We start from the raw sequence: 137,807 nt of genomic DNA on the forward strand, positions 1-137,807 counted from the left end.
TGCTCAGTAACTGCATTCAGTGTCTGTGTGATGCCTTGTATCACACATAATCAGTGGTAAATCTTCATGCAAATACACACAAAAGCATCATGTGTCATCATGACAATTACTCGAATTAGTGCGAGTCTTATTAGCTATTACCTTGCCTCGACAAGCCCGGGTAATTATGTTATTGTCTCATCGCTATTCTTAGCGTTTAAGGTAAGAAAATCCAAAAATTTGTGCAGTCGTAATTAATTACTAAGACGGACAGAACAGTCAGCACAATATTGTGACACCACAATTTTTTGTCGATCTCTAACAAGGTTCAACAGTTCTGATATGACTAGCCTGGCATCCATTAGATGGTCCGTAACCCGGTAACTCAGTGGCTAAAACTAAGATCCATGTACTGACACTGTAGTAGAAAGCATGACAACTGTACCCTCGAAATTTTTTGAAGATTGTGCTTGCTGCACCTCACTGTTTCACAATTACCTGCGGAAAATGGAGCCTTTGGGCTCTTCGTTTTGCCTATCAGACTGCAAAATGCACCTAGTGCACCCCGATTTTGGCTGTCCTGCACCCTCGAGAACTTGTCATGAAGTGAAATGTTGTCCAGTCTGGCACTGATGCAGGGTAGGCTAATTAGCATAGCACACAGTATTTGCTTAAATCAGTTGAAAGTTTTAACCCAATGGATGCGACTTTTAACTGCTTTTTTGTTTTACTGTGAAGAATCTGTGTACTACAACTTCTACAAGTAATGAGTCTGAGCAAGCCGCATTGATACTTTGCCTAAGGATGGCTTGAGTTATGATTTTGTGCAGTGTAAGCAATTTTCTGTATGATATGAACTTCTCCATTGGAAATATTATTTTATATTAACTATGTAGAGACTACTGCATGAAAAGCATGTCAAAGTGTCAGCTTATATACATAAAGTATAGCCCACAAAATGATAATTTTGTTCTAATGGTTGTAATAGTCAGACAATATTGAATCCCCTAAGCTACAAAACTATTTTTGTGAAAGCTTGGCATGAGAAGAAATATCCTTGGCTTGAAATCTTTTAATTTAAATTTATAGGAGTTTTTTTGGATATACTGTATATATATTTATAAGAGGGCCCCCGGCAAATGACCTTGGTAAAAGATTGTCCTTTGAAAATTGCATTAATGCATTAAAAAACTCACTTGATGTTATTAACTTTCACGATCTGGTCTTTAAGAACTATTCCACATATAGCACGTTGTATCTTCACCTTTTGTACAGCATTGAAGCGTCTTTGTATCGTACCATTGGTTAAAATAATATTGCTATTATGATTTCTCCACTAATCGTATTTGAAAATTGTGCTAACAGAGTTTGAAGTAGAAATGTTTTATGTGTCAAAATTGACCAGAGCTACTTGGAGTAATCGTAAAAAGTTGAAGGTATTTCTGCTGGCTACTTTTTATGGTCGTACTTCAATTTGTCCCTCGAGTGGGTCATTATATTCAGATATTCTTTTAAACTTATGTTATTTAACTTGTTTAGCTACCAATTTCAACAGCGCTACATTTGTTGTAATTCCATGTTTTTGTCATTTTTAAGTTACTTACGCTACATCCCATTAATTAAAGTAAGATCCGTGATAAGTTGCATACAAGAACTTATATGCCGTACTGAATTACTGACTGACACAATCCTGTGCTAGATTCCTATGTCGCCACAAAGGAAATATGGAATTTGAACGTTCTTATGTCGCAACAAAGCTTGGCTGCTCGTTTTGGTTGCACGAGTAGCGCCAATAAAGTTTGATTTTCTCGTTTGCTGCTGCATTTAACAAAAAAATGATTTTCCAGTTAGAATGGGGAATGTCTTTCCATGTTACAAATGTTTTAATTGTCGAAATTGAACTAAGAGTCTAGTAATAGCAAAGAGTTCAACAAGTTTCAATCAAGTTTTCACGCTAGATCTGCAAGCATACACATGATTTTTCCTTGTTTTCTGTCCAAAGCGACTGAGAGAAGGTTCATGGGGCCGTTTTTTCATCCCCGGTGTGGCGCCCAGGGGGTTAAATCAATAGCGTTATAATTTATCTGTTTGTTAGTTCTACTTTCTGTGAAAAATTGGCGTCTCTAGACCCTGGTTTTTGGTTTTTGATTACAGATAGACAGTCCGAGTAAATCCAACATATATAAATGTAGAATATTTATAAATATTATGTGGCTTATCCATTTCTGAATCCATGCGTTTCATTTACTCAAATTTATATTTTAGTGAAAATAATACTTTCTTGTGTGATCTGTTTGCTCTAAAGTGTACTGCACAAAACAATCATTGAAAATGTCGTCCACTGAAACACTAACTTTTGGACCAGAATGGTAAGTAGCGATTTATGCCATATCATGACCATTTGGTTTTTAGCAGGGCTGTGGAGCTTGAGCTTAGGAGACAAATTATTTTCTGAGGCACGTTACTTTTATTATAAGCTCCAGCTCTGGAAGCATGAGGTGGGCCTGTTCCATCTTAAAGGCATTGATTTATCAGTGACTATTTTATTATACAAAAGTTTAACATTCTTTTAGAAATTCCTGCAGGAACCAGCTTGTGGTAAATGCTATGGTTCTTAACATGATTGTTGATTAAAAAATTTATGTAGTAAGTAAAGTTTTTGAGCCTGATCATATGCAGTAGACTTCACATATAGTTAATGAGTTAGGACCAGCGATTTTAATCAGTCATGGGCAAAAACCATTAAGGACTTTATTGGTTTTGATGAAATACCTTGTATAAACACTTTTGACATGTTGTGCAGCCAGTGCAAGTTCATAAAACGATTAATGAAATATACAGTTAAATTTATTTAATGTTGTTAATTTGTTATCATTATTAAACAGGCTCCGTGCTCTCTCTGGAGGTTCCTCTGCTCCTTCCCAATCAACTCCAACTAGCACAACAACAGTAAAGTTTAAGCTTGCTCAGTATAGGTATAATGTGACGTACATATAAAATGTATTAATTTTATCATGTTATTGTTATAATATATCTACTGAGACTAATGTGACACAATTTTGTTTAAATCAAGATATGGTCGGGAAGAAATGTTAGCTCTTTTTGAAAAGCAAGATGAAATACACCCTGAGCTACTACAAGCCCCGAATCTAATCAGTGAAGAAACTCTCGAACCGCTTTCTCTCATACCTTTAACAGATGAAGAGCAGGTTAGTGATTTGGTAATTGGCTCATTTTATAGGAATAACTGAGAATATGTACTTACAACAAGCCGTTACGTTCATTAGACATTACATCGCCGACATGCTAATTAACTGTTTCTGTTAGCAGGTGATTGCTCTATGTAAACTGTTTAAATAAAAATGTTGTGTTTCATCATAGCAAGACAATGTTATGTTTACTATTTTAAAAATTGTTTGCATTTTATTGGACTGTTTTTGCATGGCACAAACCTATATTGGCATAATAGTTTTTCTCACTGTGTTTGTTGATCAATTAGCAATCAATTTTTCCAAAAATACTTTCAGAGAGCATTATCTGATGGCGTGAACAGTGATTCATACCATCGGCCCAGGGGTGCTGGTCCAGGGTTATCTTCGAGGGGTCGGTCTGCTCCACCGAGAGGGAGGGGACGAGGTAGAGGAGAGATTTATTCTCGGAGCATGAGTCAAACTGAGGATGGATCTGGTCCTCCATATTCTCGTGGTCCTCGTGAATACAGTCGAAGGGAAAGTTGGGATGAACGTGGTTTTGGGCGAAGTGGAGGTAGCTCAGTGTAGATATTTACTGCGCTTCTCTAAAATACATTTAAATACTCTGACGATAGGAAGCTACTATTGTTTTTGAGAATTTACATAACGTTGTGTATAAAGTATATTTACGTAAAATTGTATTCATTATGATAATGCTTAAACAGTGTGGATAAAAACATTTGCATATGTCTGAAATTGTCTGATTGCGTAGGTCGAAACTTCGACGAAATCCCGAGTCGAAAGCCAGTCCGAAGATCAGATGCGAGTGAAGACTGGAGAAGTGATGCCAATCGTGGAGGTGGAGATGGAGCAAATGGTGATGAGGCAAATTCAGATTGGCGGCCTCCAGCCCCATCAAGAAGAGAGAGCTGGAAAGGTATATTATGAGTTCAACCTTCCCACTTTGTTGTTGTGCAGGCTGGATGCATTTATCTCTATGTTCCATCCGTGGTTTAGTATTTGTAATTGCCTTACTGCTTATGACAACATAACATAAGAAAGTTGCAGTGGAGTTAACACAGAAAACAATTATTGTCTGAATTACTCTTTAAAACAGATTTTTTGTTTCTGCATTCACAGAACCGGGAAGGTCATCAGGTGGAAGCTGGAGAGAAAGTGGCCGGGAATGGTCAGAACCTCGTGATCGAAGAGTAGTTGGTAGAACTCGTTCTCTCAGCCAGTTTGACGTATGTATACTACCTATGATTTATACTGTCTGAATAAATGTTTATGCTCAATCAATGTTTTAACTGAAGCAGGGTGATTCTGGATTGATGCCGGAATGGGCTGATGATGATGGGGATGAAGTGGGTGTGTTTGATTCTTCCGGAGCATTTCTCACGGTGAGTTGAGATTTTTTGGGTGAAGATCAGTTGAACTGATTTGTTGCTTAAATTTTTAATATTTTAAATTGGCCTGTTAAGAAGCGAAACAACTCTACAAAAAAGACAACAAACAATCAAAAAGAAGAAGACCCAAGTAAATCACTTCGGCGCAATGCAGCAAGTCAACCATCGCTGCGAAGGATCGATGAAAAAGAAAAGATTGCCAGTGACATTCTAACTGATACGACTGATACCAAAGATGACCCAAACATGGATATATCAGGTTTAGATGTGTATATGTGGTAAAATATTTGTCATGGCCCTTGGAAGTAGCACTGTTTTAGTTAGTACATAATGCATTTTAATGTGTACTGGACGTGGTACGGCAGCTAATTTCCTTCCAAACAAACAGAATGCTTTGTAAAAGTAACTGAATGTTATTTTTATCTTACTTTCACCACATACGTGTTCATTGACTTAGTCTTAGTTATCCGCTAAATCGTATTCATGCTTTTTACACAGAAAAGCTTAATTCAACTGAACCAGGACCGCCTTCTAGTGATACTGGAAAGATGGAGGTGAACAAGGAGTTTACGGGGTCGGCAGTATTGTTCACTGTAGCTGATGATTGTCAGATTCAAGACGAGGATAACTCAGCTGCCAGCAAACAGAGAGAGCCGCCTCCCAATAACCCAGTAACATCCAATACACCATCCAGTGAATCTTCAGTTGTTGCACAATCTGCTCAATCGCATGAACAACCCAAGAATGAACAAGGGATGGACAAAATTACCAGTGCTGCAGCTAATGGTATGAATTTTTTTTATTTGCGGAACATTATACCACGAAGTTCAGTTGTGATTTGTGACAAAAAATCTGTTATGTAACTTCCATCTAACACGATGTATTTTGCGTATGCTTTATATTCATATCCTTACATTAAATCATCAGATAATTCTGACAATGTTGAAGATAATGCACAAGAAGACGCAGACAACCTACATCATCACATTGAACAAGTACTTTTTTATTTATGTTAGCTTCAGCACTATTTACTTTGTATTTGTTGTTAGTTAGCTTTTCAAAATATGACACACCCAGTGGTTTGTGTATGCCTGACATTTTGGGGTATTTCTGATTAAAAGTTTACAAACGAACCTTCCATCTCATAGCCAACTGTTGTATTGTATTTATATGCAACAATTGACACCATTGTTTTTCCTTGTATGAAGCATAAATTTTGTGTGGCAATGCTAAGTCATAAGTAAAAGGTCATGACTATTTTGTGGCTAAGCAGGTTGTGACTTCTTCATTAGCAGTTTGTGCAGTCTTAAATATATCTAGTTATTACGTATTATATTAAAACTTGAAAATGATGTTAAAGAGACAGTAAATGTCGGTAGTGTAGAATTGTAGTTTGTCCAGCAGAAAGAAAAACATAGGTACAAAACGCCTTGGTATTAATGGCATGCTATTTCTAGCTGAAAATGAATTTTACTGTTATTTATTTCAAATGATTTCTTGCACAAATGCAAAAAGTTACATAACTTTAAGCCGAACTTTTTAATCAGAAATTTTAAAAGAACAAGTTTGTTTACTGTCTGCCAAAGCTTAACAATAGTGTAATGTAGCCCATACTCTTGAAAACGTTGGGCACACAATTATCAGATGCATTTTTAACTCTCCTTATCAGATTAAAAAGTTATTAAAAGAATCTTTGCTCTTGGAATTACCCTCTAACAATAGGAACTGTTACATGAATCGAAAAATTTTTTGCAGGCCGCCTTGAAGCTTGTTGACTCATTTTCTGAAGCAGATGACCACACTGAATGGAGCACCACGCAGCGTTTAAAATCTGTTTCTGGTGAGACTTCAGCTACTGTTATACCTCCAAGTATAACATCAAACATTCCTGACCTTGCATCAAAATGGTTTTATAAGGATCCACAAGGGGAAACACAAGGTATTAGCAGAATCTGTTACTCTTTTTTAGTCATTAGCTGTGCCTGATCAATAGGGCGATTATTTTTTGACTTGTCAAAAAAGTCAAAAATTTGTCAAATTTACAGCGTTAGGTCAAAAATTGTCAAAATTTTTTAAAAAGTCAAACTTTTTTACAAACTGCATTGCCGTGGTGTCATAGAGGTTGCACTGTAGGTGAACTTGTCATTTTACATCGTACACCTTGTAGCCTACTTTATACTGTTGTAAATAGCCCATTGTCTACTTATTGTGAATCGGCTCTTGCTTCGGTTTTGCTTTAGATACTTCATGTATCTTTAGTTAAGACAAATGTATTAAACAATTTTTGTTGTGTCTTAGTTGCAGTTTTTTGGCAGTGATTTGTAATTAGCTCATTTCCCTTTTCAGAATAGGCTAGGTCTGTGTTCAGACTTTTGCTTTTCTTTACTACAATAAATTTTAACTTTTTGTACAATAATGTGTAATTTAACTACTTGAGTTCTTTATAAGTCAAAATTTGTCAAAAAAAAAGTTTTTTTAATGTCAAAATTTGTCAAAATTTTCAATTGTTAGGTCAAAAACTTTCGTTTTTTAGGTCAAAAAATAATCGCCCTACTGATCAATAATAATCACTGTTGTGATTATTATTGCTAATGGTAGTAGCACATACTATGTCCTCATTCGTACATCCAGGTGGATATAGTGTTTGTATTTTTGTTTCACAGGTCCTTTCAGTTCCCAAGAAATGAGGGAGTGGTTTGTTGCCGGATACTTCACTGTCAACTTGCTCGTTAAAAGAGCATGTGACCCTCAATTTTTACCTCTCGGGCACCTGATTGCTAGTTGGGGTACTATGCCATTTGACCCAAAACATGGAAATTCCCCTCAGGTAAACAACTATATCTCCTAAAAAGTTCAGACCTTCTGCAACTGTTTTTTTTAACATGCGGTTTGGTTACTTATACAGAAATGACTTGTTGAGAGTTACACTTTCTCTTTTCAGCCTACTGGTGAACTGCAGATGGCGTTGCAACAGAAACAACTGCAGATGCAGCAGCAGCAGCAACAACAACAACAACAACAACAACAACAGCAGCAGCAGCAACAGTTATTGCAGCAACAACTTTTACAACAACAACAGTTGCAACAGTTAAGGTAAGTCAGAATAATTAATATTAATAATAATCTACAATTTATTCTTCCAATCGCTTTTAGAAACTACCAACAACAACAACAACAACAGCAAAAACAAGCAGCACTTACACAACAGCAGCAACAGGCAGCTTTCAGTACAATACTGGCTCAGTTGAGAACGTCAAAAGAGTTTTTAACAATGAACCAACAAGAACAGCAAGCCACCCTTGCACAATATATGGCTCTTGTACAACAACAACAGTCTTCTTCTGTTGCTACTACTAATGTGTAAGTTATCTATACATATTAATGGACGTATTTATTGGATGGCATTTGTTTATCACAATTTTTTCTGTTACGTAGCAATCAGTCTGCTTCGTCTATTCCGAATCTATGGGATACTGATCCTTCCGTTGTAAGGAGACCATCTCCCATTCCCATGGCAACTCAACAGCAACAACAACAGATGGTGGAGATGCTAAAACAGAAAGCTCTGGAGCAGGTGATTCATCAATGATGTATATTCGTTGATGATGCTACCAATGCATCAGCAACATTAATAGAAAGCAACTTGCAAAACAAGATTTCTCTGTTATTCCGCTAGGAGCAAGCTGTCAAGAAGAAGCAAGAGGAAGAATTGAGGAGACGAGAGGAAGAGGAGAAGCGTCGGAAAGATGAACAAATAAGAAGGGAACAGGAAGAGCAGTTAAGAAGGGAACAAGAAGAAAATTTGAGAAGGGAACAGGAAGAACTACAGCGAAGAAAAGTCTGTATTCACTTCGCAACTTGTTCATGTTAAATTAAGTATTTACCATCAGCAAGTACAACTGTACAAGGTTATAAATTTTTTCTGTTTAACACAAAACACAGTCCTTTTGCAGAGTGAAATAAATGCTCTTCCTGTTTTTTCAAGGAGGAAATGTTGAGGCTCCAAGCTGCAGAAATGCGAAAGAAGGAAATGGAAGAGGCAAAAAGAAAGCAGGTTGAATTACTGACTTTCTGTATTCAGCCGTGATGGTATCTTAGAACTACTTGTTGTTCGTTTATAGTGTCTTAAAATTTTTTCAATTTTAGGCCGAATTGTTACGAGAAAAATTGATCCAAGAAGAGCAAGAACGAATCAGGAAAGAGCAAGAGGAAAAAAGAAAACGGGAAGAGCAAAGACAAAAAGTATGCAGCACATTTTCAATCGGCAATAAAAAACGATTTTATTTTTGTAACTTGCTACTAATCAAAGTATTAGTTTATGTTTAGTGTTTCTTGTGGATTTGTGTTTTATGCCCTTATTTGTTTGACAGGAAGAAGAAGAGAAAGCACGAGCAGCCATTGCCAAAATAGAAGAAGAGGCTCGCAGAAGGAGAGAGCAGGAGGAAGAAATGAGAAAACGGTTTGGACTTGAAGCCAGATTTATTGTTGTTAGGGACAGGATCAGCCTTATCAAACGCAGGGCCCTTTGCCGATTTTAAATGCTTAATGTAGTAACAATAATGATACTAAAGTAAATCAAATACCATCGCTTTGCAAATCAGCTCCTATCAAAACTTTGCTTCGTGATATACTTCACCAAAACATTCTCTTTCAGGAAAAATATGAAAAAGAACACTGATTTGTGCAACATAAAAGCTAAACTGTTATTTTTGTTTTGGTATTAAGCAGCATGGAGCTCCTAAAAGCGCAGTCCCAATGCAGCCGGATTGGCCTTCGGGCGATCTTGATTGGGGAATTAAAAATTTAAAAAAATATCGGTTTATTGTCTTTGTGCGAATCTTTACTTTATCACTTCAGGGAGGAGAAGAAAAGGCAAATGGAAGTGGAGGCAAGAAGAAAACAAGAAGAGGAAAATGAAAAAAAACTGAAGCAAGAAGAACAAGAGAGAATCCGACAAATGAAACAGCTTGAGGAGGAAAACAGACAAGAGAAAAAGGTAAGCTTAAGTTGATCTTTTAATAATTTTATAAGCTAGCAAATTACCACACCTCTGTAATTTTACAATTGCACTTGCAGGCACAGGAAGAAGCTTTAAAGAAACAGCGAGAAATGGAGATCCAAAGACAAAAAGAAGAGGTTCTTCGAAAGGTAATATAACCAGCACGTCCGAAAAAGCAAACAAACCTAGTGGTTAACTATCATTGTGTAATTAATCTGCAACAGAGTTCGGTGAAGGGTGAAGTGTTTTGATTTGTAGCGTTTTTTGTTTTTCATTGCAGAGACAACAGGAACAGCTTAGAAACATAAAACTTCCATCAACGGCTAGTTGGGGTCAACAGCAGTCTACTTCATTGCATCAGCAGCAAGTGTTATCGTCTGTTGCAGAAATACAAAAGATTGAAGAAGAAAAAGAACGCAAAAGAAAGGAGGAAGAGGTACTAGAGATATAGACTTGGGTATTGGTATTGCATGAAAAAACAGCAATTGCACAGTACTACAGTTTATTTTGCTTATTACATTTTAGCTTTTTTCCCTTTGGCAATGCGCCACTTCGAAAGATAACTTCTGTTTGTTGGCACACTGCAAAATTAAAAACATCAAGTAACTAATTATGAGTTTAGCTAACACCTTCGTTGTTTGTACACTAAGCTTCGTTTGTTGAGACATCAGCAAATGCAACAGCAACAGCTTCAAAAGCAGCAACAGCAGCGAGGAGTCTGGGGAGGAACTCCTGCATCTGGAAGCTCATCATTTTCCTCATCACAATCTCATACCTTGTCGTTGATGGAGATTCAAAGGGAAGAAAGTTGCAAACAACTTCAGCAAAAATCACTGTCTCCACAGCAACCGGTGATGCTATTGTCATTTAATTGAGCGCTTTGCCGAAAATATTTTCATTTCGTTTGTTTATTAGCATTATGCTGTTCAGGTTTCTTTTCATTTTATTGCACTTTTCGAAAACCCAGCGCTTATAATTTTCTGCATTCCTTTAGAAGCCGGAACTTAGTTTACAAGCATCGGCTGCTTGGGGCAGTAGACAGCCGAGTTCGTCTTACTCCAACACTGCATCTGTGTGGGGACAGCCCGCCACAACACAGCAACAGCAATACTCTTTTTGGGATCAGGAGCAGACAACTAACAGTAGCAAACAAACATCCACCAAAACCACTTCAAAGCAACAAACTAAGGTACCGCATGAACAAGGTCTTAAATATTACGACTAAATGGATTTGTAAAACATCAACAAGCAGCTATAGTTGTCAACGTTGTCTGTTGTTGAAATAAGCCGATGTAATAATCTTAGGCACGCAACAAGCAGAGTGCCGCAGCTTCGGCTGCCGAAAACAACAGCTTGGTGGCGCTCTTCCAGCAACAACAGCAGATGCAGCAGAAGGATCCATTTGTGCAGTGGTGCGAAGAACAGATTGCTGATCTACCCGCTACTGGAAACCTTGATAGTAAGTTAGATCCAAGCAGTTTGAATACATATCATGCACCTTTAGCTTTTATAACTGGTCGACTTGGTCTTGGATTATCATGCAGATTAATCGTTTGGGTGCAGCACCCTATGATTTAAAGCTGCAAGAACAGTGTTTATTGGCCTGTCGTGTCACATAAGAATTTATCACGGTGACCTATGTTCAGTTTCGACGTTCATCGCCTTTCTTCGCGACGTCGAGTCCCCTTATGAGGTCAGAGATTACGTCACCTCTTATCTCGGAGAGACGAAAGCGTCACGCGAATTCGCCGAGGAATTCATAGAAAAACGATCAGCGCTCTCCGCTCAGCAGCAAACACACAAACAATCGCAGCAACAGCCAAAGAACCAGGTAAGACGTAAGATAAATAACTCCAACATCGGCTTGGAACGTCAACAACCTACGGTTAAACCAGTTCCAGCTATTAACACTCCTAACTGTCGGCTTTATGACAAAGGCGTCACAAGGCGTTTGGGAAACCGTAGGGGCGTCTAGTGACGCACCAGAAGTGGTGACGGGGAAAACGCGTCGCGGAAAAAGGAAGCAAAAAAAACTGCAGAAAGTGGATCCCAGCATATTAGGTACACTGGTACATTGTAGTCAGCATGTGTCTTTAACGCTTTATTTAACCTAAACTACTGACCAAATTAAACTTATCTACTGTATTCATCAATGATACTTCTAACTTTATGAAGTTTTACTACATTTTGGAAATCATAGCAAAACGCGTTGGCCCGTTTGACCATATGTATATGATTTTTTAATGGTTCGTTTTATAGGATTCTCTGTAAATGCCGCCTCGGACAGATTGAACATGGGTGAGATTGAAACACCAAACGACCGCTGACACCTTCAGACTCACGAACTCTTTCGCTGTATGGACATGTATGGAGTTTGATCAATTTGCTAAAACTGATTGTAAGAGGATGCAGCAGGCCCGCATCGCAAGGTGCACCCACTGGGGCTCGCTAACAAAAACACAGCTCGTGAAACACTTGCAGACTGTAATTAGCATTCCCGTTGCTAGACGTGCAGCCAATTCCGTTATGTTTCAAGTTAAGTTGCGTTTAATGTGTCGATGCGATGCTTCGCGCGTAAGTAATTTATTTATCTTTTCTATCTTTTTATCTTTCTTTATTGCTTGGAGTTTATTTCCGTTTGTTTTCGGTCAGTTCTTGATGCCACTTTGGCCATAAAGTCAGCCAAGCCGAGCATGAGCTGCTATTTAATAAATCTACTCGACGTACGGCCCACTTCACCTTGCAATCATATTTAACTAAGACCAAGTTCGCCGAAATTGGTCTTACAAGGTCTTTCCTATGGTATTTCCGGATGTTTTATTCATTCTCGAAAAAAAACATTTCAAGTAGCTGCTTTTTCCAATCATGATGACGTGATACTATCACTGTGACGTTTTAATCCCGCGAGCCAGTGGACTTAAACTGATAGCATTTTCTGCTTGAAAGTTCCTCGCGTAGGACTTAGCGCTGTAGTCTGGTAGTGCTGTGTTGTGGAGTTGAAAGTAGTTCTGTGTCGTTTATCCGATTCAATTCACGGTGAGCATAGTTGAAGAAATATTTTTATTATTTTTATCATTGTACAATTTTCTACTTTCTTTTTTGCTGGATTTCTCAGGCTGGTGTACGCTAATTCGCGGCGGCCTTACGTACGCTCATCGACTTTTTTGTTACCTGTCTTGGCCGCTATGGATTGATTAATTATTTTACTTGAAGGTGTCTCAGTGGTAAAATTGTTTTGATGGGACGCAGTTTTTAAAGGGAGCGTGAAATAAATGACTAGCTCTATGCTATATACGTGTTTGATTTCATGTGAATGCTTATCTGAATTGGTATTTTCCGAAAGCAACCAAAACATGAATATTGCAATCTATGTCTATTTGTCATGTCGCAACTTGAGCATGGACAATTAAAATAAACACAAAATTTAAACGGATTCAGGATGATTAGAATCTGGAGTTTTTGTTTCAAAATCCAACGATGCGTTATCAGGACTCAGCTGCGAGCAAATATTCAAATAATGAAACCAATGTCTAAACGCAACTGAAGATTTCTATGGAAAAGACATTCTACCGTTATAGACTTCCTTCCTCCCCATGATACGTGTTTGCTTCTTTCCAAGATGGAGTCGCTGTTTGTGATTGTGTCGTCATCACTAGGGTTGGTGATCACAGATACCTTCATGCAATTCAAGCGTTGCACAATATTTCTTACAAACTCAGGAAGCTAGAATTGATAGAGTTTGCTTTAATGTCAAATTAATTTATGCCAAAAAAGTCTTTGGTTACCGTACTATAATTAGGAAAAACGTGGGCTGACGAGTAAATCTAACAATAAATCAGCATTGGGTAAAGAATTTCCAAGCGACTGCTATTTCTTGGACATACCCAGCAACACACCTCCAACTCATACCTTTGTTTGTTTCTTGGCTAAAGTAGCCCCCATACCATCTCTCTCCATATTTAACCGAGTCTGCTCTAGTCTTGCCAAGCACATTCCCACACCGATGCTAAAGAAGCAGATTGCAAAACTTATCGACGCCACTATAACAACGGACAAATACCTGTGACGAAAATTAGGGGATAAAAATTCTTTATACACAACAGCATTGTGTAACATCATGTAAAGATATTGTGATAAATCAGAAAAGAAACAAATTTTGCACAAACAGCAATTTCCAAGAGCTCTTTTCCTACGTCGATATAATTAATTAGGCCTACGCTCACACAACAGGAATGAACAAAATTTTGGTTGAAAAGGACATACTTATATGGACAAAGTATTAGATCAATAGTTAACGGAATGCAATTGTTGTACCAAATGTCAAAAAATTGTTTAACTCATACTTACATAATGGTTCAAAGGTGAGTGCACCCAAGGAATTGCACCCACACGCAATCGTACACGTTCACACTTTGGGGCTGCAAGAAACAAGTAGGCCTACTGTAATACATAAGGAAATACGTTACGTACCATGGATAACAGTTGAATGATTTAGGAAAGCGTATTTAGCCTAGCAAGTGGGTTACACGCATAGATATAATATAAACACTACATCGTTTATAAATCGTTATCATACTATATCTATGCTTAAATGGCAACAAAATCGTTCTATACAGTGTTTCAAAATTGTACACTATAAATGACCAGCTATACTATTGTACGAATAATATTAGAATTTATTTGGTAATTTGCGCTTCGCACTTTTTGAACGGGTGACGGGGTGGTCAAACGTGGAAATTAAGCTAAATTCATTATAGTTCGCCCCTTCGGTGTTCGTTTTCCTCATTTATTCTAAAAAGTGGGAAAGCAAATTTTTCCTCTGCTCCCTTACTCTGAAACCCTAAGTACGCCTCTGATTCCGTGTGGGTGCAATCTTATGTGAGTGTAATTTCGTATTGGTTTAATCCCTTGTGGGTGCAATTTCATGTGGCTGTAAATTCTGCAATTGCGTGTGGCGCAATTCCGTTTATAAACGATATAGTGTGTATATTACACCTATGCGTGTAACCCGCCAGCTAGGCTAAAAATGTTTTCTTAAATCATTTTACTGCTCTACGGTACGTAACCTACGTAACGTACTTCCTTATGTATTACACTAATTACAGTACTTGTTTTTTGCAGTCACCTAGACCGGACGTGTGCAATTGCGTGTGGCAGCAATCCTGTGTGGTTGCAATTACGTTGGGTGCAATGTCGTTGCCACCTTACGTAACATACCAACTTTAACTGTTTAGTGTAGGCCTATATATAGCCGAAATAAAGCAAAATTCTTTACCATGCTCTCTGGAAATGTAACAAGCACTTACAAATTGTAATGTAGTCGCATTTTGTCCTCGACCTTATTCCGCGTAATGGAAGTTAATTTTATCCGATCATATTCAATACAAAGGATACAAGCAACCAGAGCAATAGTGCTCGCCAACATGTGAAGTAATACCTGGAAAACATAATAGCACAGTCCAATCATATACTTGAGCTCAGACTCAAGTGGTATTAAGTACCAAGTACCATTACTTGATCGCACTTAAATTAAGATAATTGTGAACAAGAGGATGTAGTCGTGGAGTACAGGCTAACAGATACTTAAAAAATAAAGGCATAGATTGATAGAGAAGAGCGTATGCAGTAGGCTATACTTACCGCATTGCCTCGTCTTTTGAAGATACAAAAAAAGTCCATGGCTGCTGATAATCCCAGCTGTCGATAAAAATCTGTTTAATTTCTAATTTATGGTTGTCATAACCGAAGTGGCTTATTAGTCTTTATTACAGGCATCACAACAATAAGCAAATTTTCAGCAACAAAAGGTAAATATGTTTCTTGTGTATGATCAAATTACCAACCATAAACGAGGAGCAGATAGGAGCTATACTGTCGGCGCGAATCACGTTGGCGTTATGAGTCTGAAAGTTCATGTCGATGGTGGTAGCTCTTAAAATGACAAATAACCTTACTTTAATTAAGTCTCTGCTTAATTAAAATTTTTTGGTATTACTCAGTTTCGTGGTTATTAAAAATCTAGTTAGACGCAAGCTATGTATTATGATGGCCAGGAGGGCCGAGGGTCTATTAACTTATATCTCAACATCAGCTTGAAGCTGTATACCGGATCCTGAGCTGTTAATAAGTAATTAATAATACGTTAAATGGGATATCTGTTTAAGCATTTGTTACCCTGTTGTAAAATTCACCATTTAAAATAAATTCTTACAAATTAGTATAAATTTGAATAAATCTATAAAAGTTAAAACGAATTTATATAAATTTGAAAATAGTAAGCAGCTGAGAATAGATAGCAGCTAGAACTCTGTATGTAGCATTTTAACCGCCAATTGGGTGCAATGTATTGTTTGTTTAATTATCATCCCATCACATCTCACTATCATCTCCTTTAAATTCACATCTTTATAAATTAAATCAATAAAATTTAATCAATTAATCGAATCAATAAGTTCTGATTTACTTTTATTGTTTGAATTAAAGCCGATGGCTCAATTAAACCTTAAATAAGTCAGTTTATTAGGAGCATTTTAAAGATATGTAGGTTATACAAATTGAAGCAATGGCCGAATAATTAATTATATATTAAAACCACTTAATCGGCCAAAAAGCTAACACCTTAAATAATCGGAAAAATAGTCAATAAAGTCAATTATTTATCGATTATTTGTAAATTAATTATTTTTATTGCAGTTTTAAAATGTACTTCAATGTCTTAATTGGTTTCTTTATTTTTATTGAATTATAGATAGAATTTTATTGAGTTTTTATCATATTTTAGAAACTTGTCCAAAATTACTTAATATAAGTTGTAAATTTTTAAATAGCCTTAGGTTAAAATGAATTTGTTTAATTTGTGTAATATATTTTTATTTGTAAGTATTTTTCAAAACTTACATGTGAAGAAGCTCTTTTGACTTAAGAGGGTATCTTTACTTAATTTACCTGTTAAATTATCTGACTCTATTGTTGATTGTGGTTAGAATACTCTAACACTGTGGCAGTCAGTTGGCTACTGGCTGCAACAAATATGCTTACAAGTGAAGGCGTTAATTTGAAATTACGTACATGTTTTAACGCAAGATCAAGTGAACCGCATCTTGAAAACTGTGGTTCTACAAGTTTTACAAGAGTTCATTTTCAACGAATCCGACAGACATTCAGTCAGCGATCTCTGTCTCTCTTTGTCATTCTGATCACTCATAAAAATTCTAGCTTTTATAGTGTGTAGATGGGGAGTTGAAATTTGCGACGTGGTAAACAACAGGTATCAGATGCATACGGGACCTAGTTTGCTATAAAACTTTATAGGGGACAAACTTGGTGTGATATGCATTGGCAGTTACAGAATACAGTGCCAAATAGGATAAACTATGATAAATATCAAAACTTTGGGATGACATGTCTCCCCGTGCCTCCTTAAAATAGATCCTTGCTACAGTCGCATGCTACCAATATCCGACAAACTTAAGACTTCCTGCATTTTATCCCGCGATGGCGCTCAGTGGTCTAGCAAATTCATGCTATGTAATGGGAAAAGCACGAGATAGTAAAGAAAACTTCCTTACGATAGTTTACATACACACAAACAAGTTAGTAATACAATAGGTTAATACAGTAGAACGTAATCGATATTCGGAAATATTTTAACTGCAAATATGTAAAGAGTTTTTGTCCATAATTGTAGGATTTTGTATAAACTATACAGTGCGCGTCAAGACCGAAGGGCATTTGTTCCTATCTTGTATACTTTAAGACGAAAGTGATTTTTGACACCTATGGTAAGTTTTATAAGTGAAAGATAAACAGCAAGCTTACCGATCAGCAGCACCAGCGCCAAACACAGCTTTGTGAATGATGATTGCTTTGTCATCGTAAGTATATACGGTATCTGGAGTAAAAGTGGTGCTTGGGTGCAGATTTAAATCATTTTCTTTTAGACTGCCGACACTGATCAGAATTATTCCCAAGACCTGCAGTGGAACAAGGTGTAGTACCTGCAAAACGTTGTGAGTGGTATAACAGTAGCCTAAGTTGCAGTACAAAAAGTTTTAAAGAATGAAATAATCTATCCATAAGTGGATCTATGGTTGTTAGCACATTAACAATAAATTTGATGTTTGTTGAGAAGGTTTTTTACTTTCAAAGAAATTATTTGTAATGTTTCAAGTCTTATATGTATGATTGTTTATTTGTAATTTACCTTTAAAATGCCAAATGTACCGAGCACAAGGCTTGTATCTAAGTTGAACACCGAATCCTCCAGGTTTAATGTTTCGTCTGGTACCCGGTTAAAATCGCGTCGTAAATGTCTATACATTGTGACATAAAAATGACACACTAAAAATAGAAATTCTATCAGAGGTCCATAAACGCAGAATTACCTCGAGTTCTTTCCTTTTTCCTTATCCGTTTCGGACTTGCTTTCTATTTGTAATGGAAGTCCACTGTAATTATAAACAACATTTGGTTAATCAAACTCTGAAGTTTGCAAACTTCCCTTGCTAACACTCTTTTCTGCTACAATACACTAAGGTTTGTTGCCCATTATAGTTTATAAACCAAGCACAAGACATGTTTATGAACTTGAACAAGGTTTGTAGTCTCTCACTTGCTAGATAATATTGATTTTAAGTTGTTTTTCTGCATCTTCTTATACACGCCGGCGCGCTTTTAGCGATTTAGTTTGCTATTTTTCAACATCAGTAAAAAATGTCTAACGTAAAATGTGCCACTACGAAATCCCTACTTGCAAAACATTCCTGCCGAAAAATGTGCCACTCTAATTTTTTGTGTTCGATATAATTAGCCTGTTGCAGGACGCTGAAGCCACACATGTTGTATTCAAACAAGGGTTACTAATCTGTCAGCTACCTGTTTCACATAAGTAAATTTTCCGCTATTTGATAAAGTTTTTCTATAACTTGAAATATAGTTTGATACGTTTTCGCGAATTGAAGCTGTAGACGTGGAAAACGAAGTGCAGAAAATGGCGTTACCGCAATTTTCTTTACCGTCTTTTTTTATTGCTTTTTATAATTATAAATTTAGCAAGTGTTAGGACACAGGAACATAAATTACACACAAACAGTTGCAGCTCCTCACATTTCTTGCTTCAACCATTCCACTGAACTTTTTTCGCTTTTATGCGTGTGTATAAGGGCTATACTGTCTGAATTTTTTTGGGGGCGAATTACAAATAGTTCTTCTGTCAGAATATACGCAAAACGCACAGTGAAACTTAACCTAAAAAAAACTATAGTATTTGACCACAAGGGTAGCCTACTCGAGCACTTTACAGAAAATACCGTCGTTGTACCGTATGTTAAATTTTTCACTACTTCACAGCGACGTTTGAATAATTTATAGCTTTTTTGCTATCTTCAACATTTCCGTACACTGCAGAAATATACATCTTAAAACTACTCAGTCAGGCATTTGCAAAACCTATCCTAAGAAGTAATCTTAAAGCACGATTGAGCGAAACGAATTGTGTTTAGGCCTAATTATCTTTGTTTTTACATCGGATAAATTACATACAAACTTCCATTCTATCAGTAAAATAATTTCTATAAAATGTCAGACCATAATTTAACAAAAATTATCCAGATATATCAATCATATGTTCCCACCTTTTCAAAAATATTTTTCCTCTTCAAGTGCTGCTGTTGATCTGCATTTTAGCACTTCGCACAAACATAATCCAGCTAGAATGATAATAATAGTCCATTAGGGCGATTGCCTTTGCGTGTTGTGTTTTTTTTACATCCCTACCATGCTGTGATGCTGTATATAGATAATAACAAATGCAGAGATAGGTTATAATGTATAACGGATCTTGATCAAATATATTGATCGCCTTTTTTGGCGTAATCGAAATGCGGACCGAAACATACTATATATAAGCTTAAAAAGGCCTTTTTAATTAAATTTGTTCTATTGTCGTACGCAAAAAAACGTTTTGACGTTAAAACTTTCTCTTGCTGTGAGCACTTTACGTACAAAAAGTACTGAAACTATCATCAAAAATGTTACGTGACTTCGCAAAACCTTATGCCTATACCCATAATTTTTTTTATTAGCTGTACAACTTCTATTTGCTACATTTTGGTGTTTAACCTAATGTATTTGCGTTTTGGTAGATAGAACGGTCCCTACAGGCCTATGTATTTTGTAAGTGTGATCTTGTATATAAATACAGTAAACCGTTTCAATCAATCATTTGTTTTTCGCCAGAAGTCCGGTGGGAACGAAAAAATCAAATCAGTTGATATTATCATGAGCTAATGAACGGGAAAAAATGACAAAACCGAGATGGCTTAAAACGTGCTCAAAAAGTTAAGTTAATATTTGCTGATAACAACTAGCACAGCCACTAAACCCAACATTTTCAGAAATGGACGGTACCGTGGTAGTCCTACCATATATTCCGAAGTACTGTACAGCAGCGAATTGTGTAATCATTTGGTTACATTAATTATTCTCGCACGATGCTGTGGCGATTGACACCATGCCAACGTCACGACATTGGACAATTTCCTTTTATTTATGTGTTTTATTTCTGCTTTTACACTGTGTTTATTTGTTTTAATTTCCTTGTTTACATTCCTTAATTAATTTCGCATTGATTGCTTTGCGTTATATTCCGTTCACCGTTTATCAAGTCATTCAGTTGTTCATGTGTCTTACGTTACGAATTCAATACCGTTTTATTTTCTTTTACGTGTAGGCCCATCGATCCCTACGAAAGCGCTGCCTTGAAAGACTCGCAACCTCATAAGGAGAAAAGATTAGTTCCGTTCTTGCTGTAGGTTATGACAAGGATCACGAAAGCCCTGTCAGCCGTCGTCAAAGCCGGTTTTCATGATAGTGTGACGATTACGTCACGAGTTGTTTTTCGAAATACTTGAATTTTATTTAGGGATTTTGCAATGCAGTTGTTGACTGGACTTGAATTCTCCTTAATGACGTCAGATAAATCACCTCGCTTGAACTGGTGTGTCACATATATATACCGATGTAATGTTTACAATCTTTCCTTTTTACCGTTCTCACTTGTTAATCACAGTGCAATGTAACATTCAGTAAGCTTTGCCCGAAGGTGAAAGCCTTCGTATCTGATAATAAAAAATAAAAATGGGAACTTTATTTTATTTAGTAATTTGTATAGACAGAATTAAGCAACTAACAGTTGCTTAATTCAACAACAACAACAACAATCACGCCGTTTGAGAAATGAGAACTCATATCATCGAAGCAGAAGTAAAACAAGGGATCAACCATCAATCGTCCTCGCTCATATTCTAACAATTACCACCAGCTTACGCGGTCATTATGACAGATGAGTTTGTTGCGTAATACTTCACACGAGTAATACACAAACGAAATTTTAATTTGTCATAATAGCTGGCAGTTTCTCAGAAGACCGCTCGAAGAGCGTCGTTGCTCAACAGTAGGAACGGTCACAAAGCCTTTGAGCTTCGCTGCTTTTTCCTGTTCATTGGTTGTTAAAACGCTATAGAATGACAGAAAATAAACAATACAATGTAATACGACCCTGCCTCTCTAAATCACTAATCAGTAATTATGTGACTTCACGAATTGTAGGGTGCTACCATAGAATACGAAAAACCCTTTTTTAGAACACCCGTTTTATAGATAACGCGTTTCTTTAGTTATACTAAAATCTGGGTTTTATGGTGCTTGTCAGAAACAGCAGACTGCAATTGGTGAAGTCACGAGAAACATTAACACGTGCTCACGTAAAACTTAAAACTACTTTTGAAACACTGAGAAGTTGAGAACCAAAAAGATTAGCCAACATCTGCGATCTGCTACAAAATGAATGATGGTTTCATCAACAGCTGAAACCGAGTTTTTGTTTGACTATTTGTCCTCTCTGCTTTTGTATGTAGGTCATGTTTTCAATGTGGCTCGACGCCAACGCCCACACCTCCATTGCTTGTCGGACGACGGGACAACAAGAGCTCTATGCAAGTACGGTACTAATTTTACTACTGGAGTTAGTGGAGTACAAGTACCGTAATTAGTTTCAAAAGCATTCGAGTTCAAGTATACAAATACCAAGCTAGGTGGCCAGCAGCAAATAGCCTACTCAGCGTAGGTACTGGAGTAGTTTCTTGCAATATAGAAATTATGGAATACTGATATACAGGTTTCGGGTCAGTATACAAGTGCACAACCAGATGACATCACAATTTTAGTAGCTGATGGGGTCTAGCATACAAAGGCATCATGTGGTTGTGCACTTGCATACCCCAAGTTTCAATTTATAAGTATTTTAAATATAATCAAGTCAGCAAGTTCACCGGAGTAGTGGGAAATTAGTGCTCTAGTACTGTATTACAACAATGGTACTGAATGAAGTAAGCAACCGAATATAACAAATTAATGTTTACTCTATAATTTGCTGGTAGGCATATAGGCCTAGTCACCCCAAGTCACAAAACAGACAATTACACCTAAACAACTTTATTTTTCTTATGGCTTTGTGGTCAACTTGAGATCTGTCCGCAGAAAACTGGTACATCGCAATTGACTGGTTGAGTACTCCTGCTTTTGGTCATAGTGGAAAGTGTGGCAGCTGGAAGGACGAGATTCATCAACATGCACGCCGAGTTATGGAAAGAATCTAGACTTCGACACATGCCATCACGCCACAATCTGTGTTTGTGCACATACAATTTCTTGTCAAAAACTGCTGTATTTTTAGGTTGAGCCTCTAGGCAGATAGGGCAATTTCGACTTATATTGAAACAGTGAAATCAAAGGGACAATTTTTTTCTACAGTGACCGTGAAAGTAACTTTCAAACTTTATTCGGCACAAGACTCACTATCCACTTTTGTATGGACTTGTATCCTGTTAACGTTGTTAGTATTCTCTTACTGCTTGTGCTAATGCAACTTAGGTGACAGAAAAAAGATGAGTTGCAAAGCTGTGAGGTAATAGGTCATTGGTTATTATTAGGTGAAATTAAAATTCCAGAGTGGAAATTTTGGCCCATCTAAATGCCTACCCCAATTTCTAACATATAAACAAAAAGTTTTGTTTCATGCTGTGTCGCTAAAATTTGTACCCTTGTACACACGATTTGTCAAAACTGTCATACCTTGCAGTTGGGCCAACAAAACGGAACCACTATCTCTGCAAAATTTTGTCAGCAACTGTTGCGATTGTATGGCCGCAAAATACTTGCTAGTTTATACACACTATGTGTTTTGCCTTCATTCATATGCTTCTTCTTGCAATATGGTACTTGAAATAGATGGGAAACTTGTGTCAAACGTTAAACACGTTTTTCTGTGGTTAACCATTTTGTAGTAGAATAACACATGTTTAACTATATCAAAAACTTCATAAATAGTATATTATCTTTTTAATTTTTTATCATCTACAGAAAACTTGTTGAAATCTCTTATGTTACATTTGTGAGTATGGTTTAAGGAGCTTAACCAACAGAAGTCAGACTAGCTAACTTTCAGCAAGCATCTTATTTATTTATTTTTTTTTTGTTATTCATGTGAGCAATCGGAATTCACAGCAAAAATTGTTCAAAGAACTGGCAAATTTCACCAAAAGCATCATATTCAATAATAAATAGCTCAAATCTTAAAGTGTACTAAATGTAGCCCGAAGATGTTATGCATGTAAAGCAGGTAATCAGCATTCGTCAAATCAGTGTCACGCCCGATGCCTTGTTAAAAAATAGGAGAGGGACAATGGACAGTAAAAAGCTCAACAGAGATTTCACAATAATTATCTACAATTTTTTTAAATCGGTAGCTACTGCATGTCGTTTATTGTAACTTGACTGAGTTTGCAACGTTATCTGGGCACTGGATAGCTACACCTCTTAATGCTGCCTGCCTGATAAATTTAATATTTTAGCAAATTTAAGCTCATTTTTGATTATTGAGATGATAAGTTAAGGAATTTCACTTCCATTTTTAGTGTAGTTATCCAATTGCAGCTTATATCAGAGCTTTACTATTGTTGGTGCCCTTTTGACAAATGTTTCTTTATTACGAGATACAGGTACACTTTTGTAAAAGTTTACATATTTTTGTATTTTCAACTACAAAGGAATTGTGTATGCAAATTTCCAGAGGCGATGAAATGCCAAATATAGTGGAATAAAAATTCTCCAATGATGAACTAAAATATTGGTAGCCTACTTTTTCCACTTTCATCACTTATGTTCGTGGTAAAAAAACTGACTTTCAAAACTCGAGATAAAGCAAACTGACAAATTTGAAATTTGCAGAGAGGGATATTAGATCATAAGAATTTTCATAAATATAATATAAATAATTGAATATGGCTCAACATGTTAGAAAATTTCTGAACCATCTGAAGACAAAGGAGTTTCGACAATATCTTATGAGTACCCACTTTTGGGGACCTGTTGCCAACTGGGGAATTCCAATAGCAGCGATGGCCGATATGAAAAAGTCACCTGATATCATTAGTCCGAAAATGACGGCTGCATTATGTGTTTATTCTGCATTGTTTATGAGATTTGCGTGGATGGTTATTCCGAGAAATTATCTACTTTTTGCTTGCCATATAACTAATGAGACGTGTCAACTTATTCAGCTAGGACGATATTTTTATGCAACAAAAGTTACTTCTCCATCCCAAGGTAGCATTACAGAAAAATAAAATGCGTTGCTTCAATGCGTTATTTTGCTTATCACAGATTTTTCTGTCTATGTGTCTTTATATTTACATATTATAAAAGTTTAATGCATTGGCGTATCTAGGCTGTGCTACATTCTGAACTGCTGTGAACATAAACTATGAAACATGTTCGTTGGTACACATATTTTCGTCTTGTTTTAAGGTTTTCAATATGTTTTTTAATTAGAATTTGGTGGTATATTGATCTTGATAAACAAGTTGACTCAAGCTCTTCCTATTTTGATTCTTACCTTTACTCTTCTTGAATTGTTTACAGTAATATGAAACACTGCATAGATTATATGATGAACTTGCACGAGTTTTTTATTGCTGATGCTAAAATTTGAACAATAAAAGTTGGGGTTGTGTTATTTAACCATAACATTGATTGACCTTGGTATATATCTGTAATCTTTAAATGTTAAGAAGTCGGTTGAGCACATTTCATCATAAATTTTGTTTGTGCTTATTATATGCTCGTTAAATTGAAGTCCGGTAAAAATTTTACTGGTGGATGATCATTGTTACAATTATTTTCAGATGTAACAAATTGCTGAAGTAGAACTGAAGATGGCATTTGATTTGATACAAATGCCATCCAAAGAATTAATTGACGTGGAAGACAAATTTAGTTGGCGCTTACTTGTATTTTCTATGAGATTTGATTCCAGAAAAAGTGCGACTTTGGGAAGACACTCAACTTGTGACTTCAAAATTGATTCTCCTCGATTGCCGTATTTTCTTTCAAGGTTAGGAACTAGTTGCACATGGCAAAAAAGGTGAACGTATTAGCAGATTTTGTTGCTGTATCAAAAGTAATTCTTGTTTGTTATATAGAAAACATGCTCGTTTAGAAATAAAAGCTAAACAACTTATTATTGAGGATCTTGGAAGTACAAATGGAACATACAAAAACAATATAAAGCTTGCACCAAACAGTGCAGTTGTTCTTAACAATGGTGATATTGTAGCTTTTGGTTGCAAATGTGAGCTCAAGCCTTTACCAGGTCACAGAGTTGACCCAATAAATACTCCATTACGGTAAGTAATGCTCACACACAACTTTTTCTGAAATGAATGCTCTAGTAATTTGACTATAAAGTAATGTCAACTTTATTAAAGTTTCAGAATCCAAAGCACCCATATTACAAAATTTTCACCTGTGAAGGTGGAAGATGACTGCCCTGAAAGCAGTGAGAATGACTGCAACACAACAATTGGTAAATATTACGGTGCAGGTAAATGTTAACTAGGGATGTAAGTTTCCAGGTCTTTAGCGTCAATTTTTAATGTTGCAGATGCACGTGCCTCTCCTTGCAAGCTGCCTAAACCACGCTATTCATCTTTTGATGGTAGTGATAGTGGGTTTGGAGAAATTGACCTGCCTTGCACTTCATCAAAATACTGTCAAATTGTGTGTACAAACAATCCAACACAGGTCACTGCATGCATGAAACTCAGCCAATCCACCTCCTTGTCTCCAGGACTATCTTACCATAGAGATAAAAAACAGTTAAGTGCAATCCAACTTTGCTCGAGTGGAAAAGTAAAGGATAGAAGCAAATCTTCAATTGCAAAAAGGAAGTGTTATGCCATCAAATCTCCTCACAAGAATAGCATTGTTGTGAAGAAATCAACATCAAAGCCAACCAGAAACCATGAACAACCAGGTAAGGTTTCAATCGTTACTCTTTTTGAGACACAAATAGTTTTTGTTTGTTTTACTGGTTATTACAAAATTGGCCACTTTTTGTATGTTATACTTTTGTGTGTAACAAGATTCACCAATAAACTATATTTTTGTATTCAACCTGATAAACATTCGGGTGTTGATGCTAATCATAGTAAAAAAGATACAGAAAACAATTTTTTTAACATAGAACACAACAGCTTGCAACATTGCATGGAACAATGTGCTTCTGCTGATTGCAAACTATCAACTAATGACGAACGTGATACTATAAACTGGGTCCAGTGTGATAATTGTGACCAATGGTATCACACGATGTGTGTTGGATGCGATTATGATGACATACGAGATCGTACGAAGCAATTTTACTGTGCGAGTTGTGTTTTGTAAAGGGCGTTTTTTTTTTTTGCGCAATGAACTATTTTTACCTTTTTTGTTCGAATTTGTATGACAAGTATATAAGCAATGTGTCTGTTTAGACAGCCTGAAATCATAGTGTTCTGCCTGGTGTTAATGTATCTCCTCATATTTTTAAGATATTGCAAAATTTACATACATGCTGCCACATAGCAATAGTATATGAGTGGGCAGGTTTTTGCCTGTTGGATTGTGCTGCCAACTAGTGTTGCCCGTAATTCGTTTTTGAATTGATGTACAATACTGTAGTAAATAATTAATTGAGTAAGCTTTGCAGCATATTTTCTACTGTGCTAATTTTACTTAAACGATAAATTAAATCACAATTTATTTTCGTTTACTTAAAAATGACAATTGTAATGTTACATCACACTGTAGGGTACAGGTCTGCTCTTTCTTTGATAGCACACTGCACAGTTTCAGTATAGAGCAAACGCCAAGTGCAGAAGTAGTACCAATTTCAATCTTACGAACATTGCTCACAAATAGGCATTAGTTTGTTGACAATATTTCATGTGGTTGAAATGTACCAAAGAATCCGCAATACGTAATTTCTTGAAAACGACCGTAACAGTTGCTCAACAGTATTACACAACACTGCTCCCAACATTCGTATTGTTTCATTTTCGTATCATGTGACTGCAATTTATTTTTGTTCTGCGTATGTACTTAATTTTCGCAAGTGTTTTTACTCAAGATATGCAGCAAAAAGAAGATAAATATTGTGATAATGCGAGGCAAGTGTCAGTACAAGTCATCCTTCATTTTGGTTGTGTCATGAATAAATTAATGCAAGGAGGTTTCCATGAACTTGGGGAAGGGGGAAAATCATTATGGACCCCATAATGAGAAAGTTGCCTGGATACATATTTCACCAAGTAAACATGCATTTAAAATGTTGAAAAGTCTAGGTAGCTACTACTACAACCGAATCTTCATTGCATAATGGTGTGAACTGATAATAGTCTATGAGACCACAGTGGATTAATGGCGCAATAGCTAGTCCTACAATGCAGATTGAACCAAATTTTTTAAATAAAACAAAGAAAATTTTTATTTAGAAGTGATGATCAAAACATTACCAATTCCAACCTACTTGGCATATATTTCTTTTCTATGTTGATAATTCGAATGTCATTCATTCATTTAATTTTCCTCAAAAGCGCGGTGAGGATGAAAAATCAAGCTAGTTGTTACTAACACGCGCCAATGAACAGGAAAAAGTGACAAAGCCAAAAAGGCTTAAAACGTGCTTAAGAAAAATAACGTTAATAATTGCTGGTAACAACTAGCACAGCCACTAAACCCATACTTAGTTAAAACAAGAAAACATAAATTAAAAAAGCGAAAAATGAAGTAGACGAGCAGGTGGTGTGTTCTAGCAACCAATGATTGAAAATTGCTTCAATGCTGTACATCAGTGGATGGGAAAAAAAAACATCCCGGGCAAGAATCCTGTTTCTGGTGGCCACAGCACTAAAGAAGGGCGTGGTTGGTTAACCCAAGTTTGTACAGCAAGAATGCACACCAATGATAAATAATCTTTGGAAGATATGATGATAATACTGCTAGTTGCAAGATGGAATTATCTCTGGAACATCAACGGTGATGTACTGAAAAAAAGGCCAATGCTGACCAATAGATGGTAGTGCTGAAAGAAAAACTCTTCTTAATCCGGAGCTGAAGACTTGAGTGGCGCTGGTGGTGACGTTTCAATTCAGTAACTGGTTCCAGTCTTTTGGCTTGAAAATATGTAAAAGCGATCTGCAATAATTGCAGATTTATGCAAATACCTTCGCAATAGATGGACAGATTTTTTCATACTACCACTACCAATAAACTTTAAAGCAAAGCCACCAGTTAAAAATTGTATTGCATGTTGTTTTTCTTATGCAACACCAATATGGGAAATTGGCATGAAAAATCGCACTCATATGAAATAAAAATAAAATTGCAACATAAGACTACTATTCGCAATACTGCATTAATACATTTCCAAAATTTACAGTGAAAAGATAGTTAACAAGAGCAACAGCAATAAGCTGGAATATGTTTATCACAAGCAAAGTGTCCCATCATTGGCAACAATTATAAAGAAAAAGTAACCTGTTGTGTAATGTGCAGCAATTAGTGTAATTGGGGCCCAATAAAGTATATCAATTGTGAATGTTAAAACATTTCAGGGTAGCATAACATAGCACCATTTAACAATGTATCAAAAATAGAACACTCACACCAGATAAATATAATAAAATCAAAGGAATAGTATGATTCCGCAGCCATACCCATTGCACAATATGCGAAACAATGGATTTGGCCCAGACTGTTGTCTATTTTTAGAAATTAGCTCTGCTTATGAGCTACTTCTCGTTTGATTTTTTCTGCTACTGCTCGTCGAGAACTTAACATTTTGTTGTCTATCTTGTTTGCACTTGAAGGCTTTTGACCTGTTACAGAAAATCAAATTTGTAGTAAGTTTTAATATTTATCTATGTTCCAAATGGCCGTATAACTTAATATTTGCATCAATGTGCCATTGGTTTAAATTTACAGTAAAATGGGGTGACTTTGTCCATAATTCTAAATAACATGGTTTTTAGCCCTTAAAAATCCTGGTGACATCATTACATTATTGGTTGGTTTGCCAGGTTTTAAACACTCTGGTAGGGCAACATTGGTGTGGTTTCTATATTTAGAAGTTTTATGGATGTCATCAGTTTTATGATGGATCAATTCTGTTTAATTTTGTTACGATGTTTTGTAGTTAGTACGTAACCCTGGAATAATTTTCATAATCTAATCAGAAATTGGAACTTTGCCTAACTAATTTTTGGCTCATTACTAAATATTATTCTGTGAGCCGTTAGAAACAAGAAATCTATTTTTGAAAATCATTTATCACAAAGTACTCTGTTCAAATATAAATATTAATAAAAGCTTACTGAATGAAATTATTAAATTAATGAATATAAAGTAGCCTACAATTTTTGTCCTGTGATACTATTCTTTTTAAAGTAAAAAAATAACATATTTCTGTGTTATCTGGTAATGCTTGATGGTAATACTACCATCAAGTGTGCCATGATATGGATGGTGTTTGCCTGTGCTGAGATTAAGGTTACTACACCAAAGTTGCCCCACGTTGCAATATTTTAAAGCAATGGTCTAAATATTATTCTGGTACAGTACAATGAAAACCTGTACTGTAATATCAGGTAGTTTAAAGTTAAAAGTGCTCGTTTTTCTGGCTTACCTTCCATATATTTATTTCCCTGGCCTGCACCATTTTGGTATTTTTCAAGTTCAGCAGACCTTTTCTTTTTCTTTAGTTCAAGGAGTTTTTCGCGTTGTGCTTTTAAGTACTCCTTACGTTTTGCCAGTTCAGCTGGATCAATATCGCCTGGCTGTGTAAATTCAAAGCAATTTAAAAAATAATCTCTTCGGAAATTTCATCTTTACTCATGGATATTACCACTATTGACTACACCAATAATAATTCGAAGAAAACACAAATAATTTTGCTTTTTTTAAAGGTTCCTCATAACAGAATGTCATTGCAGATTTATAATGAAGAATTGATCACATAATAGCTGAGTACCTTTGACAAAAGCTTTCTTTCCTTTTCAGTGTTAGAATGAGTTATAGGTACCGAAATTTGCTGAGACTCGGATTGAACTTCCCTCTTTGCACTCTCGATCCAGTCCAACGCAGCTTCAGCATTACTTTTCTGTAAAAAACAAATCACTAATCATTTTGCTTAAGGTTTTATTTCTTCTTAGACCAAAACTTACATGATTAACTGACAACTACTCAAAATAATTTCTTTCATTTTAATTTAGACATTCAACCAAAACTTCATTAATTAATGATTATTCAATTAACCTGTCTAAGTGGAGGTAGCTCAGCTGGGGAATGTTGCATCTTCGATTTAGATGAGTGCTGTTTTTTGCTGGCAGTTTTACTTCTTGTTGTATTTGATTGGGATTCCTTAGAAGCAACTGCAAAGATGGAAACTTTGAACAATTTTCCATAGATTAAACAAATACTAGATAAGAAGAATGCATTTATGAGTTACAATGACTTATGATTGTGACAAACAATCGGATTGTGATTAACAATCAATTATGACTAACAAAGGCCAGTGTAATTATGATCACCTTGTGGTGCAGAAACTGTTTCCACAGTCTCAGCTAGGTTTTCTGAAGTGGTTTGCTTTGATTTAGTTTGAATTTGGCTGCTATTTGCTGATTGTCCAGAGTTTAAAAGTGACAACCGAATGGCCTGAAACAGTAAAGAAGAAAACTACAGTAAATTTCAATGTTATGGTTTAACTTAATCCAAAAAGTAAACGTCTGGAGAAATGTGTTTAACTTTATATGGTATCTTTGACAACCTAAACTAATTTTTATTATTTGGATTTACCATTACTCAAGCCAAGTGAGTATTGCTACAAAGTTGGAAATATGTATCAATTTTTGTTATGCTCCATTGATCTGAGACAGAAGCAACTTTTACCTCTTCCAACATTCTTTTTTCTTCCTCTGCTTGAGCATTGAGACGATCCATTTCGAATCTGGAAAACTCGATTGCCTTTCTTAAATCTCTAGCTTCTTTTTCTTGGAGCTCATTTTCCCTTCTTAATAACTCTGCGTGCTCTTCCTGTGACTCACTGAGAAGCACATTTCTGTTTAACTGCTTCACTTTCAAGCACCAATGTGGCAAAAATTTAAAATACCTCAGTATTTCAGAGAGGATGTCAGACTTTCCAAACGAAGAAGTGCTGGGATTTTCATTCTTTTTACTTTCAATGTCAACTGCCTCTGAAAAAAGGTATATTCAGGGTTGCCATACCGTCCTTATTTCTAAGATTTGTCCTTATTTTGAAGGTCCTTGTCTTAGAAAATGTTTTTTTCCTTTTTTCTAAGAAATGTCCTTATTTTCACTTGCGTCCTTATTTTCGTCTTATTTTTAGGGTAGAGGTTCGTATTTTGGGCATTTTGACACCTTTAGTATACCATTTTGTACCAAAGAGATACAAAATTTAAAAACATGCAGATAGTGTCTCGTTTTTTTTTGTTTTTTTGTTAGGAACATTGGTTGCTTTCTCCTGTTGTGCATTTTTTAAGGTGATATTCGTCTTTCGTTTCCTAGTCGTGCTTATTTTTGAGTTGAGACCGATGGCAACCCTGGGTATATTAGTAGAACTGCTTGTTTCCAACCAATTAAGTCAACCATATTTTGTCATAAATCAAAACACTAGATGGGACTAAGTGTTTACTTTTTTCTGGGTAGCTGTCAAATCGCTTGTATTGTGGGTTAAATGGTGGATTTTCATCCTCTGGAAGTGTTTCCATGCAAAATAAGTTTAATGGTCAAGATTTCACAGCCTACATTATATGTTTTTCATGAAATCAGGAATTACCCAATTCCTGTTGTGCTTGTATAAAGCTTATTGCTTGCATCTCCAGTTCCAGATTATGCTTGGCCATAAGTCGTTTAAAGAGAAGGAAGTCATGTGCAGCCCAAATATATTCATACATACCCTAGGATAAAATGAAAAATCAAAAACACCGTGTATATACTGATTTCAAGAATATTTCATAGTATCAAAAAGAGTTGTTTACAAGATTAACTGGTATGTGTATGTATTTAGATATGTTTTCAGTAACAGGATTGTGGTTTATTGCTATAAATATTGAATATATCCAAATCCATAGACTACTGGTGTATATGAGTAGTTGTAGCTATTTTAATAAGCGCATAATATGCAGTTACCTGAATTCGTTTCACATTGCCTTTTTGTTTCTCACAAGCGTCTGCGAATAACTTTTCAGAAATGTTTAGTTCGTAGGCATATTGCTTCAATAAGCCTTCAACCTACACACACAATTTGAAAATGTATATATTACTTGCGTTTATTGAAATTCATATTTATAAAATATCAAACTCACCAGGTTTTTATAGTTGATGTGTATATTTGTGTACTCAAATTTATTCTCTTCTTCATTATCAAAACCTTAATAAAATAATAATGTTTCATGAGAAGATTGATAACAATATCAATGATGTACAAGTAAAGATAGTTAGTAAAGAGCATATTTGTGCTTAAACTTTAGTGTCATGTATATTTTGCTTAGTGCACTCAAACAACAGTTTAATGCAGGCTTATGTAATAGACCAGCTCAATTTGTAGACAATTTTCATAAATTCATTCATTTGAATATGTTTACGAAAAATATTGGAAAAACAATTGCAACAGCTAGCACATATTCAAAAACGTCATTCTCCAAATCCTTTTGTGATGTGGAACACATTTAGGTTTACAGCAGAATAAAAACAATACTTTAAATGTATAAACATTTTTTTACACCATTACATGCCATGTTGAAAGATAATATCAAACTGGATCAAATGTTTCTTTTACTTTAAAAAACTTTCAACATCATTTAGTTTTGTAAAATGTCTCAATCATCAGACCAATACTATTCATACTTTTACTGACTTTAACAAAGAATTATATGTTATAATTTCATACTGAAAAAGCCTTTAAAATAAACTAGTAGGCATCAAAACTTCTAATTAGTACTTGCCATGCTCTGACCTACTTTTTGGTAAGGAGATGAATACAAAATGAAGAGCATCAATTCAACTGATCAACGTAAAGACATACATTATTAATTTCTTTAAGCGCCTATATGCAGCAAAACACAACAACCGTGCTTCCTCAAGTATCCGGTCTAGTTGAGACAATGTTTAGAGCAGATAATTTGAGCAAGTAAGAGAAAAAACGGATAATTGAATTCTTATATTTTAGAGATAAAACAATTCTTTTAAATGTTTCATGAGCTTGCCTTTCAAATATGAAATCATCTTAAAATTTTGCGGTACAGTATAGGATTTATTGTTTAATAATGAACCGCAAATATAGCAACATTAATGAGAATAGGCTATGCCAGAAACACTGTATATACATGTGTAATTATGTATATATATTAAATTATATATGATACGTGTAAAAGAATTAAAATATAGCGTCATCTTTTGTTCTTTAATACGCTGTACATATATAGCTATAGCTGCAAAAGGCTTCACGTACTGTATTTTTATATCATAAAGCCACTTAATCAAGCGACCAAATAATTGAGTTGGTTCGAGAAAGCACTGTACTTGGTGCAATTTCTAATTTTTTTTGTGCAGCTTTTTATTTTTTTGCAGTGTTCTATGAATTAGTTATCCGGCAATATAAATGGTTAAGCCAGGGTAACCAGAGGGCATTCTCCGGGGTCTGCCAGCAGATGTCTCACTAGTAGTGAGTTCAATAATAGTGAGCTATAGAGTTATGGTCGGATAAAACAAGGGGAAGTGTGACAAAAGTTTCTCACGCTTTCGTGCTTGCTGTGCAAAATTAGCAGCGCGAAGGCTACTGTAGACGCAGTAGTGAAGTAAAAAGTGTTACCCACGAACCATGAAAGGTTGAAAACCACTGAGTTAAGCTTACACTTACATGTAAGATAAAGTTTGCATCATATATAGAACCACGTACTAGTACATATCCCACTATGAAATAAAAAAATGAAATGAAATCATGCAATACTCTCTTTTACATATCTGATAGAAATTCAGAGGTGTCACCATTACTTGTGTATTCAGCACTCTGTAATCGTAATGCATTGAGCTAAAATTGAATACTGCGTGAAAGATCCTGTTTTGCTTTTTAAAGCTGGTCAATATTTCTAGCTATTCCAATCAGCTTTTTGCCTTTATGTTTTTATTTCAAAAATGCATTCTGCATAAAGAAAACGTCTCCATTAAAGGTAAATTACTTGGAAGTAGATTGGTCAGCTGATCATTCCTGTCTGTTGATAATTATAATATTACTATTTCAAAATCAGTTTTTATAAGTAAATCAAATCACATGTTTTCATGTTATATTGCTTGTGTCTACTGTCACACCTTCTATTCGTAGCCTAAATGAACTGTGTGGACAAGCACACTGCAAAGCCTTAGTAAGAGTGTGACATGGTTGGTAACAATGGTATCAGTCTCCTGTTGTTTCAAGATGATCTGGTTCTTTTGATTTCTTTGCAATCTTCTACAATGCGTCTTCATCATGCACTCGATTATTTTGCAACTGTTTGTGATGAAATTAAGCATAAAAAATACTGAGATCAAATGTCATCTTACTAGATACAGCAGAACTGAAATACACTTGAGGATACCATTGAATTGCACAATAGATTTATAATATTGTGTCTTCCCTTGGCCACACAAAAAGAAGTTTGGTTCCCAAGATAGAGTTTTTTAACCATCCATTAGTTGCCAGGGTTGAGCCCTTGTACTGTACTTGCGGTACTTGTCCCTTGCTTAGTCTATACAGCAGCTGTATAAGCCTAGGAAAGTAATAATTGAGCTTTAAAATAAACGTCTTCCTAGTTTCAGCCACCAACAGCTAAGGCTAATAGTTGAAATTATTGACCCATTTTAATTCTTTTTTAAAAGGCAATCGGGTTGGATTGAAAACAATATATTTAAATGAGCCGTAGTATATGAACTTCTTCAGTTATAATTCTGTAGCCATTTCAATCCTACATACTTGACTTGCTCAGTATAATGTTACAATACATGGTCACTGGCAGAGCTGGGTAACTGCTCTTTAAACAAAAGTGTCGCTCATGCTTTAGCTTATCAATGAAAATTGATTGTCACGCGTGCTTTCCCCCTTCAACACAGAAAAAACGTGGTTATTTTGCCATTCATGGTCCTGCTCTTTTTAGCAATTAAATTTAAGTATTTTCACTCAGGCGCATTTTGGAAAATCAACCACATTCGTATAGTAATTCAGTTTGTATTTACTTCTAGTCTACAACCGAACTTTAAACTTTGCTCGAAATGCAAAAAAATAACCAGCTCAAAAAATACCAAGCAAACTGTTGCACATTTTACATCATGTGCTTTGCTAAGCATGTACCCTGCGTATCGTAACGTCATGTCGAACAAATCCAGTGAGTACAAGGTCAAGCGCTGTGAAATGAAAACAAGTTAAAATTTTTCAATATTTTTAATGGGTTAAGAAATTTTTACACGAATCAATTGATTGAAAGCTTTACAATCCGATATCCAAAACACATTTAATTAAAAAAAATTAAATAGATCGACAACCTCAATTGTTAAATACAAGTGTTCAAAAAAAACTTATGTTACCTATTCTGTAGCATTTCATTGACATCAGTTATTTCACAGTCATTTAATGGTCTCGTTTAGTTGTTAATTACAAAGTTCACGTCAAAACTATTGTGGTTTAAATGTTTTGCCATTAACTCAGATTATATGATAATCATTCACATCAGACATTTGATGTCTGTTATTTGTACAATTACGTGAAAAGATACTCATAAGCTCAACTTACATCCACAGTTATCATCAATGAAATTCATTACTGGAACCGTCCAGGTTGGACTCTGCAAGTATCCAACAATTCCCTCTAAAATCCAACTTACATCTTCCTTATCTTTGCCTTTTACCGTTGAACTCTTATTTAGTTTCAGCATTTGAGCCATGACAACAACTGATACTCTACAGCCAATTAAATGCTTTAAATTATAGGTCACTGATTGGCTAAAACGGTAACAAATTAGAAATTTTGTGAGGGTCAAAGCCACACAAATATCCCAAATTCATTTAAACAACTCAATAGCACATTTCTCTTAAATTTTGCAATTGAAACCTTCAACGATCAATTTTGTTCAGCATGGTCAGTTTTTAGATTAATTTATAATTTGCCAATACAGTAGTACCAATATATCATTTTGCCTATGGATCCTGCCTATGCCGTTTGCACTGCATGGATTTTTTTGGCAATGATGCCTATGATGGTATGGACTTTGGCGGTATGGCATGATAATCTTTACCCTCGGAATGAAAAAATGTCTTTGCACAACTTGACCCAGCGATGATTCCTCATCACTCAAACTCTAGTTACTGAGCTATCTATTTGCTAGCCTTTGTGCAAATTCCAACTGTTAAGCATTTTTTATTTAGTATTTTGATTTTTTATACATTGCCTTGCCCGAATTAAGAACTGTTTACTAGGGATGGGCCGATACGAACCCAAACCCGAATAGATTCGCCGAATATCGCCTTTATGGAAGATTCGGGCGAACACGAATACCGACAATGGCGAACCCAAACACAATATTACCTATGAATTTACTGATTTTTGTTAAAAATGATGATCTAGTTTCCCGACAAAGCTAAACTAGAGTCAGTACTTACAATGAAGGTCGTTTTCCTAACAATTTTGCTTTTTCAATCATTTTTTAAACACTATTTTTCGAAAGAAAGCGATTTGTTTATCGATTACGTCATTTTACAAGCAAGACTTGACAACTTTTGGGTGAAATTTTATTGTTTGGTTATAATACAAATAGATTCGGGATTCGTTCGTGTCGACCTTCATGATATTCGGGTTCGCACGAACCCGAATAATCTTATTCGTAGCACATCCCTACTGTTTACCAGATTCAATGAACAGGAGCAAGAGTAGATGTTGTTAATGCCTTGCCGCACTAACACGTAACTTTGGCCACATTATTGCGAGTCTAGTGCTCTAACCACTCAGCCACTGAGCAGACATTTAGCATGTACGCTATTTTTGTTCAGGCTTATCTAATTGGCAATTTCTATTTACCTAACGCATCGGTAATATTTATAATTACAAATTCAAATTATGTAATTGCCTCCCTAGAAACGTTTACTTAAGCTGCTTTTTCCCAATTTGGTAGCATGTGAAATAGACCCTGCCTTTCAATTTTTGCGATCTCTGGGAGGAAAGTTAGTATTGCTGTATTGGTATATTATTTGGTCAGCCTACTGGACCCTCTATTTTATTCGTGTGCAGCTATGTATACCTTTGTGTACACCTTGCCCTATTTGCAAGCCAGATTGGATAGATTAAAGATGGAAGCATGATGTGCTAATATTAATACCTTATTATCTGGATATATTCATACATTGTGCTTAACAATGTTTAATTACTCACTATTGATAGATCAATCAATCATTTTAAGAAAAACAATCCAATCGCCTTAAGGCAGGAAGTTGTAGTCCAGTTTAAACATTCCGCAAAGTTTACACATAAATTATCAAAACTAGTAAGAATAATTTTTACCCAAGATTGGAAAGTACGGTGGGGTAGTTTTGGAAAAGAGAAAAACCCTTACATTCTAAAAAAGAAATTTTGGCTTAAAAGCATGTTTCTCTGGCCCAGTGCAGGCACGATATTGAGGCGCATGAGGGTTGTAGAAGATGAACAGTAATAATCAGGTAATAACTATCGCCAGACAATAGCCTAGAGCAGCAGTTCCCAAACTGGATTTGGTGAACACCTCGCTACCCAAGCCTCAAACAGTGTATTTTAACATGAAAAAAAAATAACGCTAATAAAAGTGGCTATTTCACCGGTGTCCATTACCGAGTTGCTGAATCATAATATGGTGAAAGGCAGATTTTTGCTGATAGGTTTTTGACTCGTTTTAGACGGGGAGCAGAAAGTAATGTAGTGAGGTAGTGGTAAACTATGGGGCTCGTATGCTGGAGGCCTCGGGTTCGAATCTTGCTATTGTTTGACTTATTTTTTGTCCAAATTTATTTTTGATCTAATTTAGTCATGAGCAGTGAGAGTTTGGTTCGATGGGGATCAGTTTTAAAATAATTTAGACTTTGGAAAAACTGTGATTTTGCAGTGGCTGTTGCTGCATCAGATGCACAGCTTATCTGTCTTAACTTGTGTTAGTTGGACTTAGTTTATCTGCCGAATTAATGATCTGACTCCGTGGTTGCGTGCGGTTAGAATTCTCTAACCTCTTGCTAGCCGAAAGCTCTTACGTTATTACAGATACAGTTTATCAGAAACGGTCCTTTATTGTAGGAACTGTACAGGTTCCGAATATTACACACAATCACAAACTTAGTAATCAGTAATCACCATTTAAAACAGGTCTAAAGAATTGCAATTAACACGACTAACGTAGTACGTTCGAACAATTCTGTATCTTTCCGTCTGAGCGGTTACTCGCGTAGAAGTTTGAGCTTATAATAGCGTGGAGCGGTGTGAGCAGAAATAACCGACATAAAATACACGAACATTTCAGAACGTGCGAACGATCAAAATAAGCGTTGGCAATGGGGATTATATTCAGTTAAAACTAGGGCGTTATGAAATCACCTGGTAACGTACTAAACGGCGTTTTCACATGAAGTTATTTAGAGCAAGTTTCCAAATATTAAACGACAATTGCAGTGTTATCAATAAACAAGACTTCAATCAATAACTGGCAAACACTTTCCCAAGAATGATATAATGGTATTAAAAATGTCACCCAGGCCACTACAATTTTAAGTTAAAAAATAGCATTGATTTCAATTTGCAGCTTAGCTTAGTAATTTAATCGTGAAAAATGAGAGTTTGGGGATAGTTTTAGGTTAATTAAACTTTGGGAAAATTAGTACGTTGTTTTAAGTTGGAAATTAGCATACATTTTAATTCACTGATTATCGCAATTGCCATCTACCGTATTTTCCTACTTTGGTAAGTGGCAGTCGGTAAAACAAGAGTATACTTCACCGGCCGCCATTTACCAAAGTAAATAATACCAATTGAGTAACCGGCTAGGTGTTTACCGATGTAGCTTTCCCCAAATTCGGTAACCAGCAGCCAGTGAAATAGAAGCTACCAGAAAATAATTGCAGTCGAGTGGTTTAAGCGCTGGCCTTTCAATAAATGCGGTTTAGGTTCAACATTTGATACCCAGTGGTGCTACATTATAATTATAATTCGGGAACAACTGGAAACCACGCCTCTGTCTCTATATAATCTGGCTCGCGAACAAAGAACGTTCTGTAGATAGTTACACACGTACGAAGTAGAGGGACCGTTAGTCTACTATGGCCAATTGAATTAATTATTTTATTGGTTATTGAAATTTCTTTATGGTGATTCCCCAAAAACTTTTTTTTTTATTTAATGAAATGCTTATATTTTTTTCACCGTTTTTTATTTACATTGTGTCATAACCTTTAATCAACATTCGAAATGTTCACGAACTTGAACATTTTATTCTCAGTGATCTATCTTTTTCAATTCATTTTAAAATATTTCGAAATATAACTTAGGTTAGAAAAACCTACGTATGTGGTTGCACAAAAATCTCTTTTGTTACCACAGTAACAGCATTGAAGCCAAAGAGTTAAGATCCGACTACTGAACCGTGACGAACAAGCACATTTCATTGAAACACCAGCTGTCAAGTATGTTGCTTTCACATTGTAACATCCTAATCGCTGCCATGTCCAACACAATTAGCAGAAAATTTGCAATGAAATTTTAGCAATAACTGCTTCTTGACTCATGTTAGGCCACCGGTGTGGATCCCAAGCACCCCTCCATCAGGTCAAACACTAATGTAATTGAACCACTGACTTCCTTAGCACTTAATCCCTAATTTTCTCAGGTTTTCATGTATGATATTTTCAAATTACTCTGTCCACCTATTCATAATTTCCACATAGGCTACTCTCACAAGATCTTGTAATTTTCATTTTTGAGTCTTTTCACTTGGTGGACATCTGGTCAGTTTTTGTCCAGTTGCTCTGTAATTTAAATAGTTTTAATGAGCCCAGCTTGACCACTTCATATACCTAAAAAAAATTTTTTTTTGGTATACTTACTGGTAACGAATTTTTAAGATCAACTTGTTTCAAGAATTGCTTCTCAATTTGATCAAACTAATATAGCATGGATAGTCTTGTTGAAACAGATAACATAATAAATCTAGAGCAGTTGTAATAATGGTAGAGCCATGTCAATTTCGTTCTGATTATGTTAAATGCATGGTGATAAAGCGAGCTTAGAATCACACAATAAAGTATACATTTTTAAAGCATGTTGCATAATTGCCTTTTGAAAGTTTCTAAGAAGATTATTTTGGTTTGTTTTGGTCAATATGTGGCAAAGCAAACAAATTTAAAACAGTAATATTTTTCCGTCACATGATCACCTATGCATGTGTATGACATCCATGGCTCAGCTACATGTCTATGCAGCTCCTTACGGCTCGTTATTGATTTTGAAGTTCCATAACAGGAAAAACGTTGAGAAATGCTTATACATTTTCATAGATATTGTCTTTCATTGAGTTGGGCAGTTTTTGAGCACTAACTACATTATGTTGGAATTTTACAAAAATATAATCTGACAGATTCCACACTTGTATTGCTGATTTAACAGCAACATTCTGTTAGTTGTCAAGCAGAGCTAAAAAAACATGGAAGCAATACATAATCGACCACAGTCTTTGAATGTTTTTTGTTAGTTGTTCTCAGCTTCTGTTGTTCCTGTTTTTTCAGTTTCTTCCGTCTCAGGAATTGGCTCAGCATTATCTGTTTCCTCTACATGAGCTTTTTCCTCAGTAGCTTCAGGTTCCTTTTCAGTGCTCTTTTTATTTTCGTCTTCATCCTGAAGATATAATAAAGCTTTTTATTAAAATTCATGTTGAAAAAATAAACATCATGGTATATGTATTTAAATTTGAATTCATCACAAAGCTCAAAATCACCAATTTTCAAAAATGTACTGTATAGGATCATAAACGGCAATCGAACATAAACGACAACCAACGAATTGGTCACCCTATTCTAATGAAAAATTGGTATAGTCAGCCCAGTATTCGTTGATTCTGTGATGTCGAGCTATTTAATGTGTGATACATTTTCTCTAGTGGCCTATAACAAAAATGCGCAGGATGGAATTGAAAACAAAAATATGTAAATCAATGACAAAAACTGACGTATCATGCAACAATAATCTCACTCAATTAGGCCTATAAATTCCATAAACAATTCACAACTCTTGGAGACAAGTTACACCATTGCTAAAAGAGTAATGGCAACGAAAAATGAAGAAAGTAACATCACAATTTTTTCCAGAGAAGCAATGAAAACACACTTAAATACAGATACAGTATATGTAACCAATGAATAGTCTAGACTCTAGAGACCATTACAAATTTGTGACATAGTCACTTTCTCACATTTAAAGGGTTTCTATAATTCTGTCAGTACCCTATGTCTCTATTAAATAAATTAGGTCTGGTGAAGTAGGTAATGCATACGGTACGTAAACTAGACTTAATGATCACTTTACAGTATAAGTTGATTTCTATTCAAAGCATTTTTAAAATTTTTGATGGACTGAAATGTAATATGGGCTATCAGCACATGTATGACATTTCAAGTTCAGTAACTTGGCCAAGAATATGGCCAGAATTGTAAATAAATCAGCGTATTTTCAACTACGTATCTTGTGTCACCAAAAAATACAGTACGAGTATCATATACAGCTTGTAGTTACGTTCTTTGTTTTTTAAATAATAACTGATGTGCCAATGCCCAACAGCCAAGTTCTGCCTAAACGTAGGGTTTAAGTTCAGAAATGGTTATTGCTTGTTCATGATAATGAATATTTTCAAATATCTGTGTTAGAACAAATTTGATTTTTTGCTCACAACACTCAATAATTTATATGGGACTAATTTCTTTTTTTGCTAATGAGGACTGTAAATAAACTTTTAAAGTGGAGTTTGGATATTTTATCTGGCATTTTCCATGTAAAAATTCCATCTTCAGGTAAAGCGAATGCATTAGTAGCTCAAGATCAATGCAGTAGTTTTTCAAATGGTAATTAACTCAGACATCCTCAGCTTCATCATCTTGGTCAATCAACTTCTCAAGAGTGGTATCCAAGTCCAAGTTAGTTGCAATTTCAATTGGTGCAGATGCCATTGAACTTTTTAATTCAACCATTGGTGCAGATACCATTGAACTTTTTAATTCAACCATTGAACTTTTTAATTCAACCATTGGTGCAATTGTTTTCAGCGAGGGTTCTGGTTCCATTTGAACAGCAGTTGGAGTTGAAGGAGGACTACTTTCTACTGCAACAGCAATCCTGACTTCCTAGCATACAAAGTTTGTTTTAAGTGCAAGAAGCTCTGCACGTTTTGACCTTACTGGTACTTTCTGTCACACAATGTAAATAACTATTTTGTATGATATGTAATTAATAATTATTAGTGAACAGACAATACAAGAAATTAGGCATACATACTTTTAATTTAATAATACACTGATTTTACTACAATGTCTTTGTCAAAAATTTTCACATTTTATCCTTTAGATCCAAATTTTTAGTTCTAAGTCCAAATTAGCCAAAACGGGACATTTTTGTAAGTTTCAGGTTATTTAATGTTAGATATTATTTAGTAAGTAGAATTAACTTGTACCTATTCAAATAAAAATTGTTTGTGCATATGAAATTGCATAGTTTATTATTAATGAATTTTCATTAATAAATAATTAATAAACAATTTGACACGCAAACACAAATATGTCTAAAATACTAAAATCAAATTTGTTTTTATGGAAGTTCAAAGTTTCTGAGTGAAAAGAAACAGGTTTATTTCAAAAGGTGGTAGAACTCAGCTACTTGTGAGTCCAAAGCATTGACTGTTTCAGGGTTTAAAAAATTCACCCAAAAATAAGGTATTAATTTACAAGTTCAGTATTATATTTATGCTTGCATGTTTTTAATGTCTAAGAATATTATAATTTATTCATTTAAAAATGTTGATCAACAAAAATGGTACTGATTTAGCAAACAGCATGGATTATGGGTAATTATTTGTTATTATTAATATGAGAGAAGCCTGTGTGGTCTGCCGTTCATTGCTAGTTTTGAAACCCACAAACTTTTCTACGCTTCCAAAAATTGGGTGGATGGTAATATGACACTCAAACCAACCGTAAACTGTTTAAATTTTTATGTGCTTGCCAGATAATTATCAAAACTTCGTTAAAAGCTATGACAACATGAAAACTAATTAACAATTCAATAAAAAATCATAATATTTATTTACACTATTATATATGTGTCTCTATGTAAATGTCTTAAATATGTACATAAACAACATTTTACATGAGGTAAACACATGCACATATTTAATCACTGGGATACTGTGAGCCAGATATTTTCTTTATCTCCAAAATGAGTTCAGTGTAAAAGCTTCTAAAGAATTGGTGAAATATTTTTACAGCACAAATTCAGAATAAAATAAAATTAGGCATATAACTGGATTTATTGAAACTTTCTACATGGAGGCCAAGAGTGCAAAAAGGTGGTTAAAAACTTCAAATATTGAAACAATTTAATCTTCCTCAACTTCATCGTCTTGGTCAATCATTTTATCTATCATGTTGTCATCAATTTTTAACTCCACTGCGATGCTACTTTCGCTTGAAAGGGCACGGCCATTAGTTAACACAGTAGAAGCACTTGCTGAGCTTTTCACAATAGGACCAGGAGAGAAGCTTGCCTGTACAATTTCCACTGGAGAGGCAGGAGCCTTAGGAGCAAGCACAATACTACTGCTGCTAATACGAGGAGGGAGTTGTAAGGCTGGTTCAGGCATACTTTGGGCTGCATAGGAAATTGCAGGTGAAGGAGATACTGGAGCCCTATCATCAAGTGTAGTAGGAATGGGTTCAGATGCCACACTCCCAACAAACAAAACTGGGGCAGATTGTTGTGTTTGTTCAACCTCTGCATCAGATTTAGCATATGTCCCACTGCTATCTTCTAATGTAGGAGCACTTGGTGTGAGTGGTTTTTCAAGAATATCTTTTTTAGATAAATCTGGATCTTTAAGCATGTCATAAGCATTGAAAGGCTCCAGCTCTTCATCAAGCTTTAAATTTTTATCAACGTCGACATTCACTGTCACTTCAGGGCCATTTTCTGGCAGTGTGTTTTCTTCCTGCGTGGCTAACAGCTCATAGGCATTAAATTCCACTTCTGTACTTTCTTCATTGTGATCTATGTTTGGAACAGATGGTTCTTCATCAGTTTTAAATAAAGACTCATTTGTATTTCTATCGTCTTTTAACAAGTCTAATGCATTGAATTCTGGGGTTTCATATTCTTCAACCTTTGAAGACTCAGTTTCTCTCACAGAATTATCAGTTGCACAATCAGCTTCAATGCTTGCAGTTTCATACACGGCTTCATCATTGAAGAGTAATTCCAATGCATTGAGTTCTTTCTCTTCTACTTTATCTGAGCCAGAATCAGCATCAGCACCTGGTACATTATTTGTGCTCTGATCTTCATTACCAAGAATATATCCCTCAACTTCTGGTTGGTCATTATCCTGTTTATCTTTTTTTACAATGGCTATTGTTGTCGTGTCTGAAACTGTTTCATTGTTTGCTGTTATATTTTCACTGGTAACATTTCTGTCTATCCTGTTAGATTCCACCAACAATTCGTAGCTGTTAAATTCTTTCTCTTCATCTCCATCAGTCTTCCCATTTGTCTCTTCAGGAAGATTTACTTCCATGTTCACATGACTGTCATCCTGAGAAGTGCTTTGGGCATTTTGTAGAACTGTGTAGGCATTAAAATCTTCAACATCTTCAGATTCTTTTTCGGCGGAATTAAGCTGATTTATCTTAGTTGATACGTCTTGCGATCCAGAACTAGAAATCAATGAGTAACCGTTGAATTCAGGTTGCTCATCAGAACCAGATAAGGGTTGCTTTGCTTCATCAGTGTTGTTTACATCATGGAAATAAGACTGATCTTCATAGCCAACTGGTGGAATTTCTCGCTGCTGAACATCGGTGGCAAATGTGACTGTGCGGTGAGACTTCTTATCGAGGCCATCATCATCTTGGGCATCTTGTGCCACTGGGATAGTTGTTGCAGATTCAGGTGAGATAGAGTGTTCTTCAGTATTCTTCTCTGATACTTCCTCGGTAGAAGGAGTAGGTGTTCTTGGTTTTTCAGGAAGTGGACTTTCTTCAGGATTTTCCTGTGTCGCAACTTCTGAATCTTTAATTTCTTCATCACTTGCTGATGGTAAAGTGGGGTACAGTTTTTTATACGATATAGCCTCATCTGGCTCAGGTTCATTCTTCAACTGCTCAAGTTCAACCTTCTTTTCTGCCGATGTTGTGGCATAATCAAAGGACTGGTCTTGTTGCTCATAAGAAATTGGTGTGTTTGAAGTGATGAGTAGTGTGGGAATACTGGTGGGGGTTGAATCCATAGATTCCTGTTTTGTCACAGTTGACGTGGTCGCTGACAGTGAATGTGACGCCACGTTTGCCTAAGGAGAAATTCAATCTTTTTAAGACAAACAAATTCAGTTATTTACAATGCAGCTGTCCATATTATAAACTGTATCGATTTTGGAGTGCAATAAAATGCTAAAATGAAGAACTACATGTGTGCAGAACTACACAGCACAGTGCAAGAATAGCAACATGCAAGCAAGTGCAATAGTTGTACAGGTAAGGTAGGCTATAAAGATTTGTATAAAAAGTACTTGGTTGAAGCACTAACCTGGCCATGCAGTTCCTCTGGAGATATGCCACATGCGGAATAGCAACAAAACATGCTTCTACAACACCAAGCAGACAAGCGCAATAACAGCTATGGCAAACCATAGGCTACTGGACAAAAGTGAAAACTGTTACGTGTGAGATATTGGCTTGAACAAGTGGGACAAAAATTGCGCAATCGGAGGCGAATATGCATTGACAAAGAGTGGAGTAGTGGATTGGGATCACCGTTGGTCAAATCTACAGGCTAACATACACAACCAACAAGAAAATCAATTTGACAGTAATGCTGAAAACACTGTAGTGTTGGAGGTGTTTTACTGTATACTGCGCAATCTGTTGAATGTCGTTCCATGAAGCTTAACAAAAGCTGTTCTGCTGTATATCAAATATAAATGTACAACTTATAACTTTAACTCAGCAGTAAAGCTACCTTTTAGTACATTGCTTCCTACTTAGATACTAATATTCAACATGCATAAATATTGAATCGGAACCAGTGATATGCCTCCAGTGGTTCCATCAGAACATAACATGATGTGATTGCAATATTTCAATTTTTAATATATCATTCACGTGCTTCATGCATGGATCAATCATGCTCTAGATGTGTAGCAATGCTTGTCATTCCCTCAAACCCTTGCTCGAAGGCATTAAATAAAAGCTTGTCATATTATAAAGCATTCACAGGTTGCAGTACATCAAAATATTATTTTTACTGCTTCACATGCTTAAGCAAGACTTAAATTACCAACGAGCAGATCATTAAAGACAAAATAAAGATTTGTGCTCAAAGAACTTGATTTGTTTCTGCTTGTGATTGACTCGGTACTTATCGCACATTTAAGAGTACATGCATGAAATAAATTTGAACTATCTGAACTTGTCTTACCCCAGTCGGAGTCACAGTTTCTTCTGTTTCAACTACAGATGTTAAACTAGGTGCCCCTGGCTTGTTTGAGAGATCTTTAAGTGTCGGTTCTGGAGTTTTTTCCTCAATTCTTCGTGCCTGCATCATTAGGAAAAAAGCATAAATTATAAGTTGTTTAATTAGGACCAATTGGGCATTTTATTTGATAGGTTGGCTGTGATGTATGATAGTTATGATGATGATATCATAACAATGGTTGTGGTATTAAGTTTGTTTAATGTCATGAAAATATTTTACTAACATTTATACAACAAACGTTGTATCTTTAGCAGGTGAATTATCACAGTTGTGTGTGAGTATTAATTTTGCATTTTGAATATTTAAAGTGACTTAATTTACTGAAAAACTCAAGTACCCATATCTAGTTAAGTAGAGTAGCAAGTATTTGACATAGGTACTCGAGTAAAGACAATGGGAACGACATAAATATTTCTCTTTGTTTGAGTTCATTTTCACACTAGGTATCGCAGTTATATTTTATATTATCTTACATTCTGGCATGAAAACATCTAAAATTCCATTATATACCAAAAATTATAAATAACAAAAAACAATACGCAATTTATTAAGAATCTTGGTTAGCAAGTAGGCAACTACTGTAATTCAACTTAATTAAGAATTAGTACATTACTTCTCAAGTATTTTTCTAATTTTACTATTAGAAATCTGTACTGAAGTGAAGTGCATACAGCAGCTCTGTTAAACATGCTGAGTTAAATACCTCATATATTTTCTGAATGGCTGTTTCTAACCTACTTTTGCACCTAGTCTGTTATCAGTTATCTTCTTGCGCTTCTACTAGCAGTATCTAACGATTCTAACATATACCTACTACCTTTGCCGCGTGGTTGTATTATAACTTGCTTACAGTACCATTGTTTGTTACAGCTGCAGCAAAAAAGACAACTCTCACTGAATCACTTAAGTTATGCAGCTGTGTGTGTTTTCATGATACAAAATTTTCATCATAAAACATTTCGTCTGTAATGTCTGATAAAACATGTTGCATACGCATAGCATGCTTCAACAATAAAATATTGAAAAAAAACTAAATATTTATTTAGAGAAAAAAGTTGTTAAAAAGAGTTTCTCAGAAAATAAGATTTTTATACTTTAATAGCTTCTTCTTCTTGTTGTCGTATTAATTCAGCTTCTTCATTCAAGTGATTGCGTATCGAAGTTTCTTTGTCCAACGCTTGCAGCTCCAGGTTAGTGATTTTTTTGTCCTCCTCCAACTACAAGTAAAAGAAAAAAATATTTCAATACAGTCGACTCCGCTTAATTCGGACACTTTGGTTCCGCTCAATTTTGGCCATATTAAGCGGAGAAACGGCTTTGTCCGAATTAAGCGGAAAATCAATTGTTCGTTTCATGGTCATGCGTAAAGGCAAACAACGCATTTAAAATACTGTACTGTTGCGTAATAAATTAATTGCAGCTGCGCTATACTGCAGTAATTGGCACTGATCGCATAAAACGTCTTCGTTTACCTTAGTAAGCAATTTCACTTTTTGTGCTCAACTTTTCTGTACCATTCTGTTCTACAAGATGGACGCAATTGTACTGAAGTAAAAGCGACTATGAAGCTGACATGGCCTTATATGAGTTCATTGTCGATTGTTACTGCATGGATCGTCATTATTTCACCATAATCACTCATAATGCAATCGCATCTTGTGTTAAAACGAACGAAGTACTGTTTATTGTGTCATAAGTTCATAACCTAACAATGGAATAGCGAACCTGTGTCCGAATTAAGCGGAGAATTGTCCGAATTAACAGGATTTTTTGTACGTTCAATTTTTACTTTTGTTCCGTTCCCGAGCATTTTGGCCGAATAAAGCGGTTGTCCGGGTTATCCGGTGTCCGAATTAAGCGGATTCGACTGTATATACATATATACTACTGAAATGTATTTTGTCATTTAACTAAAAAACAACACCTATTTTACTGAAATTATAATTAAACTATCAAAAAGTTGATTGTTTTCTAAGTGTATGGTATGGTGTGATTATCTCATTCTATGATATGGGTATTGCATTGGCCTGACCCAAGGTCAATATGAAGCCGGACAACTTATTGGTTAAAAAATAACAACACAGAGTTGAGTGTTCCAAACAAAAAAAAAACTGTAGGTTTTTGAAAGAAACTTCTACAGGTAGCAGCTAAAAGTTTCTCAAAAACATTTCATAAATTAAAATCTGGTGGTATAAAAAATACTTTGTTAAAAGTTTTCATGTAAAAGATCCCAAATAACATCATTTGCAAACTGGATTACATAAGATATAAAAAACTTATATAAATAATTGCAAATTTTATTACAATTTGCAGAAAACTAAAGTTCTGTCAGCTGCACATGCCAAGTCCTTCAGGGGTTTACCATCCTACTTTAGGAAGGTAAACATGGTTACTTAGCTTAGCTACTCGTCTTGAAAACAAACTAAGTTTTATAGCCGGTATAATTTAACTAGTTACATACCTTTTGCTCATATGCCTCGTTTTCTTTAAACTTGTATAAAAAATGCGCTATGTATTCAATAGGATCCATTGGCCGTTTTTCCACAACTTCTGAAAGTGCTTCAGTGAGACAGTTGCCAAGATGTTTTTTTAAGTATTCAGAATCCATGATATAATCTATTTAACTTATCATACAGGATACTTATAAATAAGCCGTCTGTACGAGAACATAGTGGTTGATTTAAAGGATTTCGTAGTTGTTGATCCTTCTTTCCGTACATTAATAGCTTATACAGACTAGGCCTACAGTATATTTACCGGGTCTATTACACAAGTGCACAACCACAGGGTGCTTTTGTATACTAGACCCCAGCTACTTAAATTTTGAAGTCATCTTTTTGTGTACTAGACCCCATTTAGCATTAGCCTGTATTCAGATATTTGTAAAACAAAACTCTAGATTCTAGAACAAGTTACACATCGTTTTTCAATGGCACGCAACTAAGAAAAAAAATAGCAAGAATTGAATAGTTTTTCAAATTGCTTTAATTAGCTATCGTTATCTCCTGGAAAATGCTATTTCATATGTTTCACATAAAAGAAGACCTTTGAGAAACGTAAATTAAAGTTACCGACGTTGCTGTATGTAAAAATACAAACCTGGTTGTCTAGTTGTTTTGCCGAACGTCATTGCTATGGTTACAGAATATGCGCCAAAAGTGGTTTGAACATCTTATAAGTGAAAAAATGTTAACAATAACATGCTTGCCACCAGGCGTGATTTCAACAGCAAAAGATGCTCAACTGGTGATTGAATTCTCGACCACAGTAATGACTATTAATTAAGAAATTATCAAAAATCTTACATACTAATGCTTTTAGTTAACTAGTAGGCCTACTGTAGTTTTGATTTAATATACATAATATGTTAAAATCTTTGCAAGACTTGAAGTCGGATGTGATTCCTCACCGCTGGAGCCCTTTCCACCTAGATTGCCTGTGTGTACATACTTTGATAGATAATTTTTTCCAGGTTTTAATTTGGAAAAAGGGGGCCTGTACAAACGTGGACCATTGAACATCAGCAATAAGCATGCACTGGTGGTCGGACGATTCAACCCACGGACGATTCAACCCCGGACGATTCAACCCAGGACGATTCAACCCACGGACGATTCAACCCACGGACGATTCAACCCGCGGACGATTCAACCCGTGGACGATTCAACCCCGGACGATTCAACCCATGTACAAAAACGTCTACGCAGTTCGTTATCAGGCACGGATGCCGCTTTTACCACTATACCAATACACATCTTGTGTTGTAACTAGTAGGCCTGCTTAGCGAAAAATAAATAAAGCCTACACGTTGATTAAAATTCAAACCTTAGAAACAACTGTTTGATGATTGGAATAAAGATTGCACGCAAAAAAAGTCAATATGGTCAATTTTTTTTAACCTGCTCAGAATGCTATCACAAAACAAATTTCAGACTTGTGCGACGTGTAGTATTATAGTATAGAAGTTATTAGGCAAATATAAAGTCAAAATGTTACCTTAGGACTTAGGTCAAGATACGGTCAATTGTTTCTTTTAGGTCAAAATGTACTAAACTTGTAATTTTGTAATATTATTCTTCCGTTTTTCTCTTTTCTTGTACCGCAAACAATTCCAGTGCCCCAAATTAGAGGCCTACTTAGAACCAAAGCCACCAAGAGAGGGAAGGCCTTTCAGCGCGTCTGGTGACGTCACGATGTGAAGGCATTGCATTTGAAACTGCAAGTTGTCAATCAATCTTGGTGATAACCTAAGCCAATAGTACGTGAAAGGTCCGCGGGTTGAATCGTCCTGGGTTGAATCGTCCGCGGGTTGAATCGTCCGCAGGTTGAATGGTCGGCGGGTTGAATCGTCCGCGGGTTGAACCGTCCGTGGGTTGAATCGTCCTGGGTTGAATGGTCCTGGGTTGAATCGTCCGTGGGTTGAATGGTCCGGGGTTGAATCGACCTGGAACCGCATGCACTATTTCTGCCTTGTGCAAAGACATTACCATTACAATGCGTATTACCTAGCAAGGCCACAAAGTTGCAAAGTTGTTACCGTTAATTATCGTGATTGTCTATTATACAAATAAAAAACACGATTATACAACACCTATTTACAATTTATTTGCGCTATGGTACTGGTACTATTAAGCACATTACACAATACAATTGAAATACAAAACATTCAACAACAAAACAAACGTAACACCATCTTATAAAATGTAGAGAGCAAATGTTAGGTCTTTGAAACTCGGTAACAGTAGTGATTTGCACCAACTTTCCAGGAAACAAAGTCTACCCTTCTAGCGCACTTTTATATACCATTTCTATCTTTTTCCTCAATGTTCTGCTAGAAAAGTTCCAACCTACTACTAAGTTGCATCTTCCTGTCAAGTATTGTCATTAATTAAAGCTTCTACATGTTCTATAACCCATGAAATGTTTGGCCGAGTGGCAGGTTCCACATCCATTAAACGACGAACAAGATTACGATACGTTGCGGGATATCTAAACATAAGTTATGCACGAATATACGGCATTACATACTGCTTTCTAAAAACTGTATATATTTTAATATGATTCATTTTCTACAGATAACAACTTACAAATCTGTTTGAGGAAAAGGAAGATTCCTGTTTTGCACGGCAAGTGCCACAGAATCTTTTTTTAACCAAACTTGGTCAAATGGTCCTTCCAAATACATTAAGCTAAAGAGAATGCATCCCAACGACTAAAAACATGTTTGGCATACATGTAACATTGTAATTGATAGTACCAGAACACACAAGAAATAATAGAAATAGCAAGTTTGCAACCTACCCATATGTCAACTTTTTCATCTATGATACAATGTAATGGAACTTGAAAAAGCTCAGGGGCACGAAAAGGCATTGTACATCGCTCAGCAGCAAGATCCTGAAATTTGAAGTGACACACAAGCAAAGCTTTATATATCACAATTGTGAAAGCTTAGAACACACTGATATGCGATTATAAGCCTATTCCAAAAACTTACAAAAATATAATAGAATAGTGCCTGCCTGTAAGGCTTGAGCTTCTTTAGCATTTCTAATGGTAACCCGTGCCGGTGCCACTGAACCAAGATCCATCAAAACCGGGACATCTTCATTTGTTATCAGCACATTGCCAGGTTTAATATCCCTAAATGTGTAAACTTCACTATCTCATGTGTCTGATTGAGTTTAATGGTGTTCTTTTTTTCTTTCTGTTTAATGATCTCACTTCAGTTTATCTAAAATTAAAAAATCAGCAAAAATCGGACACAACCTGTGAGCAAGAGCTTCTGGTTGATGGTTATGGAAAGCTTCAACACCTTTGCAACTTCCAAGAAACAAGCTAAGAACTCTGTCCTTTGGTATTTTTTCATTCTTAGTAGCTAAACGTTGATATTCATCATAGAGAGTTCCGCGCTATTTCATAGCAAAAATACGTTATATCAATCGACAACAACAATAACAATTTCAAGCAAAACTGTGTCTCCGGATTTTGAGAAAAAACAGAAAAAATTATCAAGAATTAAACTGACTGGTGATAGACAAACCTTGTAATATGGAAGAACCAACCAAACTTCTGTCAACCTGCCCTTGTTTTTGATACAGTGGTCAACAAGAGGAATAATGTTTTCATGATGAAACATGCGACAGTACTCAACCTCCTAAATGGCGCATCAGTAAGTTAAGTCACAAGCTATTTCATGTAAACCCAGAAAATTTTATGTGTTACAAAAACCACATTTATGCACAAGTAGGAATTTTAAAGTATTACATTACCTCTAATGCTTCATTCTCCGCTTTCTTGTCATGGCATATGATACGTTTGAGAGCAAAAAATGTCCCAGATTTTGCATCTTCAATTAAATCAACATAACTAAATCCCCTTCAACAACAAGAAAAAAAATTGTGAAAAGTCAGTTGTGTGAAAAATGGTTGTAATCAATGTTCCCTCTAAGCTGCGCGCGTGCGCAAATGCGCACTGCTGACACGGTCACCGCGCACAGAAAATCTGTGCTGCGCACAAGAAAAAAATCCAACCTGAATTGAAAACAAAATAAACGCATAATAATGGCCACAGTGCGCACGTGGCTCGTCTGATGTTGCTCACAGTGGTCCAAGGCACTGCTCAGGGAGTTAGTGTGTTTGCTCAGACTCATAAAAAATTAGAGGGAACATTGGTTGTAATGTATTTTTTGTTATGGAGCAAAACTTACCCTTCACCAATGTTGTCCTGATGCAAATATCGTTTCTGATTTATTGTCACCAATCCTCTTCCACAAACACAAGCATTTACTGTTGACAACGCACCACCCATTTTAGCCGCAATTACATTTCCAAACTAAACTACATGCAATAAAACTGGCTTGATGTTGTTGTCCCTACAAAATACAAATGATCAAGGTGAGGAAGAAAGATGTGTATTCTGTTTTACTGCAATTAATATACCATCTATGGTGCATTGATTTATCAGTATAGTGTTTCAAAAGTATATTAACATGACAACAATGATACTTTATAGCAATACAGCTCGACAGGCCAGATACATGCATAATAAAACAAGCATGACACATTTAACAAAGAATGCTGAGGTTTCACAATAGAAATTCAGCAAACTTTAGCGACATAAATGTGTAACACGTTACTTTTGAATGCATAGCGTTACTTTATATTAAAAAACAGTATTTTAAATATCCGAAAACATGCATAGCAAATTAAAATTTTTTTTTTGTCGCAATAGCAGCTTGATAGAAATATAATGAATAAAATCATCACAAATTTTCATCACTATCAACAGTGAAAACCTTCAGTAATTCTAAAGCATTTGTAGCTGCATCAGTATGTGCCTCTTTGCGTGTTTTGGCCAAACCATGGACAATGTTAGGTGGTTGCGTGGTTAGTTCAACAAGGCATTGGTAGTCACCTTCGGACGTCATGCAACCAATATCCTTGAAAACGACTTCAAAATTGTTTTGACTAGCAAGATCATGCAACGTCTGGCAACTTGACAAATTTGAATCACAGTTGATTTCAGAGATTTTTAATTTTTCTCCAATAGAATTGGAAAGCTCATTAAAAGCTAGTTTATTCTTTGCTTCGCGACTTTGATTTGTAACACTTTCTTTGGCTTCTGGAGGTAAATTAATGATCTTCCTATACATGTTTGAAGCAGCCAAACGTTTTGCATGCTTTTTTGCTGACCCAGATCCATATTCTTTAAAACTTTCCACAGTGCAGCAAATGATGAATTCTTTTTTATGGGCAGGTCCAGTCTCGTGAGCAAGAGTGTATTCTGGCAGACGCCAGCCACGAGCAACCACCAACTCTTGAAGGGAACCAACAGGATTTGCATCGTCTGGCTCGTTTGAAGCTGATTTACCGATGTCCAAGTATTCTGGCTTTTCTTCAAAGGGTAATGCATCCTCCGAAACAAGACCAGCGGTTAACGTTTTCAAAACTGCTTCAGCCGCAGCATGTTTTGCTTGTTTCTTGCTTCCTCCTTGCCCAGTTGCTTTCACATCTCCAACCATACATCTGTAAACAAACTGTGGTTGATGGGCTCTTCCTTCTAATGCAGTTAAGTCATACTGTGGAGTTTTTCCAAGTTTCTGGCAATATTCTTGGAGTGTTGAAATAGGTGTTTTAAATTTTTGATTCGTTTGGCTTTGGGATATGACTGTCTCGCCACTTTCAAAGTTAATAGAACCCATTATAACTTAAATAAAATATTTAATAAACCTCAACATCTGAGAGAATTCAGCACATATCACATTATTGTATTGGAATTATTGTATAAATATGCATAATTGTATATATGCTCATATAAAAAGCTATTTTGAATGTTATTAACCAAGTAATACAATTTTGCTAATTGTGTGCATGCACTATGAAGTGAAGATGTGGCACAAACAAACACAAAACTTGTCAACCAAAGCTGTAGCCAGGGTTAAATTTTTCCTGAGGCAAAACTGTTAATTAGGCTAATCCTCAATTAGGCATGTTGTTGAAGGCAATTTAGCTTTTATAACTGTTTGTTGCAGGAAAAAATAAATGAAAAGAACGGAAACAAGTGCTTCATTTGCCTCAATGTATGGCTACGGTCTTGCCAATGCGCGATTTGCTTTGTTAGAAATAGACCATCTAAAACTTTTTCTCTAAATGCCGACCGCATTAAAACAGCGACTGTTATGATAGCGACTTAACTAGGCTTTCCATTTTTCCAAATTTTTTTGTTGTTTATCATTGCTTTTTGAAATAGGCTTGAACATTTGCTTAATTGCCTATTGTGATGGGACAATACAAAAGCTTATTGAAATTTATCACCCGCAGGGAAGGCCTATTGTGATACACTAGATTGCGGATTATACGAGAAGACAGCTGGATACAGTGATTTTAAGTAAAAATATCCGCATAGTTTGATGTTATTTTGAATGAATAGCGCAGTTGTGCACCAAGACTATTAAGTAAAACTAAGCAAAGAAACATTTAAGTGCAGTTTCGGAACCCTTAGTTTGCTTAAACTTCAGGGGTTGGCACAATGCGTTTCAGGGATCAACGGAAACTCATCATCCTTCCATCTTTCGATTCATCGAAGCTTTAAGACGGGAGGAAGCCCTTCAACGGGCAAACCGAACCCAGCTACTACAAGGCAGAGACCTGACTCAGCGAATGAAAAGATACGTGACAATGAACACACGAATCACTGTTGTACAGCAAAATCGAGGCCAGTATGATCTGCGGCAGTTCCTTCGAGCCTTTGCTCGCAATTTAGAAATAAACGTGTCTTGATTTTTATTGCATTTTTATTTTATTTTATTGCTTTTTAAATCATGTGACTTCATGTGACTATGGATAGTCCAAATAAAATGTTGTTTTAAAGTCCCGTTTGGTTTCAATCTTTCACTACGCAGTATTTGCCTGTTTCTGCGTGCATACGTGTGTAGAGAGGTGTGGGGGATGGAAGTGCGTGTGCGCGTAAGCCTTGGATTTAATAAAAGAAGTGAGGTCGCTGTTGTGGCAGTCGCTGTTTTAAATGAATCGCTGTCGTGTAGTCGCTCTATTGACAGTCGCTGTTTTAAATGAATCGCTGTCGTGTGGTCGCTCTATTGATAGTCGCTGTTCTGACAGTCGCTATTTGGAACCCGAGCCTTGATATACAGTAGTGTAAACTGCTACCTAAACTGCTTCATTAAATAACGCCAAACACTCAGTTCATTAATTGAACTGGTATTGTTTCATAGAAGCGCTTGCTATGTACTTCACTGGTGATAATTAATAATTTAATAATAATATCATCACAATCAAGGCGTAACCTTTAAGACTCAAGTGCATGATTTATTATAGACATCAAATAGTTATTATCATTCGTACACAAACTCTACACTTGACTCCAGAAGGACAAGCAAGTAAGCAACCTGCTGTGTTTGACCAGTGCAAAATTCGCAGTTGTTACAGTACAATACACCTGCGTTTTATTTAAATGAGGAGCTTTAGCCACAGCCTGAGATCAGTCGAACATCAATGAAGTGCAAGTCAATATGTGATTATTATGGAGTGTTACTGCCTTTTTACGGCTAACGTCACAGTATTGTTGTTGCAAGCACAATCATGCCGGCTTTGCAGCTTCTGTCATTCCTCAGTCGAGCGATATGAACAGTGAAGTCTACCAGTGATTTTTGCAATGTAAATATGTAATGTATGATTTGTAATCTTTTAGTTTTAAAGCAGTTTGTCGGGTATTAACTAGCCTATTTTTCATTGTGTCAACCGCATAAAAAAGTAATCACACGATCGATTAACAGTATGCACTCATCAATTTTTTTCTGAAAGTTTTTTATAACAGGATACTGCATTACGCACATCTTAACGATCGTGACAAGGCAGCCTTTCATTTTCTGAAAACTCGAGTTTTACGTCTAATAACATATTTGACACCGCATTATCCGAGGTAGCTTACGGTAAATAGCTATTAACTTATACTGTAGAAGTGTATATATGGGTATGTCAGTATATTTCAATTTACAAAATAATCGCGCCTACTGTTTACGTTAGTGGGTTCTACGAATTTTTGTAATGTCTGAAATAGATAAGGTTTGCCGAAGGGATAAAGTAACACATGGTCCTGAAACAGTTGTAAAAAGCGTTTCGGGCAGCAAGCAACTGCTAATGGTACTTTCTCCATATTTTCCGTTGTCTCTTTCAACAATTATAGCCAATAATGGCATAAATCTGGACCGAGCTTGTTTATATACTGTATGGGTGACGATATATCAAATTTATGCATTTTACCTCATACGCATTTGTTGCACGTTTTATGAATCAACAAAGGAAGCAGTTTCACGAAAAAGTCCCATACAAAAGCAAAGTTGTGGCTTAGGAATCAGTTATATACGTCAGAATGGTTGACTATAGGCCTATATACGTCGACTTCCGGACAGTGAGCAAAGAAAAGGTGAAAGGTTTATAATTATTAGGATGGTAGGTAAAATAATTTTATTGTGAAATGTTGACAAGTTAAACTGTTTGCTTTAAAATGGATTTGTTAAAAGGAAATGTTCGCACTTTAGGAAAGGTGTATATTGATTTTTTCAATAGCCTACTTTGTAGCTTTTTTCTGGACATTTCTAGCCTTTCGTTATACGTGAATGATTGAGCCTATAGCCTAACCTCGCCAAATTAAGTTGCTTAAGTAATTGTTAAGTTGTAATTTGCTTAAGTTGTTTTATTGTTGTATCAGATTAATCTTAGTTTTAGGCAATTTTTCCGTGTGTTTATTCGTAGTTAAAAGTAGAAATTGTTCGTTTCGGTACTGATCTAGCTCAGTATGTCAACTTTAACTGCGTCGAACGGTGCCTTATATGTGTCCACATTCACGCCTATTTCCCGAAGTGTCAAAGAAATTCTTCTGAACAAAAGCGAAATTTGTCATAATGAAGACCATTGGGAAAAGCTGTTGATCCTACCCATACCCATAATTTCTCTTTTGATGAACTTGGTTTTGTTTATGGCTGGCCACATATACCGTAGAAAATTGCGTCGACATAACTACCTTTATGGCTGCGTTTCAAGCACGCTTTTGAGCAACATTCTTTACTTGGTCTTCCATATCTGGATACTTTTAGACAACTACTTCAGAAATTCTAAAATTTATGCACGTCATTCAGGGGTGAGTGTTACGATGTTGTTAGTTTGGATTAGGTGTATTTTGTAGCTTTTTATATTTATTTCTCATATTTTGTAGATATTCCAAGTATTTGGTTGTTAGCTTCCCGAATTAGAAAACTAATTTGGTTAATTAATTGCAATCAACATTTAACGACGCTGTTCAGCATTTGGCCATCAGCAGATGCATCACGATCTATTTTAATTGTAAAATATAATTGAAAGCGCAGCTATGCACTTTCTAACATGATCTTACTCGAAGCAGGTACCGCATAAACAAGCTCTTACGCAATGCATCTTACTTCATTCACAAAATACTGTAATGATATTTTTAGTAGGATTGAATTATGCAGCTCATTTACAGAGTGCTTCTTCAAGAACAAATAAAAGTTGTATCATACACGAAATAGCATGTGAGGTTCCAAGAAACATGCAGCCTTAGTTCAGAATTTCTGATAGAAGGGCCACTTAATTTCATAACATGATTGATGAAGCACCGATGACTTGAGAAAGCGGAGACGGATGAAACAAAAACATTTAATCATTTCTTCACTATTGGAGATTGAAATAAATAGTGACATCATGTATTGCATCCTTATTCTGGCCATAAAATCTATAACCCTTTCATGTCGTGAGCACGTTTCCGGCATTTAAAATTAGGACGCTTGTAACAAAACAGCCTGTTCATCAACACACGAAAACCCTTTCATCATGCCTACAATGCTGTAAAGGAGAATTGTGAATTGTGCTAAGATTCCCGGTTGTTATCCGGTCTACACAACTTGAAGTCCTAAACTAAGCGACCTCGGATATGAGTCATCAGCATTGACTAGGGAACTGAAAGATATCCAACGAGTTTCATAAAGCGGTCTGCCTTTAAATAGACAATTTCATTTTGAAGTCGTTTACCGTCAACCAAATGCACATACAGGCTAAAATTCTCGGCCAAGTCAGTTTTTGTTTAAAGTGGTTAAAACTGTTAATTTGGCTTTCCAAAATCAGGTTGATCTTATTTGTTAAGTTTGTTTAAGACGATTTCCGAAAATGTTTTCATTGTATATAACGCTATACCGTCTTGCCTTAGAATCTCATGAGGGTTGGAAATTTTTTTGTCTTTTTAAATGGATTTCAATTACTAATTTCATCAATATCAAATGAAGCCTCTTGAGACATCTACGTTGATGTGTCGTTATTGATGTAATATCATATTATATTTCAAGGGATTTTGCAAGTAAATGCTATAAAAATCTCATTATATCACACTCGTTATCAACAACGATTCTTACTGTTTCTTAAAGTACACTTGCTATGGGCTTGTGGCTAAAAATATAGGTTAAAGTAAAAATGATTGATTGCTGAACCTGTGCCAAACTAATGTATAGCATTCTTCCGTCATTGTGATTAAAAGTTTTTTGCTTTTGTTTAACTTAAAAGATTTGCAATGTAGAGGATGATATGTTATATATTCCTCACAACATCAATTTCAACGTTTTAGCCAATCTGGATTGTCTGTCAAGCTGCGGTTGTGTCATTACAATTCGTCATGTTTGGCAACATAGTTGCCTTGCTCATCATAACTCTGGACAGCACATATTTTGTTGGGAGAAGCGTTAACAAAAAAGCAACGGATTTTGCCCGTGACCATCTCGGAAACAATTATGCCGAAAAGGAAAAGACTTGGTAAGTTTTTTCAGAGACACGTTTCTATAACCGTCACTTTGTGCACTCAATTCTATTTTACTTTTTAAATACTTTCTTATATATATTTTTATCTAGGTACCGGAGCGTTAAACGTAGACGTGCTGCGTTTTTGGTTGCAGGAGCCTGGATTATCCCGCTTTGTACAACTACGGCCGCTGCTGTTTCTTGGAACTGCGTAGAAAATTGTGTCAACTGTGAGGGAAGGGAAATAAGTGACCCTTGCCCCCATAACCCGCACTGCTCAAGACTTTGGGCCCCTTTGCACAACGACTTTCTTGGGGTGAACGTGGCCCTTTGGTTCGTTGACGTAAGTTGAACTGAAATGCTGTGCTGCAAGTATATGTACTTATTTTTATGGGAAATTTTACCTCGATGATTAATTACGTTTTCTTAAATTGGTTCACTGTAATAATAATAATATAATACTACAGAATTAAAAGTTTCTTGCATAGTGTTTGTAAACTAATCATTCATGATTAAACGTTTCTTCAGTTAGTGTATGTCTAATTTTTTATTAATGGTTTAACATTTATTATGATCCAGCTCTAGGATGAAAAGATAGTAAAGAAAAAGAAAATGTTTATATCACACCAAACTAATTTATTGGTGCCATTATCTGACTTGTCATTTTATCAGAAAACAGAATGTTGAAGTCAGAAAATGAAAGAAAATCCTTAAATTTTCGCTCAACAAATTTTTCTATAGTCTCTATAATCTAGTGGGTTTTTAGGGCAGTTATGGACAGCATTAGTTTATCTTGTAAAAAGGTTTTTTATTATACGTGTTAAACGTTACATTGCAAATCGACGCAGTGTTACGTCAAATCCTCCCGCCGTTTCGTCATATCCGCTACACTGAATACCCTTTCTATTTTCAGGTACTCGTGCTCATTTATATTATAATTTCTGGCATACACTCATTCAGACAGGTCATGGTGCCAAATTCCAGCCACAACAATCTATCGCAACCAAACACGATTCCGCTGAGCAATGTCAAACCAACACCCAGGTTGATCGTACTTACAATATCTATGTTACTGTAGTTATTAATTAGCCTTATCCGCTTGAGATTCGTATGTTACAAACACCGGAAATTCAAGCTTGCAATTATAACTATATTTGGGCCTAAGACAAAATTCGTCACATTAATAACACAGGTCAACAAAATTTCACTTTTTTTTAAATAAGAACGCAAGTATATTATTAGAGAAGTATTTTTTGCTCTGATTCCGAATCTGCCTTTAGTTTTTCTTTAGCTCATCACATTTTCAAGATATCGTCGAATCCGTGTTTTCAGAAAAAAGCATTAAAAACAATACACAGCTATGATACATGGCACTTAAAAATGTTTAGCATATGACTTTCTTTTGTACACTTGACTATATAACATCTAGCAGTAGTCCCCCATCACTCTCTCATTCCAAAAACCTTGGTCACGAGCTTCCATAGCTTGAATGTCCTGGTGAAATCATTCACCTTGCTCGTCACTAACTGCACCAAGGTTTTCTGGAAAGAAGTTCAAGTGGGAGTGCAGAAAATGCATTATGAGGGACATGCGGCAACCCATTTTTCTGTGAGCCTCAAGCAAATCATCAATACCTGCCTGAAAAGAAGGCGATTTCGCATTTCCTAAAAAGTTAGCACACAACCACTTGAATGCCTGCCAAGCACAAAGTTCCAACGTCGACAATGATTTTTCAAAATGTGGATCCTTTAGCACTTCTCTAATTTGAGGACCAACGAAGATTTCTTCTTTTAGTTTTGCTTGGCTTACGATAGGAAACTTTTTGCAGAGAAATGCGAACCCATTAGAATTGCGCTTTCCCATTGCTTTAACAAAATTCTTCATCAAACCTAGCTTGATATGAAGAGGTGGCGAGAGAATTTTCTACTAGAGGAACGTTTTCGATGTTAGCCACTCCAGTTAAGTACGATTCTCTTACAGGTCAGTCTTTTCTGATATAATGCTCTTTGGTAGCACGGCTGTTCCACAAACACGGGAAACAGCAATGTTTCGTGAATCCTCCCTGCATTCCCATCCAGATGCCAACGACTTTGAGATCTCCGCAAATACTCCATTTGTAAGCATTGTACTGAAAAGCTTCCAGAAGAACTTCGATGCTTTCATAACATTCTTTCAGATGAACAGAATGTGCTATAGGAATAGAAGATTTTATATTTCCATTTTGCAACAACACAGCTTTCAAACTTCTCTTAATAGAAGAGTCAATAAAAATCGCCACTCATCAACAATGTGTGCTTCACCTAATTTTTGAAACAATTCATTAATGTTGTGGCTGTAGCAAAGAAGTCCGTCTACTGTGAATGCTGCGGCCAGGTCCAAGTCTCGCTTTCTGTAATGACTTATTACTACATCTTTCTCAAGCAAGTTGTTTTCTTTTAATCTTGATGCAAGCAGTTCTGACTTTGCTTTGGCAAGAGACAAATCTCTTATAAGGTCGTTTAAACGTTTTTGGGAAAACAGAATTGGTTTTGAACTTTCTACTGTTTCGTATTCGGACTCAGTAGAATTACTCGGATCTGTGGAACTCCCTTCAGCAGCACTATCTTCAACCTCATCAGGAACAGATTCAAGATCTCCATGAGGAGGAAGCGGAACAGGAAGTGAAGCATCATGTGGTACAAGTATCCTCGCTAAATCTAAGTTGGGATATGCAGTTTTACTTTTAGTTTTTGAAGAAAACCCTTTTACATTGATAAGGCAAAAATAGCAGTCCTCAATGTGGTCTTTTGGTTCTCGCCATATCGTGAAAATAGCAAACGGCATCGATGACGTTCGTTCGTGTAGCCAATTGTGTAAACCAGTTGAACAAGCTGTACATATTTGATGTGGTGCCCACTTTTTGTCTTGGTCTCCTAATGGGCAGCCAAAGTACAACTTGTATATCTTTTTGATATCTAAAGTGATACTCCACGTAGAGATTTCTTGCGAGCAGATTTTACGTTTGCTTAACTTAGCCATGCAGCTTGCTCGATTGCCCAAAACCTAAACGTTATGTGAAATACTTTTGCAAAAATTTTTGTGTGGACGTATGAAGGAGTATATAAATAAGTAGATGTGTAAAAGTGTGCGCTCTAAATGAGACAAATTATTGTCACAGCTGTTATGATATCATTAGCTCTATTCTTATTAGAGTCGGCCTACTACATTACTTCTAAAACAAAATATAAGCTATAAAATATTTAAATAAAACCTTAAATTTTTGCAGACCGGAATTAAATTCCGATGAGACTGAAACCAAAAAATCTTCTCCTTCGAAAGTGGCAGAGAATAAGAGTGATGTTCCACTTCAAGGCGCTTCAACCTTAAATCGCGAAAACAACATTTCTAGTAATTCGCGACACCCACTGGCCCGTCGTTATGCTTCAATTCGATACCATCCCAGAATCATTTTCATGATCATCATTTCGACAGCGGTCGTAATCGGTACCTTACCAATGATCCTTACCACAATATTTGACATCACCAAGCAAAATTTGCATTTTGAGGCGGCCAGGATCTCTTCCACGCTCTTTACATATGCTTACACAATAGCCAGCGCGATCATCCTTCCCAAATACTTGCCAAATCTTTACTCTGCGGTAAACTTGATGTTCAGAAATTGTTCCTGCTCAAGAATAGCTTCCCACAAACGCCTCAGCACAATGCGTAGTGTTGCCTCACAGAAATAACTGAAACCGCAAGCATGCTTGCGATATTTTAAGCTTTGTACCGCTGGTTTCCCGTTGAATCAGAATAATAAACTGCAAAATAAGGAGCGTAAGTCCCGATCTACACTGATTTCTCGGTAACTGGTTTGTCTTCTTTAACGTAGGCGTACAGTATATCTTCGGGTTGGGAACGAGCGAGTTTGCAAGTTAATGAAACGTAAATATGGCTTGCAGAAATATGTCTGCAAATCCAGCATTATACCGTGTATCAGTAAGTAGGGCGAGTTTCGTTTCCTCATACGAGATACAACCAACGCATGTCAACATGTAACCGTAAATGCCATATTTTCGAATGAGCTCCGATTTCACGGGGCCAGTGTCGCAACTTGTAAAGTTTGAACTCAATGTTAAATCGCACATGCCGCGTGAACGAAGAATTGTTAAGAATCTCGTATGTACAAATTGTTCGAGTAAGGCCACCGTTTGGCTGGAATTTTTCCCATTAGCTTACTATTTTATAGAGTATACGACTTCCATACTTTTCAGATTTCGTCGCTTTTCCGTTTTATGTGTTTTATTTGCGTTAAATTGAAATTCCATTTTGTGGAAAAATTTGTATGGGCATATCTATTACTGTTCTTTTCGAGGATAGTCTGCCTATTAAGCTTAAGTGAATCGTGTTTTATCTTGCTACTTGGGATACGATGAATGAGTCTTCGCAATACGTAGCCAATCAGTCATTTACTCAGTAAAAACTGTAAACATGTCAATTTGTCTGCTCATTTCTATTTTTGTAGCGGCTTCCCTTGCCCTTTTCAGACAGGCGAAGATATCACGTGCAGTTTTTGCTCAATAACTGCGTTGCCTGCGAGATTTGCGGAAGCTTATGTGCAATCTAAAGGCTTTTGTTATTGTTCCTGGCTTAGGATTGATGACACCACAGACGCCTTTTATTAACCAACAATGCAAAGATTGTGAAGTCAGCAATTTGCTGAATCTACTGTAATAGGTGCTGCTTACTGTTAGTTTCATTTCAACACAATGAGTTTCATCAGCAAGAACAAGCGTAAAAACAAAGCAGAAAGATTGTTAAGTCGCCAAGACAGCGAAGATGTCCCAAGGTTTTTAGAACAAGGTAAAAGTACTGTCGGTTATGGTACTTTTCGTAACCCTGATGAAGACCAACATGTGAACCCCAGGGCTAAGACTTTATGGGAGCAAACGGAAACGAAACAGGTTGTCCGATTATTAGGACTGACCACACCCGATAATTTGGGGGAAGAAGATACAAAAAATCTGCTTAAAGAGAAAAAGGCAAGTTAATTATTTCATAGCGATCAAATTTTATATAACTTAGAATTTAGAGAAAGCTTGATTTAGACTTCTGTTGTAGGTGTGGCCATTTTATTATCCTGACCCAGCAAATGAGAAGGACATTGATTGCTTTCCTGTTGATCTGTGGAGTCAGTATTCCAGTGAAAAAGTAACAACTGAAGATAAGCCAACGTCATCTACGAAAAAATCTTTTTTCAGACGATTTAAATTCACACGGCAGCAGCCAAAATCTTAAATTACGGTTCCTTTTATATAAGCATACGTTATTGTAATGACTCCCAATGTCCCCATCTTCATTCCTAAATCAGGCGCTCTTCGTATAGTAAATTACAGTATTGAGAGTTTATTCCTAACTTAACCTTTTCACTTTAATTGTTTTCGGGTGGCGTCACGTAAATGAATAAAAGGAAGGTGGTCTCAAAATGTCAGTGTATTAAAAAGATTATACGGCGTAGGTTCGCCTATAGCCTCATCTTAGTTAGGGCCCCAATTTCGATTGCTTTCGGTTGTCGTTAAAATACACTGTCTACTATAACTATAGAACTGAGTTTCTATTGTATTTTCTGACCTCAAATCTAAAAAGTTTTCGGTTTTTGCCATTTTATTCCGTTTATACCGTGTTCTAACAACCGAATGAATTAAGGATTTCAATTTGCAACCTTTCTCTAATCTATAATAATAAAGGTCACAACTTATCCGTGTCAAGGAAAAACGTTAAAGATCGAAATGTTTGTTGGATAAACTAAACATTTTGGGCCACAGAAGTCATGCTGTTATCTTTGTCAAATAACAGAAGAAAGTTGTTATCTTTTAAATTTAAGGCATGTTTATTAGAAAATGTATATGGATTTGAAAAGGAGCGCCTGTACTGTACTCTGTACACTGTATTCCTTTTTTCATCACTCTTTGTCCATTTAGTGCGCGTGTATTTCATACGGCCAGACATCTGACAGTGCTTGCTGATCATGCAAACTTGTCACGCAATGACGTAAGACGGAGCAGAAATGCAAATTCTTTGTGTCACAAACAGAGGTAGCTTGGTGAGCCTTCCAAATCATGATAAGGATTTAAATGCTTACACGTTAAACTTTGTTATAATCGGTCAGCATTAAATTTTAGTTCATGACAATTTTTAAGGCTTCAATGATGGAAATCCTATACTGATCGAATCTTAGTTTTGTTGTGATTGTATTTAGGACAACGTATTTCGGTTTGTTAAATTACATGATAGTTTGAACATTTTAACTTTTTCCTATATAAGACAAGCATAACATTATCTGATAAATGATATGATATCGAATGACTGTAGTAATTAGACGTGCGAATTGATACAAAACTTTCAAAAAATGTGAGAACTGATTATGAATACACGAGCCTACCTTTGAATGGTTGGCCTCACATTTCCAAACGCATTACGTCATATTACCATACTAAAACTCTATGGTTGAAAAAGTTTAAAAGTAACTAATGATTGCTTCCTATAAATGCAACGTTTGGAAATAGGCTACTGTATTGTTTACAAGAGGCCAATCCATATCTCCTCACTTCTTTTCTTTCCGCCGTGTTTGTTTTGTCATGCATTTTCGTAAATTTGTAATAAATTAATCAAGTGAAAAGCGACTGGCAAAAGAACGTCGCAAGCAGAATAGACTACTGTTACACTGTACTATCCTAAGGTTTAGACTTGAGCAAAAGCCGACAAATAAATTGGTTGCGAGAAAAAATTAAAACTTATTTAGTGTGATTTCATTCAAATTTGTAATCCGCAACTACAATACAATTAAGACTTAAGGCTCGAATTCAGAAAGGCGAAGGTCATAATGACAACTCTCAAAATAGCTGCTTCAAACCAGTGAGTAATTGTTTTGACACGGTTGCTGTTTCAAAGTCGCTAATTTTACGACTTTTGAGTTTATGACTTTCTTATGGTAGTCACCAATATCACCATTCTGCCGTACACGCATTACAGTTGTTTCTAGGATCTTTTATAATGGTGTAACTTTGTAGTAAAACCCCTGTGTGCATCACATTAATCCCTAGATCCTATTATTTTGTCACTTTACATTATTTTCATCAGTTTAAGTTCAGATTCATGGCCTTCACTTAGCTAAGCAAAATGAAGCGTTTTGCAGATATGACATAATAACAGGTAAGAGAAGGGAGAATCCCCTGATGCATTAGCAATTTCATTGGTAGCCGACATAACGAATATATAAATAACGGACAAGTCCTCGACAAAAACGAAATAATTAAAATTCTCTAATATTGTTTAATTTTCGATCTTGAGTGTTTGTAAAACGGTTCGCTTGCAAGAATCCAAGATTATTTGCTTAATTTGTCACATACTCGCGCCAAAAAGTAATTGCGGGGCTTGGTACAGATTAAGAGGCAAGAGTTTGAAATATAAAGATAACATGGTAAGTTACTATAGGCGTACTAAGGGTTACCTTTTTCTCAATTTTTTCAGGTTTTGACACTACGCCATAGATATGATATAAACACGCGTTTATATCATATCTATGCACTACACCGATTTGAATAGACATTTTTGTGAAACCGAATAAGAATTAGCATTGAATACTAATAACAAGTTTTTAGTATTGTATTTTATTAGTTATTAGTATCTTGTTATTAGTGTTTTATGAAACTAGTGTCGTGCGCATTATTAAGTAATCAATCATTGTGAGTCAGCAAAAAATATGGTGTGTAATTAGTTTAGACAACCTGACAAAGGTAAGTTTATGTTTACAAAATTATTAATTATCACTTATGAGAAATACTGAAAACTTCACTGAGCAATTTTTTAATTTTGGTAAATTATGGTACAGTAGCTGTAATTTGAAATAGTTTTTCATCTATTATGATGTCAGATGCAATGTCATTTATGAGTCCAACTCACAATGCTTAATTGTGTTGGTAACTTGGGCGCACGACACCGAAGCCACAGCTTAATATGTTTAATTTTTCTGAACTCAAACTAATGTTATAGAAAACGTTTTCTACACATTTATAGAAATTTTATAGAAAAATGTAACCTATACGTGTATACCGTATTTTCTTGAATAGAAACCGCCCTTGTATAGAAGCCGCCCTCGAATAGAAACCGCACGATTTGATTAAAAATAAACAATATAAGCCGCCCTTGTATAGAAGCCGCCCTTGCATAGAAGCCGCAGAAGACAATGATGAAATCGCTTCTTTACTGATAAAAGAAAACAAAGAAAACATATCTAACGACATGCAATAAAAACAACTCCAGCATTGTACATATGTTTTATTTCAACTACGGTATTGTATCAATGGTCATTTTCATCATCATCAATACTACTGATATCGTTCAAGTCATTATTATCACTGGACCTTCAATTTCCTTTTGGTTTTGTTTGCTTTACGCAGATTCGACAATAATAGCAGCTGTGGGATTAGCGGTTTTACATTAAGAGACAATAAAATTGCAGCTGACTTACTGTTTCCGTTTTCTTGTTACCAGTACTTATGGTAGATAAACTCGAATGCCCACTGAACGCCAATTAGAAGACAAAAACGTTCATGTAATAAAAATAGAAGCCGCCCTCGAATAAAAGCCGCACAAAACGTTCAAAAATAAAAAATAGTAGCCGCGGTTTTTCAAGAAAATACGGTACGTACTGTTTCCCTTTCGCGTAGCGCAAGAATGAACGAACACATTTTACGTAATCAATTTACACTCTTGCGTAATTGTGACGTAAATCACACTGTAATTATTGGGAGGTCGTCTAGCAACAATGCTTTTCGTTGATGTTGATGTGAAGTAGGTTTCGTGTTACAACTTACAAGGCAACTGCTCTGCACTGTAACCTGATGCCATACGTTTGTTAGGTTTTCAAAATAGCAACGAAAAATTTCGGGCAAGTCTACAACATGGAATAGAGTGTATTTCATCAATTCCTCCATGCAATGACTATTTTCAATGGCGACAGCTTTATCACTACAGAATACTACAAAAACATAGCCAGGAAGTCAAGAAACAAAATAGTATGACTCATCAGTTCACAGCGGTTTGACAAACATTGGATGACGTCATACCAACAATAATATTATAAAACTCCAACATGGGACAGCCATGATTGTTATATTCACTCTTATGAAATTTTCGCTTTGCACAGAAATTAATTCTGCCTGTGCATAAAAAAGTTTTTTATTGAGTATGAGTGAAAATTAAAGAATACTGTTATTTCGTAGTCGCAGCTGGATCACAATTCAGCCGTAAGATGAAGTTCAAACAGAAATGTTTTGTGATGTCTGTCACTATTGCTTTTGTCTGGATTGATTTTCTTAGAGATACCGTAGGGTTATGATGTCTTAATTGAGGGGCAGTTTCATTATGTTTGGCTATGCATATGGCCTTATAAGGCAAGGCTTAAGTAGGTAACTCGTTTGCCTGTTGCCTTCATTGTTGAAAATACCGGTAGGCCTATGAAATGCCATAGCCTACTTGTCTGCTTAATTCGGCAGTTGCGCACGGAAGACAGCGCCAATTTTAAAATTTTACCGATTTCAATAACAACAACCTTTGTTTAAAAACTTGTGTAATGTGATAATAGTCGATGGACCGACTGGAAAGTACGGCAGTTTTTGACGAGAAATCGTGCGTGCCTAGATGCAGATTTTTGCGTGATGATCAGTGCCGCACTTAATACTAGAAAGGCCGGAGTTGTGATAAGCTCTCAACGGCCACCAGCGATCATTTTGACCGCTTCTCCGAAAATTCGTTTTTGCTACGAATTGCGTTGTGTGTTTGCAGCGTAATTATTGAACAAATATTCAAGGCACATAACTCGATTAATCTATCCACCAAAAAGAGTTTTATTTCAAAGAATGGGCAAAAATATGGACACAAAATTTGAAAATTTTTCACATTTGCGTTGTCGCACATCTAATACATTCAAAAAGGTCAGTTGCGGTACACTCACCACATATGGTTTCGTTACATTTCAAACAACGTTTCTTGGTTTTGTTTTGCGTGCAGTTTGCAGCTATTTCATAATGTTTACGCTTCTGGGCTTTGCTCTTTTCACGAGCGTTTGGCTGTGTGTGAGGTCTTGCAATCGTAGCGTTTCTGCTTAATCTTTCAACGATGTAGTCTTCATGTTGTTCTGTGTTATAAAATTCCACTTTCTCCGGTTTCTTTTTGTCAGATGCGCCAAGTTCAACAGATTGATGCAGAGAACTAAGAATACAAACGCTTTTCTTGAGCTTACACTGATACCCAGTCATAGTTGCCACATCGCCTGCCTTCATGAGCTTACTAGAATAGCGTTGCTGCAGGCATTTTGCAGATGCAGGCATCTCACGTCTAACCTTGTTCATAGTTCCAACAAGACTGGTTTTCTTCTTTTTCAGCTCTTTGGCAAGTAAAAACGACGTGAAGAAGTTGTCGGTTGTAACATTTCTGCCTTTACGCATAAACGGTTGTATGAGATTCATGGCAATGGAATGGCAATTAGGATATACTTCGATTCCACATCAACCACCAGCCAGAACTTTATGCCAAACTTGTCCGGTTTGTTTGGCATATACTGGGTGAATCTACAACGAACTTTTGTCGGAAACAGCTGGAAAAAAGGCTTAGAAACGATACTTTTTTTTGAGCAGTCAAAATGACCGCTAATGGCCGTTGGAGGTAAACCACCCTCTAAAACGTTTCTGGAAGCAGTCTTCCGCTTGATACTCAGCATGAGCATTTCTGCTTAATACTTGGGAAATTTTAAGAAATTTTGCATATATCGCACTTTTAAATTCCAAAAAATATATCGCACTTTCAAATTCCAAAACGGTCAAAATGACCGCATCAGCCGTTCTAGTGTTAAGGTGCGTTATTTTGCACTTAATGACTTAGACAGAACTTCCGTGCACTCAATATTCAATTGATTGAATGATTGAATAAATTATACTGTGTACATTACTGTGTAATTGCACACCTCCATTGCATCTGAGCATTTTTGCACATCGCATTTGTCATATTTGGTTGTTTGGCAATCTCAAGGCCTTGCTGAAAATGACCATATTCTGCAGTCCCGTCAGTCCGGGTTATAGCTTATATTATTCTGTGCAATGGTTGTTACCAACAATTAGTACCTTAATTATTTTTAAGCACATTTAAGCCTTTTTGGCTTTGTCACTTTTTCCCGTTCATTGACGCATGCTAGTAGTAACTGGATGGGTTTTTCGTCCCCACCACGTTTTTAACGAAATATAAAGTTATTGATATTGGTTTTAGATTGAATTGTGTTGACTCACATGGTCACAACACATTTGCAACAATAATAATTACAGTAGCACAACTGACACAGGCAAATTGGCAAGACCTCGAGGGCAGAAATGTGCATTGCGGTAATACTGTATAATCTGAGCAGAAATTTTAGTGTCAGCAGAGCCACCAAACTCACATACGAATTAATACACCATTTAAATTAAAAACAGTATAATGGTGTAAACTGTATGGTGTCATTATCTTTATCCTCAGACTGAAGAAAGTATTTGCATGATTTAAACACAGTGAATGTCAGTGATGCAAGCTACTGCGCAAGTTTGAATAAAGGAAAACAAAAGCAAAAGATAAAATTTGAGTAAAAGTTGTATAATAAATTATATATATTCGTGAAATGTGATTTGACATTTTGCAATGATTTAGACATAATTTGTCGGTTAAAGCTTAACATACTCCATCATGAAATTGTGCAAACGTAGCAGCCTACATGGAAGCTCAGTGCTAACAAAAAACTTACACCATGACTATGTTAAATTAAAATTTATCACACATGATAAATTTGTTTATGCAACAAACTACATCAGTGATAAATAGTTTTTCTCAAAGGCAAAGGTCTTATATATATATAGATATGTTTAAAAAATATCTTTCAAATTTGAAGATTTTGGTTTGCTTTTATGTGATAAAGATATAGAAATTTGTAACCTTCCAGTTTGAAACAATATTTCTGACATTATTGATTAATCAGAGATGAATATTATATGAGCATAGGGATATTTCCAAATAAGTTTTTGATGAGTTTTGATTGAAGGGCAGCCAAGTATGTTTGATTTAAGATGAGTTTAGGTGGTATTAAGCGATATATATTCCATGTGATAATGATAAGACAATTGATATGTACCAGGTTGGAATAAAATTTTGTTTGACATTTTGCCAGAGCTGGGCAGCGCTCATTAAAAAAAAACGGCGCTCATGCTCAACGATAAAAATTGAGCCCCTTTCACTCACGATCTTGAATAAAAAAAATAAGAGCGTGCTTGTTCTCATTAAGCTAAAAGTTACATTAGCTAATTTTAAGGTAAAAGGTTTCAAAAATGAACACACAAGTGTTTTCCAATCACAGAAACCAGCAAAGGATATAAAGCCAAAATGGCTATATTTCTGCAGTTGATTTTGATGAGTTAGTTTCAGCATTTGAAATAATGAAAGCAGAATGGCCAGGCCTTGGCATCATAATTACATAGTTATTAATTGGCAAAGTGTTTTTTTAATCTGAACCCTTTGCGGTCGGATATTTTTACCCCTAGTTGCCATCCTTGGTGGTATTAAAATAATGATTCAGTTTGTTATGTATATTTTAATGATGTTTATGCGATTGCTTATATTTGTTTAATGTTTATCATTTAATTTGATATTTTTTTGTGAATTTTATTTGCTATACAATACCACTTACCTTAGATCAGGAATAAGAAATATATGTATATATCGCAAACTGTTTAAGAAACGATTAAAATCTAGTGTTTATGCAAATCATGTTATTTATATGTTATGTTATACAAGTATGAAGCACACAGAAATAAAAAAAATGCAAAAAATCCCACAATAGGGCCAAAGTGTAGTATCTTTAGTTGTCCCATCTAACTTTGTCATACTATTATTTGTAATATTTGTATATGATAGATAGATTACATATAAATAGCTGAAGAAACTATCTTGCAATCAAACTGGTAAAAGTGATTATTTAATGACTACTGAAAGACGAAATGTTGCAGTTTACACCTCCGGTCGTGAAGGAATTGCTGGGATGGAAAAGAGGGGAAATGAGTGCACAAGTGAGCATGCTAGATGATTAACCTACTTTGACACAACTGTGAATTCTAAGAAGTCGTAACAGTGTCTTAGCAACTCAAACAGCAACAAATATTAAATTATGTAATTATATATTACATGTATATGTGATATTTTTTTTATTTTGTTTGATCTGATTTACTACATATACTTTTTGTTAGACAGTTTTGCAAACAATGTCATACTATATCAATCTATGTATAATTTGTATTTAGGTAGATGCATATTTTTTCTTTATTATAGGATGAAAAGTTTGCAGAGAAAGCCATAAAAAGTTTGGTTAAAAAACTAAAGAAAAGTGGTGGTTTGGATGATTTAAAGAAAGCTGTCACAAAACAATCTGTGGACACAAAATGTGTCAAAATTCCAAGATCATTAGATGGAAGATTGCAGGTGAGAAGCTGTTTGTTCTTTGTGGTGGGTACATATTTTAAAATATATGTTAAAGGTTACATGACAACTAAACCCTGATTAACCTTTCAGCATACATGTTTGTAAAATATTTTGTTGCATTTGAATGAATTGTGCTCAAATCGCATAGGTTTCACACAAAAAATCGTTACCTCATGTTTTATACTGCCGACTGTGGAGATGGCCAGATTTACGCAATCATCATGAGTTAAGACCTGTGGAGAAGTGTGAATATGCATTCCAACTGAAAAGAGATGAAGTAAGCATGTCCTTTCATATAAGTAAGCTTTTGTCTACTCTTTTTGAAATTTTAGCTGACCCAAAAGTTTTTTATGTTTTAAAAGTCTACAGTTTACACAGCCTACAGCAGTGATTCCCAACCGCGGCTCTTAGAGTCGCATGCGGCTCCAAGCTAGCCTTCTTGCGGCTCTCATAGACTCCTGAAAATCCCACGAAAAATATAAAAAATCTATTTATAATAATTAGGACGATTGTTTATTGACTTGTCAAAAAAAAGTCGAAAATTGGTCAAAATTTGTGTGATTTGTGTTATTTTTCTTGTTAGTGTTGCTATTGTAGGCTACATGCTTTCATGCTTTAAAATTTTCGTTATAATTACTTGTGTGTTTTCATTCGGCTCCATACGTACTCTGAAGTTTGAAATTCGACCCCGACACCAAAAAAGGTTGGGAACCACTGGTCTACAGTATTTTTATTGCTTGAAGTGAAGTTTCAAGTAAATAAAAAAACTATTACATGAGGTAATAGATGAAAACTTATCAGCTCTCATTTTTGTGTAGGTTTGTGTCAATCCATACCACTACACACGCGTGGAAACTCCTGCTCTGCCACCAATCCTTGTACCTCGTCAAACAGACCCTATCCCTGAACTTCCCCCCTTGGATGATTGGTCAATTGTACCAGAAAATGCTACTTATGAGCCAAGTATGTGCGGTTTGCAGATTTTTCAATGTATGTCATGGAAACTGGCGCATTTCGCTGTTGGTTCTGTAACCAATTTGCATTTAATTGTTAATAATTCTTTTAGGTATGCAGCCATCAGGAAATTTCACAATTCCTGAAAGTCCACCTCCTGGTTATATGAGTGAGGATAGTGAATACAATGAGTCTGCATCCAACATGTCAAGTCCGGGACCCTCGGGAAGTACGTTTTCTGGTATGTTGGCTTCCACAGTTATACATATAACTAACAGATAGTTACTATAATATCTCAATTCACTGAAATGTATATATTTGAATAAGTTTTGTATAATGGCTTGTTGCTTGCTTCTTTTTCTTTGGTGTGCCAGTATTATAACATGGTTGTATCAATCAGATGGAACATCTGTGCATTCTGGTGCTGAAGATGTGCATTCTGTAGCTTATCATGAACCACCCTTCTGGTGTTCAATTTCCTATTACGAGCTCAACATGAGAATAGGTAGGTTTTTAGACCTTAAAAAAAATTCTTTTTACTCTAATGTCAATGCACAAATGTTTTGGTTATATTTCACAGGAGAACCTTTTCATGCAACACAATCTTCACTTACTGTCGATGGCTTCACTGATCCTTCCAATGCTGAAAGATTTTGTCTTGGCCTCTTGTCCAACATTAATCGAACACAACATGTTGAAATTACAAGGAGACATGTTGGAAAAGGCAAAGAAAGAAAAATTGCAAACATTTTATTTAAATTTATTGCAGTAACTGTAATGCCATATTGTCTGTTAGTATTTAGTAAACTGGATATGTTAGTATATTGCACTTGTAAAATTTATGCTTTTCTTTAGGGGTACGCTTGTATTATATTGCTGGGGAAGTGTTTGCCGAATGCTTGAGTGATAGTGCAATCTTTGTGCAAAGTCCGAACTGCAATCGACGATACGGTTGGCATCCTGCGACAGTGGTTAAAATACCACCAGGTTGTCACTTGAAAATTTTTAATAATCAGGTTTGTGTTTACAGATCTTCTTTAAGTAGAGTAATTATTGCAATTTGTAAAGTTTACTGGATATTTGTGGAATACTTTGTAGTATTTACGCAACTATTCATAATGTAAATTAATGGTCAAAAGATACTGCTTTTAAAATATGACTTATTGATGTGATTAACATTGGTAATGGAAATTATATAATGTGAGATCATTGATTTTTTAATTATTTACTACAAGCTGTATTTGCTGTTTTTATTGAAAATTTGCATGTTTGCTAACAGGAATTTGCTGCTCTTCTTTCTCAATCTGTCAATCAGGGCTTTGAGGCTGTTTATCAATTAACAAGAATGTGCACAATTCGAATGAGTTTTGTCAAGGGTTGGGGAGCAGAATATAGAAGACAGCACGTTACCTCAACCCCGTGTTGGATAGAAATGCATCTGAATGGGCCACTTCAGTGGCTGGATAAAGTCCTTCAACAAATGGGAGCCCCTCATATTCCTTGCTCCAGTATGTCGTGAAAATCAGGTTAAAATGTGATCACACAGATATGAAGGAAAAACTTTTGTACACTATTACACTCTGTAAATCACATTAAGTTTGTATCATAACTGGCCATGTGCTTTATTTTTGTTGTGTAGTTTCTCATAGTACAAAAAGCCTTTTAAACATGTTTTACTATCATCGCGTTGATATGTCATAAAATTCATTCATTTTCTGTGTGCTGCGATATTCCTAGCCAATCTTTTTAACGTTATCATAACCCAGTATGTGTCAGTTCGCTAACATAGTTATTTAGTTTTGTTCTTGAAATAACATTTACAGTTTTATAAGCATCTTAGTAGAGTATTACTTTAGATGATATTTCATGCTAATGCTCACTCTACTAATAAATATAAAATGAAACATTAATTAACCACAAAATGATGTTACTCAGTCACGTTTAAAGTTTCTTGGTTGCAGTTGCCTGATTTTTATGTTTTTCAATTTAGAAGTTGTTAGTATTATGCAAAATGCAGAACTTGACATTGATGTGATTGTATGAATTTATTTTGAATGCACCTATTTTTTAAAACTGGTTTATAATTTTAGATTTTTGTAACAATTTCATATGACTATCGTTTCCACTTGCACTATTTTACAGTTGTTTTTACTCATATTAGGACATGACAACAAATTTGCCTACATACAGTATTATCCACATTACCTTTGAAGTTTAATACTGATGATCTTTGCCAAAGAAACATAGCGTGATCAGTCCTTAAAAATTGCATTTGTTTTAAATGAGGTTGTTATTTGGTTGAAGAAATTTGCATATTCTCTTTAGTTAGATGACCCTTTTCTATGTTTGAAGATTAATATTATCTAGGTAATTTCACTAACATTGCAACCAATTGTTTGTTATGCTATGGTTGCAAGAATTCCAGGAACTCATTGTTTAAATACTTTTGTAAGTAGTGATGTGCGATTTCTTCTTTTTCTGTTGCACATTAACAAGTAATTTTAGATAAGTTTTTTTTTGTTGCAATCATGTTACAGCTTATGATATATCGGATTAAATCTCTAAACATGTGGGCATATAAACTTCATGTATTTTTATGTATGCACTGCGCTATGTTCCATATTAACATTCATTTTTATGATTAAATTTCACCTTCTCAATTCTATGTGTTACCATCATCTGTTGTATTGCATACAGTGGTCTGGCATGCATTACGTTACTAACTATTTGTATATAATTGTAAATTGCTCACGCGTGCCTTGAATAAACAGTTACAAAAAAGTGCCCGTTAATTTAAATGTGGAAACCAAGAGCCATTTGTTAGCATAAATTCAATTTAGCATGTTTATACTTTATTTGATACGGCAGGCAATAGGTTCGTGTTGTTCTGTGATAAAAATAGAAAAATTGGCATGTACCGATTGCGAAACAAGCACTATAAGTTACGGAGATTTTAAATTTGCTTGAGCCATATTATATTGTGTTTAATGGCACACATCGAGCTCACGTTCAAATAGATGTGTTGTGGCCTCTTAGTCAAAACCACATAATTCTGTCATATGATCCATACATGTTATTGTACACTTGCGTATCAGAAAACATTTCTTCTAGTAAAACGGATAGTAATCAAATTACATTTTGTAATACTGCGCTTAATCATTTTAATATACCAAAGGCATCAATACGTAATTAAATATATTTGGAGAAATCCTTGTTTTCAATCGAATCAGGCTCCAAAAAGCCATTCAATGGGGCAAGCACACAACAGGCGCCAGTATGCCACTACTGCAAATACGGGAAGTGTTCATACCAAACGTCACGTCATTTGGTTGAGGAGTGCTTAATCTGAATCGAGATGTAGTGCAAAAGTGCATAACTGCGTGATGCATTTGTGTACTAGGCCCCTGCTATCCGAATTCTGAATTCATTTGGTCGTGCACTAGGTCCCTGATTCGTTGGTTTGTCTGTTTATAAAAGTAACCTACTTTAAACTAACAAATTTGTGAAAAATGATGGTGTGCATGTTCATGTCATTTGAAGCGTTCATGTGCGCTTATACACTGACAAGACCCCATGGGTCTAGTGCAGAAGTGCACAACGAAATGACATCATAATTTTAGTAGCAGAGGTCTAGTACACAAATGCATCATGTGTTGTTTGTGCACTTCTGCAATGTACTAAACCCAAGTACCTGACAAATTTCATTTAAAAATATAGATTTTCAAAATGGCCACAACTGTGTAGAGTCTACTGTAGACCCTAAAAAGACAACCTGTGTAACATGCGTGCATTAGTCCCCTCCAACAGAAAACATAGTCGCTAAATTTTCTCGCATTCACACCACTTAATATTAAATGAACACTTAGGCAAGCGGCAGACACTGAGTATGCGTTTTGTGCGATAATATATATGTTATTATTAAATTGTCATGGTGCAAATTTTGGAATCACGTTTATTGGCGTAATTATCTAGTGCACTGAAAGCAAACTTGGGGTACACCCTGTTGACATGCACTATAGATAGTTGAAAGTTGAAACATCGACTGAGTTATGTAATTATATTTATTTATTTATTCAGAATAAAGAAATTTCTGCACAATTTGTATTTGAGTAGTGACTAAACCTTAAATCGAAAAGTATTTGATTGTTGTTGTATTAATAAATTCGTTTGAATAATTTTGAATTAACATCATGCCTGGTAAGGTGGACGTCAAGCATGCTGGGAGACTGGTAGGAGCATGATCAATTTGAAGTAGTTTGTTCAACTATGATGATATCATTATAGCTTTCATTGGTTCATGTAAATTTTTATTTCAATGTGTCATACTTTAAGTAAGCTTGAAAACGACAGCATTACGCTATAAGTCAAGAAAAAAATTCCATAAACAAAAGTTAAAAAACTAATCGACACATGGGCTAGAATAGACGTAGTGTTCTTAAGTACAACAAAAGTTCTAATTATGATTTGTGACACAAACTGTAGTTTACCATGTTTTGTACTTACACTGCTAAATACCACATATAGTCTACTGGCTTATAGGTCAAAGGCTAAAATTTTTGTCATTATTTTAAGCATAGCAAAAATCGAAGTTAGTAGGCATTTATCAAATGTATTTGTTTTAGATTTTCACAATAATTATTGACATAGTTGGACTAGTTTGTTATATGCTAGTAATTAATGTGCATGTAGTGTATAGGCCTATACTGTATGTATGTTAGTGAGTTTTTAGATACAGTACCAGTTGTAGACTTCTTTTTCTTTTGACTTTTTTGTTAGGCTGCCCATTTATTAATGCAGCGGGAACTGGGAAAATACTGTGATGTATGCATTTGTATTGGAGAAAAAAGGTTCCTTGCGCATAAGTGTGTGTTATCCGCAAACAGTACCAAGCTGGATGTTCTCATTTTGGTATAGTTGTGTGGTATATTTTTATATATTGTGTACATTTTGTATGTATTGTATCATATGTATAAATTTTTATATATATTGTATGTACTCCATGAAGTTTTTTATTTCTTGGTGAATATATGTGTAGAGTAAATATAGTATATATGTAAACCTTATACTATTGTTTTGTTGACATTTCTGATATCTTCATCAAACAAATGCACTTACATACAAATGTTTGCAACAGGATGCCATTGGACAAAATAACAGCAGTCAAGACATTGAAATAGAAATACAAGGTGTTAGTCCTGTTGGTTTTGAGGTAAAAAACTCTTATGTTTTTATGTGTTATATAAGTGTTGTATAACAGCTCACACATTCTGCAACTTATGAACAAGTTACAATTCATGCAGGTTTTTATCTCAAATTTGTTAGGGCAGTAATTGATATATATGTTGGAATACTATACTGCAAAGTTATATAGACAGTGTGTAGTGCAGTACAGTAGGCTATGTAAGTCTATGAATGCAGATCACTTCTAAGTTAAGTGCATATCATGAGTTGTTTTCTTATTCAAGGCGCGCATTGAAACAAAAATGTTTACCCCTAGTTTTTAATGAACTGTTTATGACCAACAGAAGTTTTGATCTACACTCTAGGCCTGCAAAGCAGCGATATTAAAATGCTATTCTACAACTGTTTTTGACGCTGTTCTCAAACTCTTTCGAATGCTTTCAAGTGTTTAGATACAATTTAAATTACAAATTAACTTAAGACTTATGAAATTGATCAGTTATTTTATAAAATGGGCGAGTTCATTGGCACTTCATTTATGCTTATGGGGGAATACAAGCATCATGTTATTTGCTAAGTTAAAGCAATTGATATTTGCAGACTTTATTAGAGCACTTCTACACTGGAGAGTTAAACCTGGAACCCCTAACTGTTATGGCAGTATGGATGACAGCTGCATACCTCGAATTACCTAATGTTGTAGCTTTGTGCAATGATTATTGCCAGCGTTCTGTTACTTGTGTATCAAATCAGACAAATTCGGACATATCAAATAAAGTGAGTGTTTTAGAATATAAAGAACTTTTGCATTTCTGCATATTATACACAGTGAACTTTTAATAAAGTACGGTCTGTGCTACAAATATTCTTTAGCCTACACAGCAGTCTAAAGTTGACATTTTTGTTTAAAAACCACTAGTTAATTTAAGCAGACCGTCAGTTATTCTATTAACTATTCAAATAAGGTACCCGATACCGACAACAAGAACAATGGCGCTGTTGTTGTTTCCTCAAATAATCCACAAATTACCAACATCGCTTCACTACATTCTCCCTCCAGTAATGACCAAACAGAGGTTGGTAACATTTGTAATATTTTGTGATCCACTGAAATAACCTGCTTGTTATCCTAGAAATGTTTTTAATTTCTATCACTGTTTTTAGGTATCATCTGTTAAACTAAGAGAACTGACGCCCGTATCTTCTGTACAAGGTATGGTTCATTTTACATTAAATTGTGCATGTCAGATGTCATGGTTATAAACTTCTGCATTGATGATATGATTTTTATGTAACATTCTTGTTGAAATAATTTCGTAATTGTGATCTCATACAGAACCAGAGATTGTGGACGATTCACAAGCAGTAGATCAAAAGATGATTAAAACTAACGAGGTAACTCAAGTAGTTTATGTTGCATCGATTCATTCATTATTGTCGATATTCTGTTATTTTAGATGTTTTTAAAACACTCCACCCAGTTACATATCTTCTTTCAGGGACAAATGACATGGTCCAGCGGTGGAAGCCCATCCAGTCCATCACAGCAAAATCTTCAGCAGTATCAGTAAGCATTTATCAGCTTGTAGTGTGTTTGCAAATACTTAATGTACATGTATTAAGTTGGTTATCGTTAATTTAATAATGATATCTAACTTAGTTTTTTTTGTTGATAATTTAATCGATAAATTGATAATTTTATCCCCTGCTTAAAAAAATCTGAAATTGAGTTTGAATAGAGTTTATTAAAAATAGAATAATTGTGACAACTGCATACAAAGTAAGTGGGTGGTACTGTACATATAGCCCTTGCATGAAACGCATTATAGCTATGACTTGAAAAAACATGAACAAAAGGTTTTGCTTCGAGAAACTTTGTTTTTAACAAAGGAATATAATTGCAACTATGTTAGCTTTAATATGTAACTGAAAACTGAAGTGTAAAACTTTATGTAGCCACACAGAAAAGAACATATTGAACATATTCTCTTTAGATCTGTTCCCAATACATGGCAACAGACCAGTCAATCTTGGCCTGTAACAACATACACTGTTGCTGCTAACAACAACTTGATTAAGGTTGGTGTTAAGTATGCAGCATACTTTGGTGGTGCTAACTAGGTAACTTTATTTATTTCTTCTGCTAAGAATTTTTATCCGACATTTACAGAATGATTCCAATAACATCCTCGAAGACGGTGAAATAACTATAGAGCCTGAACCACATCTGTACGTAGCTACAATAAGTAAAAAAAACAACGTATTCCAATAATATAAGTGATTAATTTGTTGGATACATTTATGAAGTTTGTTTTTAGACAACATGTACTGTACTTAAAAAAACAAATAAATTTAGCTGTTCTCTTGGTAAAACCAACTAAGTATCTTTTATTTGTTGGATTCTTGAGTTTATTTTTTTGGATTTGATACAGCATGTTTTGGTCACATTCAGGGTTGCAAAGGTGGAAAATCACATCAATTATATTCCAGAAGCACTTGCTTCAGACCAGACTCAACCTGTATCAATAATCGACGTGAATAAAATTTCAGATGAGAAACCGGTCGTAACCAGTATGAACATTAAGCCAGATTGTGAAAACATGATGATGGAGGTGATTGTTTCATAAAAACGAAAACTTTTTTTTCTTTTTTTTTAAATTTTTTTATATTAATTTGTTACTGTTGTTTTGTGGTGGTAGGTGGAAGCTCTTCGGATACAACACCAACAGCTTCAGCGCTTACAGCAACAGAAGGCATCTTTAAATGGCTCTAGTAGCATTCCCATTGTTCCAACTCATCAGCCTCCACAGACAACTTTTACTCAACTTGTCCCTGTCACAGCTACTACCATGGAAGAACCAGTCAAGAAAAAATCAAAGTTAGTTTACTAAAGTGTTTTGTAACATTTCATTTGTCCTATCAGCTCAATACAGCGGTCAATGAGGCATCACGTTCACTGTAAGCTTGTTGAAAGCATTAATCATGTTTTTCTCTAATTTGTTCATTATACCTAAGAAACCTGATTGACCATCTTTAGTTAGCATAATAGTGGACTTTTGCTAACTAATGATGATCCCTGTAAAAGTTTCATCATTTTTTTTGCCGGATGTACTGATATTTTTTCTTGTTGATTTCTTTATGTACAGTTGTTAAAATACTTAATTCTCACAGGCAGTTTGACTGCTCCTACTTTTTTCTTTTGATGCAGAAAGAAGAAACAGCCAGGTATGAAAGAGATGAGTACGATAAAGGATGACATGTTTGTGGAGACGCCTGCTTCTGCAGATTGCAATCCTTCTCAGTCATCTCATGTGCAGGTATAATGATTTCTCCTCACTGGCAAACTACATTTGCATCAGATACTGTTTTAAGGAAGTTCAATGATTTTGAAGCATGTTTAGCTACTTTTTTACATAGTCTTTTCACTATTTTGTTTTACAGGTGAATATTTTAAACAGAATTCAGTTTCAGTTGTGCAAATATAATTAAACAGTTCATGTGATACAACTTTTCAACAGGCCAATATCCTCCATACCAGTATGGCGTCGATATCAGATTTTCCACATGTTCTGAAATGTCCAAGTAATGCTCCATCCGACTTTCGGATCATCACCAATGAATATCGTGAATCACTCTATCAAAGATATCCGATTAAACCGGTAAGTCAATGGGGCATAATGCGCTTTGCAAAATTCCTGGAGCATTGAAAGTAACTTTACCATGTTTAGTACCTCCCAGTCACAATTCATTTCAATTAATTTGAAAACGTAACAAATTAGTTATTTTCTTGATGCGCTATTTCTGTTGATTGAAAACAAAGGAAACACCGATGAGGGCGACATGTTTGGCTGCTGAACTTTTACAAAGGGGGAAGTCCCGCAAGAGAAAATCTACCGAGCAGAATGCACTAAACGTGAGTACCGAACGCAATCTTTTGTGTTTTGATCTTAACACGAATTTTAATAGATATTCTTAAACAAACATCTTGCTTAGATAATAAGATTGTCTTAATCTCTAGAACACCATCCGCCTTATTCTCGATACTATTGGTATCACTGAATCAAGTGATCCGGCCGTGGAAGACGCCCTCATATTGGTATGAATTTGATACAAATCCCTTTGGTTATTGGGACAGCATCTCTTTGTTTGATAGCAGTCTAGGACTAGTTATTTGTCGATTAAAGGCTTCGATATGCGCGAATTGTTCAGAATCTAGATTCTAGAACATGTGTTGCAAGTAACAAAGGAAACATTTGAAGCACCTAGTGCGACCACAATTACATTTTGTCATGTTCCCAGATAACGTAGCGTTTTAATGCAAAGTATTTTGAATGGGCTGTGCAAAGGCAACCGCTCGCAAAATTTGTCCGAGCCATAGGTTTTGGTATACCTTTTTGCGTGCAGATTATGGATAGATTCGAATCATTGCGAAACGACATAAACGACCCAGTTGTACGAAGAAGTTTGCTCGTGAAAGTTCGCCACTCGATACATTGCAAGAAGTGGAGAGTTAAACGGCAGATGCTGAAAGGTATTAAAGAAAAAGGTATCGGACTATTCCAATTTATAACCGCTATTACTATAAATTACTATACATCGACGTTCGCGTGGTTTATTTGCTTAGCAGAATAAACTAAGCAAGTGTATAGCGTTTGTTTGTAAGAAAGCCTTTGTATATTGCCTGCTGCAGCATGTATCTTCTTATTCAGAAAAAATGGACGAACTGGGAGTAACGTCGCCGGAAGAATACAGCAAGATAATGAATCAACAGGAAAACGAGGACAGTCTTCATGGATGATGGTCGACAACCGGAGAGTTACTGAGTGAAGAATTGCCCCACTGTTGAAGTCGATACCGCGTTTTTGTGATTTGAGGAGTTTTTCATCTGTTCTTTAAATTTTTATAACATTGGATGACGAATTGGATGTCCATTGCTACATAACCTTTTGTGGCCGGCTTCAATTAAGGATGTTTTTGTATTTGTTCCGGCCGCTTTTTCAGGATACCCGATGCACTGTTTCCAAGTGTATTGCTAACATAGCATGTATGCTTGTCGGTGCTACGATTTTTATACTTTTTTTAATCTACTGTATAACTGTACATGTGTGTTTGTTTTATCATCTCGTATCTTAGTGCACTCTGTAGTTAGGCCTGTTTTGTTTTGTGGTAGTCGCTTGTCGTGAGGCGTCGTCTTAAATCATGTTGTTCGTCCGTCTCTCTGTTTTTAAACCGTAATTTTTCTACTGCTTAGAACATTGCGGATAATATATGCGTACTCTGCCTTATTCAATATCAGATTTATGAAGCAAAAATATTTTTTCGTTTTTAAGAAAATTCTCTTCTCGGCTCTCGTCTATAGGGACTGTCCGCAGTACTTTCTGTCAAATGAGCGCTCGTGATCGGTTTGGCTGATTCCAGTGCCATGAGTCACACGGATTCAGTTGCTTTCACATGACTTAGTCAATCTGTTGCGAAGTGTGTCGGAGCTTAGCTTCGCCACAATGTCTATTCACTTCGAAATTATTTCAATTTAATGGCTGATCGGGCTGCAGCCGCCCCCCCCCCCCCCCCGAGTTTTAGGGGCTCCGTAATTTCAAAAACACGTCCTTACAACAACATAAATGATTTAGTTGTGTTGTTATAAAGATTTCGTCTGGGAGTGGTAGGTGCTGCACACATTCAATTGTAGACTTGCATGAGATTCAAAGGCAGTCAAGAATGGGTAAAGTGATAACGTCATAACCACCTTTGTTTAGTTCAAAGCCAACTCCTTAATTGAATTTTCCCAGTAATTTTTGCATTGACAATACAACTAGCCGAACTACAGTAAAACCTATAATTTCGCCTTTAAACGTAAAAACGTTGACGTGTTTGTAACCTAAATTACGACAGCAATACGATTAAACCATGGCTTACTTTCGTTACTTGGCTTATAATTATAGTAAGCCGCGGATTCAATCAATCCGTTTTAAAACAACGTTTTACCAAAACCTTGGTGATTCTTTACATACAACTTAAATTTTCGCGGTTTAAATCAGGTTAATTCTGTGGCTATAGCCGTTAACAGCCGAACATGTCATTTGGATGAATATGGTTTGCTTAACTTATTCTAGAGTCTAGAGTCTAGACCTATAATAGCTGTTAAAAGCCTATACTATGTCATTCGGGTGACATATGACATCCTTACCAAAAAATTCTGTCCATACGTTCTTGCTTCTAATCAAATAACTTGTCCCGTTCAAATTCATATTCTCAACAACATGATGACGAATCAGTTTTGCTGTTTTAGAATTGGTAATTAAACGCTGCTTTTTAGGATTAATGAAAGTTGGAAAAGATTTCGATTTGTGAGTATACCAATAATTAGGTTTGCGTATTTCTGCAAATCCGAATACGCTGACTTTCAATTCAATTTAAAAAATAACTAATGACGATCAAACTAACTACACGTAGCCTATACTTTATCACGTTGTTGGTGAATGAAAGAAATCTGCATATTGCTTGCCTATACAAACTCACTAAAAATATTTGCCACCCTACGCTGCCTGTATGATCCATCGAACAAATTGATGTACGATTAAATGTTTGGGAAGAATAACTTGTTTTTGTGACAATTTCAGACGAAAATCATTTTTAAACTTCTGGTATCATTCATTACATGATGACTGATGAGAGAATGATTGGTTAAAGTTTAAGTACGTATAACGCAATATCAAATCACTTAGTACTACTGATATTCCGAAGGATTTTACCAAGGTTATTTGGCCAAGGCCAAGTCGTCGATGGGATTGCAATTAAGTTACGCATGATCATTGTTCAAAACCTGTCCCGGTTGGAAGGATGCTCGCTGCTTTCAGGACTGACTCACGCCGGCAAGATGATGCAGTATGCTCCCTTTCAAAGGGAGCATACTGCATCATATAATTCCCTTCTTTGTGATATTTCAATTTTCAAAGTAGACAGTACACGCATAGCGTAAATAAGTTATGTGTTATGAGTCGATAGTTTCTCCTGCCCAAACATAGTGTTATGCATGCGTTGTCACATGGTGCCATTTCGGCAACAACAAACCCTATTTTTGACAACCAAGAAACTAAAAGCGGTTTTTTATGTAGATGATATGCATTGCATGTAGATGACTAAGCCGTCAAAGTGAGCTAAAGGGGTTTCCCATTACGACTTCGGATTAATGAGCTAATTTCACTCCCGAACTTTTCTTTGTATATCTTTGCGGTAGACTATGATTATTGTACAATTCCAACTAGACTGGACTATTTCTACCATAGATATCGAATTTTGAGTACAGTTGACCTAAAGCGTGTCACAGTAGTGTTGGGATCATATTTGTTCAAGGTTAATTTGATATGTTTTGGACATAAACAAATGTCCTTTAGAGAAATTTTAAATCAACTATTCGTAGAATTAATCGTGAAATAAATGCTTTTAGGTCTGTACAGGTAAATTGGTATAGCTCAGGGGTGGCCAGACCTGCTTCATGCTCGAGCCGCATATAACAAATTTCAGTTTTAAAAGAGCCACAACACAAACACAATAAAAAACACGAATTTATTCACTCACAACGAAGTGTAGATATTGATTAAGATTAGTGCTGCGTGGTGATACTGTGAGTCTCCACCTGGGCTGCAAGATGTTTGAAATTAGGCTGATATGATGTTAAAGCAGTTCGGAGCAGTTCCTTCAAGTGTTGATTTGTCAAAGCTGAGCGGTATTTTGACTTCACAAATTCCATCACGGAATAAAATGACTCACAGCAGTATGTTGTGCTGAAAATAGAAATCAGCCGGATAGCTGTTTTTTTTAGGTTCGGGTATTTTGCTTCTGGGACTTGCTTCCAGAACCCAACTGTGCTCAGAGATTTATGGACCATTTTCAAAGCGAGATCTTCCTGCAATTCCAACAGTTCCATTTCCACAACAGATGTTTCACTTACTAATGGTTCAGGAATCGGACATCCATCGGTGATCACATCAACCACAAACGGGTTTACAAAAAAGCAAAAACAAGGTTTTAGCATTTGCAAGTCTTGAAACCTAGATTGAAACTCCCCAAACAGTTCTTGAAGTTTACCTTTGTATTCTTCCACTTTCTCCTGTTTTATTTCCACATTTATCTTTCTCAGATTAGGGAAGTGATCGAATGTTTTAGAAAGTAGATCTGTTTGAAAAAGTCTGAGTTTATTTTGAAAACTGAAAATGTTTTGAGAAAGGTCTGAAACAAGTTGATCTTTGCCTTGGAGTGCCAAGTTTAAACTTTGTAAATGATGCATTACGTCAGTAAGAAACATGAGATCGTGCATCCACTCATTATCTTCCAGTTGGGGATAAGGTTTGTTTCTTTTTTTAAGAAAAATACTAATTGGCTCTAACAACTCAACAAATCTACCCAAAACATTGCTCGTCGACAGCCACCTTACATTGCAGTAAAATGATACATCGTTAGGCTTATCTTCAAGATTCAAATCTTCAATGAAGTTTCTAAACTGTCGGTGGGTCTTGGCATGTTTGCGTATAAAATTTACAATTTCAAGAACAGTTTTCATAACGTCTTCATATTTGAAATATCTTGCTGCTAGGTGCTCACGATGAATAATGCAATGAACAGAAATAAAATCAGGGAAGTTATCATCATTTTTCATTAGCCCAATTAAACCTGCATTTCTTCCTACCATTGCTGGTGCTCCGTCTGTTGCAACACTGACAAGTCTATTTAGCGGAGCTTCAGCATTTGCTAAGATGTTGTCAATTGCATTTTTAATATCTACACCACGAGTTGTTTCTTTTAATGCGATTAAGTCCAACAGCTCTTCTTTTACAGCAACATCATTGGAAACGTAGCGAACAAATACAGCCAGTTGTGGATTGTCTTGCACATCTGTCGACTCGTCTAAAGCTAAACTGAATGCTGTGGAATTTTTTAAATCATTTTTCAGTTTGTCTTCGACATCAAAATTAATCATAGACACCCGTCTTTCAACTGTGTGTGGTGAAACTGGAGTTTGCGATATTAGTCGCTGAAGTTTTGTGTTCTTAGGATCTAACACTGCAACCACCTCAGATATATTCTTCTTAATGAATTCACCATCTGAATATGGATGTTTGAACCGGGCTATATTCCATGATACAATGAAACCAGCTTCATTGGTTGTGTCAGCTTCCTTGCTGAATGTTTTCAACAGGTTCTGCTGAGTATTTAGGGAAGATTTTAGCTCATTAAGCCTATTCCTCCGTAATTCCGACTTAGGTGGGTAGTTGGTGTGAAAGTTTTTGTGTTTAGCGTCGTAATGGCGTTTCAAGTTACTGGCTTTGTAATGGCTGAGCGAAGCATGACAGATAAGACACACAGGTTTACCTCCACTATCAGTGAATACAAACTCTACCTCCCATTTTGTTTTAAAAGTTCTATTCTCCTCTTCATACTTTCTCTTTTTGCAAGAATACCTCAACGACATTTCTTGGCTAAACTCCTTTTGCAATTATTAATATAACCGTAACCAAGACTTGAAACTAGGTAAGCCCTGACGTGCAGCTTAAATCTGACGGTTTACTTAACTACAGTGTACAAGTTAGCACACTTCTTCACAATAATGTACTTTTCGGAGTGTAGTTTGATTATTACTAACAATCAGTCCATTGTTACTGCTTGTGATAGAACGCATTGTTTCATAATCTGATCGATTAACTCGTCTAGACAGGGAAAATGCATGTCTAATTCAACAATGCAAATTCATTAAAGAGCCGCAGTTTGGCCACCCCTGTGGCTGCACAAAAAAGATGCAAAATTTAAAACGTTAGAAGCAAAGATAAACAAAACAAAAAATACAAGGCGTGACCATAAAATTCCTACTAATAAGTGGTGTCAGAAGAACAGTATTAAAGAAATAAAAGAATAGGTGATAATGGTAACAAACGTACCGTAGGGTGTAACGACTGGAAGTTGAATAAAGATAATGACGTAACGAGAAATAACAGATAGTTCAAGGCACTGGTTTTATGAAAGTCCCGATGTAAACTTCTAGTAAAAATGATAAATCGTTTTCATAGTGCTGTTTGTTGAAGGCTGGATTCAGTTGTTAGAATAAAATGGTTTTATGGATATCGCTTTCTTAATTGTTATTACATTTTTGAAAGATTTTAAAGTTATCACTGTCAATTTGGTTTATGCACGATGGGCACTCCAAAATGTTGTTTTTGATGACAGATTCACCTAATCAGTCTAAGCACGTGTGCTCCACGATCTTTATATCGAAATAGCGTGTGTCATCTCACCAACGTAAGTGCAGCACAAATCATGCCGCCATGTATAGGCTACTGGTACCGGTAATTCATGTTTGACAAAAAGATGTTGGGACAAACATATAATTGTAAAAAACTTGCTTTGCCGTACGTGTCTTAGCACGAAGACAAGACCGGATTTTATGGCTCTTGCTTTTGATAGACTTTAATTTAGAGTCGTTTTTGGCAGGCGTACCTACTTGCAAATGGCAGTAAAAACAACAGATATCATGTCATGACATAACAGGAAACAAAATCTACAACGCAACTGATACGACACTTAGCGTGCTTTGAATGCAAGCATATAAACTTTATGAACATCTACTTCTGTGTGATTTGATCTCATAAACGGTTGAAGAAGATGTGTTTGTCTTAGGCTGAAAACCATTGCAGGTACCCCCATTCAGGGTCTATTTCTCCGAGAGTAGCCTATTTCTTAGGAATCTTTTGCCGTTTTCATGGCGCCATTCTAGGGACTATTGACAAAATATGAACTAAGACGCTAGAAAAAAACCATCATAAAGTTAATGCTTTAGGTCTATATGACATGTGCATGGAAATTGTATATTCCACCAAGGCCACAACGGAAACTATAGCCTATATATATATTCCATGACCATCAGAAGTGTGGTGCCATTGTTATAGATGCCGGAGCTCTGCAAAACCTGACAACGCCTATGCTGTTTTTATATAGCCTATGTCACATTTTGTGTATTCATTCAGTTTATAGTTATCAGCAGAAAATAAACGTAAGTTTCAAGTAAATATGGAAAATTATTCAAGTGTTTCAGCAATCTAAAACGTTATCAAGAGTGCAGTGCTGCCGGAGCTCACAAAGGTGTCGGAGCGGCGCTCCAGCAGGTTCCAGCAGGCTTCGGCAGCACTGCACCCCAGAAGACTATTAAATAAGTTTTTTTTCAATAATTAACCTTGTTATATATATACTCTTCATTGGGTCTTAAAAATCTTTAACGTAATCTTTAAGTAGTATTAAAATACTTTCTCCAATTTGGCAGGAGTTAAAAAATTATAGTCGTTTAAAATGAGATATTTTGTTGCTGTTTTAATTTTTGGGTTATTTTCGTTTTTAATTCTCAGTACTGACGCTGTCCATCAACACCAACAGAACTACAAAAGTAAGTCATTTTAAGACTGTAGCCAGCGTAAAATTTTTATACCAAGGCAAATAGGTCAAGCATAGGCCTACAGCCCCGGTTAAGTATGTTGTTAAATGTAGTTTAGCACTAGAATGTTTTGTCCCACAATTCCAGAAAATTTGTGCAGGCAAGTGATCGATTTGCCCCAATGTAACTGTCGTCTAGAATATGAAAACATAACCTGTCATCGTTATAGATAGCACCACTGTAGTTATTACCTTGTACATTTTAAACACTTGGGGTTTAACCGCTTTTCATTAATTGTTTGAAAAAATGTTCCAATTATTTGTGCTGTAAGAATGTTTGTACCATACTTATCGCTCTCCGCCTCAGTCAATGCCGAAAACTATAGAGGCCTACGGTATGGTACCAAAGCCATGTGAACAAAAAAGTGACTGAATCGTTGCTTTGTTGTATATTGAAAGATATCAATACAGTACTTGTTTCTATGGTGGACTATTGGAAACAATACTGTTTGGCGTTTGCTGAGCTTAGAGAACACATCAAAAATTAGTTTGACCTCGTGTTACTACAGTGTTTTTTGTAGAATATTATGCTTTCAAGGTTTTCGTCAGTTCACGTTTTTTATGTAGGTTGTGGAACTCCACTGCGGACAACTAGTACTGGAGTGCTGGAAATTCCCCTAAACTGTTTCAATGGCAAGTACTACTGTGAAAATACCGATTGTACCTGGAAAATAAAAACAGTGAAGGTGAATTGATGTTTTTGTGCCCGTTCTGTTTTCAAGTGTACGCGATGTTGTTCAAGGGAAACTGTTACATGATTTACAGTATATACTCTTTACAATAATAAAATACTGTATTGGAATCAAAATACGTGTATAGTTACGATTTTCATAAATACGAATCCTCTTATGAAGAATCTAGTAATTAAAAAATTCATGTCTGAACATTTTGGCAGAATATGACTGTAAATTTTAAAAGTTTCGATGTTGAGCCCACAAGAAGTTCAGCCTGGTGTAACAGCAGCGATTCTGATTACGTGACAATACACGACAATGGTAGTCAGGTCAGTACACATATACATTAAACACAATGACGACATATAGACTACGTAGTTTTACATGTTGTTTAGTAACAGAAGTTGCTATGATTTTTAAGAATGCTGTTTCTTAGGTTGGTGGATTGTACTGCGCAGGAAATCCTCCTCCATCATTCTTACGATTAAGCAATGACGTCACCATATATTTTCATTCCGGAAATGGTGATAGCGTTGGAAAAGGTTTTGATATGAGCTGGGTTTCCGAAGGTAATGATTAATAATATCACAATGCTCAATAGCTAATTTTTGCGCATGTATCATTATTGAATTATATATTAAGCGTCACAGACCGATGCTAAAGAATTGCGTTCCTTGTAATTTCATTTTCACCATTGCTCAAAATTAATTGTCATCAATACAGCTGCTCCGATTCGAGACTCAGCGGGGGTCGTTACCCCGGATTGGACCAACGGCGATCGAGGTTACGGGAGAAATATCAACAGATCTTGGGAAATTGAAACTCAACCAGAAACGGTAAAAACTTTTTTGTTTATTGAACTGTCGATTAAATTACAATTTCGTAATTTGAAATATTTTAGATTGTTTGCGTCATGTCATACCCGGAAGGGCCACTTGTGTGCTTTTAGAAAAGTATTAAGTTGACCTGTGAATATAAGAAAGGAAAAAGAACGCAAAACCAACGTTTTTAGAGAAAAGATTTCAAGCTATGCTTTTATCGTTTAATAAACACTTACATGTATTTTTCTCACCAGACAATAAAACTAAACTTATCCATCATCGACTTCGGCCGAATCGAACCTCTGCCTGCGGAACATTGGAATTTCTTTGACAGTCTTGGCATTGCTAACTCGTGGCGTTTTCGTGGCAATGTGGTTACGGCGTACCTTCAACTTTCATACAACAGCGGAGAGGTAAGATAAAAAATTCCATGACCATATAACCATGCAAAAAATATTCGCAGTGAATTTTTCATTTTCCTCTTTTATCTGTACTACAGTAAGTTATATACATACTAACCTTTACTAGTATACCACTACTACTATCACTACTATACCACCGCCACCACAGTGGCATCTACTCCTGCTGCCGCCACTGTTGCTGTTATAATCTTTATTATAGCCTAGTATGTATTACACTATACTATATTACTATTATATAATATATATAAAATCCATGTAAGGTCAAAGACAGCGTTGCATATGGTTTCTGATACCACTTTTTTGTAGGTTAAACGTATTTTTTACAACAAGACCACAAAACCAGTTATCCTAAACACCACAAGCAATGAGGTGCAAGTGAAATTTCTTTCCGGTGCTGAAAGTCAATCTGGAGGGTTTGAACTGCATTGGGAAGCTCAAGGTGAATATACTTGTCGTTCTGTTCTAAATATCACAATCAATCCGTACTTGCATATTTAAAAAAATATAACTTGTTCTGGTTCTGCAATCAAAAACTGTCAGAAATGTGTTAAATTTGTGTAAAATCTTTCATGTCCCTGAATGCTACTGTAAATTAGTTTTCACAGCTTTCACCATGATAAAATGTTTGCTCTATTTTAGCTATATTATGTCCCATCGTTGCTAACATCTCCAACGGACTGTCAAGCTGTTCAAAAAAGAACGAATTTGGTTCAGAATGCCACCATCGCTGTAAGACTGGTTTTAAGCTGGTTGGTGCAAGGTCATCAACGTGTATTTCATCAAGTGGCAAGTCTTCGACCATTTGGTGGCCCACTTTTCCGCAGTGTGAAGGTTCGCACTACAAAATGTTTACCCTGCACGGGTGCACTATTATTTTCGAAGTACCGTATGTATGTTGCCCCCAATGAGTCGATGCACTGTTGAGCTTGTAATGAGTCGTTTGTGTTTTAATAGTTTGAGATTATAGCAAGCTGTGCCAATGTTTTTTCAGAACTTCTTTGTCCTTCTATATCGTCAATTGAAAATGGTGCGAGCTCCTGCTCGAAATCCAATCAGGTCAATTCAACTTGTGAGCATCAATGCAACCGAGGGTACATTCTGACAGGAAAAAGTTCTTCATCATGTTTATTAGTTCGTTCAAACGTCTCTGAATGGTCATCTCCTTTGCCAAAGTGTATTTTGCGTAAGACTTGCGTTACATCTTAAAGTACTGAGAACAAGAAGTATTGTTTATACTTGTAAGCTGTTATTGTTCTGGAGTAGTGGTACAAACATGTATTTAACTCGAGTAAATTGTTTGTATACTCAGCTACTCCTTGCCCGAAACCGCTACTCACTTATGGTAACAGCAACTGCACTGACGGCTCGAAAATCTACTCATCATGCCAGCACCAATGCAGTGAAGGCTACAAACTCGAACGAGGTAGGGCCTCCTCAACATGCGAAATGAAAAATGGGTCAAGTGTGTGGGTGCCGGAATTACCGACTTGTGAAAGTGAGAGAAAATATTGTAGCCTACTTACTCATTTCCATATCAGTTTAAGTTACCAGAAAAAAAGCAATAAGGCTAATTTTTTGCCAAACAAGTTAACACATACTACCGACAGCAGTAGTGATTTAATATTCAGTAATTCTAAAAGAATCATATTAACTGGAAATCTAGACAATCTTTTTGTATATTTAGTCGTTCTTTACAAATTTTGCATTTTAGTTGTAAGCTGTCCAAGAGCAACCGTTTTCAACGGTACGTCCAACTGTTCCGCTTTTAACAAACTGGGTTCAAAGTGTAAACATTATTGTGAGCGTGGATTCCAGCTAAATGGTGCCAGCTTGACAACTTGCATCGTATCTAACGAATCCCCGATGTGGAGTCCGGAGTTGCCAAATTGCAAAGGTAGATGAAAGTCGCAGCCAGATGTCAATAAAGAGCATAAACTTTTGCACAATTTAACTTTGTATTTTAAATATTATTTTAGCAATGGCGGTGATAGGGTCTACAGCAGTCACTAGGATTGATTGTAACAGTTCACGTTTTCGTGACGATGATTGCAACTCTACATTGACAACTGCCACTAAAACCGTGAGTTACTTGTTTAACAGGTTTAAGTTTGCTTTATAATTTATGTTGTTTGTATTAAACTTTTCACAGCACCGTGTCATCCTTTATTTAGATCACCACCAGCGATCAAGGTGGAGTTAACTTGTCTCCAGTGGTGTATGTTGGTTGTGCATTTTCATGTTTTTTCCTGCTCGCTACAATCGCAATTCGCTCATATTTCAGGTAGGAAATAGTCAAGTATAGGATTCAAAACAAAAACTGAGTTTTTGAAAAATTAGTAAGTTAAACATTCTGAAACGATTTTTAAAAAGAAAGACAAATTTTCTTCTTTGCATGACGGAACTCTCGGTTCATAATGCTTCTGTTTTCTTCAGGAAACTACGACAAAAACCTGTGACGTTAGGCCTGATAAACATCTGTTTTTGTCTTTTCCTCGTTTACCTCTTTTATGCTGTTGGCGTCACGCTTGCAACGAACTCCGTCACCTGCGACGCCATGACGTTTATTTTGCACGTTTTTACCTTATCCTCTTGGATGTGGATGGCAGTTGACGCTTATGGCATGAGCGTTGGTTGTGCTAAGGCAAGTTTGTATGAGCGTGGGCCATGGTTTTACATCCATTGATATATGTATGTCTATGTAGATTAATAGTAGATTAAATTACAGGCTTTTAGCTAAAGCTTGTGCGTATTTACTGCTTTCAGGGAAGATGGCGTCTTCTTGGACAGTTTTGCATTGGATACGTTTTGCCTTTTATCATAGTGTTGGCCAACTTTGCGATCACCACCATGGACGCCAAAAAAGTCTCTAAAAGTTCCGGTAAACGATACGCTTAAAATCAACACTCGCACTAGCATCAAGTACTTTGACATGATAAACCAGTTGCAAACAAATATATTGTTTTTACATTGTTTCTTCAATACGTATATATAGACGAAAAATTTCAGTCTTTTTATCGTTTGACGAATATTTGCTGGCTGAAAGCACCTGTCCTTAACTGGGGTTTTTTGCTTCCGACTGGAATTGCACTCCTTTTAACTCTGGTTGGGATTTTCTGTGCCATCAGAAACTTGATGTCTCCAAGGGTAAATATTACAAAATAGTTACACTTACCTTTTCCTACCACATTGCTCATATTTGTATGTGACTGTCATTAGCTATGTTTATTTGTATAGATGGCTCACCTTTCGATGAAAAGTCGCCTGAACGATCAACTTGCGAATTCGATTGCTGTAGTTATTACAACGGTTATTGTCTGGATGTTTGGTTATTGGTCTTTAACTTCGCACAGTGGCAACGTTGCTCTGCAAGTTTTCTTTGCACTCTCATGCGCTTTGCAGGTAAGCTCATAAAGAGGACGTATGCCTAAAAAATACGTCGACTCTTACGTAGGTCTTTAAAAAACCTGTTTAGATCGACCAATCAAAGGGCAGCATGGTAGATGTTGTTTTTAGCCTGCTGGGAATGCCTTTAGCGGTAGGCTCGTTTCAAAGTTCCAGGTTGTGCGCAAAACTTAAATAGAAATAGGCATATAAAAGTAGAAAATGTGTGTTTTTAGGCCTATTAATCCACTTTTGACTTTGGGCCTATGTAATGGGAGTAAAGGCATGTGATTTTTGTTATATTCCAGTATGAGGCAGTCTCAGACAAGCCTATTTCAAGGATCACCAAAATTTCAAAATTTCAAGGATCACCATAGAGTGATTTTGGAATAATTGCATTTTTAGTAATTTTACCACATAAAGAAATAAACAACGAAATTTTTTGAAACCCATAAACGCCTCCTAAACGGTTTAGACCTGTTTCCAGAATAAATGTTAGACATTTGCTGTCTAATTTTACCGACAGATTGCGAAACGTTGGGTTATAAATATAAAGTTAATTGGTTAGATGCACTGTAATAAGCTTAGATGAAAGATTAGAATTTGGTTTATGTCAGTATAGTTTACAACGTTTAAATTGAGTTGACATTTCAAAAGGAGAACCAGGCTTCATTGGGTAATAATGCGTGTGATGTAGCTTATAAGAAATATACGTCTACCTAAATCATTTCCAAACCTATAAACGTTTTAAAATATATTGCAGGGTCTCATTATATTTTACTTAAACTGCTTCCGTCGCTCCAGTGAACGACATATTTGGTGGATATTTACTGAAAAGAGTAAAAGAAGCGGAATGATGAAAATAGAAGAAATGGCCGTAATTGAGACTTCACCGGTCGATTCTGTGACTCCAGTGACACTTGAAAGGAATGGATCTGTTTCTGAAATATTGCCTATAAGTGTGAACGGAAATGAAAATGTTGAATAGTTTTATAAAAGAACCACAAACTATTTGTAGTTGTGGCGTTTGCGTTTACCAATAAATCTAAAAAACGTAATTTTGGTGTTTATGTTTTAGTTATACAGTAACAAAAAATAATAACATGGCGGCTCAGAATGATGCTTCACGTCACAAAAAATGTGTTTATGGGTAAAAGCTGTCTTTTTTATGCTTAGCTTATTGCAAGATACTAAAAGTTTTGTTTTCTACTTTGCTGAACTATGAATACCCAGATCTATTTGAAAGAGCATGGAGCTACTAATAAACACTGCATGTAATTAAGCTACTGGTAATCGCAGCGTCTAATTTTTCAGACTTTGTTTCGATAGCGATTTTGTCATTTAGTCGCATACGTCATTTGTAAATATCAACGTTTCACAATCATTTGAACTGATTTAGCGACAAAGCAATGCAAATTCACATCTAAAGAAACTTTCACTTTTCGATTATTGCAACAAGAATAGATGTTTGAGATCATAGGGGCCGAATGCGTTGGAGGAATGTCGACATGAGCCAAGTTAATCCTATACGACAAATCAATGATGGAGTAATACTGTTTTTGATGCAAAGCAGTATCGCACAATTTTTGTTTTACTTGTTTGACAAGAATTATCTCCTTTGCAGAATAGACCTAGCCTACTGCCTTGTCGTGGCAGGGATCCAGCTTGAGTGCCTCGATGAACGTTTATAGCTAAACTTAAGGACACACCTTTCTAGGGGATATCGATATTAAATCTGCTAAGAAGTCAGACTAAAAGTAATTTTAAAGCCAACAAGTATGAATACGCACAATAACGGCAATTATTCCGTATCGGTTGTCGCGAGGGTCAACATGGAACGCGTTGAAGTCTTAGGCTTATGTAATAAAAAGTTAAAAGCGACATTCTCTCTCACAAGCCAAGCGAAATTGGAAAATTACCATTAACAATGCGTTACCCAAGTGTCTGAGGAGGTGGCTAGAGGAGCACACTGTAGTTGCACTTTTGGAGATAAAATACCAATTTGTTCACGAATCTGTTAAAGGCTAACAATTGAAAACTGAAATGTCCTCTATCTGACTTGAGACGAGCAGGAAGTAGTTGAAGAAGCCAAATGTTATCACTTAAATGCATCTTTTCAACAAAGCGCCATGTCTTTGGAAATGTTCAGCTGGCCAATAGATGAAAAGATTTTTATTCGGTCGTCTATCTAACAGTTTATGTCCAGGCGGCAGTGGTGGATTAAAGGGATGGCCGACTGGGCTGCTGCCAGGCTCCCCTTAATTTTGGGAGCCTCGTTAGCAGCAAAACACGTAGGCCTACTTATAACTGTAACGTTTTTGGATGTGTACTGTGCTACTCGACGTATAACAGTAACATCCATTGATGTCACATTCGGGCTTTGCAGCTTCTGTCATTCCGAAAGCAGAGTGAGATGGATGATGAAGTTAGATGGTGTTTTACGGTTATTCCTCGATACTGACGAGTCTTATCTTAAGCCTTAAGGCGTGATTATCGCTTGTAACAGATGTATTAAGAAGTAGGGATGTGCCACGAGGAAGATTATTCGGGTTCGTGCCAACCCGAATATCAGGAAGGTCGACACGAACGCATCCCGAATCTATTCGTATTAGAACCAAACAATAAAATTTCATACAAAAGTTGTCAAGTCTTGCTTGTAACATGACGTAATCGATAAAAAAATTGCTTTCTTTCAAAAAAACAGTGTTTAAAAAACGACTGAGAAAGCAAAATCGTTAGGAAAACGACCTTCATTTGCTGTCTTTATTTTAGCTTCGTCGGGAAACTAGATCATCATTTTTTAACAAAGTCAGCTAATTTATAAGTAATGTTGTATTCGGGTTCGGCATTGTTGGTATTCGTGTTCTCCCGAATCTTTTACAAACACGATATTCGGCGAATCTATTCGGGTTTGGGTTCGTATCGGCCCATCCCTATTAAGAAGCTTATTGTTGGATTGTTGCTGACTGTAAATAGCGCCAATAGTGGTTTAATCTTTACCCAAAATGCTTCAGTTTGCTTGCCAATGTGCTAACATGCCAGTACATACCATGCCAGGTTATCTGTTTTACACGTGTGTTCTGTTTTCACTTTCTTATTAAATATGTTGTTAAAAGCGTCAAAGCCTGAGTCACTTTAAGCACAACTCATTACATTGCCGATTAGTAGTTGTCCTAGGAAAGACTTGAATACCTTCAGATAAACACATGTTAATTTCCAATTGTTTTATTAGTTCGACCGTCTGGGATAATAGCACGACATTTAAACGTGGTCACTACTAGTGCTACATTTAAGTTCTCAGTTGAAAAACTAAATGTGTTTCAGAGAGATACGGTCCTTTTTAAATACAATTTGCCCAAGGAGAAAAATATCATTGGCAAATGGAAAGAAAGCTTTTATTGTGCAGTCATGCGTTTTGCATGAGCTGCCTTCAACATTCGGATGTTATGGATCAACAGCTTAGCCTATAATCTCTTACACATACGGTAATTTTTATATCATTGGCGATTACGTATTTTTCATTACGTCACGCGTTGTGCTTTGTCGTATCGCATATGGTGAAATTTTCTCCAATTTATGTTTCCTGTATTGGCTATTTTTGTACTCGCAAATTGACCATTTGTTTGACATTGAATCTATAGTTAGCTATAGTAGTGTATTTAGGTGAGGTAAATTGTTTGCAAGTTCTCTTTTTTATGTAGTGTTACGTCGGTATATTTTCTCCGATCAATCTCAGAGAATTTGTACCAAATATTATCGATGTATTGTTATGACCAGCATCCTGAATGTATAAGAAATGCCGATTATTGCGGTAGCGCATGTAAATATACTTGCACATCTTGATAGTATTCTCATTCTACGTTCATTTTACCATCATTCTATTTACACTACAATGTAATCTAGTTTATTGCTAACAAACCTTCTGTGAGCTGTACTTATCAATAAATTCATTGCAGCACAAGTGCCAGTGTGCTATTAAATAAACTCTGTCAGGCAACTAACTGTTAGACGAAACCAAAACTTAATCGAAAGCTGTCACTGACAAATGAACATCAGAGGAATAATCTGTTAATTCTGTATGAGCAGATAAATATGGCTGTGAAAAGACATTTAGGACCCGATAATTGAGACCCAATAGATAAGCCAGAACATTTACTAGCCACGCTAACAACTATTGTGATGTTTGGATCACCAGGACAATCATAATCAACCATCCACAGTTCAACCATTACAAGCTTATAAAGACCGTTAAGCTCTCTATAACTATATCAGTTTTTCTTCCAATTCTGACCTACCGAATGTGTTTATAAATCTTTATTATGCCCGATGGATCTCGCTTACGGTTGTACATTTCAGAAATGGAATTTTAACAACAACAAGGGTCATGGCGTAAAAGTATCATACCGATAGCAGTTAACTCCGTTAGTCTACAAATGTCGAACCCTTCTTCTTTGAAATAAATATTAAAGGTTGAAGGTCGTGGGAAAATAATTTTGCTTGTCTTGTTTCCTGGCGCAACCAAAGATGCTTTGCTAGTTCTCGTTTGGAGGTTTGTTTATATGGCTGTTGAGCCAGGTTAAAGCAAGCACTGCTTGTCCGTGTAAAGTTTAACAGAATGGAAGGGATTTTTGCAAAAAGTGTTAAGAGTTCTGCTTGAAGGGAAAATTTTATAATTGAACGTAAATTTAGTGCTTGCCAGTGCTTGTTTGTTACAGTAGAGAACTGACTGCCGGGATTGGACGGTAAGTTGCCTCGATAAGTTGTTAGCAACTAATCTAATCAATTGGCTATCAGTAACAGTATCGAACCAAACCATAAAATTTAAAGTATCAACAATTCTGAGTACACAGGCTGCAGACTTTGGCATCATAGGGGCACTCAATACTGCTTTTCGTGAGCTTTCGTGCCGCACTAAATTTTGGTAAGATGGCGTGCACCAAAGACTCAATTCTTTCTTTATTTATTATAAATTGGCGTTCAAACAACCAACTTTTCTTTGTTTGTTTATTATAAATTGGCGTGAAGGTAAAGCATTCGGTGTTTCTATTGATGAATCTTGTACGTGTATCTCCCACACTTTCCACTATTGACCGTATGCTTAACCTTTTGTATGCTATTAATATCAGACAAACTGGCAGCTGCTGTAAATGATACTCATTATGAGTAACTCATACATCTGTGGATAGGCTGATGAGCTAATGTCAGCTTGTGGTAGTGTAGGCTAATGGCAAGAGACTCGAAAATATGTAATTGGAATTTTATGCTTTACAGCGTTATACTCTTTTTTTACAGTGCCGTTGGGTCAGGTATTTTAGCCTATTGGTTATTGGCACTTCTTCCAAATCAGTTGTTTTAGTTAGCAGTTTTAATTTAGGCAAGAAAATAAAAAATTCATCAGGAAATGCACACAGAATGACGGTAATTGGAGCTTGATAAATTACTGTTGACTTTTAGTGTTGCAAAGACTTGGAACCCTCAGTCTGAGGATAAGTATTCTGATACTATGCGGTACCATACCAGTACTACTTTTATTATACTACACCTAAAACCCAACTGAACTGATTTACATGGTTGCGAACTTCCATGCTAGACCCTACAAATATATATCTGTGTGTAAAAGAGGGAAATCATATCTTTTTATTTTCTACACAGTTTTGCAAGATGTTTATGACTTAGTGAGTTGCTAAATACCACTATCCCTTAGTAGTTTATTATCTTCACACTTCATGTTATTGCAGGTAGCAACACCATGGACCACTACAAAATATCACTTAGTGAAAAGGTGCAGCAGGCTGAGAAAAACCTACGGCAAGATATAGCGGAGCTTAAAAATGAAATTGAAGAAACTGAAATGCTTTACGGAAAAAACACACGACCTGTTAGGTGACTGACTAATTAACTGGAGTATATGCAATTTCAGATCCAGCTGCATTGCTTCCTTTGATTTGCTTTTTTCCTTGCTTTTAAAAGCATGAAGTATGTTTCAAGTTCAAATATAGATTATTCTATATATCTTTTTAATTACCCAAAGTAAATGCATGCCAGCCTCAGGTAATTTTACCTTAATTTCTTCATACACATTCCTGTATGAAATTTGCCACTAATCATTTGATTGCACCTAGTGGCAGTACACAAGTTTATTAGTAAGATGCTAACTAAGCCTGTTTGGATCCTATGTTCCTATGATTTTGTTACTTTGAGTTGATTTGATTTTTAAATATTATTTATTTAAATACAAGTGATTTCAAATTTTAAATGGTAACATTCTTCTTTATTGTAGAGTTTATTTTGCAGCTCTGTTTCTGAGCCGATGAGTGCAGAATATTTTGCAAAGGAAAGAGACATGACCTTAAAGAAAATGCTGAATGTGAGTGGTGCTCAGCCTATGAAGAACCAAGGCCTCGTCATGATTGAGGAACTAGAAGCGACTTTGAAATCAGAAATTACAGAAGAAAGCATTTCTTTGCTTCTACATCAGGTTTCCAATTTATGAGATTGATTTGTAGTTGGTTGCTGCTATTATTACAGTATTATTAGCAGTATTATTACAACAGTATTATTGCTTTTTTTATTATGTAAAATATCCACCTAAAAAAACTAAAATCGTTTTGTTTTATTGTTGTAAGTTTTTGTTTAAGTATAAAATTATTTCAATTTTTCAGTTTTACTTGGACCGAATGCAATCGCTCATACAGTGCAAGCATTTGCACATGCTACGCTGGCAACGATTTTGTGAACACACAGACACAATAGAACGCATATATCCAACCTATCGCAAGAGACTTGATGACATTCAAAGTGAATATGAAGATGCTAAGATTCGAGCACGTCGTTTGTCAGCAGCCCATCACTCCTTTGTACTTGGCAATAAAAAAGCCATCGACTGGTATGTCAGGTTTAGGTTTGAATGATTGTTGTTATTATAAACAGAGTGACTTTTATGGATTGTTTTTAGGCATGCTATTTTGTAAACACACTGAGCATCGTTGTCTGAATACTACGCCTTATAACGTTTGACTCTAGTAGACACTACTATTATTCAATTTCACTGATCTTCATTGTCGTCAGGTTACAGTAAGCTGCTATCAACATATTATGGTCTCAGTTGACCATTGTTGAATTAACATTGAATAGAAAATCCTCATCTAATTTATATACTGATTACAATCTATTACAATGTAAATGAATATCAGATTTTATATCCTGCCTGGCAAGATTTTATCTCGTGATTGTAATGAGCTGAGTAGATTATTTTGTATAAATACAAATGAAATATGGTTAAACCAAGATGAAATGTTGACCAAGTTTTGCCATTTTAAGGGATAATTTAATCACCATGCTTTCTATGTTTTTGTTGAACTTAAAAATTTAATATATGTTTTACTGTAAAATTTATAAGATGCCAGCAAGCGATAATCTATATCAGGGTTGTCCAAACTTTTTCACTGAGGACCATGTGCTAAAAAGTTAACCAGTGTCCGGGCCACTCACTGTGTGTGAAGATTGCTGCTTGCCTACAACGCACTAAATATCGTAAAGACCATGAACAAAGGCATTGGCGACAAAATTCATTTTCTAACTGGAAATGTTAAATGGTAGGCTGAGAAAAATACCATCCAAAGTAATAAAAAGTCAGAGAACTGTAGCGACTTGCTTGCCCTACAACTCTAAGAGGTACCACAAACACAAAGTTTACGTCGCCCAGCGCTATATAAAACAAAAAGCCCTAGGAGAATTAATCTAATAGTTTCATTGCAAAATGGGCTGATAAAGGATGGTAATATTTCAACGAACTTTTTGGGAGCAGTGATGCGATGATATTCTGGTTCTCAGAATATTTGATTAAGAATTATATAAAAATGAAGATTTTTGCTTTATTCATTCGATTCGTGCATTCGAAAAGTTCCTTTGGTTATGCCATATTTGATGTAACACATAACAGCATTTAACAGTTAACAGTTGTACCGGCACTACAGGGTCTCGTTACAAGTGGGACCATAAGAAATTACAATACGGTATTGTAAAGTTCTTGTGATATATAATTTTTAAATTTCTACGCAATATCTGCTCAATAACGTACCTTAACTTAGGTCACCTTACAATTAACAAATTCAAGTTAATAATTACCATTAAATGCTTGGAAAAATAATTTGCACCTGAATAGTGTGAAGTAGAACAGTTTTATGTAAACCATATTAAAATAAAGTTTGTTCGACTTAAACTTCCAACGTTTGTTTCGTATTGCTTTATCTTTGGTACAAAGTTACGTGGGAGCTTGATGATGATCGCGGGCTAGTAATAAACAGCTGCCGGGTCATAGTTTGGACACCCCTGATCTATATGACCAGTGAACAGACTTCTATATATTTCATTGGCTAATGGCTATACTGTCCCATAATAGCGTAAGAATTGAAGATCTGGCAATTTTCTTTCGCTGGATGGTGGTGCATATGCATATGACTAAGAGGTTTACAGCTTACTTGAAAGTTCTGCAGTGGCTGCCAATGATCCACAGAAATAACATAGATCTTCAGCTTGCTTCCCCCGTTAAGCCAACAGCAGATGTAAGTTGCTTGAAATGTAGACAAAAACGTGGCATGAATTAAAATATAGTAGACTAAGTACTGTAAGTTGCTTAATTGTGATTCTTATACCACGTAGTGCACAAAGTTTCCATATTTATATTCTTATAGAAACAATGTTCAGCTTGTTTTCTTGCTTTTTACTATTTGTTGGTACAAACTGTTTAATTTCTTTACATATATTGAGATGATAAACAGAATGTCCCATAAAAATATTTTAAATGTTTTTTTCCACAAAACACAGTTAACTGATACTAGCAATTTTAGATACCGGTACTAAACATAGAACTTTATACAGACTGATTTTGCTAATCAAACTGCCAACGACACCAAGTCAGCATGGAAGAACATTACTGCAGGTCTTGACTTTTCTTTCCTTCCCGTGTCACCTGCCCCCACAAGAACACATTCTGCTGGAAGATCTACGGCGATGGCAGTAACATCAGAAATGGCGTTTTCAGGTACTGCTCTCTGCCTGTTGTATGGTTTTATTGTAAGTGATCAGTATTATGTTATTATTTTATATCATTATGTTATATCATTATGTATCTTATTACACTTCAATATGTTGTTTATTAGTCATCAGTATGACTTCATACTGTCATAACTGTTTTATGATTGATACTTTATATTTACAGATGTTTTGATAAGAAACAGTATTCAAACTCGTAATAGAATGAAAATTGAATATGCAACCTTTTTCACATATTCACCAAGTTTTACATGAATCAACAATGGCTGTTTTTTTGCAAATTAATAAACGCCTCATTAATTTGTTTTTCGTTTTAGGTTTTGTATCAAATGAGGTGACTTTGGGAATACCGACTCATGCACTTGAACTCCCAACTTTTCGAGACCAGCTCGAGTCCCTGACCACTGAATACGGGATTCCAATAAGGACAGAACTTCTTTCATCTGCTGATGAAATGGAGTTGTTTGGTGCTGTCAATCGGCGGTTTAAAACTCTCTTTACTCGTCAGATGGAATGTTCAACTTTTTATCAATATGATAACATCCCAGAGGGTAAACTCTATGATATAACTAATATTATAATTGATTGAGGAAAATTTGCGGCATTGTTAATTTTGAAAATTTGGAAGAGAATGCCAAAAACTTTTTCTGTTAATATTTTTTGCTGTTGAATTATTACGCATTTTTTTTAAAGCCATGAAACCTTTCTTTAAAAGTTTAGGTGTCGTTTATTATCACGTCAATGTACTGTTGTTAACGAAAGTCAACTTTAATAAAATTTAGGTTATGAACATTGGGGAATTGATTCTGCTTCGCATTGTTTGCTTAAGCCGAGTAATTGGGTGAGATATGTTCGGATCAAACCAAGACAAGATCCAATTCAGTTGAAGCAAATGACACATCTCAAACAAAGTGGAAATATTGATGCTCTTCTTGAGTCACAGAACAGGCAAGATTGTTGTAATCAGTAATTTTACCTTGGTGTATTTTTAATGCAGGTAGTTATGGCTGTTATTTACATTTGTTACAGTGTTATCATATTAATATTATTACTATCAATAAAACTGGAAAACATTACTAATCCTATAACCTCATTACAGGTTCCTAAACGTCAGCGATCACATGCATGTGACTGAAGCTTTGAAGGAGCATGCTGTGGCAGTGCGAGACCCACCCACAGTTCAGGCTGTTTCTGTTACATCACACGGGTAATTGATTTATGTTGTCTCATTGACATGAAAATATCTTGTGCACTAATTGCATAATAACACTATTATTTATTTTGTGTAGGTAATTTGATATACAATATTTTAGTTTTAGGATCTTCATCGTCATCATTTTGTTTCAGACAAGGCACACTGAAAGCTAACTCAGTCTGGCAGCGAATATATGAGAGCACAGAAAAGCAAGCCACGGAAACCTCCAATGGAAGTGAACATACTAAAGACATGGGAGACAATGAGCAAAGTGTTTCAAGGTTAATTTTGTGTAAAAAAATTTTAAATCCAATTTTTTAATAAGGTCATTTGCTGAAAACTTACAAAATGTTGATAAATAAGTTGTTTTTTTTTTCTATTATGAATGTAAGATTATTATGTACAAATAATATGTGATAATATTACATTGATGTTTGTATAATAACGTGATGTTAATAGCAATTTTTATATTTGTATGTTAGTTTTGAGGAAACTATGTGACAGTTTTAATATGTTAACTTTAGCATTTACATCAACAATAGGAATCTTTCATCTCAAACAATTCATATGTTCGCAGATTTGGCAACCAGAGTAAAAGAAGGGATAGTTATGATTATGCAAACACAATGCAGATGCTTGGGCTTGATGAAGGCGATGATTCTGCAAGTCAAGATCCAACTGTCGTTCAGGTTAGCTTATGTAAATTTTACTTGATGGGTAATGAATTTTATTTATTTAATAATATGATACTTCAATTCCGTATCATGTTTTTCTAATGAATACAACAAATGGCAGGCAAACAACTTTTAGAAACATTAATTAAGTACCAAACCAAAAAATAGGCGTTCAAAATCTTGTGGTAACACTGCTTTGTTTAGATTTATTAGTTCAAAATTTTTACTTATGTACGTGATAATGTTCTGTTAGGGTGCCTACCTCTCTTTCTTACATTTGCGGCATCTTAAAATCCGTGACCTAAGACGACAGTGTCTTGCTGTTTTAAACTATTTCAGAAGGTATGTTGACAACAAGTTTGGACTTTTGTATTGCTACCAAAGTAGCCTTTGCTTTGTATGGTATTTAAAATAATTTTAGCTTTGCTTTGTGATTATATCTACAGTTATATGTATAAATTTTATTTTATTTATTAATTTTGTTTTGTCCCTTGTTTTGTGCACTAGTTATGTTGACATTTTTATTTCCACTACGTTACTCCATTTAGTGTCGAACGAACAATAACTATTTACGATGGTGGATTGTCACATGAAAATCAAAATTCTCACACAGATGACAACGAAAAGATGGAAATGGGTGATCACAAGTCTAAGAAGAAAAGAGGTTTCAAAAGAACAGCTTCTAAGTTTTCATCCTCTCACTTACATGTATCAGTATTGAAGTACACTCGTTAAGTGCATCTTGAAAGCTCTCATATGTCTAATGAAGCCACTTTTGTGATAATGACATGCTTTCATTTTGTGAAGTGCACAAAGCACATCATGCTGAATTGTCTTTGGTTGTTCTTACATTTTCATTTTTATCAAAGGCAACAAACTTTCTTTGTGTTTAATGGTGCGAATGTGGAATATGGTCCAAAACACCATTCAACAACTAATGTGACATGTATACTTATGAAATAATAATTAATAATGTCATGTGAGAAAAAAAATAATTTATTTCCAGAAAAATCTGCTTCGCACATGTCTCATGCTGCTCACAATGAAAGAGTAAACCACGCAGGGGGAGGACGCGGACAGAGTAGAGGGGTTGGCTCACACCACTATTTGCATAATACTCCGGCAGACTTTAAAGTGAGTTGCCACTTCACTTAATGAATACGACATTGCAAGATATGGTCACTGAAGTAGATAAACTTGTTCTTTGTGCTTCAGATCGATCAAAATGAATTCATGGAGTTTGGGGGAATTGAAAACCATGATGATTTTTATTCCTTGGATCTTGATGAGAATGATCGTGATGCGGAGAGTGGACTGCAAGGTATCAGCGATGGCTCCGGCGAATGGCATAGCTCCATAATAGCGGCAGCTGTGTCTTCCGGATCACTGGGAGCTGGGTCCACACCACATGTTCAAGACCAGAGGGGTTACTTCATCCTGTATGATGCTGCTGTCACGGATTTTCAGGAGCTTGATAAGGACCTTATTCTTATTGCATCCCAATTCATTGAAAAAGACACAGGTTTGCATTTTGAATTTATCTGATTAGAAAAATGCCGTTATTTTAAGTGCCGCTTAACATTCAAGCATATAAATTAAAGGATACCATCACCAAAATGTTTAAATTAATTTTTTTATCTAAAAATTTGTTAATGCTCTGCATGTGCATGTAGTGTTGAATTAATAATTACTTTATTGTAATCTCTTCAAAACACAAAAATGTCTTGGCATGTTTTCAGCGAATCGTGCAGTTCCTAGAAGATCACCAGCTGAGAGAGCTCAAAGGAGACAAGAAGCTCCTGGTGAGGTTGATATACCCTCGTATGGGCATCGCGTTGTTGACCGCTTTGCTGTTCTCATTGACTTATGGACGTGTGAATTGAATTTCCTTGCAAACAAGCGAAAAGTTAGTAAATACCTTTCTTGATAGTATGCATGATTTGACTTATTCATTGCTTAAGGATTTGTTCTACATGTGCACGAAAATCATCAATATAGTTAAGCAGATAGCAGAGCTGACACAATAAGATGTTTTATAGTTACTAGACTGTTACTTGGAAGCTTATCACAACACATTTGATCCTACTGAAAGGCTCACTCTGACCCAGGTAATTATTTTATGTGATGAGGCCTGTTTTAATGGTTAAACTTCTGATGATAAAAATCACTTGTTTTAGCCGCCTTGCAAGTCTGGGTTTAATTAACTGAAACATAGATTTAAACAATTTTGTAAAAATCAGTTAATTAATGACTTCTGTATTATTTTCAGATAATAACGGATGTTATCCACCAACGACCACGTTACGACTTTACCCAAGATTATTTTATAAGGACGTATAAAGATGAGTGTGCATGTCTTCGCTTGAAGACCACTTTGCTGACACAAGTATGATGTTTAAATTATGTATAGGTGACTAATCATACCTATTCGTTTCTTATAGTTGAATTTAAACTTGATCTAAGTGGTTTTTGTTAAAAGTTCTGCTTTTCAAAGTTGTCTAAATTATAGATACTGGCATCTCACATTGATGAATGTCGTCATTATCTTAGTCGAACAGCAAGGCCACTTCATATGCTTGGCATGCCTTTGCACACGATCACCAAGCAGGATATCGCCATTAACTTACCAAGGTTTGTGTGATTTGGCAAAAATATCTTAAAGTGTCAAACATCATCATCAAGATGATCTCAAACGATGTCTCAACGTCTCAAACAAGACAGTTTCCAATTTAATGCGCAAATGTTCTAATACTTTTAGGCCTGCGTTGAAGCATGTCGATATGCTGGAGTTTCATCCCACTCTTGGAGCACTAGCTAGCAGATTTTTAAACACTATTCATGTAGCGGTACATGATTTACAACTGGTAAGTTGTTGTAGACTTATTCATTAATCCAGTTGATGACTAGCGACTTGTAGTCACGTGTCTTCCATCCATATGTCGCATCGCACCCAGTAATTCACGATATACATTCTGCAAGGCACATCGGCCGTCATCCACAAGTGAGTTTGTTGCCTTGGAGAGACAAGTTTTAGAACATGCTCGAAGGGAATGGGATGGAATGGGACACATTGGCGCATCATATTCTCTTCAGACACAAAAAGAAGTGGGTTTCAAGTGTATGCACTTGTCCAGTCGCAAGTGACTTGCATATGTGTATCGACACCTGTTTTGATCTGTTTATTTCATTAAACGATGTTGTTTAAATTTTAGATTTTTTCCGGTGTATTCATTGAAGACGCTCTATTGATGACTGATGCTGTGCAATCTCTTATTAAACCAGATGAAAAAAGCTCCTCAAAAACCAGCATTGCAAGTGTAGACCAGTCAGCTTCAGTAGAAACCTGGATGAGGGCACTAGATATGGTTTTGCTTCGACAACGCTTGATTGAGGCAGCCTTTGAAACTGAGATATTGGCCAGGTAAGCCGTGAAAAGAATGAAAGAAGAAAGTATACAGAAACCGATGCTGGTAATGTGATAATTCAGGTTGTAGTGTTTTTAGACTATACTGTATCTGTGACTGTGAAATTGTCCGCCCAGTAGCCGAGTGGCTCGAGCACTGGCCTTGCAATAAATGCGGCCCGTGTTTGATGCCCAGTGGTGCTATACTGTTGTAATGTTTTTGGTCAAGGCAATAACGACACTTGATCCTGTTCAATGGACCTGGTGGGCAGCTGTAAATATGAGCAAATCAAAATCAAGAGACCAAATGAAAAATGTATGGCAGTCAAGACTTGCACAAAGGCTAGCTCAGTAACTGGGGCTCTGGCATCGCCTAGTCTAAGCTGGGCTAAAACTATTCTCAGTCCAAGGATAAAGATTATTATCATACCATATCAATCCCTTATAATAGCTTACCTTGTATTTCTTTTCACTGTGACTGAATGCTTGTTTTGATCACAAACGTTTACTTTGCTATTCAAGTGCTATAAAATATAATTGTCAGAATTTTTTGTCAATCATAGCTGAAAGCAGCAGGCATACATGTTCATGTCAATACATTCATTTACTTACCTGCTGTTTATATTAATGTTAATCACGCATGTTTTTTTAAAGATTGTACAAAAAAGCAAGCTCTGAAATGGGATTTGAAGAATATCACATGTACCTGCGCTTGGTGCAGTTTGAATTTGCTAATCGCAAGGAAAAAGTTGACCTTCCACCTTCAATGCAGACAAGCTTTGTTCCAGATGACATGAGTGCTGACAGGTTGGCAAGCCTTCACTTCTTTAATGCTTTTTTGCCACTTCGAACTTGGATTTCTTTTGACTGTGAATCCTGATATCATTTACATGTTTTAGCGTTCATTTACTTGGGTTTCTTAGATATATCAACACCGGAATAATTCCATTACATAAGAGAGAGGAGCGAAATAAAAAAATTGTTGATAATTTTAATGTATTTGAATAATGTTTAAATTTTGAATTCATTTAGGTATTGGTAGATTTTAGATGTTTGCGTAGCTATGTTATTAGAATCAGTTTATTTGTTTTGAATTAATCTGGTGTTGAGATTAAGGACTTGTTTTAGAATTACGGTAACTCTTGAATCTCAGATACATTCCACCTCAACTGCTACTTGCCATTCAAGAAATGGATGAAAATCATCTTCCCAAGTTTAGTTTTAGAAACAGAGAACAAGTTTTACAGGTTCACGCATGTAGAAGGCAGATCTGTTTTTGACTAAATGCTACCCATAGCAAAGTGTGATTCAGGTATAGTTGTAACTAACTATCTACAATGTTGATTTGATAGCTCATTCAAAAGGGAGGAATTCTTGAAAATCTTCGAGTTGCACTATCCTGTCAAGTTGTACATAAGAATGCATTAGTAGTAGCTATTACCCAGTTCAACAACTGCGCACAGTGGAAAGACATCAAGCAGAGTGAAATTAAGGTTAGTTTTTACTTTTTTGCTTGTTTTATTGCTTTAAACCACCAGAAGGTGTAAGTTGTGAAGTTTTTAATGTAATGGTAGTTTCATGATGATAACAAGTTGTAATGTTTACCAGAGTGCTCATAACGCATCAGATAGCCACAGCAATCACAGTGTGTCAACTACTCTTACCCAAGCAACAAATCGTTCAGGAACAGCTTCACCAACACCAGGTCGTCGATTACATTTTGGTAAATCTTATGCTGGAAAGCTGAAATTTGGCTTTGATAAACAAAAAAGGTAAATCCTTTCACTGTAAATAGAAATTTAAAAGTTTTTTAAACAATTAGTTGACATTTTGAAAAATGTATTTTATTAACATTCAATCACATAATTGAGGTTACTGTTCGGTTTGATCTTATATATCAGGGGTGGGCAAACTTGTTCAATGAAAGAATCACTTGCGTAAAACTACAAACAGTAGCGTGCCGCAAAATCAGTAGTGTCAATACAAATACGATAAACAATGCATGGATAATGAACAATAAAGGATATTACTATATAGCTAGAGCAGCCACAAAAAATATGTCGGCGAGCAGCCGTTTGCTCACCTTTGTTATATATCAAGGTTGTGATAAAATTATCAAAGTTAATTTTTGAAAACTTTGCTGCATTGATTAGTTTGTTTAAGATACGCCAAAAGTGTTTGATATTGTTGTGTGGCATTAATATGTATTATTGGGAATGTGCTAATGGTACAAAAAACACATTCAGCAAAGTAGATGAAACATTTGCCTGGTCTCCTGGCAAACATGTGCATTTTCAAGAAGATTCAATAAAAAAACATTTGTGAGTTTTGCATGGCCTACTGGTATTTCTTCCTGCATTGACATTGTTATCCATGTCCTTATTAAATAGGTTTTACGTAATGATCTTATAATTTTTTGTTGCAATTTTTGTTGCCTCTCTTCATGGGAATGCATCCTTCTTTAAATAAATTTATACTAGGTTTTCTTTCACAGCTAACATCTATCATTCTGTGATCAATAAGTACCAAATATTTCTATAAGGTTCATTTGCTATGGAAATAAGGTTGATGGCGGTTAAATACTGAACTATCTAGGCTGCTTTTAATAACCAAAAATGTGTTTCTTTTAAATGTTTGCTGTCAAATTTTTTTTGCTGTTGTCTTTGTGTTGCATGAGCTACTTATAATGTAATGCAATGAGTGCAGGTTGTCGCATGTTACCTGCATGAGTTTTGTGTTTTATTTTATACAATTAGCTAAATTTTAAGAAATGATAGTTGTGACATTGTGGATCAGAGATTAGCAGATAAGATTTTCAAGAGATTGAAAGCTCATGATGCTAATTTATGAACTACTTTAACAGATCCCCTGAAGCTTTCATTTCAATACAAATTGAGAAGGTTGGTCCACGAGATGTTGTTGTGAACGCTTTCATCCACAAGAAAGAAACTCAAGGTATGATGCTGCGTAAAGAAGAAGAACTTTTAAAACTGAAACGATCACTGGTAGCTGATTTTTCTAAAGAGTAAGTAAACGTTGCACTACTGTCTTTTGCTTATTTTAAAAGGTTATATATATGCATTTGGTGCACTTTCAAAGAAAATAAGTAGTTAGTGTTTATTCAACCTTTGGTCAGTCTCTGTTGAATTGCTGCCAATGTGTCATCATTTCCTTGCAGAGTTGCGTTTAGAATGAGTCTTCATGCAATGCGTGCTCAGATTATCGCTTGCTACTCAAGCATACTCACAGCACTCGAGCCTTTTCCAACAACAAGAGACAATTACTTCATGGTTGGACGTCCAAATGAAAAAAAGAGAAATGTGGTAGGCTAGATGTGGTCATTTTTTAGAATGTAAGGTGAATTTTACCTGTCGCTAAATAATTTTTGGATTTCATCCTTTTCTAATCTTCAGATGTCATCGATTAATTTCTAATGGTTTCGTTACAATCCTAATTTGTAACAAACATGATAAAAAAATAAGATTCCATTCATTTTTTTGTAAAAAAATTTTCTTGGTTTTTGAAGTGGCTTTTACATGAATTGACAGGATGATGTTGAAGGTATGGCTCCTGATCCACAAACACTGAGGAAGAGACCTAGAAGAGTTCTTTCACCTGATGGGTTGTGTTTTATGAATCTCTGGTTCATTCCACACTTTACTGAGATTTTGTCAAGTTATAGAAACATGGATTACGAAGTATACAAATTTGGAGTTATATTATTTATAAATGTTACCAAAACAAGCAACTTGGTACAAAACAAATAATAATTTTTTGGAATTTCTCTATTTGGTATTATATAATATGTATATAGGTATGTGAATTCTAGGCTATTGGCTTCAGCTTTGCACTTAAAAACTTTAAACTTAATGAAATTTACAATAACAACCTTGTTTTGTAGAAACAAGACACCATTCTCACCACATGGCTGTCTATAGCTTCATCTCTGCATGACATTGTTCTTTATCTGTGTGCTCATGCAAGACTCGGCAGTGGAAAATTACACCAGGACAATTCGCAGACAAGTTACAGCGTCGCTGCTGACTGGGGTGGTGCTGAAGGTAATTTTTTGTTTTAGCATTATAGTGTCCACTGTAACTAAGTCAAAACATACGAGGTGATATGATGAGTGCTAATGTATTGTTGGTCAGCCAACATGTGTTGAGATTTTTATGCACATATTTGTGTGTTTTCACAGTTTTCCATAAGTTTGTTCAAAGTGCAATATTAATAATTTTTGCATCAAGTTACTGATTTTTTGTGTTTATTCTTCTCTAGGTGTTGGTGCCCAGCTTACTGAAATCCAAGAACAGATTGATGTTTTACCAACTGGGCCTAGTCGTCACACTAGGTTACCGAGCAAAGTAGCAGAACTTCTGTCACTAAGAAAAGATTCACTTTTTCTTGAGTTTGATGCTGCTGTTCGATATTCTATGAGGTACCTATTATTGTTTTTACATCTATTTTAAAGTTATAGAAGAGTAAGCCTCAACCCTTTCATACTCTCGGCTCATTAAAAATAGAAGAACTGCTTTTTGGATTGGTCATGTACAAATCTTTGTGTTGCCTACAATACATCTACAAGTCCACAATAAATATTAAGGTTATCTGAGTTACATGCCATCACTGCTGAATTCAAAAGTTGTAAATCTCATGAACTTGCACAAAATAAAATTTTAAGTTTTTGGGAATTATTTTGCCTCAATGCAACAAATCCATAGAAAGGTCAAATATCACCTTCTATTGCAAATTTACTACCGTGTTTCTCCAAAAATAAGACCTAGCCTGAATTTCGAGAATGATTTTGATATAAGCCCTACCTTCAAAATAAGACCTAGTCGATAGCGCGAAAGTGCAATGACCTGAAGTTACACGTTTGCAGTTTAAATAAACATAATTCTCAGCTTTGTTTTTTTAATAAATAAAAATTGAAAACATCCCCTAAAATAAGCCCTAGTGTCATATTTTTAAGCGAAAAATAATATAAGCCCTGTCTTGTTTCCGGAGAAAAACGATATTGATAATTCAGCTGCATATGTGTTGTGCCTATGGTGCACTTAGGATTTCCCCACCAAAAAATCGTAAAAAATAAATAGTCAAATCAAATTTATCACAAATAAATTGGCAACTTCTGAATGCAACTGTTTAACAACTTAATGTTATCGCAGCATTGGATCAGTTCATAACGATTTTTAACGTTGGGCTTCCTATGTAACTAGCAAAAAAGAATTTAAAAATTTCCTCGCCTCTATCTTACAGCATATTTAACTTATATGTCAAAAAAACGTAGTTTTTGAAATTATTTTGTTACCAAGACATTACTGCAGACTGGTAGTTGAGAAACAATGCAGTAGAACATTTTATTGGTTAATAGTATTGATTATAACGATTGAAGTTATTTTTTTAACGTTTGATACAAAGCTTGCTTTAAGCAAAAAACGGAAAGTTGTTCTACAGTACCACTTGTTCACTTTTTATCACTTGAACCGTAAAAAAACAAATTGTATATTGTCACATTTTTTCGTCTTCACAGGGAGACTTTCCTTGCAATGGGCAATCAACGAGCGTATAAGTGCATCACAGATAACATGCATTTTGCTTTGCCCTCACTCAGCAATATATGGGAGAAGAATGTCACGTGTATGCACCTGAAGCTTCCTGAACCTCTTGATCCCAGTTCACTGGAAGCCATGAAGCTCTTCCCATGGCTGAGGTGAGTCTATTTAGATTATTAATGGGCAATTACAAGGTAACTGAGGTAACTCCATGGTTTGATGAAATGTCCTTGGATACTGAAGTGCTTTAAAATGATGATGCTTAAATTACTTTTATAAAGCTTTCAAGCATCAAGTGGGCTTCATTCAACGTCATATCCAGAATATTGGTGTGATGTAGAGTCGTGCATGCAGCTCTGCTTAGCAGGTCTAACCGACACTGAAAGGCAACTGGCTAATGGTGAAATACTTGGAGTAGATCTACTTCTGCAGGAAGTTTTAAAGAATGGCTCAATAGCTCTCCACAGCTTAGAAGGTGCAATAGGTTGCAAAGATTTTGTTGAATATAATTTTGAATTATTTGTAAGTCAGTTTTGTAAACTTTGGTTAATGTATATAGGTCCTGCTGATGAAATGCCCAAAGGTTTTTTGCTCCTGTATCAGGTTGGAAAGAACGCTGGATCAAGACCAGGAAGCGCTCTGAAAGTAAATTTTGTAATAAAAGTATAATTCGTTTGTAAACTAGAACTCATTTTAGTTAATTAAAGGCTTTTAAGTGATGCCAGGGATACTTATAATATAGATTATGTTTTTGTTGACAATAAGTGTATTAATGTTGACTTTAAATTTATTAATAAGAGATGCAGTATGTAAGCAACTACAAATATTCTTGGATGAAAAGATATTTGCAATCAAACTGTTTTTATTAAGGATGAAAAAAAGAAACCAATTAAAAATAGTAAAGATCCAGAGGAAGAAGAAGATGAAGAAAAAGAAGAAGGAAATCTCGTCACGAAGAATGTGAAGAAAAAAGAAAAATTGGACCCAAACCTTCCACTCGACAAAGTTGCACATCCGCTTGAATCATATAGGTAGGTGGTTCTCAACCTTTCATGGTTTGTGAACACTTTTTACTTTCCTACTGCGTGTGCAGTAGCCTTCGCACCGCTAATTTTGCAAGCACAAGTACTAAAACGTGAAAAACTTGTGTCTCACTTTACTCCGTCTTTCCCTACTACTACTACACTATAGCTCACTAGTGAGGCATGTCCTGGTGGTACCCAGAGGGGGCATTGGCCCTCGGTTGAGAAAACTTGATATAGGTAAAGATTTCTTGCATATGTGTAAAATGGTGTTGAATATCCTTTTGGTACCGTTGATATACAGTACTACTAATTCTATTTCTAAGCTGTTGGTCCAAACACAGTAAAATGCATATCAGCATTCACTAATTATTTTAATTCACGGCTTTTGTTACCATTAAATTTTCTATGTTTTACTGGAATTTTTTTACTTGTTGTATGCAGGTTGATGAATATTTTTTTACGTGTTTGGAAACAATTAGAAATGTTTAAGCTGGAATGGGGAAAAATGAAGCTTCATGTCAAAAATGTTGACACTCCTGCATTGTACAGGTAAGGTTTTTTCCTTATATTATTTTTTAATAATGGTAATAAATAAATAAAATAAAAAGTTAGATGAATTCTCGGGTGACATTTTAGTCATTGGTTTAGATCAGTGGTTCCCAACCGCGGCTCTTAGAGCCGCATGCGGCTCCAAGGTAGCTTTCTTGCGGCTCTCAATGACCCCTGAAAATCCCACAAAAAAATAAAAAATCTATTTGTAATAATTAGGGCGATTATTTTTTGACTTGTCAAAAAAAGTCAAAAATTGGTCAAAATTTATAGCGTTAGGTCAAAATTGTTTACAAATGTTTCATTTTACATCTTACAGTTACACCTTGTAGCCTACTTTATACTGTTGTGAATGGTCCATTGTCTAATTATTGTGAATCATAAACCGCCTCCTGAATCCTAAACCACAATTTCGCCTCGCTTTGACAAAGTTGTTAAAGCTCAAAGCCAATGCCAAGTTGGACATTAAATTGATTTGTGTTATTTTTCTTGTTAGTGTTGCTATTCGTTGGTACATGATTTCATGCTTTAAAATTTTCGTTAAAATTACTTGAGTGTTTTCATGCGGCTCCATACGTACTATGAAGTTTGAAATTCGGCCCCGACACCAAATAAGGTTGGGAACCACTGGTTTAGATGGTTTACGTGTTTACATGGAGTTAATTTATGAATGAACTATACAATAATTGACCATGTGTTAGTCGCTTGCAAGGACTTTATTTTACAAATGATTCTATTGTTTCATTAAATTGTTTCAGTAAAATGTAGTTATATTCTTCGTTCAAAGGGAATCAAATCATTTATTTCGCTCTGAAGTTATGCTTCATGTCTATACATCGATAGCGAGGCAGATGGGTAATCTGGACATCTACGATGACATCTCCTCTGATGATCATCCCATTCCTCCTCCTCCCAGTACCCCTGAACTGACATTAAGAGCAAGATTAGTAAGTCTCGCAGTGAAAGTGTGACTTTGGTTCATCACTGTATTTCTTTATTTATTGTTGTATTTGGAACAGACTTGTGACTGTGCTGGCTATTGTAAGTTAAAATGATCAGTAAGATTTCTTCATGCTGAATGCTGTTTCTCCAGCTGATAAAGTTACTGGAAGTTTTTGAATGCAAGATGATCAATGAAACCCGACAGCGTATTGGTCGAGAGTTAACCTTAGTGCTGGCAGAAAGATCAAGGGAAGAAACCGCACTTCCTGCTGATCTCTGGCGCCACCCAACTACCGCTGGCAGTGGAGCCACAATGAGAGAAAATTTTACAGTCAGCCGACCACACTTAGTTGAAGACTTCTTGCAAAAGTAAGTTGCATTAAGCTATTAGGGTATGCTTTAAAAGCCGAAACTAAATTCTACTTAGGCAAAGTATTTTTGAAAAATGTGTTCAACCATACTGTTATTGTTTGACGAAGAGTCTTGTAGTGATATAAAGGAGATTTTGTGAGTCAATAGTTATTTGCCTCGTCATAAATCCTTTACTTACATTTTTAGGTTGATGTCAGACTGTGACACTAACAATGGTAACATAATCATGAGTGCATCACATCTTAATTCTTGCATGTCCAAGCTAGCTACAGCTGTTATGCAAAGGTATTAGCATTGCTAAATTTATTGCTTGTAAGACTTAACCAGTAGTTAAAATTCTAAAGCTCACAGTGTATGTTATGAAACTTTTTCATTTGTAAACCAAACTCAGCTGAATTAAACTTTCAGAGAAAGGGAAAACTATGAAAGTTATACGTTGTACTACGAGAACTTACTGCATCACCACCACCACTTGCTCTACATGAAAGAACTGGAAATGAAGGCAATTAGGTCAAAGCAGGGGTTAAAGCAAGGTGGTGATAGTAGTGTTGAGTCACAGGTATGAAAATGGTATTTCTATCTTATATACCATTGTATACAGTGTAACGTTGGCAATACTAATATAAGTGTATTGTGCAGTTGACAACACCCACCTGTGAATATCAAATATTTTTTCATACTTAGTTAACCATTTATTTTATTTGTCAGTTTCAGCTTGCTGATCGCAGCCACGAATTAATTTTGGAGATAACCGCTCTCCGCTCAAAAATAACTGAAATGAGAGAACAGAGCATGAGCATGGATCAAGACATACGAGATGACGTGAGAAAAGATTATCAGGTTCGTTGTGAATTACTTTCTGAGTTTTTGTTACAAGTTATGAACTTTTTATAAACTGCAAATGCAAACATTAGTTTCATTTTCTATGGCATGAAACACAAGTGCATTGATAAGTGTATAATTGTATATGTTTCGTTTTGTAGTATAATTTCAGCTTATTTATAAAGCTGTTTCAGTTTTGAAAACTTCTGTTACAGCGCTGATATTTTTATAGGAACTTATTCAAAATCTCTTTGAAGTTTGCTATGAAATGAAATCAAGGTTGGCACTTTGTCATCTTTCTATTCATGATGATGTGAAGACACTTATTGCAGAAACTAGAGAAGAGGCCATGAGATCACTGGGCAAATTAAAAAATGAAACACCAACTTCGACAGCTGAAGAAAGACTCCGTACAATACATGTCAAGGTTAGATACTATATTTTAATAATTAATTAATTAGTAAATTTTTACTTAGAAAAGGGTGGACCAGGTCTGAAATACTCACAGCAGTAAGTTTTAAAATCAATACTAACAATTTTTATTTTAAAATGTTATATTTTTACGCTAACTTCGAAACACATAACAAAACAGAACACGTAACAATCGATTGTTGTAGTGTAACGCACTAGTAAGTAGTAACAACAGTATTCACAATGATAAACACAAAATGCACAAGCACAATAGGTCATATGTAATTTATAATACTGTACAGGTTAATTATTTATTAATAAAACCATTATTTAAGTTGAAATACCAATAAACCAATTTTGGAAGATAGTAATTTTCATTATTTTAAGTTGTCAAAACCCTTATAAACTTTTACTATTTTACTGTCATCTGCAACAGCAATGGCACCATCTGAAAATATATCTATAGTGTGTGGAAATGCAAGACCATCATCTTTTGTTAACACATAGCCATAAAATTCTTTGCCGTCAGCTGAAAACAGTGAGATTCTGTTGTTGCACTCGTCAGCAACATATATCCTGAAGATATTAATTGATTTATTCTGTGCGTTGCATTGAATTTTACTGGTGGATAATGTAATATATTAATTATACAAGACGTTATTGAACACGAAATTAAACTATCATGCATTTTTGTGTTTTTTGAATTACCTGTTGTGCCTATCCACGGCCACTGCACTTGGATATCGGAACTGTCCAGGTCCAGTCCCAAATGATCCAAACTTTGTTACCAATGAACCATGCTTGTTGAAAATTTTGACATGATGTGAGCTGTAGTCAGCACAAATTATCTAAAAACATAAACAATGTAAAGGTATGGCAATTCACGAGATATAATTTGCTTTTGTACACAATCGTTGGAAAAGGTTTCTTGATTTGTCTTAATTTTACGTGAATAGAAAAATCAATAAACGTAGCATATGAAAACTCATACTACAGAAATACCTGATCTAACAGATTTATTGCAATTCGTCCTGGCCACTGAGATTTCGCTGAGTTTCCAGTGTTGCCCACAGCATTTGGAATAATCTTGTTACTTGCTGTTATAACGATCCTGTTGTTTTCAACATCTGCTAAAACCAGTTTTTCATTTGAATCTGTTGCTATTCCTCCAAGCTTGCCAAAGTCTGAATGTGGTCCAATTTGTCTGACCAATTCCCCGTCTTCTGTCCAGATAGTAGCATATTTTCCACATGATACAGCAATCTAAATTCATGAGAATTACAGATATGAATTGTTTGCATGATGACTAAATGTAGAATAAATTTGAAATAATTTATTTTCCCGTTGTTTTATTTTTGCATTTACATTACTACCTTTTTTCCTTTTCGAAATGCGGTGACCCCTTTTGGTTTTAGGAGGACCCCTTGTACAGCTGTTTTGAACATTCCTGCTAATTTTCCACTAATTCCTTCATGTATCTGAATCCGATGGCTGGCTATGTCTGATATCCAGACAGTGTCATCATCACTGATTGTAAACTCAGGTGGATTGTAAAATTGCTGAACATTGGTGCTTTCAAGCCCAGGCTTTTTTACTTTTCCGATGCTGAAAATGTAGTATGATTATGATTAAGGTACTAGGAGAATCTTAAACGTTACATAATTATATGCTGAAAATGGCATGTTTTGAAAGTATCACTCATAGCAACCCACCAAAAGAGTATCTTCTTTGAATTAAGTCCCAATAATGCTGAATCATTACTTCCCATGAGGTGCTGAATATGAGACGAAAGAGCGTTAATGTTTTTCATGCTTCTTCTCCTGATCATGCGCGAAATATTATCGTGATCCGGTTGAGTTTCGTAACCTGTTGCGATTGTTGGTTTGTGAGGAAAGTCATGTACTTTATTCTCCTGAGACATATCATGATGTTTACTTCTTGTTGGACTCATTTGTCTGAATGTTTCACCTTCTTTTGGTTGAAGACTGCTCTCTCTCAACAAAAATCCTTTTTGGATTGGTTTTTCCTCCTGGTTGTCTTCTTCGTCGCTGTCACTTGAAAATGAATCATCAGTATTTTCATCATCATCTGAATCTGATTTGACTCCATTGATAGCCCTTCGTCTGCTAGCTACGAGAGCAGCTGCTTTTTCCAGGCTGTCGCTGCTGATGTTTTTCAGCTGGAAGGCTTGTGGAGGAGGTGGCGGAAAATCAGGAAGATCATCCAAGGAGGTGTCATGGTTATCTTTTTCTATCGGAAGCGGTACACACTCATCTGATAGTGGCTTTTCAGCCGGAATTGCACTTCCCATTCTCAGTTCCGCTTCAGAAAAGAAAGGAATCTCATCATAGATGTCCTCCTCTGGTTTTTGATCTTGCTTTTTTCTATTTACTTGAGCATACTATAGGAAAATGATTGCATTAACACTTTATCCTATTGCTATTGCTGAAATTCTATTGAAGCTATCCTATTGCTCAAGAGTAATGGCAGATCAGTTATTGCTCGTAAATGCAATTAGTAAACTCTATATTGCCAGTATCATTAGTATATGCCATCATGAAGGTTACCTTAATTTCCAGGTCTGGTGGGAGGTCATATACTGGTTCATCATCAGCGACAGACACACTTTCAATGTCTGGAGTTATACTACTTTTAGCTGCTCTGACTGCACTGTCTTTTCTGTGATATTTTCGATTGCCAAGTTGACCAAGCTTTTCAGCCATTTCATCAAATTTAGTGTCGTTAGATTTATATATCACCTAGGAAACATGGTTTATTATTATTTCACTAGGATGCAATTTGTGAATTTTGTTGGTTTAGAAGCATATGTAGTTGATATTATGTTTACATTTGGTTTGTAGGTTTTCTGAATAGCACTTGGAAGTTTTCCAGCTTTTGTTTTCTTCATAGTTTGCCAGACCATTTCCTTAAATTTTCCTAAGTCCAGTGGAGCTCCTCCATTTTGTAACACACGACTGGCCACGCTGCAGCACTGTGTGACTAATTTTAAGCTTTGCATTTGCACTTCTATTGCATCTCTTGCTTCCTGCATAAAATCAACAGCTCAATGCAAAATGTTTCTGATGTGAGGTTTTAGAGTTAGAATTTAGCAATTAAATTAATTTGGCTACTACATGTTGTCTTTTATAAACTTTTGTAAGAAGGCAGATAGTGATAATAAATAATAAACAAGTAATACTTGAGATACCACTTTACTTGAACGTTTTGATAAAATTTCCTGATAAGATTGTTTTCCTATAAACCAGTTATTTTCTAGGAAGAGTATGACCCTCAAAAAATGTATGCTAAAGAATTTCATCAAGAATTCTTTGCCATGTCTTATAAATATTCTAAAATTTTCATCAAGCCAAATCATGAAAAAAAACTAGAAAAACACTCAAGAGCACACACCTCTATGAAGGCAACTGAATACTCCTATTATTCGGATGGCAAGTATTTGAGTAATGTTGCTATAAGTGAAGCGACTTATAACAAAAACATAATTTCCATGGCAGAGGTAATTAGATAACATGGCTAAGATTCTTTTGATAACAATTGTTTACAATGTTACAGAGTATATACTGTACATTATGTCAAGACTCTTGCTTGTTGTAATGTTATACGTATGCGAAAATTTGACAAAAGACGATAACGTTCTAATGGCATGGGCAAAAATTCCTTCACTCCTGACCATTCTTTTGATTTTCATGTCTAGTAATATTTTGATTTAGAAACTTGAAGGTGTTACCTTAACTGGTATCAAATCCTTTTGAAAATTATCCTCCAGATCTTCCATTAGCTGAGCCTGGTGGGAACGTATCGATGATATGAACAGCTCAACAGACTGTTCAATCTGACGATGAATTAATGCCTTAGCTTTGTTCACCCTATCTTCATAATCCTTTACTTGTTTTGTCTGGAAAGTTGAGAGGAAAAATTATAAAATAAAACATTAATTGTTTATTTGGATTACTCATTATAAACTCACAAATTAGCTCATTATAAATTCGCGGAAAGGAAAACTTTTATTGTGGCCCAATACAACACAAACACGTGTTGTGGCATGGGATCCCCAATTAAATAAAATGTAGATGCGTTGGCTTATGACGTGATGAACTGATGAAAATAATTACCATATGTGATTTTTGAATTACATCGTTCTTGATATAATGGTATTTAAAGGTAACAAGATTAGTGAAATTTGTCGGACGTAAATGATATCATGTACTCCTATAAACATTAAACAAACAATTACCTTAATTTTCTTTGTGAGTGACGTTTTTCTATGTTTAACAAGTTACAGTAAATTAGGATTTTTAATTGTAATACTGTTTTTAAAAAACTATGTTGGTGATTGATATTTTCTTTGAAGTAATTGATATTTTCATTATTTTTTTCTTGTTGTTAAATGAGATTGTTAATGTTATTTATTTCTTCTGTTTACATATGGCTGTAAAATTATTACTATTATGACTAAACTATTTAAATAAACCTGCAAAATGATACAAGATATATAGTACTATTTCCGTCACCTGCTGCTGACAAAGTTGTATTTTCTTTTCAGCTGATTCTAGTGCTTTTTGTATTTCAGCTTTTTCTTTTGAATATGAGACGATGTTTATGGTTAAATCTTCTTCCCCATACATTGTTATTTGACCACTCTTAGATTTTACCAAACGCTTGCTTGGTGCAGAGCTAGTTTGTTGAACCATCTTATGCATGGTGGAATTATCTTGTAAACCTTCAAGGTTTTTGCCATACCATGTTGTAATGAGATTACAAACCAGACACCTTATCATCCATTGACCTGTTTAAAAACTTCTGTTAGCATAATCTACTGTGTAGAAGTTGTTTTTGTCTGACATAATTATTGCATGCTACTCAAGTTTCGGTTGCTTTTTAGACATTAATAGTGTTAAATGTTAAATTTATAAAACAAAAAAACCTTTAGTTTAACAGTATGAAAATGGTATATATACTAAGTTAACAACAAAAATACCTGGATCTACATGTCTTGTTCTTATTTGAATGGCACATTTTTTACAAATGGTGTGTGAGCATTGTAATTGCTTGGATTTGGTTGATATTTCTTTACACTTCTGACAAGCCATAAACGTCTTTATCATTTCTTCCATTGTGTTGCTTTGCAATGGCAGAGTGAAGTTGTTGGAGCCTTCTGTGTCTTGTGACATTTGGAAAAAGTCGATCGCTGTCTTATCAAAATTTCTATTGGGTTGCCCTTTAACTACTGTACATGCCAGTTCTTCAAAATCAATTGATTCTGAGTTACAAACGTCTTCACCACAAAATCCTGGTCTACTTGGTGGTCGTCTTGTCACACTAACATGAGCATGTTCAAATTGCTGCTGCCTTGGAGCATACACCACGTTAGGAGGATAATTGAAATCTGAAGATTAAATTTAATTAAAAAAATGCATTAGAAATGAAGGTATAACTTTGAAAACTTGTAATAGAAAAATTTACTTTGGTAAATTAATATAATAATTCTTCTTGTCAAGTTTAGCAAGAACAAATTTTGAAAATTATCTGCTTCAATAATAATCACTGAAAACATGAAATCTTGTGTTTCCTGAAAGTATTAACTAAGAAGTGGTTATCTACTTCAAAATGCTAGCCTAACATAATATAATCTTGCAATTGTACTGGCATTAAATTTTTCCCAGAAGTCTTTCATACCAAGTGTGTAGCCTATTTTCATTTTGTAACTGGCTGTTTTTGCTATAGTTTTAAAACAAGAAAGTGAGGCAATAGCAAGGTGCGTTATGTGTACCAAAAGCAACAATTTTAGATAATTATATGCATTAAAGTTAACTAGCTGCACTGGTTTTACCTCAAGGCAATGCGACTTGAAACTACGTTAAATAATATAGACCTGGTTAAGTTGATTGTGAAACTGTTATTAGAAACGTAATGCAATGCCACGGTTACTAGTTATCATTTGTAGAATACTTCTACAAGTTGTCATGTTTTTGCTTAGTATATTAACTACTATTGCCATTATAATTGCTTACTTATATTTTAGTAATCTTTAATTACTCTTAATAATCTTTTTGCACTTCCTTTCAAATTACTTTCCTGTCATTCTGTCTTTCAAAATCTTTTATAATAAAAGAAAGTGTTTTTACAGTTATTTAATATGTTTTGTTTGCTAACTCATAACGCAAATAACATCTATGAAATTATTTATGGTAATCTAAAGACAATACATTATCTTTGCAACCTTTAACAAGACTCAGAAATGCAGTTCAACAAATAGATATAAAACATTTTTTGGATTAGTTAACTAAACATCCAGCATAAACAGTCTTGCATAAACATTTACTTCTTTACACAATTTGTAAACTAATTAACTTTTTGCACTGCTTTCGCAAATACTTCTTTTCCGACTTGATTTTAGAAATCACGCCTTGAGGTATTCTTGTGATTGTAATTTGCTTTAGGCAAATTTTTGCTATTCTTGTTATGTGTCAGTAAACTAACATGGCCCAGTATTTTACTACTTACTTCTTGGGTAATAGCCACGTCTGTGAAGACTTGATGCTTCAAACATCTTGATTTTCAGGTTTTGACATAAATAGCAATGCTCTGATTTTATCTTTTAATCTGATTACAATAAAAACAGTTCTTAGATGGAAAAGATGGTTACAACTACTACTTAAAGTAGATAAAAGATTTTGTCTTCACATAATTTTTATCGATATTTGATAGCTTGCATTACTTTACTAATTTTATTATCTTACATAACATCTGTTATTCTTAACTTCAATCGTAACTTTTGTATCTTCAACTGGGTTTTTCCTTAAAATTCTCAAATGGCAGTAATTTTTCTTAGTTGTTAGAAGAGAAATGAGTTGCATTTTTCATGGGCGCCAATATATATCACAATGTAGGGTCATGTGTCATGGTGTAAAATTAAGAATAATATAATTACCACCATAAATGAAAAAAAAAGAGTTCATTGTGAATTACGTCTAATGACGTATCTATCGCTTTAATTTGTGCCCCAAGGGAATGTGACTGTCTAAGTATTGTTTGTATTGTCTCGGGATGTTTATGAATAGTAGTGCTAATTGTTACCTGCCGACATACACACGTTATCATAAGAATGACGTTTTGTAAATATATTTTATATTTAAAAGCGTTTCTTTCTGTATAAATTAATTGCCAGTTGTTTCATAAACAAAGTGAACCATTTGTAGACGTTTCTGTGTTTGGTTATTAAAAAAATGAACGCTTACTGTAATTTAATTAATGATTTGTGTTCAAATTTGTCACTGCTATTATCTCATTTTCAACGCAGGAAAATCAAGTGAAATCTTTACATCATGAACAATACGAGCTGAACATGCTTTTGAACAAGTTAAACGCTTTAAATCACTGGAAACGTTCTACTACTGGCGGTAGATACAAAGTGACCGTGGAAAAACTCACACAAGAAGTAGTCAAGTACGTTTGTCGTTTCGTATGCTGCGAACGTTATTATTGATCAAGATTTGTTTACAATTCACAGCATAACCTTACGAAAAACGCGATAATTAAAATATTTTTTTAAATTCTACGATCAGTCTTGAGGTCTGTCATATTCGCACAAATCCGTTACCTAGAAAAACATTTATTCTACTTTAACTGACGTAACGGAAATCAGCGTATTTATGCTGTTCATCATTCGTAGAACGAGAAGAGATTGTCTCGGTAAAGAATTGGTGGCAAAACAGAAAGCTGAACTTCTGAAAGCAGAACTCATCGCTGCCCGGCAATCGCTGAAGATTTCAGACGAAAAACTGAAGAAAACCCACGAACAAATAGAGAGAGAAAAGAAGATGCAAAAAGAGAGAGAATACCAAGAAGTTCAAGAGCAAAGAAACAGGTGCAAATAAAAAATTGTAATCACAGTTTACTAAAAACTTTTGGTAGAACTCTTTAAACTTTACGTGGGCTTCAGTAAAGGAGTTTGACAAAATACCTGGCTAATGGCCTGAAGAAAAAAAAATTAAACAGTTGTTTTATAATTTCGATTTCCTCTGAAACTTACTCACCCAGTCTTCTGGAAATATCTGTACTTTTGTACTAACTACTAAACCAACTGGTTATCAGTAAATCTCTATGAACGATACGATCCACTCATATCTAACTCGGTCCTATGTTGGTGTACCGGTATTGAAGATAGCATACGCCTGCTGCCCTTTGCTGGGATCCCTGCTCACTTATTAGTGATCTTTTTATAACACTTCGTCTGTATTAAAACTGCTTATAGTTTGTAGCATACTGAACCCCCGACAAGATAAGTAATATAAAAAATCATTATGTACCACTTAAAACACTTAGTCACAACTTCGCTGTGTTTGCAGTTAGAAGTTTAAATAACAATGCTCGTGTTTGTAGTAAAATAACAATGCTTTTGTCCACTAAATACGGTTAATCCTGCTTCACGTGAAATTAAGACATACGAATGCTGACCTTCTTAACTTCATTTTAAACGTATCTTTATTGCCAATGCCTGAGAGAGCTGCCGTGTAATAACGAAGAGCAAATTGTAACTTGGTGAAGGCCGAGTAGAATTTCCAGTAATATATGACAAGAATAGCCTAATTGTTCAGGGCAACTTTGTAAAGGTTGTGGTTAAACGAGTTGTGTTTTGACACCTTTGTAACTTGCATGATTTGTTTGACGGCAAAAGTATTGCCATCCACCTAAATTGCAACTTTTGCTGACTTGGCTTGAATTATTGCCTTTTAGCTTGACACTAAACATGTGTTCAGACTTCAAGTTTTAGTGACGAAAATATTAGGTAAGTAAATTAGCTCCGCGATACGAGTCAGTGTTCAAAAGTTGGCTCCACGAAAAACTGGAAAGTGATTTAGGACGACAATCACTGTGGTATTAGTCTAATTAGTTTATTTAACGTGTCCGTTACATCAGTGGAACGACGCAAAGCACGAATACTGCGTTAATTTATATGAAATATTACCCAATTTGCTGTTCATATTCCTTTACATTGATTTTGCTGTCAATATTGGAGAAATGTAACGAGCGTGGTGATAACTGTTGACTGTGTTGTGACTGTGACTACGTTGACTACAGACAGCAGCTTACCTTAGCCCGTCAGAGAGATATGGACCGATTGATGATTGAACTTCAAGAGAAGGAAAAAAGACTGAAGACGTTATCTAATGAAGCGGAGCGGAACCAACTTATAGAACAAACCAATCAGACGAAAATGCAAAGGTTGTTATAAATTTTGACCTTACAGCCTACGGGTACGAAATAAGGAAAAGCTCAATAGTTTAAGGATTACGCTCAAGTAATGATGCTTTAAGTTTGAAGTTATGTTGCTTGATGAATGAAACAACTTACAATTTATATGCTATGTATTATAATTGTATCGCTCGCAATCGTTCAGACGTGCACTTGTACGCACGCTTCGATCCCCATATTATGTTTTCATCTACAAACGAAAAAAATGTGTTCAAACAATGCTTTCCAGGAATCTGAAGCAGATGCATGCTCAGCTGTCGATGGAACGCAATCTCAAGCTGGATGCTTTTGACCGTGTGGACAACCTGCAAGCTCAAGCTATGGACACTGAACGAGATATCACGTTCATTTCACCGAGCCGGCCTACCAGCGCATCACTAAGTTTGTAAAATTATCTATTACTTATCTGCGTTAAATGCAATTTGAAATAACGTTCGACCTGCCCTCGCAAGAAGCTCTGTAATTTTCACACTCGCCTTTTCGTGATTTAATTTTCATTACAAACCTTAATAAACGCACTTGCGCACCTAGCACAACATAAAGAAGGCAGTAAATACATTGCACGATTTAGACCTGTTTGTTTTTTACAAAATGTACCTAAAATCAACCATATTTGTGTGAATATATTTTACCCTTGTTGTTGTTGATAAAACCTTTGTTGGCGTTTGACATTAGTATGTTGTTCCGACATACCATAACAATGTTGGAATGTATAAATTGGACAGTTAGCGCGCGTTGCGTTTGTTCAATTCGGGACTGCAAATTTTAGTAATACTTGTTTTATTTTTGATATTGGTATTTGATGATGATAAGCCGTTATGAGATTTTAACATGCCCATAGAGATATCAACTGGCGAATTAAGAGTTAAAATGTGGTAATCAATAACATTTAAGAATACTGAAAATTTATTACTGAGTTCTTGCTTATTGCAGGCATCTCCAAATCGGCAATAACGCAACGTAGCAGGACGCAGTCGTCTTTCTTGGCTACACCTCCCCCAACTACTCCAAAAATTCGAGTTCGACCAATGAGCTCCGTCGCTGCGTATTACGCTAAGCAAGGGGATACACCGTTACCGAAAAAGAGACCACAAACGGTAGTTGTTATTTTTATTTTGTGGAGTGTGTCTGCTGCATTTTTAGTAATTTTACAAGGATTTTATTCATATTTTGTACTTTTCAGCAAGTTTTGTTTAACGTTTAATCTAACTTAACAGGCTGCAGGCCGATTGAAAAGCAAAATAGCTGCCTCTATACTGACAGAGACATACCCTCCCACCGATGAGCATGAAACAGTGATTCAGTTGGACAGGTTTACAAATTGAACAATTACGATGTGGGTGTCTTTTGCGCAACTCTGTGAGCTTGCCTGTTTGGTTCCAGTTCTAGTAATAACGGTTTTATATTTTTGCACATCGTAATACGTTTAGTATTCATTCCTAAAGTTGGTGAATTAATATTTTTGTATCAGTGTTAATTTCCAATACTGTATTAATTGTCCCTGTGAAGTTTTGTGGATCAAAAATTTGCCTATAATTGGTGTATTTTTTAGAAATTTAGTTTGGAATGGTATATTCCGTTACTGTGAAGAATGCTGTACCTAAACAACATTTTAAATCTTAAAAAAATTACTACTGTGATGTTTTTCTTCCATTCTGGATGTTTAGTTGATTTACCTAATCTGCACTAAGATCAACCGTTACCTTAGTCACCAATCTCTGTTATGAAACACAGACTTACCTTTACTTCACAATGTGACTTACTACGTAATTTATTCCGTTCAGTTGGCGTACCTGAAATACTACAAATTAGAAAAATGGATTCATTTATTCTCTGCTTCAGCAAAAATAACTGTCAGATTTTATGGATTAATAAATATGTGTTTGATGTATGCTTGCAAAATGCTTAGGTAGTTTTCTGTTCATGTGTTTGTTGATGTTCTTGTAGTATAAACCCAAAGCATTCCATTCACTTCTACCCCAATCCTGACAAAATTAATGTTGTGCTTACGCTTTTCAACAATGTGTCATTGTAGTGTTTTTTCTGAAACCTCTTTATCTTGTTATAGTTTATGTTGTTAGCTCCGTGATATTTACTGTATTGCATTACCATATAATTGGAATTATTATTTTATCTTTGTGACATGTGCATTTTGACTGCATTCAAGATTTGTTAGGTTTGTAAAACAAAATTGATATTGATAAATAGTATAAACTGTCATGCATCTTTTTGGTCTTCATATTTATTCAAAACTTTTTCCTATGTTTCATAGTCATGATAAATATTACCTCGGTCTTCAAGTTGAACACAACCAAAAATTCTATACGTCGTGTACAATACACTGGATGTTGCGTTTAGTTAGTCATAAAACTGCTTAATTCATACCTTGCTACCTATTTTTTTATCACCTCATAATCTAGTGTTTTAATGGGTGCCAAATTTTTTCATCTGTCATATTAAAAATATTGTCACAGTACGATGCATTGCAGAGTTATGTCTACATATTAACATTATATTTCAGATGCAAGTATTCGATATTGTGCAGTCTGCAATGCACAGGTCAACTGATCTAGATGTTATTCAAACCCACTGACGTTTTTGCGCTCACCAGGGCTGTTTCAATAGTAACAGAATTTGCTCACATTATCATGGTTAAACAATAACAAATCCCTGAGAATACCGCGTTTTCTTGGCTCAATTTATCTAAAGTAGTAAATGGATCACTGCACTGGGTACTAAAGGTTGATTGGCTAATTATAACAATCAGCACAAGACATTGTAAGCGCAAGCGAAAGTTTTTCTCTTTGGCAACTCTTTTTGTCTTTTCATTGAAACAATTTGCCAGTGGAAGGTTTTAGCTTGATGCAGAAAGGCATAACGTCACAATGCAGAATGTGTATTTTAGCAACGGCGCTTTATTTTGGATGAAACATATTGGGCAAACAAAATAGAAGTGTACGGTAAAGTTTCATATCAGTCTTATTACATTTTATACTTGTTATCATTAATGGCACTCAACTTAATTTCCGCATGATAAAACACTACTGTAGATACCATTCAATGCACCACTATACAAGGACATATGTACATTTAATCAATATAATAATCTTTAATGCAATTGATATTAAGTCAAAAAACAGAAATTTGTTTGCACATTTAAAACGACTGGATATAAAATGGTCTTCTTAAGTCGAATAAAATCCACCATCATGGCGCCGAGAATAACCCCTGTTTGTTGCAGCGCTGTGGTGACTCTCTGCAGCAATAAATCAGGGAAGGAGTAACGTGAATAAGGAAACTACATCATAATGTAACTAGCACTAAAGCTAACAATTAATACTTTCTTGTACACTGATAAGTAGAAAATTATGTTGAAACAACAGCTTTTCTGTGAAACTAATGTTAAACTCACGTATAGCTCCCTCTATGCTGTATGGGCTATTCTTTTTGCTAGGTTCTGCGACCTGAAGTGGAGGATACATTGGATCAAATGGAGGAGGAACTTCTTTCACTCTATTTTTCATGATTCTCCTGGAATTTGTATAATGTACCTTCTAGTTCTAACTTCAACATACATGCAATATAGTTGTGCTGGTCAAAATGTCATGGAAATGTTATTTCATAATATCTTACCCATGCTCATCGGTGACAGTTTCAGTTTGAACAAGGGTTTGATTATTTCCATGAAGAAACTGATTATGGTGGTCATATTGGGATTTTATCACAAAATCTAGACTATCATCGGGGGCTTTTGGATCAAAATGATAAACCTCTCTTCTTGCACTAGCAAGAGTTGGCTTACGATTCAGTCTATTCCAAGGTTCTTGATCTTGAGCAGTTTGTGTGTTCACCTTAAATGGGCTTTTCTGCAAACACGTTAAAATGGTATGTATTGAAAATACACTCATTATCACTAACCTAGCATCATTTAATTGCATGCCACTTGGATGGATATACATTACAAGTCTACTACTACTGAGAAAAAATTCTGATGTAAAAACTTATCTACCTGTGTGCTTCTCGTACCAACAAAGTTTTCATCATTTTGTAACCGGGGAAATGGAAATGGATTTCTTCCTGGTGGCATGGCTACAACCAATCTCAAACTTGTCTAAAATGAGATTATACAGGAATAATTTTGTTTTTAGAGAATACTTTCCAACTACCAATAGCTGCACCTGTTAAAAAAAAACATTACTTTCATAATTCATGTAATCTATGACCAACCAGACTAACATTGAAGTTTTTTTAGAAAAGATATTGTAGTCTTCATTTAGTTTACGGTAATGTTGCTACTTAGCACAATATTCATCCTTTGTATCATGGTAGGCTTACTGGAAGCTTGGTAACATGTTACTGTTTCAAGCTTTGACACATGGAACAGTAGTTTAGTACAAATTTTTATCATATTTTTTGTTTAAAGTGTAAAAACCCCAAAAATACGAAAGTAAATAAAACAAAATTTTGAGTGTGTTGTAGAAACTATGCCTAGGCCTGTAGGTACACATAGGTATTACTCGAGGCCCTTAGTAAAATATATTTATACCATGCTCACTTTGCAAAGTCAGCAGTCTGTTACAGTCTGATAATATTTCCGGAAATTTTCAGCTTTACTACAGTAAAAGCCGGTTAAAAGTCAAAAATCCAGTACCCTAATTAGGTCAGTCTATTGACTAATCAGTGAAGGCAAAAGTCCAAATTATAGCCTAAAGCCTATGCGCGTTAGGCTGTATAAAATATAGAATTCGCAAAATGTAATCCACAGCAGCCCATTTGTGAATGTAATCCTAAAAATACGAAATAAGCTTCTTCACAATGCAAAATACTGTATACATAAAACTCTCGAACTGAAAAAGTTGAGCATACGGTAAGTAACAGCTGATGGTTTTGCGCATGACTGATGTTTGGTTGCTATTAACAACATTAATTTATCCGCTGGTGGTGAAAAAGAGGCGAAAAAAACTTCAAAGGCGACTGCGGCGAAAGTTTCGTATTTAATTTGATGTAAAGGCGACTAACCGTTTTTTAAAAGCAAAAATTGTGTTTTTAGATTGATGTAAAAGCAACTAGCAATATATACCGTTTCATATCGATTAAATTTTAGGTTATGCATTTTTTGTATTGACAATATAGGCCTACTGTGTTATTTTAACCAGTAGCTAGAAAATATTAGCAAAGAAAATACCTAAACGCTAAATACCAAACCGGAAAGTAACAAAATTGAAAATACCGAAATAAAAATGACATGAATTTAAATTACCTTAACATATGACTGTGACAGAGATCAAAGTTTCGTGCAGATAGAAGTGGATATGATAATAGGTAAATTTTCATCAAAAGTTTTAGCTTTATTTATAGTAGGCCTATACTTTAGCGTCATTGCATAAAGTTGTAGACAAAATCAGGCCAATTTCGTGTGCAAAATGGCAGGAAATGTATGGGAACTGTCATGTTTTGCATGATCTTAATTTTGCAAAATACCTTACCAGCGGGCTTACAGCCTTACATAAAAGGAATAAAGAAAAAATTTAGTCTTATTTCTTTGGTCTTTCTTGTACAAATGGTTGGTTGCAATTCAGACCAGCTTCAGCTGAAAACCAGCTTCAGGAAGCAATGGCAAGCACATTAACCTCTTTACAATTGAATTTTCACGTTTGGTATTTTCCGCTTTGGTGTTTTCCGTTTTGGTGATTTCCATTTTGGTGTTTTCCGTTTTGGTTATTTCTATTTTGGTATTTCCCGTTTTGGTTATTTCTATTTTGGTATTTTCCGTTCCGAACAGCACATGCGTTTGTGTATGTACGTGTATAAGAGGACAACGTGTCGTTTTGACTTGATGTGTAGTCTTCGTTAAAACCACTAATATCATTATTCAAAGAAGTGAAAAATGCTTGTATTGTTTACAAAATATATCAAGTAAACATTCAGTCACCACGACAATAAAGTGAAACCGACAAATTGAAAATACTTAAATGGAAAATAACTTTGGCTATAACTCCATATAACCAGCCAATATATGCGCTCGCTAAAGTAAATTTGTGATGTCATAATACCGTTGATAACAGCTACATAAGCAGATAATTTTTGCCATGATCGTAATGCAAGCTGACCAAGACCAAGTGGCTCTTTCAATGCTAAAGGTTTCCGACTTGTGGTCGATATTGAATATTTACATAATTACTAGACCAAATTTTAAAACATTGATAATTAATTGTTTTAGTAGAACGACACCTTAATAGTAAGCAATGAAATACTTTCACTGCTTTGTTACAGTTTAAGCGTAGACAATTTTCATTTAGCCATGCAATTTCATTTCGAGTATATTGTATCGCATCCATCTTCACGTTTTTCAAATATGCATCGTTCTTCTATTCCTTTCATTACTTAAAAACAGACAAAATTGCGGAAACAAAAGTAGGCTAACACACAATTTTTCTTTAAATCAATTTCATTAATTTTCAACCACTTTCATTTACAAAGCCTTTATTTGCCAAAGCTACCTTGTTCTATTTGCACAGTATCCTTGCTTTCTCGTAAAACCGTTGCTAAATTTAATATTCGATGTTTTAAGCTCTTCATCACGAGATAGTTTAGAAATATGAAACGTTCTGTTTTTGCAATTCGTTGACAAATTTAGCAAAAAGAGCCAAGTACCAAGGTTACGAAGATGGACGATGCATGTATCGTGCAATGTCATGCCGTTTATTGGAGAATTGCAAACTTTAAGGCGTTTCCTTTGACAAACAGCGTCTTGTTTTCTTAGGTTGTCATTTTTATTTCTTATGCTAATAAGGACAATGGTTGGTTTGTGAATTGTTCAGAGTTTTCACACCTTATACGAGTTTTATAAAAAGTTTTTGTAGTTACTAAAGTTTAACAGCTGGTTTAGAACAGAATTATATTACTATTTTAACAGAACTTAATTGCAGACATCAAACGAAACCAAAGTATCCGATTTTGTGGTAATTAATTTTTGTGATAATTAATTTTTGTGAATTACGATTACAGGAAACAAATGAATTTATTTATATATAGTACCTACGACACACTAAATACTGCACCGAAACGCAGCAATATCGCTTTTAAAAAGTCGCTATGCACAGGAATGAAGAATATATAACATGTATACCTTATAATATAAGGTATACATGTAGCCAGATAGCATCGGAGACAACTTGCTTGACAAGTCATCTATAAGTAAGATGCATGCACGAAGAATTATAGTTGATTAAACTGCGGATACGTATTTTTCGAACAACGTGCATGTTAGGAACTGTGTAGCTGCATGGTCAGTTAATGGTTTTATTTTCATACCAGTATAGTAGCTTGCACGAACTTAAATATGTATTCGACATTTCAAGAATTTTTTTTGTCATACAAAAGATACATAGGGTATAAACACTCATGCTAAAATCATGCGTTGAAGATCCAAGTTTTATTTCAAGATGAGGTCACGGACCCTAACTATTTTAGTTTTTTCTGGTTTCAATTTGATTGGTATAGAGAAGTCGGTTGCTAACTGTCTGATGCACAACAATCTACCCGGCAATATGGACGTTTATTGAGCCCAATGTGACGTCATATTCCAATGCGGTCAGTGACGCAAAAGATTATGCGATGAACTTAAAGTCATCTTCTATATGTAGCTTCAAACGTAAGTCCAACTGAGGGGTCATGTCGTCATTGGTGCCGTGACAAGCAGTTAAGTGCTGTAGCCTATTGAAGACGGTCTTAGTGAGGGTTACGTCACACTGGTAAAGAGAGTGTTCGCCTGTCATACGGAAGCAAAGTAGGTTGCTGGAGTATTTATTAGATTTAAGACGATACGCAAGTATGACGTTTAACCTAACGTTTGTTTAAGTATTGTGCACAAGCAAAATGAAATCAAAAGTTTGGCAACTTTAATGCCGGTTTTAGCTCGCTTTGGAAACCGAAACCAGCTTTGTTGTATAACACCTATATTAAGAACCGAAAAATA

The 137,807-nt window shown here is 35.5% G+C and overlaps 17 protein-coding genes and 1 long non-coding RNA gene across 28 annotated transcripts; 9 read left to right on the plus strand and 9 right to left on the minus strand.

Moving 5' to 3' along the window:
* Positions 1 to 2,208: 2,208 nt before the first annotated feature.
* On the plus strand, positions 2,209 to 12,868 carry LOC143464933 (uncharacterized). 2 transcript variants are annotated; one of them, XM_076962992.1, is made up of 28 exons: positions 2,209 to 2,348; positions 2,865 to 2,954; positions 3,053 to 3,188; positions 3,507 to 3,744; positions 3,943 to 4,107; positions 4,311 to 4,417; positions 4,487 to 4,573; positions 4,655 to 4,838; positions 5,078 to 5,365; positions 5,507 to 5,574; positions 6,335 to 6,518; positions 7,243 to 7,406; positions 7,521 to 7,672; positions 7,733 to 7,939; positions 8,015 to 8,153; positions 8,256 to 8,417; positions 8,565 to 8,633; positions 8,726 to 8,821; positions 8,950 to 9,038; positions 9,437 to 9,575; positions 9,656 to 9,727; positions 9,859 to 10,014; positions 10,229 to 10,429; positions 10,573 to 10,767; positions 10,884 to 11,037; positions 11,225 to 11,409; positions 11,516 to 11,639; positions 11,838 to 12,868. In XM_076962992.1, exons 1-28 carry the CDS (start codon positions 2,311 to 2,313, stop codon positions 11,903 to 11,905), a joined length of 3,957 nt encoding a protein of 1,318 aa, XP_076819107.1. In that variant the 5' UTR covers positions 2,209 to 2,310; the 3' UTR covers positions 11,906 to 12,868. The 2 variants fall into 2 exon arrangements, with proteins under 2 accessions (XP_076819107.1, XP_076819108.1); XM_076962993.1 differs by having other exon boundaries at positions 4,490 to 4,573.
* Positions 12,869 to 12,936: 68 nt separating this feature from the next.
* Positions 12,937 to 18,667, minus strand: LOC143464934 (uncharacterized). 2 transcript variants are annotated; one of them, XM_076962995.1, is made up of 10 exons: positions 18,190 to 18,667; positions 17,963 to 18,025; positions 17,782 to 17,890; positions 17,397 to 17,551; positions 15,422 to 15,509; positions 15,219 to 15,275; positions 14,885 to 15,015; positions 13,488 to 13,638; positions 13,149 to 13,301; positions 12,937 to 13,074 (listed from the first exon to the last, which is right to left on the minus strand). In XM_076962995.1, the coding sequence occupies exons 1-10, from the start codon at positions 18,225 to 18,227 to the stop codon at positions 13,003 to 13,005; spliced, it is 1,017 nt and encodes a 338-aa protein (XP_076819110.1). In that variant the 5' UTR covers positions 18,228 to 18,667; the 3' UTR covers positions 12,937 to 13,002. The 2 variants fall into 2 exon arrangements, with proteins under 2 accessions (XP_076819110.1, XP_076819109.1); XM_076962994.1 differs by having other exon boundaries at positions 17,397 to 17,575; positions 18,190 to 18,665.
* On the plus strand, positions 16,860 to 20,668 carry LOC143464935 (uncharacterized). Its single transcript, XR_013118552.1, has 3 exons — positions 16,860 to 17,452; positions 17,519 to 17,587; positions 19,815 to 20,668. It is a non-coding gene; the product is annotated as an uncharacterized LOC143464935 (long non-coding RNA).
* Positions 20,669 to 21,437: 769 nt separating this feature from the next.
* LOC143464698 (mitochondrial pyruvate carrier 1-like) lies at positions 21,438 to 24,821 on the plus strand. The gene is made up of 2 exons (XM_076962628.1): positions 21,438 to 21,575; positions 22,116 to 24,821. Exon 2 carries the CDS (start codon positions 23,918 to 23,920, stop codon positions 24,260 to 24,262), a length of 345 nt encoding a protein of 114 aa, XP_076818743.1. The 5' UTR covers positions 21,438 to 21,575; positions 22,116 to 23,917; the 3' UTR covers positions 24,263 to 24,821.
* A 28-nt stretch (positions 24,822 to 24,849) lies between these two features.
* Positions 24,850 to 27,107, plus strand: LOC143464697 (uncharacterized). The gene is made up of 5 exons (XM_076962627.1): positions 24,850 to 25,029; positions 25,118 to 25,321; positions 25,403 to 25,500; positions 25,579 to 25,950; positions 26,161 to 27,107. The coding sequence occupies exons 1-5, from the start codon at positions 24,851 to 24,853 to the stop codon at positions 26,358 to 26,360; spliced, it is 1,053 nt and encodes a 350-aa protein (XP_076818742.1). The 5' UTR covers position 24,850; the 3' UTR covers positions 26,361 to 27,107.
* A 1,134-nt stretch (positions 27,108 to 28,241) lies between these two features.
* LOC143464695 (uncharacterized) lies at positions 28,242 to 36,021 on the minus strand. 2 transcript variants are annotated; one of them, XM_076962625.1, is made up of 12 exons: positions 35,794 to 36,021; positions 32,339 to 32,403; positions 32,163 to 32,264; positions 31,810 to 31,930; positions 31,666 to 31,725; positions 31,123 to 31,207; positions 30,903 to 31,056; positions 30,545 to 30,668; positions 30,270 to 30,385; positions 29,986 to 30,114; positions 29,641 to 29,791; positions 28,242 to 28,834 (listed from the first exon to the last, which is right to left on the minus strand). In XM_076962625.1, exons 1-12 carry the CDS (start codon positions 35,942 to 35,944, stop codon positions 28,731 to 28,733), a joined length of 1,362 nt encoding a protein of 453 aa, XP_076818740.1. In that variant the 5' UTR covers positions 35,945 to 36,021; the 3' UTR covers positions 28,242 to 28,730. The 2 variants fall into 2 exon arrangements, with proteins under 2 accessions (XP_076818740.1, XP_076818741.1); XM_076962626.1 differs by lacking the exon at positions 31,666 to 31,725.
* Positions 36,022 to 42,407: 6,386 nt separating this feature from the next.
* Positions 42,408 to 49,789, minus strand: LOC143465635 (uncharacterized). Of its 2 annotated transcripts, XM_076964029.1 has the most exons (4): positions 49,253 to 49,789; positions 47,886 to 48,008; positions 46,735 to 46,851; positions 42,421 to 45,607 (listed from the first exon to the last, which is right to left on the minus strand). In XM_076964029.1, the coding sequence occupies exons 1-4, from the start codon at positions 49,397 to 49,399 to the stop codon at positions 43,646 to 43,648; spliced, it is 2,349 nt and encodes a 782-aa protein (XP_076820144.1). In that variant the 5' UTR covers positions 49,400 to 49,789; the 3' UTR covers positions 42,421 to 43,645. The 2 variants fall into 2 exon arrangements, with proteins under 2 accessions (XP_076820145.1, XP_076820144.1); XM_076964030.1 differs by lacking the exons at positions 46,735 to 46,851; positions 47,886 to 48,008; positions 49,253 to 49,789 and adding an exon at positions 45,844 to 46,722 and having other exon boundaries at positions 42,408 to 45,607.
* Positions 49,790 to 51,371: 1,582 nt separating this feature from the next.
* Positions 51,372 to 53,722, minus strand: LOC143465668 (serine/threonine-protein kinase 16-like). Its single transcript, XM_076964075.1, has 8 exons — positions 53,501 to 53,722; positions 53,064 to 53,169; positions 52,835 to 52,948; positions 52,561 to 52,703; positions 52,314 to 52,434; positions 52,093 to 52,188; positions 51,879 to 52,003; positions 51,372 to 51,780 (listed from the first exon to the last, which is right to left on the minus strand). Exons 1-8 carry the CDS (start codon positions 53,599 to 53,601, stop codon positions 51,663 to 51,665), a joined length of 924 nt encoding a protein of 307 aa, XP_076820190.1. The 5' UTR covers positions 53,602 to 53,722; the 3' UTR covers positions 51,372 to 51,662.
* On the minus strand, positions 53,666 to 56,436 carry LOC143465667 (RISC-loading complex subunit tarbp2-like). The gene has a single exon (XM_076964074.1). It carries the CDS (start codon positions 54,992 to 54,994, stop codon positions 54,056 to 54,058), a length of 939 nt encoding a protein of 312 aa, XP_076820189.1. The 5' UTR covers positions 54,995 to 56,436; the 3' UTR covers positions 53,666 to 54,055.
* A 1,503-nt stretch (positions 56,437 to 57,939) lies between these two features.
* On the plus strand, positions 57,940 to 66,768 carry LOC143465140 (uncharacterized). Its single transcript, XM_076963311.1, has 6 exons — positions 57,940 to 58,449; positions 59,941 to 60,125; positions 60,222 to 60,453; positions 61,024 to 61,154; positions 63,376 to 65,131; positions 65,211 to 66,768. Exons 1-5 carry the CDS (start codon positions 58,108 to 58,110, stop codon positions 63,836 to 63,838), a joined length of 1,353 nt encoding a protein of 450 aa, XP_076819426.1. The 5' UTR covers positions 57,940 to 58,107; the 3' UTR covers positions 63,839 to 65,131; positions 65,211 to 66,768.
* Positions 61,304 to 63,496, minus strand: LOC143465141 (uncharacterized). The gene is made up of 2 exons (XM_076963313.1): positions 63,361 to 63,496; positions 61,304 to 63,152 (listed from the first exon to the last, which is right to left on the minus strand). The coding sequence occupies exon 2, from the start codon at positions 63,126 to 63,128 to the stop codon at positions 62,349 to 62,351; it is 780 nt and encodes a 259-aa protein (XP_076819428.1). The 5' UTR covers positions 63,129 to 63,152; positions 63,361 to 63,496; the 3' UTR covers positions 61,304 to 62,348.
* Positions 66,769 to 69,424: 2,656 nt separating the features above from the next.
* Positions 69,425 to 77,378, plus strand: LOC143465293 (mothers against decapentaplegic homolog 3-like). Of its 2 annotated transcripts, none has more exons than XM_076963514.1 (9): positions 69,425 to 73,234; positions 73,494 to 73,643; positions 73,792 to 73,920; positions 74,462 to 74,606; positions 74,710 to 74,826; positions 74,998 to 75,102; positions 75,178 to 75,321; positions 75,453 to 75,613; positions 75,877 to 77,378. In XM_076963514.1, exons 1-9 carry the CDS (start codon positions 73,166 to 73,168, stop codon positions 76,114 to 76,116), a joined length of 1,260 nt encoding a protein of 419 aa, XP_076819629.1. In that variant the 5' UTR covers positions 69,425 to 73,165; the 3' UTR covers positions 76,117 to 77,378. The 2 variants fall into 2 exon arrangements, with proteins under 2 accessions (XP_076819629.1, XP_076819628.1); XM_076963513.1 differs by having other exon boundaries at positions 69,428 to 73,234; positions 74,710 to 74,838.
* A 1,274-nt stretch (positions 77,379 to 78,652) lies between these two features.
* On the plus strand, positions 78,653 to 85,114 carry LOC143465787 (uncharacterized). 2 transcript variants are annotated; one of them, XM_076964257.1, is made up of 18 exons: positions 78,653 to 78,826; positions 79,374 to 79,505; positions 79,732 to 79,806; positions 80,379 to 80,555; positions 80,744 to 80,854; positions 80,943 to 80,991; positions 81,115 to 81,173; positions 81,278 to 81,345; positions 81,773 to 81,857; positions 81,949 to 82,007; positions 82,231 to 82,390; positions 82,478 to 82,656; positions 82,987 to 83,095; positions 83,297 to 83,437; positions 83,599 to 83,691; positions 83,797 to 83,874; positions 84,183 to 84,309; positions 84,488 to 85,114. In XM_076964257.1, the coding sequence occupies exons 1-18, from the start codon at positions 78,788 to 78,790 to the stop codon at positions 84,574 to 84,576; spliced, it is 1,830 nt and encodes a 609-aa protein (XP_076820372.1). In that variant the 5' UTR covers positions 78,653 to 78,787; the 3' UTR covers positions 84,577 to 85,114. The 2 variants fall into 2 exon arrangements, with proteins under 2 accessions (XP_076820372.1, XP_076820371.1); XM_076964256.1 differs by having other exon boundaries at positions 78,655 to 78,826; positions 84,183 to 84,324; positions 84,488 to 85,112.
* Positions 85,115 to 87,325: 2,211 nt separating this feature from the next.
* On the minus strand, positions 87,326 to 89,461 carry LOC143465389 (general transcription factor II-I repeat domain-containing protein 2-like). Its single transcript, XM_076963630.1, has 2 exons — positions 87,867 to 89,461; positions 87,326 to 87,728 (listed from the first exon to the last, which is right to left on the minus strand). The coding sequence occupies exons 1-2, from the start codon at positions 89,245 to 89,247 to the stop codon at positions 87,382 to 87,384; spliced, it is 1,728 nt and encodes a 575-aa protein (XP_076819745.1). The 5' UTR covers positions 89,248 to 89,461; the 3' UTR covers positions 87,326 to 87,381.
* A 1,623-nt stretch (positions 89,462 to 91,084) lies between these two features.
* LOC143465078 (uncharacterized) lies at positions 91,085 to 97,609 on the plus strand. The gene is made up of 18 exons (XM_076963224.1): positions 91,085 to 91,206; positions 91,821 to 91,939; positions 92,149 to 92,256; positions 92,364 to 92,496; positions 92,651 to 92,763; positions 93,003 to 93,161; positions 93,477 to 93,609; positions 93,810 to 94,001; positions 94,162 to 94,353; positions 94,480 to 94,665; positions 94,882 to 95,064; positions 95,147 to 95,250; positions 95,342 to 95,451; positions 95,604 to 95,811; positions 95,934 to 96,048; positions 96,163 to 96,314; positions 96,405 to 96,569; positions 97,315 to 97,609. Exons 1-18 carry the CDS (start codon positions 91,113 to 91,115, stop codon positions 97,537 to 97,539), a joined length of 2,691 nt encoding a protein of 896 aa, XP_076819339.1. The 5' UTR covers positions 91,085 to 91,112; the 3' UTR covers positions 97,540 to 97,609.
* A 3,455-nt stretch (positions 97,610 to 101,064) lies between these two features.
* LOC143464598 (uncharacterized) lies at positions 101,065 to 132,299 on the plus strand. 3 transcript variants are annotated; one of them, XM_076962467.1, is made up of 49 exons: positions 101,065 to 101,293; positions 102,290 to 102,434; positions 102,846 to 103,029; positions 103,214 to 103,437; positions 104,953 to 105,115; positions 105,432 to 105,594; positions 105,923 to 106,156; positions 106,388 to 106,553; positions 106,705 to 106,812; positions 106,953 to 107,081; positions 107,378 to 107,489; positions 107,728 to 107,816; positions 108,023 to 108,138; positions 108,481 to 108,608; positions 108,690 to 108,996; positions 109,214 to 109,380; positions 109,514 to 109,582; positions 109,744 to 109,860; positions 109,984 to 110,105; positions 110,233 to 110,338; positions 110,454 to 110,579; positions 110,687 to 110,895; positions 111,532 to 111,684; positions 112,031 to 112,124; positions 112,230 to 112,370; positions 112,486 to 112,649; positions 113,124 to 113,198; positions 113,741 to 113,902; positions 114,056 to 114,200; positions 114,426 to 114,575; positions 114,779 to 114,938; positions 115,156 to 115,315; positions 116,411 to 116,590; positions 116,714 to 116,907; positions 116,992 to 117,077; positions 117,303 to 117,463; positions 117,899 to 118,006; positions 118,794 to 118,953; positions 119,100 to 119,317; positions 119,507 to 119,605; positions 119,729 to 119,879; positions 120,029 to 120,160; positions 120,375 to 120,569; positions 127,875 to 128,020; positions 128,247 to 128,441; positions 129,656 to 129,799; positions 130,059 to 130,210; positions 130,763 to 130,926; positions 131,047 to 132,299. In XM_076962467.1, the coding sequence occupies exons 2-49, from the start codon at positions 102,301 to 102,303 to the stop codon at positions 131,152 to 131,154; spliced, it is 7,170 nt and encodes a 2,389-aa protein (XP_076818582.1). In that variant the 5' UTR covers positions 101,065 to 101,293; positions 102,290 to 102,300; the 3' UTR covers positions 131,155 to 132,299. The 3 variants fall into 3 exon arrangements, with proteins under 3 accessions (XP_076818582.1, XP_076818584.1, XP_076818583.1); XM_076962468.1 differs by lacking the exon at positions 101,065 to 101,293 and adding an exon at positions 101,829 to 101,969; XM_076962469.1 differs by lacking the exon at positions 113,124 to 113,198.
* On the minus strand, positions 120,657 to 127,440 carry LOC143464600 (uncharacterized). Of its 3 annotated transcripts, none has more exons than XM_076962472.1 (12): positions 127,079 to 127,220; positions 125,553 to 125,960; positions 125,086 to 125,360; positions 124,302 to 124,469; positions 123,402 to 123,599; positions 123,121 to 123,312; positions 122,522 to 122,954; positions 122,266 to 122,419; positions 121,927 to 122,158; positions 121,556 to 121,816; positions 121,262 to 121,401; positions 120,657 to 121,129 (listed from the first exon to the last, which is right to left on the minus strand). In XM_076962472.1, exons 1-12 carry the CDS (start codon positions 127,122 to 127,124, stop codon positions 120,931 to 120,933), a joined length of 2,706 nt encoding a protein of 901 aa, XP_076818587.1. In that variant the 5' UTR covers positions 127,125 to 127,220; the 3' UTR covers positions 120,657 to 120,930. The 3 variants fall into 3 exon arrangements, with proteins under 3 accessions (XP_076818587.1, XP_076818586.1, XP_076818585.1); XM_076962471.1 differs by adding an exon at positions 127,315 to 127,440 and having other exon boundaries at positions 120,658 to 121,129; positions 122,266 to 122,954; positions 127,079 to 127,177; XM_076962470.1 differs by having other exon boundaries at positions 120,658 to 121,129; positions 122,266 to 122,954; positions 127,079 to 127,219.
* A 410-nt stretch (positions 132,300 to 132,709) lies between the features above and the next one.
* LOC143465216 (protein CFAP276-like) lies at positions 132,710 to 134,632 on the minus strand. The gene is made up of 5 exons (XM_076963407.1): positions 134,385 to 134,632; positions 133,839 to 134,007; positions 133,463 to 133,695; positions 133,242 to 133,360; positions 132,710 to 133,085 (listed from the first exon to the last, which is right to left on the minus strand). The coding sequence occupies exons 2-5, from the start codon at positions 133,914 to 133,916 to the stop codon at positions 133,015 to 133,017; spliced, it is 501 nt and encodes a 166-aa protein (XP_076819522.1). The 5' UTR covers positions 133,917 to 134,007; positions 134,385 to 134,632; the 3' UTR covers positions 132,710 to 133,014.
* Between the last annotated feature and the right edge of the window lie 3,175 nt (positions 134,633 to 137,807).

This window comes from Clavelina lepadiformis, chromosome 7 (genome assembly GCF_947623445.1).
Source record: "Clavelina lepadiformis chromosome 7, kaClaLepa1.1, whole genome shotgun sequence".
NCBI lineage: Eukaryota > Metazoa > Chordata > Ascidiacea > Aplousobranchia > Clavelinidae > Clavelina > Clavelina lepadiformis.

Bases quoted from the DNA above. Each gene is read 5' to 3' on its own strand.
- LOC143465293 (XM_076963513.1), top strand. From the start codon at position 73,166: ATGTTGCAGTTTACACCTCCGGTCGTGAAGGAATTGCTGGGATGGAAA. The intron at 73,235-73,493 runs GTGAGCATGCTA...TCTTTATTATAG, and splicing joins GAGGGGAAATGAGTGCACAA to GATGAAAAGTTTGCAGAGAA. The intron at 75,614-75,876 runs GTTTGTGTTTAC...GTTTGCTAACAG, and splicing joins TGAAAATTTTTAATAATCAG to GAATTTGCTGCTCTTCTTTC.
- LOC143464695 (XM_076962625.1), bottom strand. From the start codon at position 35,944: ATGGCTCAAATGCTGAAACTAAATAAGAGTTCAACGGTAAAAGGCAAA. The intron at 30,115-30,269 runs GTTAATTGAATA...TGTTTTTTACAG, and splicing joins AGCTACCTCCACTTAGACAG to AAAAGTAATGCTGAAGCTGC. The intron at 28,835-29,640 runs GTAAGCCAGAAA...TTTCTGTAACAG, and splicing joins GGGAAATAAATATATGGAAG to GTCAAAAGCCTTCAAGTGCA.
- LOC143465140 (XM_076963311.1), top strand. From the start codon at position 58,108: ATGTCAACTTTAACTGCGTCGAACGGTGCCTTATATGTGTCCACATTC. The intron at 58,450-59,940 runs GTGAGTGTTACG...TCAACGTTTTAG, and splicing joins TTTATGCACGTCATTCAGGG to CCAATCTGGATTGTCTGTCA. The intron at 61,155-63,375 runs GTTGATCGTACT...AAATTTTTGCAG, and splicing joins AATGTCAAACCAACACCCAG to ACCGGAATTAAATTCCGATG.
- LOC143465078 (XM_076963224.1), top strand. From the start codon at position 91,113: ATGAGATATTTTGTTGCTGTTTTAATTTTTGGGTTATTTTCGTTTTTA. The intron at 91,207-91,820 runs GTAAGTCATTTT...TTTTTTATGTAG, and splicing joins ACACCAACAGAACTACAAAA to GTTGTGGAACTCCACTGCGG. The intron at 94,002-94,161 runs GTTCGCACTACA...ATGTTTTTTCAG, and splicing joins CACTTTTCCGCAGTGTGAAG to AACTTCTTTGTCCTTCTATA.
- LOC143465667 (XM_076964074.1), bottom strand. From the start codon at position 54,994: ATGGGTTCTATTAACTTTGAAAGTGGCGAGACAGTCATATCCCAAAGC.
- LOC143465141 (XM_076963313.1), bottom strand. From the start codon at position 63,128: ATGGCTAAGTTAAGCAAACGTAAAATCTGCTCGCAAGAAATCTCTACG.
- LOC143465787 (XM_076964256.1), top strand. From the start codon at position 78,788: ATGCCTGGTAAGGTGGACGTCAAGCATGCTGGGAGACTG. The intron at 78,827-79,373 runs GTAGGAGCATGA...CTTTTTTGTTAG, and splicing joins TCAAGCATGCTGGGAGACTG to GCTGCCCATTTATTAATGCA. The intron at 82,657-82,986 runs GTTAGTTTACTA...CTTTTGATGCAG, and splicing joins CCAGTCAAGAAAAAATCAAA to AAAGAAGAAACAGCCAGGTA.
- LOC143464697 (XM_076962627.1), top strand. From the start codon at position 24,851: ATGGCATTTGATTTGATACAAATGCCATCCAAAGAATTAATTGACGTG. The intron at 25,501-25,578 runs GTAAATATTACG...TTAATGTTGCAG, and splicing joins TGACTGCAACACAACAATTG to ATGCACGTGCCTCTCCTTGC. The intron at 25,951-26,160 runs GTAAGGTTTCAA...TTTTTAACATAG, and splicing joins CAGAAACCATGAACAACCAG to AACACAACAGCTTGCAACAT.
- LOC143464598 (XM_076962467.1), top strand. From the start codon at position 102,301: ATGGACCACTACAAAATATCACTTAGTGAAAAGGTGCAGCAGGCTGAG. The intron at 110,106-110,232 runs GTTTGTGTGATT...TAATACTTTTAG, and splicing joins ATCGCCATTAACTTACCAAG to GCCTGCGTTGAAGCATGTCG. The intron at 117,078-117,302 runs GTAAATTTTGTA...GTTTTTATTAAG, and splicing joins GACCAGGAAGCGCTCTGAAA to GATGAAAAAAAGAAACCAAT.
- LOC143464933 (XM_076962992.1), top strand. From the start codon at position 2,311: ATGTCGTCCACTGAAACACTAACTTTTGGACCAGAATG. The intron at 8,418-8,564 runs GTCTGTATTCAC...TGTTTTTTCAAG, and splicing joins AAGAACTACAGCGAAGAAAA to GAGGAAATGTTGAGGCTCCA. The intron at 10,768-10,883 runs GTACCGCATGAA...TAATAATCTTAG, and splicing joins CTTCAAAGCAACAAACTAAG to GCACGCAACAAGCAGAGTGC.
- LOC143465635 (XM_076964029.1), bottom strand. From the start codon at position 49,399: ATGGATTCTGAATACTTAAAAAAACATCTTGGCAACTGTCTCACTGAA. The intron at 46,852-47,885 runs GTATAAAAATCT...CTAATGATGCAG, and splicing joins AAGAAGAAGAAGCTATTAAA to GCACGAAGAATTGAGGAAAA. The intron at 45,608-46,734 runs GTAAGACAAGTT...ATTTCTCCTTAG, and splicing joins AAACTGTGACTCCGACTGGG to GCAAACGTGGCGTCACATTC.
- LOC143465668 (XM_076964075.1), bottom strand. From the start codon at position 53,601: ATGGGTGGTGCGTTGTCAACAGTAAATGCTTGTGTTTGTGGAAGAGGA. The intron at 52,949-53,063 runs GTAATGTAATAC...TGCGCCATTTAG, and splicing joins CGGAGAATGAAGCATTAGAG to GAGGTTGAGTACTGTCGCAT. The intron at 51,781-51,878 runs GTAAGTTGTTAT...ACTTATGTTTAG, and splicing joins CCTTTTCCTCAAACAGATTT to ATATCCCGCAACGTATCGTA.
- LOC143465216 (XM_076963407.1), bottom strand. From the start codon at position 133,916: ATGCCACCAGGAAGAAATCCATTTCCATTTCCCCGGTTACAAAATGAT. The intron at 133,696-133,838 runs GTAGATAAGTTT...ACGTGTTTGCAG, and splicing joins TTGGTACGAGAAGCACACAG to AAAAGCCCATTTAAGGTGAA. The intron at 133,086-133,241 runs GTGAGTTTAACA...TTATTGCTGCAG, and splicing joins CAGCATAGAGGGAGCTATAC to AGAGTCACCACAGCGCTGCA.
- LOC143464934 (XM_076962994.1), bottom strand. From the start codon at position 18,227: ATGCAGAAAAACAACTTAAAATCAATATTATCTAGCAA. The intron at 18,026-18,189 runs GTGAGAGACTAC...TTATAATTACAG, and splicing joins AAATCAATATTATCTAGCAA to TGGACTTCCATTACAAATAG. The intron at 15,510-17,396 runs GTAAGCTTGCTG...TGTCATTTTAAG, and splicing joins GGCGCTGGTGCTGCTGATCG to AGCTACCACCATCGACATGA.
- LOC143465389 (XM_076963630.1), bottom strand. From the start codon at position 89,247: ATGTCGTTGAGGTATTCTTGCAAAAAGAGAAAGTATGAAGAGGAGAAT. The intron at 87,729-87,866 runs GTAAACTTCAAG...CTGAACCATTAG, and splicing joins GAAAGTGGAAGAATACAAAG to TAAGTGAAACATCTGTTGTG.
- LOC143464600 (XM_076962471.1), bottom strand. From the start codon at position 127,124: ATGTTTGAAGCATCAAGTCTTCACAGACGTGGCTATTACCCAAGAA. The intron at 123,600-124,301 runs GTAACACCTTCA...GATTTTATGCAG, and splicing joins AGGATTTGATACCAGTTAAG to GAAGCAAGAGATGCAATAGA. The intron at 122,955-123,120 runs GTAACCTTCATG...ATTTTCCTATAG, and splicing joins CACCAGACCTGGAAATTAAG to TATGCTCAAGTAAATAGAAA.
- LOC143464698 (XM_076962628.1), top strand. From the start codon at position 23,918: ATGGCTCAACATGTTAGAAAATTTCTGAACCATCTGAAGACAAAGGAG.